This window comes from Hippocampus guttulatus, chromosome 17 (assembly GCF_054856545.1).
Source record: "Hippocampus guttulatus isolate MCC_2025c chromosome 17, RoL_Hgut_1.0, whole genome shotgun sequence".
Classification (NCBI taxonomy): Eukaryota; Metazoa; Chordata; class Actinopteri; order Syngnathiformes; family Syngnathidae; genus Hippocampus; species Hippocampus guttulatus.
In genome coordinates this window covers 12,093,808-12,205,163 of record NC_141277.1, presented here as the reverse complement: position 1 = coordinate 12,205,163, position 111,356 = coordinate 12,093,808, and the positions used below count along the sequence as shown (strand labels likewise).

Here is a 111,356-nt window from a genome sequence, read left to right as displayed (position 1 = left end):
ACTGGTTTTTCAGCCTCTCTGCATAGCTTCTCTTAGCGATGTTAATTTCCTTTGTCAATTGGTTTCGGGCGTGTTTGTACAGTGCCCGATCTCCACTTCTAAATGCGGCCTCTTTCTCTTTCCTGAGTTGCCTGAGTTTGGGAGTAAACCATAGCTTGTTATTGTTGAAGGAGCGGAAGGACTTCGTTGGTACACACATGTCCTCACAGAAACTGATGTATGATGTTACAGTGTCTGTGTATTCATCCAGTGTGCCCGTTGAAGTTTCAAAGACGCCCCAATCAGTGCAGTCTAAGCATTCTTGTAATAATATATTCACAAGAATTACGATCAGAATTATATTTGAACTAAAAAATATTCACAACTTATTTTGAATAAATTGTTACATTTTTACTAAATTCAAGATCAACACATTCATTTTCCAGTTTCAAATTTTATTTTTTCCAGGTACAAAACTTGTGACCCCAATTTAGTCCACAGTAGTTTTTTTTTTGATTGGTAGGGTTCAATAGGACATTAAAATGCCCACATACATCTTCATTTTTACCAAATGTAGAGAAAATGTCTTCCACCCATTTTTTAAGTGATCAATACTTGAACCAGGCACTCTCTATATGCAGTTAATTTAACCCTTTTATTCACCCTGTAACTTGATAACACAATAAGATATCCACTGTAGTAACCGCTGTCCCCGAAAGGGTTAAACATTTGTCATATTTCCCCAAGCACTTGAAGAACTGAAAAGCATGCTCTACTGGGGTGAGCGCAGGCCCCTCTGACAAGGTGCAAACCTCGGGTAACATTTAAAGTTCATGAAATCACACCGGGGTTGTTTATTGCTGATGCCACTCCTGATGGAAGTAACAAGATGAATTCCGAGGTGCATAGAGTTCTATCCTGCCCAAATGGCTGTCAGTCCGACGGGAAATGTCCTGTTTTTGAAAGAACCTCTTCAAAATCAAAGTTCACATTTCAATAACTTTTTTATATCTATCTAACGAATCAGCCGGCCATCCATTATGGTGGGGTGGCAAAAACTCCATGATGACAATCTATAGTGAGCAACTCTGCCTTCTGAGTCACAACCCTGAATACCCATTTAAAAAAAAAAACAATGTGCAAAACCAGATTTTATTTCTATTTTACATGTGTGAAGTCAAACCACTCACTATCCACCATAGCTTAACATATCACCATCTGTACAATAAGTAATAATAAACACATAAACTTTCAAACAGATCCCGCGTCTCACAGTCAAACGCGGTCATTTCACATGAACGTAACTGACATGTGACCACTTGGGTTTCAGCGTCAAAGCAAGGAAATCATTTGAGCCTTGAATGCAAGCGGTAATACTTGAGGGAGTTACTTGGTCTCACCCAGCGATTCTAGGTGTTTGTGACGACAATTCTTATTTTTTAATCTAACACAAGCTCTGTGGTAGAACAGATCAAACAAATTGGAATTCATCGGTTGACAGCAAAGAACAGCCAGACGTTTCCAGTCAAACGAATACACAGTGGTACACATTTCAGTCAAATGATAAAATGCGGAAGTCAGTGACTGCAATTATTAAAAATAATACATTTTACAAAAACTATTTTTGGGTGGCAGAATAATTGACAGATTTTGTGTAAAATATCACGTCCCCCAAATTCTAAATAAATGTAATTTGTCTTGGAAATCAGCAAACACGCCAGCCTGCCAGGTAAGTCCAATACTGGGTGACATACCTTGGAATCCAGATATTTTACTGCGACTTTAAAAATGGTCTGTTTTGAAATTCCAACTTATTTCAAATTCATTTTAATAATGGTAACCACAAACATCTATACAACATGCTTTGATCCAACTTGAATAAGACCAAGTGCACTTTGCTTCTCTAAAATGCATCACATTCGAAATGACAGAACAGGTATTGATAAAACCTTGAGTTATTTGGTCATAAAGACAAGAACAATTTTTTCCTGAAGGATTCAAAAGCAAACTGCAACTAGCTAAGAGACGTAGAATAATGTGGATTTACAAATTATTAAAACAAGAAGAGTCGAACAATAAATTTCTGTCAGATCATATGGACCACTCTGCTCAAATGAAAGCCAGACTGAGGAAGGTTATTGGATGAAAAACTTCCTAACACTGAATGTGTTGTAAATCTGACAAGAAACAAATGTGAGCGGCGCCGGTCTTAACACCCTTTTCTGGAGTGACGGGTCGTTAAAAAAATAATAATCGGGGAGCCCATAGTTGCATAACATGCCAAGACAGGCATACCACTTTGTCCGCCCATGTCAGAAGTCAAAACATCTCATGATGGCATCTTTGTCGAATTTAAAACCGAGGAACGCTTTGGATGACAGAAGGTGCTCCGAGGCTTTTTGCTGGGCAGTCTGTTGACCATTCAGAGAGCTGCATGGATTACCATCTGTGGAAAGACACATTCGTTTACAGCACACACAAGTACTCGAAGACATACACTCACACTGGAAGAAACTGTTCAGGCACGCAATAGGCCACAAAGTTCAAAATTAACCCTTTTAGGGACAGCGGTCACTACAGTCAACAGATTATCATGTTATCAGGTTACAAGGTGAATGAAAGGGTTAAAAAAACAAAAACAAAAACCCAATAATGTCCCATTATTGTTTGCCCTCCATATTTAGTGGCACCCCTGGTTAAGTTGTATTTATTGACTTCTAAAATAAAGACATTTCTTTCCTTCTAAATGACAAAGGACCATTTTTTTAAATTAAGCGTATTTTTTCAAAACAGCGCCTAATCTTCTACTATAATGTTTCACAAGACTACAGAAAGATGGATCTTAAACCATTCCTCTTTGTACATCATCCAGCACCATGAGTCCTCTCCTCGGCACTCTCCTCTTTAGCCGCCGCTACATCTTTTCAATTGGGTGAAGGTCTGAGGACTGAGATGGCCAAGGGAGGAGCTTGATTTCTGTGTTGGGTGAACCATTTCTACAATTTTTAACATGAGAAGTATGCTTCTGTAATGAAATAAGAATTTATTTGAAAGGAAGGCTTCATTAATTTTACGTGTGGCTTGATTGGTATTAATTGATTTGCTTAACTGGGAAAAAAAGATGCAGCGTTGATAAATTGATATATTTCACTTTTATGTCAACATTTTCAACACACAGGCATGTCCATGTTGAGTTCAACGACGAGGAGGGAAAGAGGACCTAAGATTGAGGGAGATACCATCCAGGTGAGCAAGGAAATGTTTTTTTTGTTTTGTTTTGTAATGTACTGGAGGGCTCAAAATTATTTTAATAATCGATGATTTCATCGATTGATTAATTGGATTAGGGTGGCACGGTGGGCGACTGGTGAGCACATCCGCCTCACAGTGCAGATGTGCAGGGTTCGATTCCGGCTGTGGAGTTTGCATGTTCTCCCTGTGCCTGCGTGGGTTTTCTCCGGGTACTCGGGTTTCCTCCCACATTCCAAAAACAAGCATGGCAGGTGAATGGAACACTCCAAAATGTCCCTAGGTGGCGTTATTGTGAGTGTGAATGTCTGTTTGTCTATGTGTGCCCTGTGATTGGCTGGCAACCAGTTCAGGGTGTCCCCGCCGACTGCCCGAAGGCACCTGGTATAGGCTCCAGCACGCCCGAGACCCTCGTGAGGATAAGCGGATCAGAAAATGGATGGATAGATAGATACATTGGATTAAAAAAGAAAATAATTCCCATCCCTTTTTTCAAAATTATTACATCCATCCATCTTCCGAACCGCTTAATCCTCACTAGGGTCGCGGGGGGTGCTGGAGCCTATCCCAGCCGTCTACGGGCAATAGGCAGGGGACACCCTGAACCGGTTGCCAGCCAATCGCAGGGCACACAGAGACGAACAACCAAGCGCGCTCACACTCACACCTAGGGACAATTTCGTGTGTTCAATCAGCCTGCCATGCATGTTTTTGGAACGTGGGAGGAAACCGGAGTACCCGGAGAAAACCCACGCAGGCCCGGGGAGAACATGCAAACTCCACACAGGGAGGCCAGAGCTGGAATTGAACCCAGTACACAATATCTCCGCACTGTGAAGTCGACGTACTAACCACTGGACTACCGGGCCGCCCAAAATTATTACAAACACAGTATTTCATATTGACAGTGTAGAAAATTCACAGACATAAATTGATACAATATAATACAATACATGCTGATTTATATAGATGATCTTTTAATTACTGATTTGGTCCCCAAAATGTCAAAAAATGGGCAAAATGTTGATCATTGCTTGACAAAGAAAAGGCAGGTGTTTTCAAATGTCTTATTTTGATTCAAAACGATGGTGATCAGTCTGCTTTTATGGAGGACTATCAATATTAAAAACACAGGTTAGCCATTCACTCCCTATTTGCGTCAGGGCCTCGGGATGCCCATGGTAGTGTCATGGATTCCTTCATTCTTCACCTTACAATCTTAGCACATGATTACAGTCAAAATTAGGAATTTAAAACCGTTATAATCTTATCATAAACTGATCACAGAAAAAAAGATTTGTTTTCAGCGTGATGGATTGAAGATGGCAAGATACCCGCACAATCACACAAAGCATACCTTTCTCAAATTTGTCTTGTAGTCTTCTGGGATGAAGCCGTTTATCTTCTTTCTACATGAATAGTCAATGAAATGACATTATGTATAAGCAATTTAAAAAAAAAATGCAAACCACGGCTCAGACATTTTCAAAAGAAACTTACTGATAATATTTTGACCTGCTGTGTGCTGAATCCATTTTCATTTACTCCTTTCTTTAGATAAGGTGATTCCTGGTATTTCTTCCCATTGCCTTTTAAGTGTTGGCTCTACACAGAAGGTACAAAATTAGACAGCAACCATGGAGTCATTTGGTGATTACCACTGAATTTCACCATGAGAACAGAAAGCACGTGCTCTCGGTCACCCTATTTCACCAGCGTTAATATATTATTTGGAGTTAAGAGTGGTCATTGTGAACGTTGTCTATATCAAATAAACAAAAGAAAGATAATATGAAACAGCTCCTGAAAACGGTGTCAAACGAATTAAACAAATTAAAAAACTGGTTCGACAGAAATAAATGATCACTTAACTTGAAAAAAACTAAGTTAATCGTTTTTGGCACGAGACCAATCAAATACCAAGTTAAAATTAAGGTAAACTCAATTGAAATGGAACGAGCTTGTGAAAATACATTTCTTGGATTAGTAATAGATGCAAAATTATGCTGGAAGCCACATATAGATAACGTTAAAAGAAAAATATCCAAAACCATAGGGATCCTCCATAAAACTAAGGATGTGCTGAATAGAAGATCTTTGTATACATTATATTCTTCATTATTACTTCCATATATGACCTATTGCGTAGAAATATGGGGAAACGCCAGTAAAACAAACACACTCCCTGTTCTAAAACTACAAAAAAGAAAGCAATCAGAATAATCACTAGATCCAAATATACGGAACCCACAAATCCACTATTTATCAAATTAAATACAATGAAATTTTATGACCTGGTCGACTTCAAAATCGCCCAATTAATGTACAAAGCACACAATAATCTGCTTTGCCAAAACATTCAGAAACTCTTCGAAATTCGAGAAAGCCGTTATAATTTCAGGGGTACTGACCTATACAAAAAATCCAAAACATGAACTAACATCAAGCAAAGGAGTGTATCTGTAACAGGTGTAAATCTGTGGAACAATTTTGGAACGGACCTGAAAATGAGCAACTCGCTTGCTGAGTTCAAAAACAAATTCAAGAGAGTAGTCCAAGAAAATTACATAAATCAGAATTACGGTAAGTTGAGAAAATTAGATTTATAAAATATAGAAATACATCAGAATTACATTGATAAATGAATTGAAAAGTAGTATCTGTTATGAATGAGAAAATCGACATATAAAGGTGTTAGAATGAGTATGTATAAATAAATCCAAAGTTGTATAATTAGATAAGTATAGCACGCATATACAGTAGGTAAAAGCACTTGGTGATATGTAGACTTTTTCCTTTTTTTCTGTCTTGAAAAATGATTAATTCACATCATACATAAGGGGTAGGGTAGGACTGGATACGTTTTTTTAACTTCTTCCTACTCCTTTGAACATATAATTTGTGATGATGACTATTTTCTTTTCCTTTTTATATCTTGCTTGCTTTCACTTTTTGCCAACTTGTCGCACTATTGTATATTTTATATGTTCAATAAACAACAAAGATTAGAGCAGCCTTTCTTTTGTTCCAAATATATAAACAGGATGTTTAGAAAAGAGATAGCTGTGTCACTTGTCTTTGCAAACCTGATTCAACTCAAATTGGCTCAGCTCCTTCTGCTGCTTATATTTGGTGTAACCATCTCCGGGAAATACTTCCATAGCAGTGATGCGGCGGGGTTTTAACCTAAGAGAAACGGAGAGCGTCAACAATGCAAAATGTGAAAACACTGAAGAGTAGACTACAGTATTCTCTCGAAGTGGTTGATATTCTAGCGATGGTGGCAAAAGCAGCACTGCCTTAATCTACTCCTAAATATTTACAATACACAGACCAATTACAGCATATACATTGCTTATATCTATTCAATTCATCATCACGTGAGCTGACACAGATGTTGTCTAATATAAGATAATGACCGACCCCGCCACTAAATGAGGTTCCAGTGAAGACTGATGAGATGCATTTACCGTGCATTGTCTGAGGTTTTTCCTGCAGTGGTGCCATTGCTTGCAAAGTCATCATCGCTATCTGGGGGCTCATCTTTGACCCTGCTAATCCATTCTCGTAGCGGCCTGCACCAGGGAAGCAGCAAAAGAGCAATCGGTAGCCAAACGTTACTTCAAAGATTTCCGTATTTTCACCACTATAAGGTGCTTCGGATTATAAGACGCACCTTCAATGAATTGGCATATTTTAAAACTGTTTTCATATATAGGGCACACTGCATTATAAGGCGCATAGAATAAAAGCTATAATAGTGGCCGCGGTTGCGCTATGCATCCACTAGATGGAGCTACACCAAAGGGAATACAAGACAATCCAGCTTTATTTATATAGAGACTTAACACCTGCTGCAGCTATAACAAAGCCATTAGAACTGGTCACAAACACAGACATGAAGCGTATGAATACAAAAGGCATAACAAATAAATGAAAGACAAAAGTTATGAGGATCATTTATTCAACAAAATGGCACACAAGCCTCGTGGGCTCACATCCACAAGGGGCTAAATATAAATCTTAACTCAACTGTATTTATAGAGCACTTTCAAACAGCCATCGCTGCATACAAAGTGCTAACAGTAAAACAAATCGGTAAATCGGTAATAAATAGAAGTCTTGCTTGTTTCCTTCCTTCGTTTAGTCAGTCGTTAACTAACTACTTTTGGTATGATCTTCGTTTCATAATGGCTGCGCAGAGCTCACAAAGTAATTGACTGTTTTAGTGTGTGTTGGCAAATGCACACATGAATTAGTGTTGGGCAGAACACTTTTAGGTTACAATTGGTAATAATCACCACTAAATGGCATAGGCGCACTGTCAACTTTTGAGAAAATTGAGTGCTTTTAGGTGCACCTAATAGTGCGGAAAATACGGTAGATTAAATGACTATATCACAATATTATTAATCAGAGGTTCACAGCACAGACAAAGAAGCCAGAAGCAATTGTCACAGTGCTCTGAAGTGACCCAGATACAAGGATCTGCAGAATTGAAAGCAATTATGTCATAGATGTGACTCCTTGTGACCTGCTCTACCTCAGCATTGGCTTAGACCGTTCAGAACTACATTACCGAATGGACAAAACCGTGGCAATTGTTTTTGTTTCTGACATTTTCAAAATGGTTACGCAAGTAGAAAAGATCTACTCCACTCCTCAAATCTCATTTAATCAGCGTCTCCTTGCCATTGTGACACAAAACTGTATGCACCGGCGTATTTAAAGTAGCAAAAATCACAATTTGTCATATTTTTTGAAAAATCACATTGCATGTGCAACATTTAAAAAAGAAATGAATGTGAATAGATTACAGTTGAATAAGCACAAAAAGCAGCACAAATAATATGAACAGGAAAATCTGTGGTGACTAAAAAACGCCTGTTCGTTTCCCTGGGTGAACTATTTTACTTTGTCATCGTGGTAAATGGAGTGCACTTATCTCCAAAATATGGCGTCCAAACCATTTTCCAAACCTTGACACGCAACTTTCATTCACCGATAGGCAGCTGCTGCATGTAAGGCGTTGACAGGCCCACAGGGAGTGAATTAAGGTTTGGTGTTTTGCCCAAGGACACTTTGACGGCAGACAGCCAGAGGCGGGATTTGAACCAGTGGCTCTTTGGTGACAGAACAACCTGCTCTCCTAACTGAGCCGCGCCGTGTGCAATAATGATGCGTAGTTGTCCTGCCGCATTTTAAACGGATGTACCTTCTCTCCACATGGTTTAAAATATGGACTTATTTGAGCATGAATTTATTTCCTTGTCATTCCCCACACTTTTCCCCCCAGACACATACACTACCTTATAAATGGAATGGCCATGAGAAACCTGTTGGGGGCAAGTCCAAGTTTAGACCTTGGAGTCATGTCGCCACTGTAACACGGGAGATTCTCAATCGGGAACCATTCAATATTCTAAAATAAGAAACCAAAGAAAATACACGATTAAATGATAATCTATTTGAAAACAAGATTTGAAATTGGAAAAAAACCAAACAGATTTCATACCCTGATTTCTTTTCTCGTTTTGGGATAAAACTTTGTATCCTTGGATACTGCTGGTATGATATAGAGCCGCACAAGCTTGTCAGTGATTTTCTGCTCTATGTACAGATCTTTGTCGATACGATTCTTTATGTCAAAGCCCGTTTCCTCTAACACCTGGGGAGAAACAGACACGCACGTTACGGTAAGCTTTGAAGCCATCTCCTTGTGCTTTCAGTTGTTCAGCGGTCAATTACGGGCAAAGAACAAACGACTCACTTCACGAACGGCACAATCATGAGGCGCTTCATCCTCATTCACTTTCCCTTTGGGAAAGCCCCAGCTTGACTTTGCAAGGTAGCCCTGAACAAGCAATACCTGGAATAAAAAATAAATAAAAACATTTTTAAAAAACAGTAATTTAACCCTTTCAGGGACAGCGGTTACTACAGTGGACAGCTTATCATGTTATAGGGTGCCTGAAAGCGTTAACATTATACTTTTTAAGCACTCTTTTTCACTGAAGTGAAAAGAGAATTATTTTCCAATACTGCTGAACGTATAGCTGAAGAAAACTCACACTTTCTAACGACTCATCAAGAATGATTGCTCCATAAGTAGGAACACCCATCTTGTACTCCTTCCACTGGTCGAGGACCTTCTGCACATCTTCTCCATGGGGCAAGAGGAAGGGACAGTGTTGGAAAAGTTTGCTGCTGTCAAGAAAAACTTTCTTCAAACTAAGATTTAAATATTAGAATTGTTTATAAATGTGCATCGATGCTGCACATCATCTAATTGTCCACGATACACAAGGTTAATAATACACAAAGAACTATTTTTCAAAGCGTGTTTCAGGCCACATTAAAAAAAATAAACATTCAAACCTTGAGGTTTAGCTTGTCATCATATCGTCAAACTCGATTCTCCTTTCTAGGCAGGTGCTGAGTTTGTAGAAGCATCGAGAGCGTGCACTCAACAGTAAGCAGTAAAAACACAACACGGTAGGCTCTGTGACATAGTGGGGAAACTCTTAAATAGATTAAAAAAATATGTAATGACTAGAAATTTGCAAGTGCCTGGACCACAATAACTAATAAACTATTGAGTTTACAGTCAACATTTTGTGGGATGAATTGTTGAACATGTTCACACTGAGCCAATTCATTCATTTTGGGATACCTGAACACAAACTGTGCAGCCAGCAACACATCACATTGAACAACATTAACATGCATATGTTCTTCATCCTCAGCAAAGAACGACCAACTGAATGTCTGTTTTATATTGCCCCCAGGTTGCCAAGGCGTACAGACAAGAATGAGCAGTGCGATGTGTTGATGGAGAAAAGTGTGACAAAAATGATTTCTCTCCAATTATATTCATTACTTACTACTGTATGCGTTTTAAATCACTTTACAGAATGCTATTTCTCGCAGCACATTGCAATTTTATTTTGGAAGGGATTATCTGCACTGCATCAAGAGGTGCTGGAAAAAAAATCCCACCGGCAATGTCCGCCAATCAGGAGAAAGGATATCAGCTTTGGCAAAATCTCTTATCCCACAGTGAGGGGCGGCTGGTGTGTTTGGCTTGCAAAAGTCCAGGTAAAACCAGTGTGCCAACTCAATCTGGAAGCACACCCGGATAGCGTTGTCCCGTTCCTCACTGGGAATGTGTAGGATGAATCGGCTATACAAACACAGGATGGGGATCATGAGTGGAAGTCTTGGGTGAACACCAAGATATGAATGCTTTTTATCTCCATTTTGTTGTTTTCATTTTATATTCCATTTTCAGACTGCTGACCACGAACAACCTCCGGTGATGCAGGTCACACTCATACTTTTTGTGAAAGTGAGACTAATAGTATGCTAGGGGTACAGTGTGCACTAAACCAAAAATATATCATATTAATAACATGCGCACAGGCACCCAAATGTTTTGGGTTGGGTTTTTTTTTCTTCCCCTCAACACATCCCGCGACCGACTTGAGACCAGTTGGTGAACTACCGGTCGATCGCGATCGACATATTGGGCCGCCTGCTGTAATCTTTTACAGTGAGTTTGTGTTCAAGGTGACGAGCAGTATCTGTATTTGGCCACACATACCTACTTTCATTACGTCAAAAACTTGGTCTCATATCAGGAAATGTATGTAGCAGATGACAAATAAACTCTCCCACCTGAGCTGTGAATCTTTTTTCAAAGTCATGGGCCTCTTGGTTGCTTCTCTGATCAACACTCACGTCACACATCCTGTCACCTTAAATGGACGGCTATCTTGATACTTTTGCGGGCAGAATTTTTTTGTAATAACCCTTAATTGCACTGGATTTTATTTAGGGATAACAGAGGGGGGAACAGAATGAATTTGCATGCCAATTTTTAAAACTATTTTTACGTGTTAGGTTAGTTATTTTTCAGTCATGTATAATTTTCTTTCCACTTAATGATGGCCCATCAACATGAAATCCAAATCAAATCCTTGGATAATGGATGGATGGATGTTTGTGGTTGAAATGTGACACCATGTGGGAAAGGATCAAGGGATATTAATGCTATAAAAACACCTGTATATGCTGTCATTACGCATCATATTGAGTTATTGTATTTACAACATAATTAATATTTGCAATGATTATTATTTTAAACGATGACCGTGCTCATTCAAACTGCTGTGGGACTTCTACTGCATTAGTTTTTGGGTGAACAGCCTTAGCGGAGAGCTGTACGCTCCAAAACAAATGCTTTCAGAAGTAAAGACAAAGAATAGAAAACATACAATAGCAGTGATAACGTTAATCTTTGTCAATTACTCCGACTGACTATATATAGAGCCTTAATTGTGTATAAATCCCATTTACAACAGTAATCGCGCGGCATTGTGCAAGCGGGTACAGGACTCTGCCTCTTGCAGAAGAGGGACCAAATTAATAAATATGTTACCTCGCTTATCTAATGATATTGTAGAAGCATTATTAGTGCAATATCTTACCCTTGGCACCAAAATCGTCAGTAAATGCAATTCATGAAGATCTCCAAGGCACAATTCGTTCTTACGATAAACAGAATGAATATACCTTTAAAAATGCGTTGGAAATGGGGCTATAGAAACAAAACGGATGATGAAGACTCGCAATAATTCCGTTTAAAAAATGGTTAACAAACGACGGTAACCATCCAATTACCTGCAGAGGTCGTCCAGTATGCCAGAGGGGATCTCCACTCTTTTTGTTTCCATGTTGGTCGAAAACATTGAGGCTCTAGTGTAAAACGAATTAGAACAAAAGCCATAGGCGGGCCGAGCTACATCCACGTGTCTCCACTTACATCCTTATTACCGAAGGAACCCTCACTTGACTCTACAGTCGATAAAAACTTGTAAATATTGGCTCGGACTTTTTCAGGCGAGTACCAAGAGAACTACGAAAACAGGAAGTAAAGCATCCAATCACAAGATAAGGCACATTCTTTCTTTGAATATTATTGGTCTGTTGTGATGCCCGTCAAGAACGTACAGCGCCTGCATCAAGTCTGTAAAACGTTTGTGAAGCAAAATCAAGTTTACTAGAGTGATATACTGAGAGACTTTCTGTAAATATGAGACTAAGCATTTTCTCATTTTTCAGTCTGAATCATTATTATTTATGTACATACTTAGCGCCAAGTATTTGGTTGCTATATTTTTTTCTCGCCATACACGTTGTAACTCAGAAGTTTGGGGATTCTGGGTTTAGAGATAATCAGGTATACACGTGAACTCAACTAACAAAGGCGTCTGTGATTCGGATCTCGGTCAGGTTTTTGGTTTGATTCCTCTATTTTCCCCTCATTTTAAAGTAGGGGAAATGGTTATGATGGTTATGGTTATGATACTAGCTGTTAATGCAGCACCAGCGTTCATCTACCTGAAATAACCGAAAAACATCAATCTACTGGTTATCTGTCCTGTATTAATTTAGCAATGTCATCGCCGCCCTCACCCACCGCAAAAAAAGAAAAAGAAAATAGGCGTGGCTGCATAAGGCTGGTGCACCCAGAGCATACTACAAAAATATATGCCCTGATCTTTGACTCGCGGGAACACTTCATTATGAAACAGGGTACATGGGCCTTTTGAACTGAACATATCCGAAGGTGTCTATTCATTAATATCAGCGCATTATTTTCTTTATTAAACTGACTGGATGGTTGATGGTACCTACAAAGTATAACCCCAAAACTATAACATTACACTGCTACATACAGTTTGTCAAAAAATGTGCAACGATTGTCTCGGAGTACATTAAGGCACATAATACGGAGAACAGCGTTTCCACAACACACATAAAATAATAATAATAATAATATAGCATACTAGCATTAATGTGTGTTTCCATCGATGAGTTATCAGAGCTTGATTGTACAGTACACACCTTTATGAGACAAGCGTAAGCTTTTATTGTGGAGATACCCACCGGAAGTTCTTGTTGGTGTCCTATACACTTTGATGCTTTGTAACTAACGGGAGTGTTCGGTTTCACCAGTGTCGCATTTTCCCATAGAACAACTTCCTAATTCATCCTTGTTCGGGACGCGAGAGCAGCCATGGCACATGCACTCAAAGCAAGATTTGAGAAGTTCCTCCACGAAAAGAGCCTCGTGACTGATGCCCTTGCTAAAGTCGAAGCGAAGACCGGGGTTAGCAGGACGTACCTCGCTCTCGGTGAGTGTTGACAGAAAGAGGAATGGAGAAAAAAGACTGCATTGGCGAGTCGACGCGGTGGCAGTCGGAGCGGTTTTGACGTTTAGATGTCGAGAATGATAGCATATGTTTGAATGTGTTCCTTTTAAGATATTACTAAATGAAGACATTTATAGCATTGCATGGATTATATGTTGAAAGTTATTTGTGTTAAATAGCTGTGTTGGTTTTGTTCCAGCAATCATTGGCATCATCGCAGTGTACTTGGTCATTGGTTATGGAGCCTCCTTGCTGTGCAACCTCATCGGCTTTCTGTACCCAGCTTACATATCGTAAGTGGACCGGGCGATATCGAGGAGGGGCCACACCCACACTCTTACACACAAACACACTAACACACTTCTCTGTTCTAAAGTTAACATCGCTGGCATGTATCCAATTTATTTTTATGTTGGTACTGTAATCTAATATCCTGTCGATACGCAACAAATTTATCAGAGCAGTAGTGTTTAAACATCCATCCATCCATCCATCCATCCATCTTCTACCGCTTATCCGGGGCCGGGTCGCGGAGGCAACAGCTTTAGCAGGGAAGCCCAGACTTCCCTCTCCATAGCTACTTCTTCCAGCTCTCCCCGGGGGATCCCGAGGCGTTCCCAGGCCAGCTCGGTGACATAGTCACTCCAGCGTGTCCTGGGTCTTCCTCGGGGTCTCCTCCCGGTGGGACATGCCCGGAACACCTCACCAGGGAGGCGTTCAGGAGGCATCCGAATCAGATGCCCAAGCCACCTCATCTGGCTCCTCTCGATGTGGAGGAGAAGCGGCTCGACTCTGAGCCCCTCCCGGATGACCGAGCTTCTCACCTTATCTCTAAGGGAGAGCCCGGACACCCTGCGGAGAAAACTCATTTCGGCCGCTTGTATCCGGGATCTCGTTCTTTCGATCACGACCCATAGCTCGTGACCATAGATGAGGGTTGGAACGTAGATCGACCGGTAAATTGAGAGCTTCGCCCTTTGGCTCAGCTCCTTCTTCACCACGACAGACCGATACAACGTCCGCATCACAGCAGACGCTGCACCGATCCGCCTGTCGATCTCTCGCTCCCTCCTGCCCTCACTCGTGAACAAGACCCCAAGATACTTAAACTCCTCCACTTGGGGCAAGATCTCTCCCCCGACCCGGAGGGGGCACTCCACCCTTTTCCGACTGAGGACCATGGTTTCAGATTTGGAGGTGCTGATTTTCATCCCAACCGCTTCACACTCGGCTGCGAAACGCTCCAGTGAGAGTTGGAGAGCCCCGTTTGAAGGAGCCAACAGCAGCACATCATCTGCAAAAAGCAGGGATGCAATACTGAGGCCACCAAAACGGACGCCCTCAACGCTTCGGCTGCGCCTAGAAATTCTGTCCATAAAGATTATGAACAGAATCGGCGACAAAGGGCAGCCTTGGCGGAGTCCTACCCTCACTGGAAACGATTCCGACTTACTGCCGGCAATGCGAACCAAACTCTGACATCGGTGGTATAGTGACCGAATAGCCCGTATCAGAGGGTTCGGTACCCCATACCCACGAAGCACCCCCCACAGAACTCCCCGAGGGACACGGTCAAACGCCTTCTCCAAGTCCACAAAACACATGTAGACTGGTTGGGCGAATTCCCACATACCCTCGAGGACCCTGCTAAGGGTGTAGAGCTGGTCCACTGTTCCACGGCCGGGACGAAAACCACACTGCTCCTCCTCAATCTGAGGCTCGACTTCCTGACGGACCCTCCTCTCCAGCACCCCTGAATAGACCTTACCAGGGAGGCTGAGGAGTGTGATCCCTCTGTAGTTGGAACACACCCTCCGGTCCCCCTTTTTAAAAAGAGGGACTACCACCCCGGTCTGCCAATCCAGAGGCACTCTCCCCGTTGACCACGCGATGTTGCAGAGGCGTGTCAACCAGGACAGCCCCACAACATCCAGAGCCTTGAGGAACTCCGGGCGGATCTCATCCACCCCTGGGGCCCTGCCACCGAGGAGCTTTTTAACCACATCGGTGACTTCAACCACAGAGATAGGAGAGCCCACCTCAGGGTCCTCAGACTCTGCTTCCTCCAAGGAAGACGTGTTGGTGGAGTTGAGGAGGTCTTCGAAGTACTCTGCCCACCGGTTCACAACGTCCCGAGTCGAAGTCAGCAGTGCCCCATCCCCACTGTACACAGTGTTAGTGGTGCACTGCTTCCCCCTCCTGAGACGTCGGATGGTGGACCAGAATTTCCTCGAAGCCGTCCGGAAGTCGGCTTCCATGGCCTCACCGAACTCTTCCCACGCTCGGGTTTTTGCCTCGGCGACCACCGAAGCTGCGTTCCGCTTGGCCAGTCGATACCCGTCAGCTGCCTCTGGGGTCCCACAGGCCATAAAGGCTCGATAGGACTCCTTCTTCAGCTTGACGGCATCCCTTACTGCTGGTGTCCACCAGCGAGTACGAGGGTTGCCGCCACGACAGGCACCAACCACCTTACGGCCACAACTCAGATTGGCCGCCTCAACAATAGAGGCACGGAACATGGTCCACTCGGACTCAATGTCCCCCGTCTCCCCCGGAACATGGGAAAAGCTCTGTCGGAGGTGGGAGTTGAAACTCCTTCTGACAGGGGATTCCGCCAGACGCTCCCAACAAACCCTCACAATACGTTTGGGTCTGCCAGGACGGACCGGCATCTTCCCCCACCATCGGAGCCTACTCACCACCAGGTGGTGATCAGTTGACAGCTCCGCCCCTCTCTTCACCCGAGTGTCCAAAACATGCGGCCGCAAATCCGATGATACAACCACAAGGTCGATCATCGAACTACGGCCCAGGGTGTCCTGGTGCCAAGTGCACATATGGACGCCCTTATGTTTGAACAAGGTGTTCGTTATGGACAGTCCGTGACGAGCGCAGAAGTCCAATAACAAAACACCACTCGAGTTCTGATCGGGGGGACCGTTCCTCCCAATCACGCCCCTCCAGGTCTCACTGTCATTGCCCACGTGAGCATTGAAGTCCCCCAGCAGAACAAGGGAGTCCCCAGCAGGAGTACTCTCCAGCACACCCTCCAAGGACTCCAAAAAGGGTGGGTATGCTGAGCTGCCGTTTGGTGCATATGCACAAACAACAGTCAGGACCCGTCCCCCCACCCGAAGGCGGAGGGAAGCAACCCTCTCGTCTACCGGTGTGAACCCCAATGTACAGGCACTGAGCCGGGGGGCAATGAGTATGCCCACACCTGCTCTGCGCCTCTCACCATGAGCAACTCCAGAGTGGAAGAGAGTCCAACCCCTCTCGAGAGAACTAGTACCAGAACCCAGGCTGTGTGTGGAGGCAAGTCCGACTATATCCAGTCGGAACTTCTCTACCTCACACACCAGCTCGGGCTCCTTCCCTGCCAGAGAGGTGACATTCCATGTCCCAAGAGCTAGCTTCTGCAGCCGAGGATCGGACCGCCAGGGTCCCCGCCTTTGGCTGCCGCCCAGCTCGCATTGCACCCGACCCCTTTGACCCCTCCCACGGGTGTTGAGACCATGAGAAGGGGGACCCACGTTGCCTCTTCGGGCTGAGCCCGGCCGGGCCCCATGGGTGTAGGCCCGGCCACCAGGCGCTTGCCAACGAGCCCCACCTCCAGGCCTGGCTCCAGAGTGGGGCCCCGGTGACCCGCGTCCGGGCAAGGGAAACTGAGTGCCATCGATTTTATCTATCATAAGGGGCTTTGTGAGCCGTGCTTTGTCTGGTCCCTCACCTAGGACCTGTTTGCCATGGGTGACCCTGCCAGGGGCATAAAGCCCCAGACAACTTAGCTCCTAGGATCATTGGGACACACAAACCCCTCCACCACGGTAAGGTGACGGCTCACGGAGAGGGTGTTTAAACATGTTCCTTTTATTCCTGCAATTCAGTAATGGGTCATTTTGAATGTGCGCACTATTATGGCATCACACGCCATCTACGTCTTGTGACTCACACAAAATACCAAATATCACTTCACAAATTGCGCAATTGCAGCCTAGATGGGTTTTGACAAGTAAGAAACTGGTTATCAAACTGTCATAACAGTATTTTAGTCGTCAGTCCTATGATCACTTTTTTTTTTTAATGAATGAAACAAACATCTATGTCAACAAATACAGCATTATGGACACTTAAGCCTTATTTAACTGAGGACAGGCACATGTTCCACTTGACGTCACAAGAAGTTTCATCTTTGATAATGTGGTTATCACATTTTTTTCTCTTTGGCGTCACTGGTATGCTTCAGTAGTGGCATTACAAAACTGCAGATCAAGGCCAGGTAATGAACACAAAACATACTTTTTGAGTTCTTACATATGCTGATGGAGTTTTGCTGGGGTATCATGAGATAGGGGTGACTTTTTGGGTTAAATTCCAAATGTTACAGCTTCAGCGGGACAATTTCACTTCGAGGTTCCACTATCGTTAAATTGTGATTTCATATGATCTCAAAAGGGGGAGGAAAAACAGGACCATCCCCAACCTAGAGCATACAGTATACAAAATATAACTTGGGAGTGTGGTTTTCTGAGTTACAATCGTAAAGTATATACTGGAATATGCAAACCCATAATTTCAAGGTCTACGCAAGCTCGTATTACTTGCACACAAGATGTAGACTCTCAAACTAGCAGTCAACATCAGATAGAGAAAAGACGATTCTGAAAAATGATATGAAATGCAAAATGCTTTCGAAGAGTTCCTTCAAGTGTTAATGTGATAATACACATTTTCGAGTCAACAAGCCTTTGCACAGAGAAAAGAAAAAAAAACCTCAACTATTGTGCTGTCACCAGCGCATTCATTACTGAAACTAGATTTTCTTTTATCAAGTTTTGGGAGATTCATGTCTTATATGCGATAAGTTATATTGAAATATTGAATAGCAAGTCAAAAAATAGGTACACAGCCGAAGATGTAATTTTCAGTTTGGTATATGGCGAAAAAAGGTCGATGTTTTTTTTCAAATGAATTTTTTTTTTTTTGACAAAATAATCCTGAGGTACAAAGATATTGGCAAGCGGAACAGCTATATAGATTAGTTTGATATTGCATGGTTTCAGGTTTGTGGGGTGGTGAGAAACAGTCTAAAGAAAACCGTGGGATCCCCCCCCCCCCAAAAAACAATGCTTGTTGCTTATATACACTTAAGCTTTTAAGATGAGTCAGACAAAAATATTTTTTTATACGAGAATTACGGGGTGAGGTGCTTGACAAAAGAAGCGCTATATTAAACTATATCAGCTGATTGCCCAAATCAAGTGACTCAGACTCGCACGCACACAAGTGTGATCAGGACATGTCTGTCATGAAACGGTTTTCACAATTTAATTTTCTCACAGTCCACATAAGTCAGCGCTGCATCTTCTCTGGATTCCAATGGGTTGTCGACAATGATCAACTCATGACTGGGAAGTGTTGTCAATTTGTCTATAGTTTGTGAGTTTAAAAAGACTTCATTAAGAGAGAGACCTCTAAAATGTATCACAACTTTTCTTATTTTGCCTCTTCAGAATATTGTTTTAGTTGTCAAGGGATCATGTTTATACTGATGTAATGGTAAGACTTTCTGGCTCCAAGGTGTGACATGCAAAGCACAGTTCATTTAGGCCAGCTTAGTGAGAAGCCAAAGCAAAGCCAGGATGAACACAAAAGAAGGGGATGCCATGGCACATCGTAAATGGATGCTACAACTTCTTGTTGCTTTCAAGCTTAGCTTGTAGCAGACGTGTGCACATTGCAGCATGACGTCTTTGATCTACTGGTGAAAAGGACACTTTGATTCGCTCCTCTTTCATCCAAAACTGCTTCAGACAACAAAGTGTATGCAGGAAAGTGGTTAAGAGTGCACGATTGTCTGTGTCTCATGTGTTGTTTTGTATTATTTTGTCAGTTTTTTGTTAACTTTTCTTTCGATAGCGGCGCGGACACCCGCAGCAGCTCCTATTGTTTTATGTTGAGTTATGTTATGTTCTGTGCTGTATTTTACACATACAGTACATTTGACAATAAAGTTTATCCAATCCAATCCAATATGACCTAAAAGCTCTGACAAAAAAACAAATAAAACAAAAACAAAACCTCAAATTAGCAGTGAAGTAAAAAGTGGCCCCAACTGGCCTTGACGTACAATCATGTGACACAAAGTTGTTGTTTTCAAAATAATCACGTGATTGTCTGCAAAGCCCACAAACACCAGTAAACAGTTCTGAGAAAACAGTTGGAAGCTCATGGCAAAAGAACCATTCAACTGTAAGCACCAGTGTGTCTTACCATTCGAAGAAAAGAGGTGTGGCAAAGATCACTTACTGAAATACAGTGGATAGAAAAGGTCTACACACCCCTGCTCAAATGCCACCTTTTTGTGATGTTAAAAAAAAAAAAATCCATCCATTTTCTAATCCGCTTATCCTCACATGACTATACCCTGAACTGGTTCCCAGCCAATCGCAGGGCACACATAGACAACAACCATTCACACTCACAGTCACAATTTAGACAATTTAGAGCAGGGGTGTTCAAATTCGGTCCTCAAGGGCCGCTGTCCTGCCTGTTTCCCATCTCTCCAGGCTGCAACACACCTTATTCAAATAATCGGGATCGTTCTAATGTTCCTTCAGAGCTATCTATCTACAACAGGGGTGGCCAACCTGCGGTTCGCGAGCCGCATGCGGCTCTTTGGCTGGTTCAATGGGGCTCCCGGGCTTTCACATGACAAGCGTCGAAAACGCCTCGGCGGTGGCGCTGCCATTCAAACAACAGCGCTAAATACACAGAACTAACTACGTCAGCCTATCATCAATCCCGTTACTTGATTGACATACAGGGCAACCAATCAGATGATAACTGAATCACCGCTCATGCATAAACAACGGTGTTCAGTGCTAAGTGCTAAGCTAGTCAGCTTTAAAGGTAGGGGTGCCCAATATGTCAATCGCGATCGACCCGGAGCCAACGAACTGGTCCCAAGTCAAGTGCGAAGCGTTGGGAGGAGGAAATGAGGGGTGGGGAGATATGTCTGTGTGTTTCGATTTCGTTGGTGTTCAGTGAAGTTCCGGCTCTCGCTCATCTCCGTGTGGCATGTGGCTCTTTGCAGTAACACAGTAAAAAAAATTGGCTCTTAGTCTCTGACTGGTTGGCCACCCCTGATCTACAAAATAGACCAACATAACCTGTACAAAAACCCTTTCAAGGAGGGAAGTAAAAATAACTGAGCTAATGAGGTCTGCACACCCTCTTACAACCTTTTTTTTCCAATAATTTTTGTAATTTTATCAAATATGTATAATTTGGAGGGGTCTAAAAAGATGTTTTTTTCAATGCATCGATAATGACTGTCAGTGGATTTCCAATACTTCCTACAACTTAAAATCCCTATCCAGCTGGATGCTGAGTGGATGGTTGGTGCTACCTACAGAACAATACAATGCAATACGCCTTCATTTATACAGTATTGCGCTTTTCACAGCAGCTGCAGCTGTAGCAAAGCGCTTAATCAAATCCAGGAAGACTAAACTGCCACAAAGCCACATAAGCGTTTGGATCACTTCCATCAAGTTCGATGCTTTACGACCGACGGGAGTGTTCGGTTTCAGTTTTCAGGAGGCCTGAACAATTCATGAAATTGGAATCAACATGGCACTGAAGTCAAAACGCCTTTTTTCTTGGTGTAAAGGCTGCAACTCGGGTGGGGGTCGGGGGGGGGGGGGGGGTTGAAACTCTGTATTGTGGCCCATTGGTTTAGTTATTTGTTTAGAGTCTCAATATAGTGCTTAAGAAGCGGCATCCACGTGTTTTCCACGTTGTTTCTCAAAACGTGAAACGTCATCAAGCCACACATTGAAATGATAACTTAGTGAGTTATGGTCGTGCCACGTTTTGGCTTTTAGAATGTTGTGAAATATGTAGTGCGATGAATTTTTCAGGGGGTTCTACTCAGGAGAGTTTCCATACAGAGCAGCTGGTTTTGTTGATTTTGAGTAAACGTAGTCTCTCACCAGCTCTGTGTTTGTGTTTCTACTCCTGTGGGTGTGACTGTGAGGATCTGACCCCACCCTCACTATACAGTCGGTGTATTGACATAAGTGGAAGAATCATCCTAAAAAAGGAATCACCTTTCAATATTCAGAATCTTACCAAAGCCTGTTGGATTATGTACAGTCACATGCACATTTGTTGAAGTGCTCTTCACACACTCAAATCCGAAAAAAAAACATGCGTTCGTCCATCCTGTCATTCTCTGTCGCGCTTGGTCTCACAAGGGTCGTGTCCTATTAAAGATGACACGGCTCTCGCATGATTGTTAAACCTATTTCCAGAAAATGTTGAAGAGGGTTTAACATGAGCCAACCAGAACCATCACAATATATTGAGGATCACCAGTAAAACGGGTGTGAGACAAAAAAAAAACGGAAATTAATTATTGCGTAATAAAGTAAACTCCAATTCTCAGACCACTATTTGACCTTCCTTCTTCGATACGGATGTACTCAACTCAACTGTATTTATAGAGCATTTTCGAACAGCCATTGCTGCATACAAAGTGCTGTACATGGAGCAATTTAACATATCCAATAAACAGTAAAACAAATCGGTAATAAAGACGGTAGAAAGCACTGAACAGTAAAACTAAGAACAAATCTAAGTCATGCTGAGTCGAATGCCAAAGAATACAAGTGAGTTTTGAGGAGGGTTTTGAAGATGCAGCGAGGAGGCTTGCCGAATGTTCAGTTGGAGGTCATTCCAGAGAGAGGGACCAGCAACAGAAAAGGCTCGATCCCCTCTGAGCCTCAGTTTAGTTCTTGGTACTTCTAACAATGTCTGGTCCGCAGACCTGAGGTGCCGGGCAGGTGTGTAGGGGCGGATGAGCTCAGAGAGGTAAGGTGGCACGAGGTCATTTAGAGATTTGAAAACAAATAAGAGGACCTTGAAAATCACTCTAAAATGAATGGGGAGCCAGTGAAGGGATGCCAGAGTAGGAGTTATGTGCTCCCTCTTACGAGTACCAGTCAAGAGGCGGGCAGCGGCATTCTGGACCAGCTGAAGGTGCTTAATGGAGGACTGGCTGACTCCAAAGTAAAGGGCATTGCAGTAATCGATGACAAATTACTGTCTCAAAGTGTTCATGAGAGAGGAGAGGTTTTACTTTGGCCAGCTGTCTAAGGTGAAAGAAGCTGGATTTAACAACGGCACCAATTTGCCGGTCAAGTTTGAAATCCCTGTCCAGTTTAAGGCCCAAGTTTGAGACTGTTGACTTAAGATAAGTAAGGAGACAGGGGGCCCAAGTCTACAGGATGGGATGTACAAGGGCCGCTGGGACCAAACAGTATCACCTCTGTCTTCTTTTCATTGAAATTCAAGAAATTTTGTGCCATCCAGGTTTTAATTTCTTCCAGGCAGGATAGAAGTGGCCTTAACGAGAAGGCGTCTTTTTTGCTCAGTGGGACATAGATCTGGCAGTCATCTGCATAGCAGTGGAAGGGAATACCATGTTTCCTTAAGATGGAACCCAATGGGAGCAGATACAGCGAGAACAGCAGAGGCCCCAGAATTGAGCCCTGTGGAACACCACATGACAGGGGAGCAGTACGTGACTCAGAGCAGCCAAGGCTGACACAAAAGGTTCTGTCAGCTAAATAGGACCTAAACCACTCAAGAGCACTGCCGCCAATGCCCACCAAGTGCTGCAAACGAGTCAGCAGAACATGTACAGCATATGTGGAACTGGCAGTCGCGGCTTGGAATTGAAGCAGACTTACATGGGACAGGAGAAGAGAGCCAATCTCTCTTTTTCGTTAATGGATGCTACAGCTTCTTGTTGCTTTCAAGCTTAGCTTGGAGCAGACGTGTGCACATTGCAGCAGGACGTCTTTGATCCACTGGTGAAAAGGACACTTTGATTCGCTTCTCTTTCATCTATAACCGCTTCAGACAACAAAGTGTATGCAGGAAAGTGGTTGAGAGTGCACGATTGTCTGTGTCTCAGGTGTTGTTTTGTATTATTTTGTCATCTTTTTGTTAACTTTTCTTATGATAGCGGCACGGACACCCGCAGCGGCTCCTCTTGTTTTATGTTGAGAGGGAAGAAATTTCATCTCTGCTGTCTGTTACACATACAGTACATTTGACAATAAAGTTTATCCAATCCAATCCAATATCGAAATAAATACTACGTGACAAAGATGAAAATGAAGGACATTTTTGCGATAATAGTTTTATAAATGGAAGATGTAGTTTAATTTATTACGGTACTCATTTTTTAAAAAAGCATTTTTTAAAACATTTTGATTTCATCAACAATTTTTTGTCAATTTTAGTTTTTGCTAACTATAGTAACCTTGTTCATCCCAGCTCACGTGTACAACTGTAACACGAAATTTAAATTGGCATTGTTGTATGTGAATGTGTGTCGTTATCTGATGTTGTTAATGGCAGTTTATTTTTGAGAGCATCAAGAGAATAAATAAATGTTATGACAGTGACAATTTGAGACCTGAACAGGGAATCAATGTTCGAGCATTGGCATCTTGAAATCAATACAATCAATTACATGTAAGTAAAAAAAAACAACCGCCCCCGCAAACAAAAAAAGATCTGTGTCCCATCCTCAGTTTGCCAAATAATTTCATTCAGGTTCATACAGTCACGGGATTGTCTCCGTTATTCTATGCAACAAGTCATGCTGTCACTCGGCATGTGTAAATCGAGTCATTGTCCCAACAAAATCTACTGGCAGAAGTGGTATGTAAGACCATTTTGACGGACTAGATTACAGAGCTCAGTACCGTTTGACCAAAAATCAGTCAGTAAAGTTGTCTTGTTTTTGGACCAGGTCTGTCAAAACTCAAGTGTGCCTCCTCAATGTTTTGTCAGTTACTCATTGCATTTTCGGCCAAATGCTTCATAGGAAAAAAAACTGTGATAAAATGTGTGATGGTTTTTTTTTTCCTTTTTTTTCTTGTAGCGGCACATCTTTTTCCTCCAACTGACAGAAGCTTTGTGCAGATCACTGTGTCACGGTCGTATATACCCACAGTGTCTGTTTAGTAACGGGGGCCACTCGTTGGATGTGTAGCTGTCACCAAGCCTTACTTAGTGTATTTGGTGTTGCAAGTAGGACGACCGTCTATGTAACCCAATGCAAAGTCCTGTTCGAGCGGAAAACCACATCTTACAACCCACATAGACCATACACCCCTGCACATACACAAACATCTCTTGGTATTTGAAAGGTTAACAGCTGCAGGATAAGGTCAAAACTGTGTCAAGACACAAATGACAAATTATCTTTTAAAAAAACGGGGACTTAAATTTTATATAAAAATTCAACGGGGATATCACCGTATTCTCCACACTATTAGGCGCTTCAAAGTATAAGGCGCACCTTCAATGAATGGCCTGTTTTAAAATGGTTTTCATACATAGGGTGCCCCGCATTGTAAGGTGCACAGACTAGAAGCTACAATCGTGGCTGCGGTTGCATTATACATCCACTACATGGAGCTACGCAAAAGGGAATACAATACGGCTTTATTAATGTAGAGCAGTGGTCCTCAACTAGAAAGGCTGTAGGTCCACTTTTTTTTTGTTTGTTTGTTTTTGACGACATACCATGCAGAACAGCTACCTCCTCTACGTCGCTCTGGCGATACCGGCACGGGATGAACTTCTTTTGTCAAAATAGCTTCATTTTCGCAAGTCATGGCTGACCATCGCTATATAAATCAGCATGTATTGTATTGTATTGTATCAGCTGCGCCTTGAGCTGTATGTTTGTTCAATTTGTAAATATTACTTCTTGTTTCCTGCTTCTTCTTTCATTCATTGGCAAATTTCTGTTTCTTTCAACTTACAAGGCAGTCCGATTGGTGAGACTCGCGAACATTTCCACCACGTCTGATGGAGGAAACTCACAGCTAGCAGGTCTGTTTCTGTGCGGCCCGGTCCCAAATGGCCCGAGGCCCGGTACCAGTCCGCAGACCTGTGATTGGGGACCTCTGATCTAGTGTCCACACTGATGATGGCTGACCACTCATGGTATTAACTGTCTCTTAAAAAAATGATATGCAGTCGTGAAGTGGAACGTTTTCTTTCAGCAGTTAGCGACCCCTTTAACAGATAAAGCATTATTGAGTGACAACAATTTCATTGTCAAATTCATTTAATATTTCTTCAGAAAAAGAAGTCTTTTAAACCTAGAAATAGCACATCTTTTAAGTTTCAACGTATTCTATTTGAATGAAGTTGGCGATGAGCAATACCTTTTGGTATGATACTCAAAAGGTTCTGTTAAGAATTGAGCAGTAGCTGATGGTTTTTTTTTTTTTTTTTTTTACTCAGCATGAACATTGTCACAGTCATGTTTGACTGGCCAGCTGCCATCTTGGGTTTATTGTATGAAGCCAATTTAAATCTCACCCCACTGGTAAGAGTAAATTTTGAGCCAATAAAATCTGTATGTGTGAGTGAAGCATGTTTGTGACCTATGCTCCCTCTCAACTGTGCGCGTGCGCACTTCTCTCACCCTCTCAGCGCACATGGCGACTGCTGGCGCGGACCACGCCACGCCCACGCACTACATTACGACACTCATACCTTCATTTCCACCCCACTTTAATCGACAAACAGGACACCAGACTATCCCCATAGTTTCAGTTGTGTAATGACTGTGCGCACTCAGTTGTTCTACGATAGTTTGATGCATATATTGACACGCATTCACTCTCACTCACCACAGACGAGAGGCTGCAGGCGACGCGCGGACCGCGGAAGTCCAAATATGGACATAGTTTAGAGCAGTGGTTCTCAACTAGAAAGGCTGTCGGTCCACTTTTTTTCTTTTTTTTTTTTTAAGACCAAGGTCCGGTCCCATGCACGGCGGTCATGGGGAGCAGGGCTATATGCCCATTTAGTATGGTCAAGCCAAGCTTATACAAATCAACACTCCTCACAACCAACCAATAATGGGGTGCATGAAAATAACAATTATTCACTTTGCCAGTACACAGCAAATAATGAGAGGCATTGTGTTGAGGCACAGGAACTCTTTTATTTTGTTCAGGTTTTGCCTGCTTAATAATAGAACTAGCCCTTTTAGGGAAATACATTTTTACTTTAACTTTGTTAAACAGTAGTTGTCTTTTTTTCCCTTAATTTAACAAAAGCAAAACAAAATACTCATTTTACCAAAATAAATACTAAACATGAAAACAAAAATATTATTTTCATTTGTACAATTCCCCTTTTCACATCCCCTCTGAAATCACTGAAAAATGTATCAGAAGAGGAGTTAAGAACCATTTTAAATACTGACACAAGGGAGCACAGGAATGTGCAGTGCTGTTCTTCCACTAAAGGTGAATGCAATGTCTGAGGCATGCAAATATTATTTGAGGACGCCATTGTGATGTTCATTTACCATGTTGCGGTGTTCTGCTGTTAAACAGCTGCAAAGATCCCCGGGTAGACGGGAGCAAAACTGCACACGATCGAAACCTCCCGCGATTCGTCTTGTCTAATTGTCTGTGTGCGGCTCTCCTGGGCTGAAGCTGTGAGCACACTGTGGCGTCGCGCATGCGTCTGTTTCCTGACACGATCATCCATTTTGAATGCGTGACGCTTATGTATGGGCACACCTTAAGTTCAGAGGAGCCAATCAGCGCATCGTTATCGCCGACATGCCCTGCTCAGCCAGGGTCTCCAGTTCGTCAAACATTATACACACACAGTCGCGCTGCTGCGTCCTCTGCAATACATCTGTTCGTGCACGCAAATAATAAAACGGATAATTTTAACAAGCGATCGCGGTAATGCGCAGATTATAGTCCAAAAATATAAAATGTATAATGTAAAAATCACTTTATATAGACTTTGAAGTCAAGATGGCGCCCGAGTAGGCAGCCGTCAGCAAGTGCTCTCATGAGCCTTGCTTTTTTTTGTTGTTTTTGTGTTTGTTTTGTCACTTTGTGTTGTTTACGTCGTGTGGACCTGATGTGGACTTTTTTCAGCATTTTTTGGCCACGACATTCATCAAGGAGGAAACTCTGTGCTCGGTGGTTGCGCCTTCTCGGCAGCATGGGTATACCAGCACTGTTTTTGACTGGGAGGAATGTCGGCGCCATTTGACTGTCGTTGCTGGACAGTCCCGGGGCGCTTGTGTCTTGCGCCTGTTATGGGCAGCATTTTTCACAGCCCCGCTTTGTTCAGCGGAGATATCGGTGCTGTTGAACGGTCTACGGCTGGATGGATGTAAGTCTTGAGGAGCCGACGATGAGAAGAAAGGAGCGTTAGCGCGGAGCGCCGATGCGGATTTGGAACTGGGAGTCGCGGCTTGGAGTTTGAAGCGGATTACGTGGGACAGGAGAAGTGAACTCATCTCTTTTCGTCAATGGACGCTACAGCTTCGTGTTTGCTTTCAAAACTTAGCTTGTAGCAGACGTGTGCACATTTTCAGCATGACGTCTCTGATCCACTGGTGAAAGGACACTTTGATCCTCTCCTCTTTCATCTATAACTGCTTCACACAACAAAATGTATGCAGAAAAGTGGTGAAGATTGCACGACTGTCTGTGCCCTATGTGTTGTGTTGTGTTATTTTGTTATTTTGACTTCAAAATGGCGCCGCGAGAGTGGCTGCCTTTCCAGCAGCTCCTATATTTTGTTGTTCTACTTCTTCCTTTCATAACTTTGCTGCTGTGAATCGGGAATTTCTCCATTGCGAGACTAATAAAGTTTTTCTTATCTTATCTTATAATTTATTATTTTATACAATTTGCCGAGGGTCCGGTCGTGGATCGCGGTCCGCCAGTTGAGGAAGACTGATGTAGAGCCTTCACAACATCTGCAGCTGTAACAAAGCGCTTTACAGAACACTTAAAATACTATGTCCAAGAAATCAGATTATTGATCCATATAGAATGGGCATCAGATTAACAGGTGCACTCTTGGGTTATGAAAAAATTGAGTGCGGTATTTACTTGCAGTGAAAAGCTACAGACAAGTAGACCAGTTCCATGAGCGCGACCATACAAATGATAAAATAGGAAAGTTCCTGACGTTTGTATGTCTTCTCTGCAGCATCAAGGCCATAGAAAGCGCCACCAAAGATGATGATACAAAATGGCTGACTTACTGGGTGGTGTATGGACTCTTCAGTGTGGCCGAGTTCTTTGCAGACATCTTTCTCTCATGGTTCCCATTTTACTACATCGGAAAGGTAATCGAGCTCTAGTTTGTCGGCATTCTGTCTTGTTTTGATGATGCCTTTTGATTTTCTGTTGTCATTGTGATGGCTGAGTTTGATGGAAGCATGTGGCCAAGCGCAGAATAACCAAGGACAAATAAGGAGTGAGGCACGCCAACTAGAGGTGTGCAGACCTCCACGAAGGCTGTTCACACATATTTTCTGAGTTTGCATTGCAAGCCAATTCCCTGCTCTTTGAGGTTCACACTTGAGTGACTTAAACGGTAAAAATGGAAAATAAACTCCTTTTGGCTCAGTTACTTATCAAAATGACAGAAAAGCTCTTAACCGTCAGTTGGTGTATTTGATCGATGTACAGTATTATTCATTTCACGTCAAATGCTGGTTGAAATAGCAAACAAATGAGGCTTGTGAGAATGCGGCTTTTAGTCACGGGCAGTTTTATGAGTACTTGTCTTCTTACCAGTGCGCCTTCCTGGTCTGGTGCATGGCTCCGACCCCTTCCAACGGCTCGGTCCAGATTTACAATCGCATCATCCGCCCCTTCTTCCTCAAGAACGAATCCAAGATTGATGATGCGGTTAAGAATATCAAGGATAAGGCATCAGAAGCCGCTGACAAGTTCAAAGATGAGGGTGAGTACGAAGGATGATTATGATATGGGCAAAACCTGTTAATCAGTTCAAATTAATTAAAAAAAATAAACAGATGTTGGGAAGATGCGGTAAATGACGAGACAAGGCAAAAAAGGCGAGTCACATCTCTAAAATTGTGTTTTATAATCGAGGTAATACTATAACTAAGGTGTTTTCCTTTCTTCAGCGACTTGTGCCACTTCAGGCTCATATCCAGATTATCTGTTGTTAACGTTGCTATATTTCAGACAAAACTGGCCCAAATATGTTTAGCAAAGGTGGCCCACATGCGGTACGTATGTGGGCCACCTCAGGCTCACATCCATATTGTCAAGAATAACAATTGTCTGCGCTGCCACAAATCTGCCAAAGGTGAGCCGTATTTGTATAGTGATATTTGTGCTGGTTTAGGTTCACCTTTGCTTGGTTCAGAAAAATGCCTACGGTGCCGGATTGTTGCAGTGAGTGACCCACATTCATTGGCTCTCTGGGAGTCTGTTCCCTCTATGCCCAAATAGAGGCCCGGACATTGGTGGCCAGTCCTAACCCACACCCACTTTACCCACATATAATCCACACAGAACCCTGACATGTTTGACCAGTTCTAACCGATGCCCGGTTCGCTTTTATTGAAACCTCATGGTACCCAGACATGGTTAACCAGGACTAACCTAAGACCACTTTGCCCATATGTAACCTTTTTTGTACCCTTCACATTTTCCCAGTTTACGATCATGCCCACAAAGCCCAAATAAACCCAACATGGAACCCAGTACACTTGCCCACATGAACAAAAAATTGACGTACCCCTCGGTCATGCCTTCCGTCTCTTCAATCTCTGATTGTTTTGTTTTATTCATTCAATCATTAGTTAAAAAATAATCATTGATCTCTTAGAATTGACAATGAAAGCCACCTTGAATCTTGAATCCTGCAGTGGCCTTGAAAGTGTTTTCATGTTGGAGGACTGACAACCTTTGTGTGGGTGGTGAACAGCTCACTCAGGACATATTTTCAGAAATAGGTCAACAACAAGAGATTCACTTAGTGGTTGAATATCTTCACGCTTGATGGGTGGGCAGGCACTCCAGAGACCCACCATTCACGCCGTGACTTCTATAAAAACTGTTTTCACTGCTTAAAAATCTCGTTTGGCATCCACGGCAATCACAGCCAGGGGGGTCAATAGGAATGTGTAGACTATTTATATCCACAGTTTTTGTGGAATCCTGTAACTCCAAGTATGTAAAAACATGACATCGCATTGCATTATTATGAATATTTACAATTATTACTACTCATCATCTTTGCTGTTGCTATTAATAGGCATGTGATTTATTTTTTTTAAAAAACACAAAAGATACCACTGTATGAACTGTCCTGATATCAAAAATATAGGCATCTGCGTTTCATTGACTTGTTTTATTTAGTCACCTTTCGTGTGTGCGTGTGTGTATGTGTGTGTGTGTGTTACCACAGCCAAGAAAGCAACAGCCAACATCATGTTTGAGGAGAAGAAGAGCTCCTAATCAGGACCTCCACAGAGGACCGTCTGTGCAGCTGTTCCAGAAAATAATGTTGCCTTGTTGTATTTAATGGATTATCTGTTCTGGTGTGTAACGTCAAAGCCATTTCCCTGCTCAGTTTACTTGTTTGACAGGTCATTGTACATCGCCCTGATCCTGAATGAACCCAATAAATGCCTAAATGGAATTGTGTAATGTTTTCTGCCGTAACGTGACAATATAATGATACCCAGAACTGCTATACTGTATAAAACTGCATCTAACTTGTTAAACAGGTGACATGCGAGCTTTTTGGCAGGTGAGGTCCTGAATTTGGGCAGAATTTAGATTTTCCGATTTATGAGTGAAACTGCGATGAGCAGCATGGCATTAGAAAATGACTAAGAAAAAAAATGATGTATCGTCATTCGTTTCTCACACACAATTTTACAATAAGGTTTGTTATTTTTCTAGCAATTTAGAGAGTATAGTAGCCACTGTAATGTCATACTTGTTCAATTACTTGTACAATACATGATAACTGGTGTGCGGGGGGGGGGGGGGGGGAATAATTTAGGCTTTTACTGTAATATTCTGTTAAACAATACTCAAATATGTTGAACACAGACAATTCAGCAAAACAATAACAGTGTAAATGAATTTAAAATCTAATTTTCAATTGTGAATTATTAAATTGTCTCTTCTCATTTTAGGTCAAATCAAACATGTTTTATTGTCTTGTCGTTACTTGGAGATGAAATCCACGTGTCTCTCCCAACAACCTTGCAGGTACGATGGGGATTTGAGCCACTCGAGCTGGATTACACCCGCCAATCCCGCGTTATGAAAGGGTACCAGACCACCACAAACAGTGGTGGTTCCAGACCAGTTTTTCTGGTGGACCGGGCCTGGGGTTTTCTCAGCGGGACACAGGTTTTTTTAGGTCACATGAGAGTTGTGGTCCTTTTTACTTTGTGTCGCCTTGAAGTGACGTTGTGTAGAGGCCAGTCAATAAAAAGCGCCACCAGGTGGTGTCGCTTCGCCTGCGAGTTTGTTGAGCTTCCGGGTTTGGTTACTTTGCTCACCACCTCGAAACGTGGCGAGTGGACTCCTTGCTTGGTCCATACATGGAAAAAAGTACGCAGTGCTGTCCGTCTAACTTGAGTTTGACTCACAGATAAAAGCTAGTGAGCAAGTGACTTGTACAGTTATGAGAACAACTTGGCACCAAACGATTTTTGTAATTTCCAATGATACTTCTGCACTTCTCGGCAGGTATTTGGCCCCACTCTTCATGTGAACAAACTTCTCCACTTCTCTCAGTTTTTTTCTCCAGACGGCATGTTTCAGGGCCTTCCAAAGATTTGCAATAGGTTTTAGATCAGGGCTCAGGTGTTTTTATCTGTGTTACCAGGACAAGACCCGGTAACCAAACTTTCACCTTTCCGTCGGGATTTCATTCTACTTCGCACAGATTCAAGATACCCAGTACCAAATGGAGCAAAGCCGACACAGAATTGAACAGAGCTTATTGTTTCAATAATTATCTTTTTTATTTTCATTACTATAAAATGCAAAACATTTCACTATGGGTTTGAGGCAGATCAAGTCATATGGTCAATATAATTCAAACAGTTCATTTCTGACATGCGGTAGTTGCGTGACGTCATCTTTATAAGACGTCTCCGTTCCGTGAGGTCATCTTTACTGGACGTCTCGAAATTAAAGCAAAAGTGTCATCTAATCTGCCCATAACAATTCCACCACCTCTTGCATCGCTCCTCTGTCGATATGAGATGAAAAATGATGCACGACACTTTGGATCATATTTACTTGTGTAAACACTGCCACGTGTCCTCTAATTTTGCGTATGTAAGGACGCATTGTTTTTGTAACGTGAACGAGAACATAAAAAGAGCGTATCATCACGACTTGAAGCGCGAACGGAGCCTGTCCCATCGTGACATGTCGCTCCCGAGGTGGAAACTACATGTAAATGCAATGAACCTACAGTATTTGGCACCTCGCCCTTATTTCCGGACTGCTTTCAAGTCCGCGGAGAGCTTTGAAATGCCCAGCAAATTCAGCAATCGCGGAGTCGTGTATTCCTGTGGGGACGAATTTAATAAACTATTATAATATACGCCGGGCATTTGCTAAGGGTGGCAGCTCCCGCCACCCTTTAAAATAGGCCGAATGACTGCTTCTAAATTTGAAGACACCCGTGATACTATTCAGAAGACATCCATTGGTTGAACATGTCTGATTGTCAGTGGTTCATTTTCATATTTTTTATTACCCTTGTCAGGTTTCAAGTGATTTCTGTGTCCACGGTGGGGTTTTCTTTTATTAAAAGAGGGCTACCAATTTTGTCCACGTTTTGTTTAATTGGGATAAGGATGAAGGGATTTTCGGGGGGAGCATTCCCAGGGCCCAGTTTCCTGTACAAAGATGGTACAAAACCAGTACTAGACTAATCTGGTTTAACTACACTAATCAAATTGCTTTCTGAGATATTATTGAATTTGCGATTTACTAGTTCAACAGGGGTTTGACTCATGATGAAGCATGGAGAAAGGGAAAGGAGATGGCGTTCGAAAAATTTAAGTGAAAGTGAGAAGATGCTTTTGAAGGAAATAATTTCAAAGTACCCCGCAATTGAAGATAAAAATCATGATTCCAGCATCAGAAATTCAAAAAACAAAAACTAAACGCTTGGACGGAGATTACGAATGAATACAATTCAAGTGAAAATGTTACCAACAGGACCGCGCAATAACATCGGGTAAAAAGTTTTTATGTTGCTAGATTTTTCATCGACAATGAAATGCATGTTTCCTCCTATGGGGCACATACACAAGTTCGTACTGTATATTGTATTGCCTTCTAAAGAAGGTAGTAAACCACAGTAACTGCTCGAAAGAAGAGCTTCAAGACAGCTGGGGGATTCCCAGTTAGACCAAAAATACACATGACCTGCGAGACTCGTTGAGGCGAATAATCGGTGATGAGGCACTTGAGTTCCCCTTCCCGAATCACATGAAAGCTTTGTCTGAAGCAAACAAATAATTTCAGATGCAACGATCATCATCAAATTCATTAAGCGGTTTACTTATCTCTGAAAAATCTTTCTGGTGTTGGTCTTTCAGTTTCATTGATGTAGCCAAGGCAACCATTTTGCACTATGCACGTTGAAGGGCTCAGTTTTTCCTCTGAAGATTAACCTGTCCCTGGCCAGGTTTAATTTTGGATTAGCTCTCGTCTTTAAAGACGGGAGATCATTTAACTCAAGACAATGACAAGTCTGAATTGAATCCATATTGAAGAAAGCTATTTCAATAAATCCTGGACTAAAATGTCAATTGATCTAGATTAGAACTAGCCTTAAAGCCTGCATGGGAAACTGCAAAAAAAGTTAAAGGGATTCCTACTCTCACCAATCAAACCTACGTGACTTAGGTCATAGCAAATCATGCGTTCCTCTGAATTAATTCATTTTTATTCTATCACTTTTGAAGTTAAACTTTCACATGAAGGAAGCTGATGAAATTTGGGATGTTAATAAAAAATATTTTCCTATTCTAGACATTTTATATTATGCTTCCTACTGTGGGGGTAAAAATCATTTGCAATGCATTTTATAGTTAAATTACCTGTACATTCAAAGTGCGACGTTATCAAACTTAACTACACAAAACAAGAGATTTGGGGAGGGGCGTGGGGGGAGTTCCACGTTGTCTCTTTTGGATTAAAGCTTGTTTTCCAAGCCCGTCCCCACGCAGTGTAGTGCCCTCTGGTGGTCAGCGAGAGCATTTTATGGGCCGTTGTGTGAGTTGAGCGTCGCCGAAACGGATGTTGCGATGGAACACGTCGTGGGAAGCATTATCGTAGATTGTGTGTCAGGGGACGTCACCAGTGAGGTGAATGTAGGATGGAGTTAAACATGTTCCTGTTTTTGCACCAAGCAGCGCTGTATTATATATCGGAGCTCATCAACTCAAAAAAAAAAAAAAAGTTCAGGAAGGCTTTTTCTGTGTTGTATGGTTTCAATTATTACTCCATTGATAAACCTTTTAAGCGCTGGTCCAAGGGAGTACAGTGATTGATTTTAATGGCTTCATAAACAACTATATAAAAACAGTTCATAAAAATCCATGCACTCTCAGTGTAAATTGATTCTGAAATATAGAGGAAAGTTTTGTACAACAGAGTGAACCATTAACAGTGACTTCATTCAGTTGGGTGGTTCACCACAAATATACTTGGCTGCATAGAACATTGACATTATTATTGCCTACGTCGAAAAAAAAAACAGTTGCGGAAAATATCTAAGCAGGTCTTTTTCGACTGATTTTCAAAAGTCACTATTTTAACAAAAAAAAAAAAAAAATTCAAAACAAACTCGGCAAGAACTTTCCCTTTACCAAAAGTTACATTCTGAAAGCATTATAATGAAAGACCTATTATACAGAGACTCACTTGAAGAACAAAAAAGCCTGAGTTGATAAAGAAAAGTCTGAATAAATCCAAAAAGCCTGAGGAAAAAGACCACCGATTTACTATTTTACATAATTTTACAAAATCATGACGGAAGGGAAAAATTGCTCACAAAATGCAGAAAGCAAATTTTTTTGTTTTGTTTTGTTTTTTTTTACAGCTAAAATCTGTTCTTCTTAAATAATTCTCACACAAACAAATGAGAAGGTATGTAAATGAGGTACGCCAGGTGATGAGCCCGAGCCCAGACTGATCTTGACGTCAGCTTGCAACATGATTCATGTGACAGCTGACGGTTCGACTGACTTAACACTTAAATAAGATAATCACGTTGGACATGATCGTGACAGACAGACATGAACAACAGTCAAAACACAGGATCCAGTGTCGTGGGTCGGTGGGAGTATGAGGCAGCGCTCAGGGTCTTATTCTGTCCAAAGGTTAAAATAAAAGTTAAAAAAAAAAAACTTTATAAAAATAACAAAAAGTGTGCTGCGTGCAGCATTTAACTCTTAAATACAAAAATATGCTATGATTTTGTTTTCCTTGATGCCTGGTTGAGGCGCTGCTTAGCGTTCGTCTCCAGTCGTGGCACAGTGCTTTCTACAGCTTTCCTCTAAGGCGTGGGCTGTTGTTAGTGAGTTCATGGCCGCTACGAGCAGGCCCGGGGAGCTGCCGTTATGTCTTGCGGCCGCTCCAGATCTGCTCTGGTGTGCTCTTGTGGTCGGACGAATAGTCGAAAGGAGAGCGGTGGCCCAGCGGCGAGCGGGAGTCGTACGGCGAGGGCTGGTCGCGGGGAGAACGGGGCCCACTCGCCGAGGCCCTCTGCTCCGTCTGCCAGTCTGAGTGGTAGCGATAAGACGAGCGGTGGTCCGAATGGGAGAGATCCTTCAGGTCCGGCCGGTGGTCTTTGCTGGAGCGCAACTCCTCCAGCTTCCTTTGCTTACCATCGCTGTAATGTCTACCACACACACACGCGCACACATACGAGCCTGACTGTGAAACACGTTCAAGATCGTTGCATGCCTGAACAATGAATCAAATTTAAATTGACATTGCAATGAAGTAGAATGCAATTTTGAAATGGCCAAGGCTGCCATTTCAAAACACGACACAAAACTGCTTCATTTCAGGTAAACCACTGCCATCATGGGCTCCAGCTTCACAGTCCTGCTATTTGGCAGAATTTCTTTTCTGGTGGCCACCGATTGCTTATAGGATGAGTGAAGTTCATCATCCATTTTCCAGAATGGATGTCAGTTAAAAGTGTCGTCATAAAGTGTTCACTTCAAATTACTTCCGCATATCTGGCATGAATCTTAACTGGAATGCATGTCAGGCCACTGGTGTGGTATCAGTGTCGTACTCTCGAAGGATTTTATAAGTGCAGACATATGGCATTGGTGCATCCCTCCTGTACATTGATATTGATGAAAAGGCTAATGTAGTCACCTATTCAAATTAAATACTTTTCTTGTTATTATTATTATAATTTTGGGGGGTGAATTATGTTAGGCCACTTTGAATAAAAAAAAATTTAAGGTGTAGGTTATGCTACACATTCATTCCAAACAAAAAAGGCATTGTGTAAGGTTATTTATTTGGGGATATTTTAACTTGAATCCAAATGACGTCTTATTTTAAAAAGGTAAACATAGGTAAAAAAATATATATATGTACAGGTATCAAATTGGCAAAAAGAGATTTTAGTATTCACCTGTCCTGTCTGTCTCGATCCCTGCTGTCCGGTCGATAGTGGTCTCGGTGGTCTTTGCCGTTGCTGAATGAGGAGTAGGGCCTTTTTCTGGATTCTGCAGTTTTCCTGGGGGCCTCTGAGCTGTGTCTCTCCTTGCTGCTGTCATGATAACGCGCCGATGGCTGATGCCTGTCTGAGCTATAACTGTCCCGACTGCTGTCATCCTGGTGAGAGTTGTCCCTCAGTCGTTCGATATCTGCGGCAAAAAGCACAGAGTAAGAAATCTATTGCACAGTAGCGAGAAGCTAATTTAATGCTAATTGCACAGGTCAATGAAATTCATAATTACCCGTGTGTTTAAAACCTATTGTGTTTGCACTCCTTGTATTCTGCTCCATCGCCTGTTTATAAAAAAATAAAAAAGATTATGGGCTGATATGAAAATGTTGGAATGCAGGAATACTTGCAGGGTACCCCACCTGAGCGTTCTCTTGTCTTTTCTTGATGGCATGCTTATATAATTTATGCAATTTCCTGGCGTCAAACTCGGTGAATTTCGAAACAAATATCCACAGGTTTCTGTCAAAAGACAAACATTATCAGCCACAACTACGAGGGGGTTTGGATGACTCAGTTTACATGACAAAAATCACGTTCATAATTCATAGTGCAGGTAACCAATGTTTTATTTAAAGTGAATAACATTTATGTATTAATTACATATTCAATTTGCTCTAGGTCTCACTTCAGCAGCCATCTGAGTTTATGTGTTTATTTGTTGCGGATATGTGAAGAGCAGGCGGGGGGCAGTGTTTCATTTTGAAGAACTGGAAGACTTTCTGTTCAATGACTGAATGAGAATAATGACAACGATCAAAGATATAGCGCAACAGCTCTTATCACAAGATGCAACTGCTGAGCGCTAACAACTTCCGGTGACGCAGGACATGCGCCAACGTAGGTTAACGATTTACCTGCTTCATTTAATTGTATTTTTTAAAATACTTTTTGTGAAAAATGAGACTGATAGGATTATTTGGGTGCAGTGTACATGAACACAAACTGCCTGTATATATATATATTACTAACATGCACAAAGACACACAAATGGTTGTTTTGGGGTTTTTTTCTCCTCGACACCCCTCGCGATCAATTTGGGACTAGACCGCGATCTACCAGTCGATCGCGATCGACGTAATGGGCACCCCTGATTTAGTGGATGCATAGCGCAACCACAGCCACTATTGTAGCTTCTATTCTATGCGCCTTATATTGCGGTGCGCCCTATACAGTATATGAAAAGAGTTGTAAAATAGGCTATTCATCGAAGGTCCGCTTTATAATACGTAGAGATTTACAGTACAGAAAAATACAGTAGTTTGGACTAGAGAGACCAAATTTGTATTCAGTCTCCCTGGCAGAATTGGTTCCCAACTTTGACTTTGTGTGGCCAAGAGACAAAGCGTGCTTACTTTCGCCATTGTTTGATGAGGTCAGGATTGGAATACTCCTTGAGACACTCCGTGATGTGGTCTCCAATTTTGATGAGACATTGCCTGGTGTGTTCGAGCTGCTCACGCTCAGAGAGACCCTTCTCCGGTCGGTCCAGCTGCTTAAGCGCTGCTTTCACCGGCCGCATTCTCTCTTTACACTGCAACATTCAAACACTTGCTGACTATTGCTACTCTTCGATCGGGAGTTGACTGGGTCACATTAACTGTCATGTAATCAAGTTGAAACAAACCATACTGTAAAACCAGGAAAGTGTGAACATACCACACTGAAGGTTTTCTGGTCCAGTTCTTCAGACTCCTCAGACAATGCAACATTCTCTCCACTTGCTGTTATGTGGACTGGCACATCAGGTGCTTTCTTTAGCCGTTCTCTGACCTCGGCTTTGCCTTCAGTCTGTTGAAAAAAAACATAAATAACAATAATTTCCATTCATTGTGACCACAGTGTTTGGAATACAGTAATAATAATAATAATTAAAAAAAAACATTTAAGTGTGTTCACCTTTTCCACGTTGTCCTCTTGTTTATGGACTGCTTCCAAAGGTTTAACTTCTTTTCTCTCTTTTGACTCCTTGTTGTCTTTACTGTCCCAACTGTCCTCCTTTTTCTCCTTTTTGCAGTCTTTCTTTAGCTCCTCTTTATACTCCCTCTCACCAGATGAAGAGCCATCATCCTGTTGAGTCTCATCCTCTTCTTCCTCCTCCTCCTCCTCCTCCTCCTCCTCATCTTCCTCCTCCTCCTGATTCTCTTCCTTCACGGTCTCTCTGTCTGTTCTGCTTCGTCCGCTTGGAGCCTTCACGGGCATCTCCTCCTGAAACAGTCAACAGTCATCCCACATTTGTGCAAAAGCTTCCTTTTTGGGTGACGAGTGTTTAACATAACAGGGGATTTTCAGCGTACCTTTTCCTCCTCGATTTCATCCTCATCATCCGATCTTTTGTCCGATGGAGGATCTGAGGATGCACTCTTCATCATCTCATCTATCGGAGTTGACTTCACAGTTTCTCTCTTTTTGGATCTTGGCTTCCTCTTTCGAGAATTGACCTACAATTGCAAGGCGCGTTTCGTCGAATGAACTAAGGAATAAGTGAATGAAGACAATGTGTAAATGTCAGACATACTGAGCCTGCTTGTTTCTGAGCTTCTTTTTTGGCAAGGTCCTTGCTCAGTAACTTAATGAGGTAGTCTGCTCTGGTCTGGAGCTGCTTGGCTTGGGGTTTCTTATCAGGGTCGTCTGGTAGGAGCTGTAACAAACAATTCATCATTTTTAGGAGAGAATATCAATGTTGTGGTGACAGTGAACAGTCGACATAATTAATTGTAACGATGGCGTAACCTCTCACATGGAACCCGAGCCATTTTTTGACACGGGCCAACCTCCAATTGGTTTGGAATATGAAAAAATATCTCCCATGTGAAATGATTGCTTCTGAACTCTTGAATCTTGTTATCTTACTAATGCTCACCAGGGGTGAAACAATTTGAGTGCGTTCAATTTAAAAATATGCTCAATTAATGTTTTTCTACCTCAGGTACATTTGTGTGTGTGTCTAGTGTACATTGTCAGGAGGACAATACAGGCCAGCTGGAATAATTGTTCGTACTATGCAGGAGAGTGCGGCCAAAATGCTCACAAACGCGGGCACATTTTTCAGTAATGCGGGTAAAAATTTCATTCGGTCAGACAATGCGACTGTATACTTTTATGCTCACTCTGCAGTTTACTGTTTATAATGTAGCTGAAAGTCACCATCCTTTTACACTGCCAGCCTCCTTCTGCACGCCATCTCCTTATCTATGGGTGCATTCAAGTATCAAGTGTGTTCTGCTCCACTCTGACCATTCGAAATCTGAGCGTTTTTCAAATGTGATGTTCGTTTTTTCGGCATGCCCCGGAGAGTGCTCTGGCCACTCCAGCTAGGCATAAGAGGCGCCCAATGCGTGAGGTTGTACAGATGGAAACAGTTCAAGCACGAGTTGATGACTAGTTATAATACAGGATGCATACGGAAATACCATATTTTTACGACCATAAGATGCACATAAAAGTCTTACATTTGCTGCATACAATAATGCCGTGTGTATGCGCCAAGTTCCAAATCTGTGAATGCTGTTGTGTGACTTTGATGAAGGGTCCGCTTAACTGAGTAATATTGTGCCGACACGTTACTTAAATTGAGAAAAGGCGGATATAACTGAGGAAGCACAGCATACGGAAGTGGCAAGGTAGGATGTGAAAGAGAACACTAAAGGCACGCCCCTAGTAGGTGTGAATAGTGCAACAGGGATAGCATCTCTGCAAGCTGAAGTGAAGACCTCTCTGACTTCCGTGCATGCTTTTGAGTGGGTATTAACTCATTCAGTACCAGCCAATTCTGGACCAAGTCTGAAAAGACATTTAAAAACGTCTTTGGGAGTGAATGAGTTAAAAAGAAATGCATAACCTCACCGCAGAAGTGAACCGAAAGATACTCGGCGTTACCAGCCAAATCAAGGGCACGGCCAAATGAGTCGGGGCAAAGTATAATGGTAAAGTGTGCCAGCTCGTGGCGAAGGTGGTAGAGCGACACAGATTCAAACACCACTCTGTAGCTTTTTATTTTATGCATTTTTTTTCATTTTGTTGAAATGTTTTACAATGTTGACAATTTCTTGCAGCAACGTGTTTATGAAAGAATTGAACAGTTAAGCAGTTGGAATAATTGTAATGTAGCCTGTGACAAGTCTGCAGACCGGAAACAAAATTACGAGAGTGGCATTGCCCTAATGGACACAGCTGAAATCAGGAGCCAGTTTATCTGGAAACCACTCGAACCTTCACGTGGCAGTCTATACAGTGCATGAAGAAGGTCTATTTTTTCCTGTTGAATTTTTTGTGATTGCATATACCTATATTTTGTAATATGAAGGGTATTTTTCCTCGGGATGGTTGTAATTTATTTATAGACCATTTAATATTATTTTAAATGTGCAAAATATACTGTATAGATAAAAATCAATATTGCCATAAATACTCACCATGTGATACATTTTTCAGATCACCCAGCCCTATTTTCAAACAACCTGTATTATTTTGCACTTCAGTTTATTTTGAACAAAGACTAAAAGTCAGAGAGTTGTTAGTTTTATTTTGTTCATTATAAATAAATCATCAATCTGGGTGCGGTATTTGTGTTTCACTTTGAACTTAAATTTCTTACAGGAGTGACGATTCTGACTTTTGTCAGAAATAAACTATCTTTAAAATTAGCTGACAGTTTAATAGAAATGTGTCAGAAATGTACTAGTGATATCGGTTACTTGGTATTGGTGAGTACTCGGAGTTCAGTACTCATACTGGTAATGGACTCGAACATCCCTTTATGAAGTGAAATGTCTTATCTTCTCTCGCGTATTTATAATTTTTCTTTAACCGATTTATTTTTCTCCAAAATTCGATTATTCAAAGGAATGTTCAGCAGGATACCCAAATTCTGTGATTATCTGAAGCTCACAAAAGTTGAAAATGTTTGCTTAAACTCACTTTGTGTGTAAGATTGAGGTCTGGGTCCATTTTGATCATCTCCCAACTGCCGTAACCGTACTCATAGATTCCTATTAGCAGGCTGGAGTCATCCTCTTTCCCCCACTCGAGGTCAAAGTGTGCAGCCTTAGAGTGGCATGGAATCATGTACCTATGAATAATAAAAACACACACACACAGTCAGATTCAGCAACTCAAACTGTGCAAAACCAAGCTGAGCATTTATTGTCAGTTTTTTTACCCAACACTAACCGGAACATTTTCCCTTAGCTTTTACATTCATTTAAAAATCATCCTATTTTAATGATTTTACAAACTTTTTTCTCTCCTCTGGGTCGGCAGGGATGGCCTTGTGAAGTGGAGCGAGTTCTTCCTCATGAGAAATAACAAGCTTGGCGTTGACTTGAACACCAGAGATCCTGAATGTGGGCCCTTTTACCTTGCCTCTTCTGCCACCTGGTGTAAAGGTGTAGACAATTAGCGTAAATTCTTGCAGTCACCAGAAAAATATATTCTGCACGGCTAAAAGGCAGAGTTTTCCTCATTGCAATTTAGTTACCCGACGTTTTTTCAGGTCCACAGGGGTTTTCTCGTAATGTTCTCACACAGCCGTTGTGAACCGTTTCAGCCAGGCGTTTCAGGTCATGTTCAGACTTGTCCACAAGTTCGGCATCACGAGCAATAGCATCCAACCTGAATCAAGGAATTGGAAAGAAGTCAAAAGTCAGTACTGCATTTGGGGCGGCGGGGGGTTGGGGGGGAAATCGATTTTGAGATGATGCACACTTACCGTTCCAGCGGCCCCCCAAATTTCTTGTAACTTTTGACAAACCTGATTAGTTAAAACAAAAACACGCATAAATAAGCTTTAAAATCAGAATGTGAAAGAATCTTGTTCGTTACCTCCGTATCTCGGCGTCACTGAAACCCTTGATATTTTCCCGTGGAATGGTCCGAGGCCGACCGCGTTTCTTTGGCCTCTTTCGATCCGAGTGGGAGTCGCTGTCGGAGCCCGAGTATCTCCTGCTCCTGCACGGTCTTCTGCCCTCATTAGCATTAAAGCTTATCTGTTAAATAAACAAAATAAGCGCAGGAAGCAAAAGCAAAGCTGACGCACTGTACTGAGGTTTTACTGCCTGATTACCTGTTTGGCACAATTCCTCATCCGCGGCAGCATGTAGATTTCCTCTAGCTCCTTCTGACGCTCCTCCTCCTCCATCCTCCTCCTCTGCTCCTCAGGGATGATGTCATCCCAACTGCGCTGGCTGCGCTCGGAGTCCATGTCTATTTCCTCTTCTTCCATCATGGTGAAGTTTGCAACCTGCACAGGCCAGAGAGCCACATCAATTTAGCAGATGCTAACTTGGAAGAGTTAAAGACATTACAGATTGGGTATTGGCCAGGAGTTAGTTTAACAAATGAATTATTGATATATCACCTTAAACTGAGACAGCAGTTCTTCTCCCACTGTGGAGGGTCCAGGATCATTTTCTCTGGTCTCAGCTCTTTTGAGAATCTCGTCAATATCCATTTCCTATAGAACATGACAAAGCATGACACATTAGAACAATACCGTTGTGAATACGTTTTATTATACATTTTTTGTGTGTGCGTTTGTATTAGTACCTGAGGCTCCTGCTCTTCGCCTTCTGGCTCTTTGAAAAGCTCCTCAGCACCAAATTTCAGGATTGCAGACAACTCTTCCTTGTTGAATGGTGCTGAACTACATCATAAAAAGGACAGGAGAATTCAGATTGTCTGGTGTCACATGGCAGGATATCCTTCTAAGCACAGTGTGTGGCTTGCCTTGAGGGAGCAGTGCCAGTGTGGAGGACAGTTTTTCCCGTTGTGTCCATTCTCTGAATGACAAGGTGATCCAACACCATCTTCTTCTTTGCTCTCTCTATTATTTCCTCTTCCACTGAGCCCTTAGTCACCAAACGATAGATGTTCACCTAAGAGAAGAATGCACGCTTAGAAATGAAAGCTGGAGACAACAATACTTAATCCTACATGGCAACTCCCAAATGTCTGATACTATATTCACAGTGGCATGTGAAAGTAGGTCGCTTGAACTTTTTTACCCTTTGCCACATTTCGGGCTTCAAATTTACAGACATAAAGTTGGAACCTTTTGTGACTAATCAAGACCAAGCGGGACACAATCGTAAAGTGGACCGAAATTCATACGATATTTGGGGAAGAAATAAAAAACAGCCACTCCACAAGCACAAACTTAAACACTTTCCGCAGACCACAAAAGCCAGATCGCAGCGAAGGTGCCGGGTTTGCCCTTGCAAAGGCAAGTTAAGTGAAAGCAGAATGTGGAGTAAAACATGTTGTGTGCCCTTCCATCAGGGCAATTGCTTCATTTTGTATCACACACAAAAACTGCCACTTGGAGGGGACACACACATGCATATGAGATGTTTGAGAGATGGTTGAGCTGCCAAAAAAAGCAAAGAATAGTCGTGCCATACTCGAAATTATCCTTGAAATGCACGCTTTTACAAAAATGTCTTTTTCTCAGTTTTTCCTCAGAAAATGGAACTCTGATGAAATGTAGCTATTTTCTAATGCTAATTCCGAAAGACTGGAAAAAGATAACGATAGGAAAAAAGAAAAGAGATTTGGTAGGCTGCATGTTTATATTGCAGCACAATAATCTGTGGGCCTTGCAAAAATCTGCCAAAATCTAGAAAAAATGGCTGGGATTCAATGAGTTAATATTAATCGATTTTTCCCCCTCCTTGAAAAAAGTAAAAGTAAGTCAAGTTTTGCTTTATGGAGTGAGTCCCCCTTCTGGGATATGCTTTATTTTGCTTAACATTAAACACATACAGTTTTTAACAGCATTAATTTATATCAACTTCCACAGAACAATAGAAATTCATATTTTCGTTCAAGATAATGTGAAAATAAAAGTGCATCCTCTTGGAGGAAATATCCCTCTTAACATAATCCTTAATCTATTCAAAAGTTCAATGATTTTACATTAATAAATTAAAACAAATGTTCTCTTTGAGATTATGTAACAAAACTGCTTCTTGACAACATTAACTTCGCCCTTTAAAATGCAAAATTGCAAAAGAATTGGGGGAAAGCCCCCAAACTATATCCACAAGGAAAATGACTCAAATATCAAGCTTTCTTGCATGCACTGTTAGATGTTTCAATGGTCCTTTAGGTTGCAACAGCTTTTGAACATAATTTACTAGAGATTGTTTTTTTTTGCTTCTTGTCTGACGCTACAAAGCCAAACCAATTCCAAACGATAGACGAAAAACTGTGCTAAACTATCTTGGTTAAACATTATAAGCAGCGCATGTCAGCGGGAGGACGCACTTTTAAAGTACAGAAGTAATTATGAAAAAAATAATAAATAAATAAAAAGGATTCTGAGAAAAAAAACCCGTTTGATTGACTATATGGACAAATCACCCAGCCCTAATACACAGTTTCACTTACTTGTCTCTTCTGTCCAATCCTGTGGGCTCTGGCCTGGGCTTGAAGATCATTTTGGGGGTTCCAGTCTGAGTCAAAGATGACAACTGTGTCAGCTGAAGCCAAATTGATACCGAGGCCACCAGCACGTGTGGATAACAGGAAACAGAAATCCTGGGTATACGTATAAAGGGGGTGGGGGTAAGAGTACATGAGATAAACATATATACTCAAATGATCACTGACACAAAATACAATATATGGAAAATCTTACCTCTGAACCATCAGCATTAAAATGATCCAATGCTTGTTTCCTCATCTCACCCTTGATGGAGCCATCTAATCGCTAAATGCATCAACAAAGCGAAAAATGCAATTAATGAAGAACGAATAGCCAAGAAGTACATACTGACGCGAGGACAATAATTTTGAAGGTAACTGAGCTGAAAAGACACCTGAAAGAGGAACTGTCGGCTTCGAAGGTAATCAGCCAGGATATCCAGCATCCGAACCATTTGGGAGAAGATGAGAACTCTGTGACCTCGCTCTTTCAAACGAACCAGCAATTTGTCCAATAAAATCAGTTTCCCACTGCTGCGGATAAGTTGCTAAAAAGAAATGGGGAAAAACACTGATTCTCTCTCGTGCTTCCAAATACTATCAAGTATGGAAAATTAGCCATGACCTTTTCCCCTTTGATTCCTGCACCTTGAACAAAGATGGGGCTGGCTCATTTATGTTTTTTTTGTTCTCCGAATCTCAGCAACTTCATGTTCGTGTTTAATCTTCATGAATTGTATTTTGTGATGAACCTTTTGAATCAAATCCACACGCAAAGAACATTTGGTTTGATATTCATACGTGGCCTGCTCAAGTGCACAGCTTCATCCTGCCAAAAATGCATTATTTCATACAGTAAGGTTGACAGTTTATGCGTTTTGTATTTATTTCTATATGTGTTTGCCTTGTCCTGTTGCTCAAATTTGTTTACTAAATCTGAAGCAGGAGTTCTCTTCACATCAACCTATTTTGGAGTGGCTGCATTCAAGCCACATAACTGGCTCAGCGCAGAGCAGTGCTCAGTATCATTGGCTTTTCTTATTGTCTGTCAAAACATGGGCAAATGTGATATATCAAAGTCTATTGATTGAATTTTATGTAAATAAATATGTATAGTTATACCATAAATATAAAGTTTTATCACCCATCCTGTCATAACATGTTTTGATGGACCATCGTAGTCGCTGCGCAGTGAGACCGTGACGCCCATGAAATCCGCCATCTCCGAGTGGCAATTGGTGAGCTCAAATAATTTGAGAAATGCCCGGACTTGCAGATCAGTTTATTGATTCTATTCACTGAAATGATTTGTTCATTTAAACGTGTCTTTGGTGACCGTCTCAACACTATTCTAGCCCTGTCTACATCAGATGGATTTTGTAATATATAGGATCTCTGGAGATATAGGATCTCTGGTGAGTACCATGTATTCTATTTGAAATAGATTTTGTCATGTTATTAGATACACAATGATTTTGAACTGCCATGTTATAGGGTAAAGGTTTGGACTTGACGTAATGGAAGACAAAGGTTTCATGATGTATCTTTCTGTCGTAATTATGATATTCTTCCTGAAAAACATTAAATGCCTCCATCTGTCTGGAATGCCATGCATTGTTGTTTTTTGTTGTTTTTTTTTGGGGGGGGGGGGGTGTCAACGTGATAGTGGTGGAACTGTATACCACTTAATTGCCTAATCCACCTATTAATTGACTCCAAAAGTGAAATAGATAAAATAGATAAAATCGATTAATTGTTAGCCCTAACTGGGAGTTCCCAATAACTGATACACAGATGGATACAATCTCTTGGGGGGCAACAAAACAAACAAACAAAAAAAAAGGAATATGTCAATCGAAACCTGTAATGCTTCAGCTCTGTTAAGGAATTCGTGGTCCTCAGGAGGTTTGATCAGGTAACAGTGGTTACAGCACTTCTTCAACTCCATCATGATATTTAGGAAACCCGATGTGCTTCCTTTGATACCTTTACTGAGAGCCTTGTAGTTCCTGGTCAGGATCCATCTACAATCACAAGAGAGACAGACAGAACGAAACAGAAAAATCAAGAGCGAGATAATTTTAAGGATTCCGAATATAGAACTCTCTCTCTCAAAATCCTGGATTCTGATATATTCAGTCGACTTAGTATCACTTGCTGATGAACACTGGTGTCATTGGGAGACACACTAAATGTAAAGCAAGCAAGAAAGGTTTGGACGCAGTCCTTACTTGTAATACTGTTTCTGGATAGCGCTCATTTCCACTCTGAGGATCTGCTCTACTTTGGCTGGGAGAGATTTCTCCACATCCTTCTTGACTCTGCGTAGAAGAAAAGGTTCCAATTCTTTGTGCAGACTGGTGTAGCCAGAATCCCGTCCTTTACCATGTTCCTCCTCAAACATCTCCCACGAGTGAAACCTTGAAAAATATAACAAAACTCATCAATAGTGTTTTATGGAAATATTACTCGTGAACTCAAATGTCTGATTGTATGCGTTTGTATTACAGAACATGTTATCAAGACTGTAAAGCTGACATAGATATTTACACCAGTTTTGTTTTTATGTCCCAAGAAGGAAATTGTTCTATCAGCTCAGTTTTGTTTACTTGATGTGACTGTTTTTAAACAAATGACATGTGGTAGAAAGCAACATAATAAAATACAGCTTTTTAAAAATCTTGTACTGAACATAACATGCCCCAAAAAAGGAAATTGTTTACTACCTAAGTGATTTGCCATAGTGATGATATGCCAAATTACTAAACAAGAATCTACGTGATCAACAGTGCAAAGCTTGATAGAACTTTTCTTTTGTGCGGAGGAGTTTTGCTAATCACTAAAATCTAACTTCAATGAAAAATCCAAAACTGTTATATTGGTTGGGAGCTCCTCACGGATATAGCATCGCAAAACACTAATGGTGTCAATATTCTCCACAAAAATAAAATATATATTGCATGGTAATCGTGCAAACAATTTTGCATGGGACACTAATACTAAATAGGAATAGAGGGAAAGTACAAATACAAGAGAAAGTTAGATGGCCTGTTGTGAAGGGACTACTGCAAATAAAGAAGGAAGGTGTGAGAGCTCCTGTAACAGGTTGGTGACTTGCATGCAAATCTTTCTAATAATGTAAATATGAATATTACTTATTGTATATTTTTTAACAATAAAACATTTTTCCCTTGTCACTTTGGGTTGTTGTGTGTCTAGCCTTTAGGGAAAAAAATAAGTTCTTAATTTGGAAATAGGACAAATAGTGATGTCACGTGCATTTGAATACGAGGTTAGATTGGATCTTTATTGTATTTTTTTTAGAAATATATCTGGGGTAGAGTGAATTCATTTCTTTTGTATTTTCTGTGATTAATTTAGTACAACAAAAGACTGATCACATTGATAATGTAGCAATAAAGGATATCTTAATCTTAAATAGCAGTAACCTACTTTTCAGGCATAATGAAATGCAGCAGGGACCAGAGCTCTTTGAGGGAATTTTGCAGTGGTGTTCCTGTGATCAGGAGCCTGTGATTGGACTTGAAGTCAATCATAGTCTTGTAGAGGAGGGAGTCATCATTCTTCAGTCGATGTGCCTCGTCCACACCGATGAAAGCCCAGTTAACATTGCCCAAAAAAAACTGCAGACATATTTGTCACATGTTTAGTTATTCTCCTAACAACCTAACAACATCGAGACCATGATAGAAGCTAAGGCTGGGCGATATGACCTTAAAACAAAATCTCCAGAACCCCCCCTTCCTACACCACTAAAAACATCACCCAGCCCTATTAGAAGCTTATGTGAGTAGCACTTCACCTTGTCCTTGAGAAGAATCTCATACGTAGTGAGGAGGATGTTGAATTTCAGCCTCTTGGAATGAACATGCATCCACTCGTGTGTCCTGATCTAGATTGGGGAAAAAAAGGAATCTATTTGATGTTACCATTTTCATGACAACAGCACCAAGAGGATGTGGAGTATTTTTAAGCAACTCAAAGGAATAAGAAATAGAACAAATTTAGCTGTATAAAGTGACTTGAAAAAAAAGCTAAGTCCTTAGGTGTGTTAGGTAAGGTTTGGCATTATTTGAATTTTTGGACAAATCGAACAAACTTCTCTGTTCTTGAATTTCTAATATATACTAATATTTTACTGTTTGTGAGCATCACTATAAATTACTCAAAAGGCTATTTTTAACATTAATTTTGTACAAGAACTTTTGTTGTTGTTGAAAATTTCAAGAAAATACAATAACGCAACAGTTGCTTAAGGCATGCTCCTGAAAACTGATCAATTAGCTAACCTTGTGTAGTTTTTCTTTTGAAAGGAAAAAAAACATGACAAACTGCATTTAGAAGGGCAAACAAGAAAAATATTTGTAATCTATGCAGTCTATGTAACCACATGCTGTATGTGTTGTGTATATGACCTATGTACAGTGCTGTGAAAAAGTATTTGCCCCTTTCAGATTTCTGTGTTCTTTGCATATGCATCACACACACACGACGGGTTTGTTTGTCAAGCTACTTTTAATATCACACAGAGACTACTCAAGGAAATATAAAACACAGTTTCTAAATTATTATTTCATTTACCAAGGGGGGGGGGGGGGGGTTTAAACCTATCTGGCTCTATGTGAAAAAGTAATTGTCCCCCTTGTTAAATCACAAAGTAATTGTGATTAACAACAGTGGGAGAGCGGAAGAGTTCCCAGGTGAAAACCACTGATATTTCTGTTAAAACAATATATGCCAAAAAACGTCTAAACTACAGTCAAAGATTTTTCATGAGTAAACTATTGACAGTAGAAACCAAATATTTTGGATTTTTTTTTCTATCAAGTGTATCTTCATTCGAGGTTTTTTTTCTTCAAAAAAATGATGTGATGATGAGGCGGGAAGAGTTTCAGAAATTTGAGAAAATGACACGGAATGACCCTCAACCATGTATGAGTATGTATGCATGCAAAGGATTCCAGCTTACCATATTCCTACTGCTTATATCCCCAAGGTAGACAACAATATTCATCTGAGGAGCCCACAACTGGATTTCTCTCTGCCACGAGGTTAATGTAGAAAGGGGTACAACCAACAAGAAAGGTCCGTATAGCTGGTGCTCGTTAAACATATAGTTGAGGAATGAGATGGTCTGAATGGTCTTCCCCAAACCCATCTCATCAGCGAGGATGCAGCTGTTGCCTCTAAAAATTCAGACAGAACAGAAGAAAACATGTAGTACCACGGAGCACGTATGAGCTTTAGGGGTTCACGCGTGGCGAGATTGCTTGAGTCTTACTTGCACCACGAGTGCGCCATCCAGTTTAAACTGTCCAACTGATAGTCTCTGAGCTCTAGTCCATCACCTCCTATGTAATGTGGCTGCTTTTTCATTGGAGCAAACCTTGGTCTCTGTTTCAGCACCTGCAGGAAAAGTACAGCTGGTTAAATCAACAATCTAAACTATATCGGACTAAATCAAACGGTGCAATAAATAGTGCTTTTAATAGAATCTACATATTCACAGACATAATTTCATCCAGCCATCTTTTTATTTAATTACCTTGCAATCTCTGGATGGAATGGTCTTTGATTGGTTTCTGCTCATGTAATCATCAATACATTTTTGAAACTTCTTGGCAATCAGGGCTCCATCTTCCCAGCTACATTCTGAGTAGGGCAAACCCTGCCACTTGCACAGGTAGTCCGGGAAACCAGCAGCCGACTTTTGGTTAGAATGGCCTGTTCAAAAATATTCAGACAGTGATGGAAATTTAATTCAAAATACAGCTGTTGTGCATATGCATACATTTTGATGTGTTTAAGGAGACCTATTATGAAAAAAACTGTAAATTGCGGGTACACGATAATTGAGACTTGGAGCAGTGGCTCATTTGTTTAAGATGGATGAGACCACCCCCTATAAAGAGGCAAATTTTAGGAAAACTAGAAAAATAAAGTGAAATGTGTGCCATAACAGTGAACCTCCAACACGTTTAAGGTTCGGCATTCACAAATTAATTCTTTTTTTTTGCGGTTATTTTCTGAAAATATCACCTATTTGCATATTTGCTCAGTTGTTCATTTCGGATTTAGAAGATGAGAACGCTGATGGATTTGTAGAGGAGGATTGGTAAAAAAAAATAATGTGAGTATATTGTTAATTACTTCAATAGAGTACAACCGAAGTCAGTTTTGCTCCCGCTGCCTTTTTAAAAACATGCATGCATGCTACCATATCTTTTAAGGAACGGTACATTTGACCATGCCTGCATGCAATAATTGGGAATGTTTTAAATACAGAAATAGCACCCGTAACTGACACCGCATCTTTTAATATGGTGCGCCGTATGGTCATTAAAATACAGTAATATTTGGAGAATATAAATTAAGGAGCAAAATGCACCACTGAAAATTTGTTCCAAAGGGCTCACGCAACGACCAATTATAGCTCACCTGTTTTCTGGGTTTCGTCATGTGATTTTCGCAAGCCGAAAATGCTCCTGCTCGCCTCTTGACTGGTACTCGTAAGCCTTAAAAACCAAGTTTTGTTCTTTGGTTTTTGACTCAGTAGGACACTTGATTTTAGTTTTACTGTTTTGTGCTTTTTCCTGTTTTCATTATTAATTTGTGATCGTTTGTTGTTATCTAACGTTTGCTCAATGTACAGCACTTCGTATACAGCGGTGGTTGTTTTAAAGTGCTCTATGACTACAGTTGCGTTGAGAATTCATATTGCATAAACGCAAGATTAACAGTAACCAGCTTTGAATTAAAAGGACATTTAAAAACATACCTATGATCCTCTCCACAAGTTGGTACTGAGAGTGCAGGTCATCGATGAGTTCTTCCTGACAATTTAAATACTCAACATCTTCGGGTGATGCTGTCTTCAACCTGGTGAAGGTACAAGGTTCATCATGAAATATGTAGTAGCTAAACCACAATTCAAAGCTACAAAGGACGTGATTAACATTAGGTAAAAGTATGAGATTAAATGAGAAGTAAAGTTACAAACTGCATTCCTTACCATTTCTTTTTCTCTCCATCCTTCTTTTTAAAATTGTCCAGCTTCTTCATACCTCTGACATTTTGCACCTTAAGGGTCTCTTCTGTTTCCCAAGTGTTGTGAATATGCGCCCAATTCTTCCACTTTATTAGGTACTGGATTTCCCCTGCCTCCTTATTGGGGTTAAAGTTGGCATTTGGGTCTCCATCCGCTTCGACAGCATATACCGTAGTCACACTTCCCACGGCTGTAAGATTCAAAAGCAAAAACGTGCCCTGAACATCTAATGCATTTTTTGACTGATTATATTCAACTAAAATGGCTAAATCGTAGACATATAAATCACATATTCATTTCTAGGAATGTGAGAAGGTCAAAACCTTTCTTACCTCTTTTCCTTCCGATTCTGCTATCCATCACTCTCTCAAGTGTTTCAAACTCATCTTCCTCAGGTTGAGGGACATCCTCACCGAGAACTTCCACGAGGTCATCTGAATCCGTTTTCAGTTCCTCATCTTCCTTATAGCTGATGTTGACAGTGGCCTGCCGCCGTGGACCAGCAGCGACAACCTTCTTGTAGTTATCATCCTCGTCCTCAGAAGACGAACATTTCTGGTCTTTCTTTTTCTGAGAGCTGCTCTTCTTGCCATTTCGAAAATTCATCCTGACAAGTGATAACGAAAGTTGACTTAACAACCCACTTGAAGAAAATTAGCCGATAGAAGAGTATGACGTTTAGGATGCGTTCAGACCGCAGGCATATTTGATTTCAATCCGATTTCTATGTAAATGTCCAAATAGGATCTGGCCTTGCTAGACAGGGCCACATTATTGAGCCCTCTGACAGGTTGCCTGTGGCCAGCGAAGAATATTCCTGCCCCGGCCAAACTTTCCTGTAGGTCCCTGATTGGTGCTCTTTGGTCTGGTGCATTGGATCTTGTGTCGCACAGATTGATGTCATGAACAGTCAAATTCGATCGATATGTTTGGAGCCGTTCAGACTGAGATGCATCCTGTCCAAATGCAATATGAAACTTCCTCTTGAATGGGGTTTCAATCGGTCTCACAAACATCTGATTTCATGTGCATTGTGACTGCTCAGTTACAATCTTCGTGGGCTAAAAATTGGATTTGGGCTGGCAGTCAGAACAAGGTCTAAACCACTGTTTACAACTGTGTTCCTATACCTTTTCTTTGAATAACATTCCATAAACGTTTGGGAACTGAAGACACGAATTGTGGAAGCTTTGCAACACAACATCCCACCTTCACTGGTATTGGATTTGGATTTATATTTGCATTATTTCCTATGGTAAAAATGGTTTCCAAATCCAAACAAATCAAAACACCTTCCCCTGAACAGTTTGTGTTCAGACGTTCAGGTCAACTGTATTTCCATGTACTTACTTAGTTGGAGGCTTTCTGCTTTTCGTCGTTTGACTGGGCTCGTAGTCTGAAACGGTTTCATCACTGTTGTTCTCAGCAGATGAGTCTGATCCAGAGCCACTTCCTGATCCAGAACCCGATCCAGAATCCGAAGAGCCAGAATTTCTTCTCCTTTTGGATCCACTAGAGGAGTCCGAGTCATCACTACTTGAGGAGTCCTGAGGTAATTGAACAATATTGACATATTCATGAATAATTGGAGATTTTTAATCAACTTCCACAATCACTTACAGATAAGGCGGGCACAATAACAGCGTATTACCTCATCAGAACCACTATTTGAGGAGCTTTGTCTCTGTTGCTGCTGGAGCTGCTGTTTCCTGAGCATAGCAGATCGTTGGACTGCTAAGATACTTGGGTTGGACTTCCAAAACTGCAGTTAGTGGAAAGGAAACACAAATATTGAACAACACAGACGCACACCCACACACACTGCTTAAGCACTGTTGCATGTCAAAAAAGGATTTGACAACAGACCTGTGCACCACTTACATTGCATTATGTATTAATTCTGGTTGTGCTGACTGACCTGAAACTGATTTTATGTGGTACACAGTTCTCAGAAATGGGTCAAAATGTTTTAGCATTTAGCGAAGGAACATTTGTTTGCACTGATGGGCGAAGACAGGATGTCGGCTTTTCAGTTTATTGTCTTTAATTCAATTTTCCCCCCATTTATTTTCACATTCACATCCTCATCCAAATCTAATTGCTAGCAAAAGTAGAAGTTTTTGCCGTACCAGAACCAGAACTACTTCGTGCTTTTGTACGTGAGAATCATTAGAAATGTAGTCCTACGAGCGCATATGATTCATTTGTACTACATTTGAATTATTTTAATTGACCCCTAAGAGCTGTTTGGCCTACAGCTGGCATTTTATTTGATTATTACTTAAAGTACATTTTTGAACAGTATTATCTAAGCTCCATTAATTTATCCTACTTCTAGGTTGTCATAAAGTGAAGGTGGCTGCCAAAAAGTGTGATGCTACGTCAAGATAATCAAGCAAAACAAGTAAGACATGCAACAAATTTTCTTACCATGCGTGAGTGATTCCACTCGTCTTTGTTCTGTTCGTTGTTTTTATAATGTCTTCATAATTTTGTGATTAAAAAGGGACTCGGGTAAAATTAGAGCGCAAGCCTTTTTTGTTCAATTACAACGGTGTCATTCCTTGTTGTTGGATTGTGCAAGGCTGCTCATCAACAGAAGGATTGAGTCAGGAATTTTATACCTTGCTGTGTGTGACACTGTCAAATAAACAGACAATTTCTACAATTCATACAATAAATGAACTGGATAACATAGAATGTTTCAGATAAATAATGTGCTTAAAATCCAGTATGCTTTATAAAAATGTATGAAGATAGACCCATTCATTTATATTGCGCTTTATAATCTGAGGCTCATTATTATCCGAAAAATACGGTATTAGCGGTGGGAGTCGTTTTATCCATCCATCCATCCATCTTCTACCGCTTATCCGGGGCCGGGTCGCGGGGGCAACAGCTTTAGCAGGGAAGCCCAGACTTCCCTCTCCCTAGCTACATCTTCCAGCTCTCCCCGGGGGATCCCGAGGCGTTCCCAGGCCAGCTGGGTGACATAGTCACTCCAGCGTGTCCTGGGTCTTCCTCGGGGTCTCCTCCCGGTGGGACATGCCCGGAACACCTCACCAGGGAGGCGTTCAGGAGGCATCCGAATCAGATGCCCAAGCCACCTCATCTGGCTCCTCTCGATGTGGAGGAGAAGCGGCTCGACTCTGAGCCCCTCCCGGATGACCGAGCTTCTCACCTTATCTCTAAGGGAGAGCCCGGACACCCTGCGGAGAAAACTCATTTCGGCCGCTTGTATCCGGGATCTCGTTCTTTCGGTCACGACCCATAGCTCGTGACCATAGATGAGGGTTGGAACGTAGATCGACCGGTAAATTGAGAGCTTCGCCCTTTGGCTCAGCTCCTTCTTCACCACGACAGACCGATACAACGTCCGCATCACAGCAGACGCTGCACCGATCCGCCTGTCGATCTCTCGCTCCCTCCTGCCCTCACTCGTGAACAAGACCCCAAGATACTTAAACTCCTCCACTTGGGGCAAGATCTCTCCCCCGACCCGGAGGGGGCACTCCGCCCTTTTCCGACTGAGGACCATGGTTTCAGATTTGGAGGTGCTGATTTTCATCCCAACCGCTTCACACTCAGCTGCGAAACGCTCCAGTGAGAGTTGGAGAGCCCCGTTTGAAGGAGCCAACAGCACCACATCATCTGCAAAAAGCAGGGATGCAATACTGAGGCCACCAAAACGGACGCCCTCAACGCTTCGGCTGCGCCTAGAAATTCTGTCCATAAAGATTATGAACAGAATCGGCGACAAAGGGCAGCCTTGGCGGAGTCCTACCCTCACTGGAAACGATTCCGACTTACTGCCGGCAATGCGAACCAAACTCTGACATCGGTGGTATAGTGACCGAATAGCCCGTATCAGGGGGTTCGGTACCCCATACCCACGAAGCACCCCCCACAGAACTCCCCGAGGGACACGGTCAAACGCCTTCTCCAAGTCCACAAAACACATGTAGACTGGTTGGGCGAATTCCCACATACCCTCGAGGACCCTGCTAAGGGTGTAGAGCTGGTCCACTGTTCCACGGCCGGGACGAAAACCACACTGCTCCTCCTCAATCTGAGGCTCGACTTCCTGACGGACCCTCCTCTCCAGCACCCCTGAATAGACCTTACCAGGGAGGCTGAGGAGTGTGATCCCTCTGTAGTTGGAACACACCCTCCGGTCCCCCTTTTTAAAAAGAGGGACTACCACCCCGGTCTGCCAAGTCGTTTTAATTGAATAATTTATATTCTAAAACACGAGTAACAACCAATACAGAATTAACATGAAATAATATTGTACCTCAGCGCCATCAATGTTTGACTTGTTTGGAGGGTCAATCTTTTCCTTGGATTTTTCTGTCTCTGAATCCGACTGGCTGCCAGAGTCTGAGCCACTTCCTGAGTCGCTGCTCCCTGACTGACTGCTGCTGCTAGAGGAGCTTGAACTGGAACCTGAGCCAGATCCAGATGCTGATCCAGAACCAGATTCATCATCAGAATTGCTGTAAAATTTGGAAAAGAAAAAAAAAGGGGGGAGGGTAAAGTTAATGAAACTGTCATCTAAAGGCATCTAAACTTGATAAATACAGTACCGTATTCTAAAAATATTGACACGAACTCAGCTACTAATTTTTACACGCTCTGAATTCAATTAATTTATTCAGGAATTGTCTTGCAAGAACTGAGATGGATGGTTTCGCAAAACATTTTGGTCTTGAAACTTTTTTAATGCCTGAAGTCAGCATCTTATCTAAACAGCCAGCACACATCACACCACTTCATTTCAGTCAACATCAAAAGATGAACGACATGGATGCGTTTTACATTTTATTTTGACTTTTCCTTTTTCAAAGTTGTGGCTCTGTTGTATACAGTGTGGGTCAAGGACATGACAAGTCGAAAATAGGACAGAACAGGAGGGGATAGGACAGCGCAACGCAAATCATCCCCATAAAGACGTTGAGTGCAAATGAGACTGCTGGAATCGTGTTTAGCAATCAGAGTGTGACCCACACCAAATGACTAAAGTCTCCAGGTGTACGTCTATGGATAAACGCTGTATCCCCTGAATCAAGCACCTGTGGTGTTCTTGCATAAGCAAGACACCAATACCCCAAACTTCTCTACCCGGGTACCTGTATTTTAAAAAATGTGGGTGTTTGCTTTGTCAATGACTTAAAATGTGTAAATGAAGTGGAAAGAATAATGTGTATGTGTTGTCACAACCTCTTGAGAGTCAAGATCATCACACTATCATCTGCATTTAAGTTTGGGGATAGATGACCTGGCCGGCGGCACTGCCTGCATGGGACATGCAAGACAGGGCCGAACAACACCAACCATTCTCGAGTGACCTGTCATCTGTGTAGAATAAACTACAATTTCAAATAGAATGAGTCTTTTTTTTTTACCATGGAGGTCAAATATATGACTTACCTTGATTCCCCACTGCTGTTGCTTACACTTTCATCCTCACTGCGTCCTGCCATCATGAAGTCGAGAATGTAGACTTCCCCCAAAGCGCCTCTAATAGTGTGTTCAGCGTGATTAAACTGAAATGTGACAATAAAATGTACATTATTACTCGCATCTTACAAAATGCAAAGAAACAGTGCCTTCATCAACACGGTTTAGTTCAACTCCATCACTTTGTTTTCCAACTAAATGTCTGTAATGAGCATGAATACTGTAACTGAACCATAGAATTCGTTTAAATTTTCATGGTAACTGATGTATTTTCAATCAAAGCTCAGCTAATAGGGGACGGATAACAGCAGATTAGAGTACTCAATTTCCAAATGCATACAATGGTTAAAATGATAAGTTATTCGTGTTACTGTACCAAGAGGATAAAAAACGGTTAATATAATTATTTCAGGTTAAAAGAAGAAATGACATGAACGAGTAATGAATATGGATGTAGAGTTAACCACTCTCACAATTTGCCCCTACGGGTTGGGGCCTATCAGGCCTGCGTAACGACGGCGTGTTTACGTCTCAACAAAAGCCATGGGCGCTCAAAAACAACCAAGGCTTTCAATAGTTATATTTAACTAAACCCGTGCAAAAACTTACGGTCGCCCCACTTCCATGACTGTGAAAGTTTGGTTGGTTTTAGACAGTTTACCATTTAGTCTGAGCAATAGTTTACCTTTAAGCTAACCTGCTAAAACCAGCTAATGCCAGCGTCGGCTATTGGCGGGGGAAGTTGTATATGCAGACGCGGCTAACGCGCCAGTCAGACTCTTCCAAATATAAATAGAGGACCAACGACTAACTTTGGAAATATATATAGCGCCCGTTAACTGTAGAAATGTTGCCATCAATATACCTACATGGGAATGCCAATGTATGCTATTGGTAAATTGTAACACCACTTGAATTAAGGGGACTGGCTAGACTAGTATCTAAAGATTTACAATAGCTTCGACTCAAAGCGTAAAATGCTACAGGTGATCCACGCAAATGAAATACATGTATTATGTGAGGTTAACGGCCGCTTGGTAAACATGGGTTTACAGGAGGACGCTAACGTAAATTAAGCACGAGGCTAGCACGGAAGCTACCAAAATGACAAAACTTTGCGGTTCCTCTTAACGAGGTTGCACTGCAATGTTGCTTTCGTTTACAGTCACGAGCAATATCGAGGCTATATCAGCAAGTGGTGCACTATGCAAATAGAATGTGTAAAGGTGATCATTGGCGCAGTACTTAACATACAAATAATTTATTAGAAAACCCACATATACAAATTAGCTAACCCAACTTCGTGCTCTCCATCTTGTTTTCATCCGCCGCTCACTTCTCGCGGCTTTAACGCATCAACATGTAACGTAAGAATACGTTCTCACTACACCATGGAACAAGTTATTCTTGCCTTGTTTTAGCTTAGCTCCTCTGATGAAACCGCTGTCAAAGTCCAACTGTCGGGTCCACACTTTATTCCTTTTATACGAACAACAATTAGTGTGATAACAGCTTCGGATAGCTAACGCCGTCTTGCGTTAGCTGGCTAGCGATCTCCCAGTTTGGGAGAGCAGCCCGTAACGACCCACTTCAGTAGAGCTTTTGGATTGCCGTTTCCTCCACACCTTGGGGGGAAAAAGAGGCAAACCCTTATTGCGCTGAGCTGTGCGTTGAAGTCCCGTGCTTGATGGTCAATCCAGACAGTAAAATAACAAACAAAAAAAGATGGCATTTCATTCCAGGTTCTTCCGACAACCGGCCTGCGCCATGACGCCGTAGGGTTCACTTCGCTAGGAAACCCCGGACAGTGACGTAACGACTGCACAACAACACTGAAACGGCAGAAAGCATTTGGTAGCGGACCTCCTTTGAGCAAACTACAACTTCTAACGACAATATTTACAACTCCCATATGAGAAACGCTTTTGGGTATGCGTTGGTTTGGCTATTGCAGAAATCTAAAAAAAAACTGAAGCTAAAACAAGCAAGTGTTTCTATTATAGTTGGAAAATAATACTATAGTTGTATTTATGAAACAACCGTTGTAATACTTTCCCATGTTTTGTTTGTTATTAATAATTGATCGTGAGGACTATATATTTTCCATTTATACTGTTTTACTCAGTAGCTACAGCATTTTGTACAGTTAACTCACTGTCAGCCGTCAAAGTAGAATCCCCCTTATTGCCTTTTTGACTGATCTTTCGTGTGCAACAGAATGTGTTCTGTGGCCAAACCAACCGTAAGAAAAATCACACTGTCTTATTTAATCAAAGGTTACTTCATACAACTTTCCACTCTCGAGTAATCAGCCGTGGAACATGGGTTGGGGTTGGTTTCACCAAATACTGTACACCGGTTTCTGACCAAAAAGGGAGGAAAAATAGTCTTTTTTTTGCAGGGGTCAGCTTGGGGATCTATCAGGCAGAGCAGTGAATTTGATACTAGTATTTTTTGGTTTTGTTACACCTCACATTGAAAACCCCCCAAGACGAATGAAAGTTTTTTTTAATGACAAAATGATTATTATATACAGATTTGTGCAATATATTATATCACTTATTGGTCTACCCTAGTACCTTCTTTAGTACTGCAACAATTTTCATTCTAAATACTACAAAGTAGCATCTGTTCAGCGCAGTCTCTTAAGTCTCTCATTGCTGGGGTACTCTCGGGGTAAGGGAAATTTGCCTAACTCCTTTAGAAGAATTGGAATATAATATCCTCTTAGATTATATTTTTATTCAGTGTTTTTCTTTTCATAAGTCTCTATCATGAATTCAAAATGCTAACATTTACATAAGAACCAGGGGTGTCACGAAGGAGGGGAGGATTAGAATGGTTAACTAGGGCCCGAAGCATAAAGTGGAACTTCCATTCATCCATCCATTTTCTCTTCTGCTTATCCTCACAGGCTATCCCAGCTGTCTTCGGGCACTAGGCAGGGTACACCCTGAACTGCTTACCAAAAGTGGGACTTGGCTTTTGTAACGTTTAGGTTTTTTCCACACTGTCCTTGTTAATTACAGCATTTAAAACATTTCATATATTTTCAATACAGCGCATTGTAAAATGTTTCTGAGCTACTCTTGAACACATCATGAACAGTTGCTGGGCAGAAGACAGAAACTTTCAGTATCGCGATAGGAGCATTTACTTCTTTATCAGAGTACATCTAGGAGTGTATAGGTCACTTTAAGCCTTTCAGGGACAGCGGTCACTACAGTGGACAGCTTATCATGTTGTCAGGTTATAATTATTGGTGCATGAAAGGGTTAAAGAAATATTCGAATGGGTCTAGAAGTATTTAGGTTACTTTTAGGGAATATTTCAGTAGATATAAAAGTATGTAACTTTTAGAAAGTGTTTCAATAGAATTAGGAGGATATCGATAACTTTTAAGAAGTATTTGAGTAGACTACATAACTGAAATATGAAATGCTGGATGAATTTGAAGAAATTTAAGTTTTCTGTCACACCTAATATTGAAGCTTTGACTCGTCAAAATAATTAATTTGGTACAACCTGATTTTTATTTATTTATTTTTTAACGTTATGTCAACTAATTTCTTAAGGTAAGGAAAACAAACAAATGTGCATGTTCCTTCAATGCTTGCGGGGATTTTCATTTAGACTCTTGTTTCTTCTTGCATTCCAAAAATGTGCATGCTAGATTCATTGAAGACGATTCTGAGTGAAAATATAATTATTCCAATTTAAAATGTAACTTGTAGGGAGTACGTATTTCACGAGCTATAAGAATATTTCGTGTTGAGGGGGCCCATCAGGAAGGTTGTATATGCCCCCCCCCCCCACCCCCAGAATTTGGTGCTACGCCCCTGTATATAACTGCTACTGTAGCTGTTTTACGTGCATGGCTCTAACCGAGTTTGTCAAATGAAAATATTTGAACAATATTGCCATCTACAGGTAATTGCGGGTATATTCAAAGTGCAGCTCACGGTACAGTTTGTGAAGATTTGAGTGTGGCGACTGCTCCAGCATCATTGGTCATCGGAATGAGCTTCGTGTTTGTGCGTCTGGACCAATAGGAAGTGGTTGAGGAATCCAGAAGCGATGGGACGGAACCATCGACAAGCGTCCCAGCACCAGTGATGGGGATGCCACTTCTTCTCCGCTCCGTTACATCACACAGTTCAAGACGTCTCCCGGAACGAATTAGAATATGATTTTTTATCGAGATGAATGCCAAGCGGACCAAAATGTCGGAGACTGCATTCCATGACGTGAGTATGACCTCTATTCTCATAAAACAGTTTATTTCACAAGGCCATCCGCCAGATGTCAGTCGTTTCCCAGTTAAACGGGCCACGGGTGGCGCAGCAAGGCTGGCAAGTAAATGCATGGGAAATATGACAGAAATAAGACGAGGCGAGAAATGATCGTTACTAAAAGATGTAGAAAATATCCAAAGACGTGGAACGTGACACTTTTAGTTGACATTCACACTAGGCAAATCAATACACGTTAAGACCGATTCAAGTGAGCTTTTGTCATTTACCGTGTTGTGGCTTCCAAATTATGCACTGTCAAGGAACATAAAGCTTGGAGCACAGCACTTATAAGACAATTTGTCTTAATCATTTAAATACACACTTTAGATCAGAGTTTGCCAACCAGTGTGGTGTGGTAATGCGCAATGAGCAGGAAATTATCCAGTTTCAGTAATTGGTCCAAAAAGGACTCATTTACTACAAATAATGTATCTTTCTTTATTTGTCTATGACGTATAGTGATAGGCAGAAAAATTAAATCCACTAGTTATCAAAAAACATGTGTAGGCTATCCACTTTTTGTGACACCCAGTTATAGTATGCTTCCATGGAAAGAAAGCATGAAGTTAATTTACAGACTAATGAGCCAGCCTCATTCAACAGCAGCTAACAAATAAAATGAAAACAATAATCTGATTTTTCTGCTTTCAATAAACATTTGCAGTGGGTTGAAGATGGCAGATGGAGAAAGTGATGATCCTCAGTTGCTTTCGGCTGAGGCTAACTTCACAGATGGTGTGCGACTGGGGGGGTCATGATTTAGGAAAGATGAGCATGTGCAGTGGCTATTCAAAGTCTACACACCATTGTTTGAATACAAAAGGCGAAAGCAAGATAAATAATTAAAAACAGGAGGAGTAAAAATAAACGAGCACAGCATACACCCGCTTTCATAACTGGGGATTTGACTTGTCAAGTTAAAAGTTGTTATAATGCCAGGAGACCTTGTCTGCTTTTACATACCGTACCTTGATCTATTGAGTTTTGGGTTTTTGTTTTGTATCCAGGCATCGATTTTCTGTCAAATTTGGGTGGGATTCCAAATTGTAGGTATTACTCCACTCAAATCCATTTCTTTTACACATGCAGTCAGTGTTTCTTTTGAAGATCACGACAGTCAGTGTGTACGATATGGCGTGTCATTTATGTACAGTAATCCAATGCTTCAAATTTTTAGAACTAGTAATGACCAGATTTGAATACTTATCAGTTATCAGTACAAATGTCTCAAGAGTTTTGTTTTTTTCCCGCATGGGTTCAGTGATCATATCCGAACAAGTGGTCAATTTTGTGACTTTTCTGTACTGGTGATTCCATTCCTCTCACCTCAAAGTCGGCTGGGACAGGCTCCATCCTATCACCCAAAACCCCCCCAATAAAATAAATGTTGGGGACTTCCTAACCTTAATCAAGTCAAGTCAAGTATCAAGTTTGTTTGTTTGTTTATTTGATCATATAAATGAAATGATAAATGATTATTATTGAACATATAAAACACAATACAACAATAATTTGACAAAAGTGAAAGCAAGCAAAAATTGTAAAAAGGAAAAGAAAAAAACAGTCATCATCACAATTCTATGGTCAAAGGAGTAGGAAGAAGTAAGAAACTTATCTAGTCCTACCCCTTGTTCTGTAGCAACACATGAGTTGATTCTTTTTCAATACAAAAATAAAAGAAAAATCAACATATCATCAATGCTTTTATCCTTATGTGTACTGTGCTAATCTCACTTTACAGCTCTCGGTTTGTATATACATACTCACTCTTGCATATTTTTATGTCGATTTTCTCATATTCATAATTCTGATGTATTACTATATGTTATAGATATATCAAATTTATCAGCTTAACTCTGATTTGTTTAGTTTTTTTGTACTAATCTTTTGAATTTGTTTTTTGAACTCGACAAGCGATTTACTCATTTTCAGGTCCGTTTCAAAATTATTCCACAGATTGACACCTATTACTGATACACTCCTTTGCTTGATGTTTGTTCTTGTTTTGGATTTTTTTTGTATAGGTTAGTGCCCCTTAAATTATAACAGCTTTCTCTAATTTCAAAAAATTATTATGTACTTTGTACAGGTTATTATGTACTTTGTACATTAATTGGGCGATTTTAAAGTCAACCAGGTCATAGAATTTCATTGTGTTTGATTTGATGAATAGTGGATTCGTGGGTTCTGTATATTTAGATCTATTGCTTATTCTGATTGCTTTTTTTTTTTTTTGTAGTTTTAAAACAGGGAGTGTGTTTGTTTTGCAAGCGTTTCCCCATATTTCCACACAGTAGGTCATATATGGAAGTAATAATGAGTAGTATAATGTGTACAATGATCTTTTATTTAACACATCCTTAGTTTTGTGGAGGATCCCTATAGTTTTGGATATTTTTCTTTTAACGTTGTCCAGGTGTGGCTTCCAGGAGAGTTTAGTATCTATTACTAGTCCAAGAAACTTATTTTCATAAACTCGTTCTATTTCAATTGAGTTTACCTTTATTTTAACTTGGTGTTTGATTGGTCTCGTGCCAAAAACAACTACGGCAACTTAGAATTTTTCAAATTTAGTAATCATTTATTCCTGTCAAACCATTTTTTTAAGATTAAGATTAAGATATCCTTTATTTGTCCCGCAATGGGGAAATTTACAGTCAGAGTTCAGAAAGGAAACCACAAGGTAGGGAGAGGGGGGAAAAAAACCACGCTCGAACTATCCTCTTCTGAGGATAATTTAAATCCAGGATAAACATTTGTTTAATTCATTTTCTACAGTTTCCAGGAGCTGTGGAGTACAACTTTATTGTCAAATGTGCATACAGCACAGATGAAATTTCCTCCCTCTTAAACAGACAACAGACAACAGACAACAAGAGGAGCCGCTGCGGGTGCCCGCGCCGCCATCAAAAAAATACTTAACATAAAACGACAAAATAATACAACACAACACATAAAACAGACAGCTGTGCCATCGTAACCACTTTTCCTCCATTCACTTTGTTGTTTGAAGCAGTAATAGATGAATATTAAAATTAATGAATTCTAAAAAATTATTTAAAAAAAAATTCATATCCATCCAAATCGCAGCTGAAGTTTTAATCATAATAATGCATCCGATTTACAGTACATATATCACGCTTTTTGAGACACGTCACACTGAATATATTATATCATGTACTCGTACTTTCACATTCTGGTGGCGGGAAACTATGTATGTAACCACAGCTGCCCTGGGGCAGACTGACGGAAATGTGGCTGCTCGCGAGAACCTTCGGTTCCTCCAACCACCACCAAACATTCACACTTAGCCTTACATCAATGTGAGTGACACTGGAGGCAAGGTAGGTCAAAGTGTCTTGCCCAAGTACAAAACGTCACTCGGACTAAGGCCGAATCGAACAGTGGATCCTCTGGACTCTACCTCTGAGCCACGGCCACCCCTTTTTTCATTGGGATCAGATTTGGGAGTTTTCTCCTATTATAGTACCTGCAAAGTGAACAGAAACCCAAATTAGCACACAATTTGATCGTGATTCAAACATACTGAGAAACAGCCAGCCTTATTCTGATCCAGTAAAAAAAAAGTTTAGAGGACGTAACCACTCTCACCATGAGACTCTTATATGCATACCTGTCGACTTTTCGGAGCGCCAACCTGTATAAACTACCAAAAAAATCCTTATAAAGAGCAAAAAATCCTTATAACATACCAAAGCATTTTATATGTCAAAATAACGGCAGAAAAAAACACACGAAATTTTCAATGATATTTATTGTAGATCTCCATAATACAATGTCTGGTTAATGTCTAATCATCATTCTACTTAGTGGCATTACTGTGTTACTCCTGCGTTACTTTTTTCACCAACTCCAAATGCTGACCCATCGGCTGGAAGTTACAGCATCCATTCATATTTACTTTGGAAATGAAAGCATTCGAGTAGACTAGCACCATTCTGGGCAAAAGCAAACGGAACTACCTGTTAGGGGGAAAAAAAACAAAAAAACAGAAATGTTCAGAATCCGTACGATTTGTGCGATACGGCCATATACGTAAGATTCACCACAAAATCCGTATGAACTATGGCTAAACCGTATGAGTTGACAGGTATGTATATGCACACCACACGTTAAGAAGAGGGATTTCACAGATGTAAAAGCAAAATGAGGAAGTAAACGGTTGAGGAGTGCAGTGGGGATTGACATTGATGCATAATATTTTAAATGTCACAGTGTTGTGCAACATTTGCCGTTTTATGTGGCAGCAACTCTTAGAAAGAATGCTCGATCCTTATCAAAACCCCTTTTTTTTAAGCAAACTACTTCAGTAAAACAATGTTCCATATTCTAACATAAAATGCAATCATCTTCTTATAGCATTATAATCGTACACGGTGAACCAAAAAAAAAAAGCCCTCAAATGTAATACCTGACAAGTGAAAACTGACCATTGTGAAACCAAATAAAGTCAGCTGGCACTTCCTGAATAGTAAGCATGATTTGGTCACTGCATATTCGAGTGACAGAATTGTGGGTTATTCTAATGTGTAATTGCACTAAAAAATGTGTAATTGTACTGTACTCCTTTTTTTTTTCCAGAAAGGCAACAATGTTACATACACACATGTTTTTTCTTCACAGTTTTAGCAAATACCACGTCCCTGATTTTCACCCCCCAAAATGATGTGTTGTTCCATAGCCCAGTGGTTCTCAACTGGTGGGTCGGGAACAAACGGGCCTCAAATCTATTTTAGGTGGGCTGGGAACAGCTAGTAAAGAAATGACATGTATTATTTATATTTCAGGAAAAAAAACAACAACAACCAAACATTTGAATGAGTAGATCCTTGTTGTAGTCATAATTCATGTTTCTTTTTTCAGTTGTTCTCACGTCCCTTTGACTGGTTGTGACATGTTGTTCGGTGTTCTTATCAGAAAAGGGGGAAGTAAAAGCATCCATTTGTCAAGGAAGTCTCTGAAATGAGGAAGTTTCAGAGCGCCACCTTACAAATGTGTTCATGTTTCAACGGCAAATACTGTGTCTTCTTTGTCGGTTGCCAGCTGAACTGGACCATGTTGCTTGCAGCGTTGGGTTGCCTGAAAAAGTGAAGAGGACACATTCCTCACAACCGGACATTCAGTAAGTGTAAGACATCTGTTTATTTAATATTTTCTGCTCAGTGGTTTTTATACACCATATAACAAATAATTTTGAGGGATGATGAGTGGGAGATATCGTGACACTTCATTTTTACCTTTTGTTGCCGATGTTTCTTTTGCGAACCAAAAATGCTCCAAATCAAGCCATCTTTAGTTTTATTTATTTATTTTTTGCAATCCTTTAAAAAAATTGCTTTTACTTCCCTTTGCTAGTATTGTAATGTTTTTGTTTTGTTTTGTGTTTTATTAAAATACGGCATAATCTAAGTAAGTGCTAATGTGCAAAGGTGACCCTTTACCAGGAACATTTCGTGGAATTGTCAAGCGGCTGTGGGCTGCCCAAATCGGAGTGGATGCTGTTAGCATGGCTCTCTTTGTAACAAGAAACAAATAATTTGTGTTTGCAAGCCGGGATTAAGTCACCCGCAGGAAACAAACAGTGTGTTTACCCTTGCTGGAGACAAGTGTTATTATTCTTATTTTTTGTTTGTGAATTGTTTCAGGTAGATGAGACAACAAATCGTTTGTGAGCTGCCCATTTTCACTGTCTGGGAGCAATTTGTTCTGAGATTTAATAACACCACCCCCACACAAAATTTTCTCTGCCCGTGACTTGTCATCTTGGCTCGGTGGGACAGCCAGGCTGGGGAGAATCATCGGATTGAAACACACATTTGGCAGCTCCAACAGGCTTTGGTTGAAGGTTTTTGGGCAAGGGACTTGTAAGTGCTCGTCAAACATTTGGTCAAGATATCTGTTCGTTTTCTTTTGTGAAAGGCATGATGGCAGAGACATTATGAGACTTTTGAATGTTCCTCGGCACTGTCGTTGAAATCATCTCACGCCACGTTTTCTGGTTGACTCCTTGAAACTCAGCGGGGACTTTCTTGAGGTTGTCATTTTCTGTGATTAGATCCTGAGCGTAAAGAGTTTGCTTGCATGCTTGTTTGTTGTCTAGTGTTGTAATACCTGCATGTAGCTTTCCCAGCTTCTGCCATGTACTTCTGTGGATCGATGAGATCTTCCATTCTTTTGATGGAGGCGCCCTTGATGATTTGGTCAGGATCGATGGCACCGATGATACCCCGCAGTTGCCTACTCATGTAGGGAGGCATAGGCCCCTAACTTCAGAGGTAGCGAGCCCGGCTTAAGCCCACATCTGCGCATATGTCACCACAAAACCAACCTCGTAAAGAGGCCTTGCTATGGTGCAGTTCCTGATGTCACTTCCCTGTACAATCTTTAGGTGGTTTCAAAATGTTACCAGTTTGCTCTCTCTTGACTCCACCACCATGGCATTGTGTCAAGCAACCCCACCATGGTGTGGATGAGATTTAGCTGCTTTTTATATTCCGCCGACTGCTTGGGAAAGCCCAAAGCTTGAGACAGGCCTGCCCCCAGACCTCAACCTGAATGTGAACACATTTAATGCATGGCGGAGGGAATTATTATTAACCCTTTCAGGGACAGCGGTCACTACAGTGGACAGCTTATCAGGTTATCAGGTTACAGGTTGTCATTATTTGTGCAGGAAAGGCTTAATACTGTACAGACAACACCTACTGAGCTCTAGATTTTTTTAATGCTACTGTACTATTCTCAGACAGCCCTGCAGCTCTTAGTCAACAGTCTTAAATGGCGCCCTTTGTGACCACTGTGAGCAAATATTACTAAAAACAACATTTACAGAACAGATACATAGAACCCACCTTGTGTACATCGATGCCGCAGCCACATTGGATAGGGCAAAGTGAAGGGATATGTGAAGATCCCGTGTTCACTTGCTCCTCGGAGATGTATCATCAAGACAGAGCCCAGGGGATTAAAACGGAACCACTGCTTTTGGTCACATTATGTCATTGCAATTCAATTTTACAAATCAAATTTGCCAATTGTATGACTAATAAAATGACCACATCCAAAATAGCGGACGCACTGACGTATCGCTTGAGATACAAGCCACCCGGCTCAAGGCGGTGTCTGCAGCAGAAGTAGCCTGACTTTGGGGGCCACCTTTACGTGGTGTCGGGCTGAACTAAGAGCACCGACACTCACACCTAGGGACAATTTAGAGCGTTCCATTAACCTGCCACGCATGTTTTGGGAATGTGGGAGGAAACCGGAGTACCCGGAGGAAACCCTCGCAGGCACGGGGAGAACATGCAAACTCCACACAGGAAGATCGGAGCCGGAATCAAACACTGCACCTCTGCACGGTGAGGTCGACACGCTAAACAGTTGACCACCGGGCTGCCCGGTTTCTTTTATGAAATGGTTCAAATTGCTCTTTAGTTGGCGAACCCAATGAAAAATGTCTCCCTTTGTATCCGTAATGTGGCTGTGACAGGGCCAATCAATGGATTTTGTAGAAAAGCTTAACTTTGCCTAATTTCAGAAAACTGCACTCAATTGTCACTAAAATGTTGTTTACCAAAATTGGTGTGATGTTACCTGAACCGGCATCATCCAATGCATTTTGGCATTTGTTTCCTTCATTTGACTGACCACCTGTGAAATTAACTGGATTGCAATAAGATTTGTTTGTATTTTAGGTGGATTATATCGTGGTAGTGCACCAGCAACCTTGTGAGTGGACCTTTTGAAGGCAACCACCATCAGTGGACCAAGATGGCCGACAGAGTGAATAGTCTGCCATTCTTCTATGGCAACATTACCAGAGAGGAGGCAGAGGAGTATCTGCAGCAGCCGGGCGCAGGTAGCGGCTTGTATTTGCTACGGCAAAGTCGAAACCACTTGGGAGGTTTTGCCCTGTCTGTGTTACATTCTGGCCGCTGCTACCACTACACCATTGAAAGAGAATCCAATGAAACGTACGCTATTGCCGGTGGTAAAAGCCACAGCAGCCCTATAGATGTGATCGACTACCACTCTCAGGAGATGGACGGCCTTGTGTGTCGGCTCAAGAAGCCCTGCAACAGGCCCAAGAACATGCAGCCTAAGGTGGGGCCATTTGAGGACTTGAAGGAAAAACTGATCCAGGACTATGTAAAGGAGACCTGGAACTTACAGGTGGGACTGCAGATAATCGTGTAAACGGTTTTACTTAAGAAGGCATCATGTCATTGTTGAAGAAGAGGGCCTAAATCCTAATTTCTCTGAGCAGGGGACAGCTTTGGAACAAGCCATTATCAGCCAAAGACCGCATTTGGAGAAGCTGATTGCGACTACTGCTCATGAACGAATGCCTTGGTTCCATGGAAAAATAACTCGGGAGGACTCGGAGCCAAGGCTTCAAAAAGGCTCCCGTACCAATGGGAAATTTCTGTGAGTATTTTTTTGCTAATGTCTGTCTTTAGTATTCGCAGTGAATGCGGGGAGAAAGTTTGATAAATCCAGTTCAAGTTATATTTTATTATCTAAGCAAACATAGCACTTCCATCATCTAAAGGGGGTTCAGAGTGTAAAATACAATATTGTTGCAATTTATTACAGTAATTAGGTAGACATTTTGCTGACAAATGATGAATGACAGTAAAAAAAAAAAAAAACCCTGACCAAACAGACAGGTGTGGATTTTTATCCATCACTGGAATCGGCACTAACTGGGTCCCTATCGAAGGACCTTCTCAGATGGGCCGCCGTTTCGCTGATGACTGTCAAAAACATGGGCCACGTGTCTCGCGTGTTTGTTCGAGGGGGGTGAATATAAGCTGGGGTTGCTTCAAGTGGAATGACTGACTATGGGCTCAAAGCATGCCTCTAATTGCGTTTTCCTAAGTCCTCGTTCCTCTGTTTACAGGAGAGAGGAGGTAGAAATGTTTTGTACTAATGGTATGATGGCTCCTCAATATCGTCATTTGATGGAGACGTCAGAATCATTACTATTATCACAAATTATTCATGTCCACTTTATATTTTAAGTTGGATTAAACTCAAATGTGAACATTGTTATGGTTCACAACTTTGCTTTTATACTGGCATTCCTATTACTTTTGAATGTTTGCCATGAGAAGAAAAATCCACAATCTTTTTTGAGCCTCATATTTTATGTATGCGTATTTATTTGCGTATAACTTTTATGGTTATGGTTTTCTGTTAAATCTTAGTGAAATGATAAATGTTGAAATATTAGGTATTTCATCCATGTCTGTAATAAACAGCATGAATGAATGTACTGAAGATAATGAGATATGAGTTTCATTGTTCACAGTTGACTGATTTTTATTCTTTTTATATTTACTGTATCACTTTAATTATTCATTGGGCAATCAGTGGAAAGAGACGAGTTAATTTTTTTGTTTTATTGGTACCTTTTGGAAAACTACTTGTGTGTGATATTCTAGTTAAGTAGCTAAGAACAATCAGAGTACAGTCGTTAGTTCAAGTAGTTACAGTATTTTCACATACAGGACTGAATTGTAAAGCATTCTGCATTGTTTCTCTAACCCACTTGCTGGGGAGCTGTGAATTTTGAGCAGAGTGGGTTATTGTTGCCCAACCACAAAGAATGGGTGGGTAATGTCAGAAACGGCATCTGTCGTATAATCCGTGTGAAACATATCATGTGAGTGACTTGCTCTGGTAACCCCTGACATGGCAAAATTACTTCTTAGAAAATGTTGGTGATAAAATTAGCATTATTTCTCACCACAGCTATGCTGAAAACCTGGCTTGAATTTCCTGGTAACTTAAGGTCATGAGTATGGGTGGTTTTTAGCAAAATCTTGACCTAACATGCTGGGTCATATCCTCAATCCAATGCATTGAGTATAATTAAACCAGCATTGGCTCAGACTCTTTTGAACCCAGCGCTGGGTGAGCTAGTTCACCCAGTTCTGGCTACTTTTGACCTAGCAGTTTTACGAGTGCAGTACTCTATTTGCAGAATGCCGTTGTAATGGCCAAATACAATCTAAAGTTATTGTTCTGTCTTAATCCAATGAGATTTGGTTTTGACTGTAAAATTTTTGTAACCTCTCCAACAGCTACGAACCATTTTCCACTCAATGTGAGTGTGAATTGTTGTTTGTCCCTGTTTTGGACATTATATTGGTTGGCAACTAGTCAAGGATGTACAGTAACCCACAATAAATCCCTGGTTAAAAAAACAAACAAAAAATCCCATTTTAGACCCACATGGTCTCCTCTCCTCTTGTTTTATGATGAGAGAAATTTCATCTGTGCTATATGTTACACATACAGTACATTTGACAATAAAGTTTTATCCAATCCAATCCAATCCAAAAAAAATGGTTATGTTGTGTTTTAGTTCTGCTGACGCCAGCAAAACAGCAGCAACAGCTGAAGTACACCAAGGCAGCACAGACTCAAACACTCAACCCTTCAGTGAATGGGCAACCCACTCCATCAGCTATGCCAGGGGTCGGCAACCCAAAATGTTGAAAGAACCATATTGGACCAAAAAAAACAAAAAACAAATATGTCTGGAGTCGCAAAAAATTAAAAGCCTTATAACGAAGTAAACACATGCTGTATGTAGCTACAATCAAAATGACTAAGTTGGCTACAAATACACAATGAGCTTTCATGATTATTTTTTTTCCCTGCAGTGCATCCTGTAGTGCAGGGGTGCCCAACCTTTTTTTACCGAAGATCTACTTTTCGATCAACCAGCCTCCCGAGATCGACCCGTTACCACACGCGCGCATACGTACACACTTACACACGCATGCCGAGGCATGGGACGCACTTTTGCAGTGTGTTAACTATCGTTGCTCACGTGTACCGTTTAAAAATGCTCCTCTCTGCCCTCCAGATTCCCATTCTCTGCCAGTACCCTCAGTGAATTGTACATGAAACGCCGTTTTTAAAAAAAAAAATAACAGCCACCTGTCTTGTACCCCACCCTGCTAATAGAAACGTGTGTCACAGGCTGTGACGCAAATTTTCATTGACAGAAATGTTGAAATGTAATATTTATTCTACACATTTTTACAGCATTGGAAAACGTTAAGAATGTTTGTGTCATGTTCGTCCTCCTACAGAAGCCATATTAAAATATATTTCCCTCTCCCATCTTTTTCCATTTTCAAACATTTTTGAAAAAGCTTCAGGGAGCCACTAGGGCGGCAATAAAAAGCCACATGCAGCTCTGGAGCCGCAGGTTGCCGACCCCTGAGCTACGCCAAAGTCACTCGGCAAGACCAAGGTGCCGTTATTCCCCTGCTGGTAGCTAGTGACACCAGGAGGACCAGCTGGTCATCAGCTACCACCAGCCTTTGGGCCCCAGCAACATGCGGGTCCTGCTTGGCACCCTTTGGATCAGTTTGTAGATTGGGTTGCTCAGTGACCAGTTGTTTGAATCTTGGCGGTTTTGATTTGCTTTTTCTGCTGCCGCTGTTTTGTTCTTGCTGGTGAAACCAGCAAAACCAGCATGAAAACCCAACAAAACCATGCTGGTCTATGCTGTTTTCTTTTTTCAGCAGGGTAGTCACTGACGGTGTGGTGGCACATACGCCTGACTCCGGTACAAAGAGTGTGTGTTCAGTTGACACTCAGTGATGGATGGGAGTGAGAATAGATGTCAGTCTCTAAATGTGCCGTGTAGCGACAAGTCCAGGTACCACAACGTGGTCATTGACAGTTGTTGTTTGATATATTTAACCCTTTCAGGGACAGCGGTTACGACAGTGGACAGCTTATCATTTTATCAGGTTACAGGGTACAGAAAGGGTTAATAATTGCAAGGGAATGTATACTTGATTGAGGCTTAAGTATTCCCCAAATTCACATCCTTAAATTGTACAGTACTTGGATTTACAGAGTACCACGTACAGTGTATAACACGGTAGCACATAGTGGAGTACATTTCTTCCTTTTTTTTTTTTTTTTGGAGCGCACAATGAGAAGTATATTTTACCGCTCATGCTTCAGTTGAGAAAAGGTTGTGGTCGGCTGAAGAAACAGATCACACAAACACATATAGGCGGACAGGCGGTTTCCGCTCAGCGCTTCCTGAAATAGCCATAAAAGAGGAAGAATGACAGTACGCAAAGATGTGACTGTTAGATCTCTTATGTCACCAACTACCGAAAACTGTTTTACATTTCCAAAATGTCTGATTTGATTGTAACACATGATATGTCTGAATCCTCTTGACAATGGATTTAGACCAGGGGTGTCAAGCAAATTGTTGTCGCGGGCCACTTTATGGTTATCGGTCCCTCATTGAGGCGTTATGGCGGCAAAATCAAATAAATGTTTATTTGTCTTATCACATTATTACATATCCATCCATTTTCTGAACCACTGATCCTCACATGGGTCGCAGGGCATGCTGGAACCAATCCCAGTTGTCTTCGGGCAGAGGCGGGGTGCACTGTTTACCAGTCAATTGCAGGGCACACATAGACGAACAACCATCTACGCTCACACTCATGCCTAGGGACAATTACCATTAACCTGCCACGCATGTTTTTTTGGAATGTGGGAGGAAACCGGAGTACCCGGAGAAACCCCACGCAGGCAGGGAGAACATGCAAACTCCACACAGGAAGGCCGGAGCCGACATCGAACCCTGCACCGATGCACTGTGAGGCTGACGCGCTAACCAGTCGACCACCGGGCCGCCTTATAATCATATATACACAACAAATTGATGGCTTACTACTTTTGAAATCCGAAGTCAAGTGAAAGTTTTTTTTGTGCAATATGACATTTTAACATTTTGGTAGATTTAAGCAAATGTAATGGAAGTTGACACATGATTTGCTTTTGCGGGCCACATACAATAATATGATGGGCCGCATCTGGTCCCCTGGGCCTTGAGTTGGACACCTGGGATTTCACCAGTCTTACACTTACGAACACAGGGGTTATCAAGAGAAAGACTGCAGTCCCCACCCAGACACTTACTTTCTAAGCTACTTTATATTGTTTGATCATTTTGATGATTTCTTATAACGTACCTCGGGTCCATGTACTGCAACAGAATTTTCCCTCTGCAGAGGGGCTGAGGAGGATTTGACCGTCATTTAGGGAGGCTTCACTTACTTTAGAGGTTCTCTCATTTTCAAATAAAAGTATGTATATAAAAATATAATAAAACTATAATACACGCAAGTGGTGTTTGTATACACTGTTCAGAAAATAAGTGACTACTGTATCTAGGTTATGGCTTTGTCGTTCAATCCAGAAAAATGTTTCATAATACAGTACTGGCTGGCAGATGAACCAAAGCTTTGTCCTATTGTTTAGATTTTTTTTCTCCTATTCCTTCCCTTGATTTTCTTCTGTCTTCAGCATCCGCCAGAGGGATGTGAATGGATCCTACGCTCTTTGTTTATTACATGAAGGAGAAGTGATGCATTACCGCATTGACCAGGACAGAGCTGGCAAGCTCTCAATTCCAGACGGCAAGAAGTTTGACACTCTTTGGCAGGTTAAAAATGTCTCTCTGACTTTGTAGAACATCCTTGTCAAAAATGTCAGTATTTTATGAATGGATGTAATCAAAGTTGCATTTCCACTGACACAAAAAACGCTGGATTCCTTCTCAAAAACAGCTGACTTTTGTGTCGTGTCATCCATCATAGACTCCTACCACTAGCAAATTCCTCCCTTGAACTTTCAAAAGATGCCAAACAGAGCATGAGAAAGCAAACATTTTTTTATTGCCTTGAAGAGCCCAACATTTTTTAGATATAAAATGTTATGTTTTTGTTGTATAAAATGGCCGTAAGACTCTCTCTCTACACCAGCTGGTGGAACACTACTCATATAAACCAGATGGCCTGCTGCAAGTTCTCACTGAAACCTGTCCACAACCTGATGGAGATACAGGTACAAACATATGTATACGAAGCTGCTCTAAAAGTACCGGTACATAAAATATACATTGGTATGCTCTTCACATGTACCCTTGTTCTCGTATCTTTTAGGACAGTCGCTGCTACCACAGGATACTTCTGGATTTGCGTCTATATTTGTAAGTTTTATTGATGTGCTGTGCATGCTTTGGGTGCCATTCATATATTTGGACCTATTTACAGGACAGGACATTTGTCCCTGACAATCGAAAGTTGTTAGAGGAAATTAAGAAAGGGATTGCAATATGTCCATATGCACTTACCAACATTGCAGTTCTGATATTACAGCGGAATGGTTGTACATTACACACGTACACTTTTATTTAAAAAAAAAAAAATCTGGAAAAAAAACAGCTTCTTACCGTCCATTTAAATGTGGCACACATGACTTGCATAGAAAGCGTAGAAATGCGGAATAAGGTGGAAGAAACACTAACTTCAGCAAGGAGGGGACTGATTTGCTCATTCAGGAGGTCGAAGCATGCAAAGTACGTATTTATAGAACTGCAAGCAGACATCAACGGCAGATGACTTTAAATTGGCCGGAGGAAGTTGCGACTATTCCTCCTATGGGACACAGAGAACCACTGTCCAGCGTAGGAAGTGGTTTATACCGTTGCCATATTTATGAATGAGATACAATAACATCAACAGAAGAAATATAATCCATTCGCCGGGACGCCCAAATAGGCGCAACACGGACTGCCAAATTCCCAAACATGGAAAACTAGACTTGCCCAGGCCCGAAAATGGATTTGGGCCTGTTTTTACGCCGAGTAAAAAAGGTTCATTTGAACTGACTTCAGTGGTAAGGCATGTTTACATTGTCATAAATAGTTGGAGGATTCCCAGTGAGAACTAAAGCAGCATCCAAAACATTTCCCTCTCAATGATTACAAATGAGCATTCTATTTAAATTCATTGCGCGGCGGATGAATAATCAGCTTCAGTGGTGTTCTTGAACCGCTCCAGTATGTGCCACTAACAATGTGTGTTTGCTTCGTTGATTACAGTTAAATGTAACATTTTGTCAAAATAGGTGTTCATTACACTGAGAAAAATGGATTCTTTGTATGACACACATTCATAACCTCTCTGACTTTGACTTTGTCTTTCAGCAAAATGCAGCAGGGGGATTTCTTGCTAAAATCAAAACTGTTCCCAAACCTGGCCGACAAAAGGTGATCGAACACACCTGCCGCCTTGCCGTAAAGCTGCTGCTACTCGCTTTTATCCTTGTACCTTCATCTCTTATGACCTCAGAGCCGTGGATCTCGACATGAAAACAAAGACTCCAGTACTCCCAATCCCTATGACGCGCAACTGCCAATCAACAGTCGGGTGGTAACCATAGGTGTGTGTGTGTATACAATATTATCTTCTTACTGTAGGACAACCACTTCATTGACAGTAACATTTCTACTGAAACAAAAGCCTTAGCTGTTCAGTAAAAGATTTTCTGAGACACATTAGATATTTTAACCCTTTCCGGGACATCCGTTACTACAGTGGACAGTTTATCATGTGATCAGGTTACAGGTTATCATTTTTGGTGCATGAAAGGGTTAAAAGAGATAGTATATTATTATACTCTAATATGGTTTTTGTTGTTGTTGTGGGGGAACAAATCATAAGCAAAAAAAAACAACTCCACTACAGTGAAACTCCTCTACAACGAAATCATGTTTGCAGCAAGAACTTTTTCACAACAAGGGGGTTTTCACTGTAGCAAATTTGATCTCAAATGTAAACACACACACACACAAACGTATGTGTACACACACACACAAACGTACAGTATGTGTACTCTTTATTTTTATTCCAGTAGTGCATAAGTATAAACACTTATTTGACACTTCATATACCGGTAGTCAGTGTAGAAAGAAAAAAAGGGAAAGAAATTGCAAAATTTACTATCAGTATTCACTTACACTTAAATCAATTTCTTGGATAATGTCTTTTATTTTGCTTCCTCCGTCTTTCATTTTGATCACTTTTACCCTCTCTTCCAGCATCAGAGCTCTTCTTGTCTTAGCTGCTTGACATCCAAAGGTCCGTTTTGTAGCCATTTTAGCAAAGCAACGTTTTTGCTGCATCTGAAACTAACAACAACAAATACTTCCTGGACTACTGCGCATGTGTAAACCAGTGTGGTGGTTGCTGTTGCCGTTTCCGAACGAAGCAGTAGAGGTCGCTGTTGGATTAGACTTCGTTGTAGTGAATCTCGTCACGTGGCAAGAGCAGAGAAAAAGATTTCGTATAACGCAACAAGGTTTTTTTTCGTAGTATGGGGGGCAGGAAAGTGGGAATGGTGTTAATGCATGAAGATTTTTTTTCACGCTAGGGTGTATTTTCGCCCATGTAGGTTTTGTTGTAGAGGAGTTTCACTGTATTCACTTCCTGATATCAGTACAAGAGTGGCACAACTGTTCAATCGTTATGATTAATGCCAAGTTATTTCTCTGCCAGAGTCATTGCCGATGGACACACCGGTATATGACAGAACGTATGCAGACCCAGATGAGCTGAGGAGCTCCATCGTGAATCATGAACAGCTCATCCTGGAGAATGAAGAATTGGGTTCAGGGAACTTCGGTACAGTCAGGAAGGGCATCTACAAGACGAAAATGCAAGCAACATTTTTCATACATCCTTGCTTTTCTTCTTTGACTGAATCACTGTGGCACTTCTCTAGGATTGTTTGGCAATGTGAAGATTATCAAGTTTTTCAAGATTAATCATTGAGGAATATAATAAGCGGCCCATTGGTCAACTGGTTAGCACGTTGGCCTCACAGTGCCGAGGTGCAGGGTTCGATCCCGGCTCCGGCCTTCCTATGTGGAGTTTTCATGTTCTCCACGTGCCTGCATGGGTTTTCTTCGGGTACTACGGTTTCCTCCCACATTCCAAAACATGCATGGTAGGTTAAGTGAAAACTTTAAATTGTCCCTAGGTGTAAGTGTGAGCACGAATGGTTGTTCGTCGATGTGTTCTCTGCATTTGGCTGGCAACCAGTTTAGGGTGTCTCCCACCTACTGCCCGAAGAGAGCTGGGATAAGCTTCAGGACGCCCGTGACTCTGGTGAGGATAAACAGATTAGAAAATGGATGGATAGATGGATGAAATATACTAATATATTTTCTGTGCTTGATGGCACACAGACTCCAAAAAATAGGTAATAAAAAATAGCAGTTTTTTAAAACTAAATTTTCTGCATTAATAGTGGTCAATGGAAAACTTATCCAAAATGGAAAATTTATCCAAAATGTTCAATCATCAATTAAAGCTGCAGCACAGTCAACAACTAAACCCAAATGGCGGGCAATACATTTGGTAGCAGAGCCTCTATATGACTTAATCCACATCCTAATACAGCCACAATCACATTGCAATTACAGAAACTCACCTCAATGTTATTTATAGAGCACTTTAAAACAACCATTGTTGCATACAATGCGCTGTCGGCCGTGGCGTGAAAATGGATCATCCAGCTAAAACAAAGGAAACAGCACAAAACACTAAAACAATACAGACTCTCATGCTGAGTCAAAAGCCATAGAATAAAAATGTGTCTTAAGATGAGAAACCATGAATGCTAGACAAAACAATGCAATAGCTCTAATTGTCTGCAGCAATTCGGAATCAATAATGTGGCAAAAACGTAAAACAAGACAAATTCATCATACTTACCAGAGATGCTTCCACCCATCCATTTTCCGAGCCGCTTTATCCTCACAAGGGCCGCGGGGTGTGCTGGAGCCTATCGCAGCTCTCTTCGGGTAGTATGCATTAACATTATGTTCCACCAAATCTATATATATATATATATAAATTTTTTTGTGCAATAATCATGTTGGTGACGCATGATTTTAATGTGTGCAACCAACATCAATACTTTCTTATTAGTCAATACAACAGACTTTTTTTCAGTGTTGGTGGCAGTTTTCCCTTGGATAATTTTACTACACCATCCATCCATTTTCTGATCCACTTCATCCTCACAAGGGTCGCGGGTATGCCGGAGCCTGTGCCAGCTGTCTTCGGGCAGTAGCCAGGGGACACTCTGAACTGGTTGCCAGCCAATCGCAGGGCACACAGAGACGAACAACCATCCACGCTCACACCCACACCAAGGGACAATTTAGTGTGTTCAATCAGCCTGCCATGCATGTTTTTGGAATGTGGGAGGAAACCAGAGTACCCAGAGAAAACCCACGCAGGCCCGGGGAGAACTTGCAAACTCCACACAGGGAGGCCGGAGCTGGAATTGAACCTCTGCACTGTGAGGTTGACGCGCTAACCACTGGACCACTCCGAGCCGCCCCAGAGATGCTTATTAAATGATTATTTAATGTATTCATGTGTGCAGATTGCTGCAGACGTGATTTTCTAGTCGAACTTTTTTTTTGCTAACTCACTGGCCTTTGAAGGACTACCAGGAATTTTAAAGGTGGGTGGCTGAATAAACAGTCCACTTTCGAATGTATTTTAAGTTACATTCGCCAGCACTGCTGTACAAAAAATTATAACGGTCATTTACAGAAGTGAAAACAGTGCAGTTCGGCAATAAAGTTCAAGGAACAATTTTTAGAATTTGGGTAGGTCAGTGCTGCTATTACTGCGATCGGCTGGCAACCGGTTCAGGGTGTCCGCCGCCTATTGCCCGAAGACAGCTGGGATAGGCTCCAGCACCCCCGCGACCCATGTGAGGATAAAACGGATCGGCAAATGAATGAATGCTGCTATTAGTGTTTAGCTCATCAGAGAAGGCCTTGTTGACTGTGATGGCGCACCACTGACTTAATCCACCTTGTACATTAGGACAAAGCAGCCAGTTGCCGTGAAAATCCTGAAGAACGATGAAAGCGGCACATCACTTCGGGAGGAAATGCTGCGAGAAGCAAATGTCATGCAGCAGTTGGACAATCCTTATATCGTGCGGATGATCGGTATCTGCGACGCAGAGAGCCTCATGCTAGTCATGGAGCTGGCCGAGCTGGGGCCACTTCACAAGTTCCTGCAGAAAAACAAGTATGTGTTCTTGAAGATGAACTTCAGTGGGCTTTGTTCAAATTTGTGCTGGTTTTCCTCCACCATAGTAAACAGAAACATCTATGACAACATACCAAACATAGAAGGAAAATATTTGAAATGCCTTCAAGTGATGAACTGATGGATTCAGAATTTGATGTTAAAATTCTGGAAAATTATGTCTCCTAAGTCACAAGACCTCAGTTGTGGTCGTTGTTTTATCTGTATTTTTTTTGCAATACTTATATTCTACTAAAGGTAATGTGTGTGTGTGTTTTATATAAATAAAATTCCTCGTCTCACCCCCCCTCGGGTGGTGTCCGTCCCTCATTCAGCTCGGGTCCTCTACCAGAGGCCAGGAAGCTTGAGGGTTCTGCGCAGTATCCTTGCTGTTCCCAGCACTGCACATTTCTGGACTGAGATGTCCGATGTTGTTCCCGGGATCTGTTGCAACCACTCATCTAGTTTGGGGGTTACTGCCCCGAGTGCTCCGACCACCACAGGCACGACTGTCACCTTTACCTTCCAGGCTCTCTCCAGCTCCTCTCTGAGCCCTTGGTATTTCTCCAGTTTCTCGTGTTCCTTCTTTCTGATGTTTCCATCACTTGGAACCGCTACATCCATTACAACGGCTTTCCTCTGCCCTTTATCTATGATCACGATATCTGGTTGGTTCGCCATTACCATCTTGTCAGTCTGGATCTGGAAGTCCCACAGGATCTTCGCGCTGTCATTCTCCACCACCTTTGGGGGTGTTTCCCATTTTGACCTTGGGGTTTCCAGTCCATACTCCGCACAAATGTTTCGGTAGACTATGCCAGCCACCTGGTTATGGCGTTCCATGTAGGCTTTCCCTGCCAGCATCTTACACCCTGCAGTTATGTGTTGGATCGTCTCAGGTGCCTCTTTGCACAACCTACACCTTGGGTCTTGTCTGGTGTGGTATATCTGGGCCTCAATGGCTCTGGTGCTCAGGGCCTGCTCTTGAGCAGCCAAGATGAGTGCCTCTGTGCTGTCCTTCAGGCCAGCCCTCTCTAGCCACTGATAGGACTTCTTGAGATCGGCCACTTCAGTTATGGTCCGGTGGTACATCCCGTTTAGGGGCGTGTCCTCCCATTATGGTCCCTCTTCCAGCGCCTCATCCTCTGTTCCCCATTGTCTGAGACATTCTCTGAGTACGTCATCCGTTGGAGCCTTCTCCTTGATGTATTCATGGAGCTTGGATGTTTCATCCTGGACAGTGGCTCTCACACTCACTAGTCCCCGGCCTCCTTCCTTTCGGCTTGCGTACAGTCTCAGGGTGCTGGATTTGGGATGGAACCCTCCGTGCATGGTTAGGAGCTTTCGGGTCTTAACGTCCGTGGCCTGAATCTCTTCCTTTGGCCACCTTATTATTCCTGCAGGGTATCTTATCACTGGCAGGGCATAGCTGTTTATTGCCCGGGTCTTATTCTTGCCATTGAGCTGGCTTCTTAGGACTTGCCTCACTCGCTGGAGGTATTTGGCCGTAGCCGCTTTCCTTGTTGCCGGTTCGAGGTTGCCATTGGCTTGTGGTATACCGAGGTACTTGTAGCTGTCCTCAATGTCTGCTATTGTTCCTTCAGGGAGTGAGACCCCTTCAGTGCGGACTACCTTTCCTCTCTTAGTCACCATCCGACTACATTTCTCAAGCCTGAATGACATCCCGATGTCGCTGCTGTAGATCCTGGTTGTGTGGATCAGGGAGTCTATGTCCCTTTCGCTCTTAGCATACAGCTTTATGTCATCCATGTAGAGGAGGTGACTGATTGTAGCTCCATACAAGGCTTGGAGCCTTTGTTTGGCAGTTTCGAGTGTTTCAGGTATGGTCATCTGGATGTACCTCTCAGGTATCGGCCTTTTCATCACACCTCTCTGGGCCTCCGTCAATTGACACATCTTTCCGAGCCGCCTTGATCTTAGCCTCCAACCGTCTTTTCCATGGTGGGTAACGTATCTCATGGCTTCCATGGTTGCTTATAGCCAAGCATCTCAAGGATCACTGATGCTGAAGCGTATATCAGCTCATTGGTTTCCGTGATCATTACGGTAGGGATCGCCCTCAGTGCTGCATTCACACTTTCCATGAGACTTTCAGGTGGTACTTCACATAGCCGTTGTAATCGGTTTCTAGGTTGCCCAGCTTTCATTCTCGCCATGATCTTCGCTTTCAGGTCAGTTGCTGCCTCGCTCAGCATTTCATTCATTGGGGCTGGCCTCCCAATCTCATCATCTGCATTCATTGGAGCTTGCCTCCCAATCTCTGGTATGACCTCCTCCTCTGATCTGGCAGCCTGGGGCCCTTCACCATGGAACCTGCGTTGTACCTCATCAATCTCAAGTTGTGACAGCAGTTGCCGTTTGTGGATGTTGGAACACTGAGCTACTAGTTGTTTCGTGGTCAACCGCAACTGTGGGTTTCCAAGTAACCATTTAGCCCACATTCTCTGCATGTAACCCCTCTGACTAGGGTTGCTTGAGTAGTAGCATTCCAACAGAGTCATGTCGCATCTCGCCCAATACGTAGTATTTTAAATGTTCTGTAAAGCGCTTTGTTACAGCTGTAGCGTTTGTGAAAGCGCTATATCCTGTAAATAAAGCTGTATTGTATTTATTTTAGCGTAGCTCTATCTAATGGGTGCATAACGCAATGGCAGCCACTATTGTAGCTTCTATCCTATGCGCCTTAAAACGTGATGCACCCTTTATATGAAAACAGTTCACTGTTCTTACACAGGCAAACAAGCATTGCCAACATCACGGAGCTGGTGCACCAGGTGTCCATGGGGATGAAGTATCTTGAGGAGCATAACTTCGTCCATCGAGACCTTGCTGCGAGGAACGTGCTGCTCGTAACACAGCACTATGCCAAAATCAGTGACTTTGGTCTCTCCAAAGTAGTTGCAGAGGACGAGAACTACTACAAGGTAACTGCAGACTCTGGGTGGGAATTAAAAAAAAAAATTCAAAAGCCTTTCTGACTGACCGGTACAACTATTATTTAATGACAATAATAACTAGCGGTACATTGTCATGGAACTACAGTATCGGACGTGCGAACCTGGCAAACCCACCGGTACGGTGGTTGCTGGATTATTCAAGGATTGTGTTTTTCTTAAAACTGGATAGAATAGAATGACAAGATGCAAGGATTGCAACTCAAAGTGAGATGCCTCTAACATTTTAACTTCATCCATCACTGTAAAACCCACAAAGAAAGGTAAGCTAGGCTAACTACAAAATTTAGCTCACTCACAGGTGTATAAACACTGACTGAACTTCATATTGGTTGTAATTGAGAAGAAAATAATGTAGCATCATAGACAATACAGAGACTGTTTTTTGGAACTATTGAAAATGAATTATATATGTATATATATATATATATATATATATGATTATGAAGGTGTTCACACATCTAACCAACGCAACCACAGATACCAAGCGTAAAGTGGCTATTGTGGCGGATATGTGTAAGTGTAAGTAAAACTCTTAAAACGCCCATGTGTTTTTCACTTGCTTAATCCAATTCATGACTTGACTCAAGTTGCTTGATTTTTCTCACAGTAACTTGCTTGAAACTTTAAGATTAAATTTGTGTCTGAATTATAACTTGCTCGTGTGACTTAACTCCCACTGCCTGTTAGCACACAAATAAAAGGGCTCTGAAAAAGTGTTTGGGTCCTCCTAAAATTGATCCTAATTTGTCCTCATTTTAATGGTTGAGATCATCAAACAAATAAAGACAGATGTCCCCTCAAAATGTGATGAGCGACTGTTAATTCATGTTTTAACAAGGAGGGTGTACTTTTTCCACAAAGGGCAAGGTGGCGTTGAAAATGTGCATCCTCTTTGTTCTCTTTACGTTATTTCAACCACTCAGTCATGTCATATATTTAAAACCACTCATGTATATGCTCGTGAAATGAATAATTATCCTCTGTTATGTGGTGTGAACACCATATTAGAACTATGTACTATAGTGCAGACAGATATATCGGACCTTTGTTGCATTGCTATCTTTTTGCATTCACGATCGCATTGCTTTCGTGGTCGCAAACCAGTCTTACTTTTGCCTATAACTTGGACAGATGATCATGTTACAGTATAAGGTTCCAGGGTGCATGAAAGGGTTAATTAAAGGCCCAAATCGACATGACCCTTAATGTTTGACCAGCAGTCAGTTAGCTAAATTGTTACATTAGCCCACTTGTTCTTGTGAATTTTGTAATGACGAATGAAGTCAGGCGTAGTCTTTGATCAATAATTTGCAAACCTTGTATGTGGCTTGTCACATTTTGCTTATTACATTGAAAACATAATCCCTGAGTTCAAATTCAAGAATCTTTAGAGCTATTTCCATCACTTACCGTATTTTGGTAGCCTCTCCACACTGCGTATCAAACCAAGTTGTTTTTTTTTTCTTTCCCGCTCTTGAAGACCAAGACAGTCAAGTTCTCCTAAGTTTTGCCAAGCAAATTGCAACTCGGGTCGCCAGTCGTTGCTCTTTTCCGATATTGTAGGCATATACGTCCATAACAGTTCCAGATGAGATGAATGTCAGACGATACAGATAAAATGTACAAAATAACCATTTTGTACAAATGTACAAAATAAATTTCTTCATACTTATTACCCATGACATAAACAATACATTAGATGCAGTCAGTTAAAAAAAAAAAAAATGGTGGTCCTAACTGTGGCTGACATGGTTCTTAGTCACGGTGTGTAGTAGATCAGGTTCTTACATGATAAAACTATGCCACTCAAGTAAGACACGAACACTATAAGAAAGCTGATAGATGTTAGAGGCTGAATGGCCTCACCTCTTTGTGATTGGCGATGATGTGTTCCTACAGGCAAAGGGCCACGGGAAGTGGCCGCTGAAATGGTACGCTCCAGAGTGTATCAATTACTTCAAATTCTCAACCAAAAGTGACGTGTGGAGCTTCGGGGTGCTCATGTGGGAAGCGTATTCTTACGGAGAGAAGCCATACAGGGTATGAACTGAAATTGTCTCATAAATGGTGCTTCATAATGGTAGCGAGAAAGATTTATATTCTGGCCGTGTGGTCATTTCTTCCCTGCTCACAGCAGGCCTGAAATGAATTCACAATTGCCTTGTGATTCGGAAGAAATAGTCATGTAATTAAATCACGCACAAACGTTGTACTCCAGGTAAGAGCCTCGTGTCATCTTAATGTCGTATTTCTCACAGGGAATGAGAGGAAATAACGTTTTGCAATTGATTGAGAGTGGAATGCGGATGGATGCCCCGCCGAACTGTCCAGAAGAAATGGACAGCCTCATGAAGACTTGCTGGACGTATGAGTAAGTAACAAATAAGCAAACAAACAAACAAAAAAAAGTCATCTGTCAGATAATTTTGATGGCTGGAGCATGAAGAAAATTGGATACACCAAGTGCAGAAGAAAAATAAGAACGATAACGATTGCATCATGTACTGTGCGCGAGCCCCTCATTCATGTTTCCAATCAATCTGTGTGCTTCATCTGCAACTGAGAAACACGTCTTCACATTTTCAAGACTTCCTATTATAAAAGACCCCCCCTTTTTTTTTTTTACAGGGTGGAGAAAAGACCTACATTTGCTGTTATCGAGCAAAGACTACGGCGGTATTATTACGACATTGCACAATGAATAGCCACACCAATGTTGTACAAATCTAGAAAATAGATAAATCACTGACTTCAACTGGAGATCTGTTAATTTCATACCGAACCATTGTACATTAAAATTAGGAAGAAATACATTTTCTGCTTCTGCAATAAAACAAATCACAATAAACCAAATTTTTAATCGTCTTAAATGTATTACATGTCTACCTCTTGAGTCCACTAAACCTAGTGATGGCCCTCCATCTGATGCTAGCTTGCCGCTAACTAGCTAGCTGCCATATGCTTGCTAGCAATGATCAAAAGGCGACAAAGGTGTCAAACGTGTCCCGTTTCCATATTACATCAGTGGTTGATTTCATCACAACTGAATGTGTCAGATGTTTTATTTTGCCATCTGGGATGCGCCACACTACAGAAGGATAACAAGCATTGACAGTACAGATGAGTATGAGGTTTAAGTACAGTACTGGAGCTATGAACAAAAGGACTGCTACATACAGAAAAGAATGAACAGTACAGAATAAAAGGTCATTTATCACAGGTGTCGGGTCGAAACCTCCCATGTCACAATTTGGTAAATTGAATATTGTTTGACGATACTATTGGTCAGTCAACACATAGGTGTGGTCTTTTTTCAAAATGGATTGTAGAAAATGGCTTATTCCCTTTGACGCCAGGGATATATTATTTTTCTAACAGTGTGCAGCGCAGATTTTGTGACAATTAACATAGGACAAGGTACGGACACAAGAAGGCTTTCTCTTCCACAAATAATGAACCGATGCGCACCTTAAGACGGGTGGTATGAGCATACTGCGTGTTCAATGCGTCCAGCTTACTCATTTTACTCCAACGCTTGCCTCTCTGTAGTGTTTGAGAGTGAATGCTGCGTTGAGTGAACGAAATAAGAGGTCAAGTGAAGATTTATGAGACCACAGTCAGAGAGCAATCTTTGTTGATTACATTGGCTTTGGTTTGCGGAATGGCGATGGAAATTCTCAGTTCACGCGTTTCTGATAGATTGAAACCAAAGTTTTAAAAAAAATGTTGACACATCATTCAGGAAGCAGGAACAAAATCAGACCAATTTATGGCTTTTTCGATTGGGTAACTACAGTGGTAAAAAGCAATCACTGGACATTGCTTGGACAATATGGTACACTCGTTAACATGATAGCTATTCTGATGTCAAGCACTGAGCAAACAGTATCAAACATCAGCCTGTCCTTCAGGTATTGTGCTGGTGAATGCACTGACATGTACAATTTCACCTTGAAGCAGTGGTACAAGAACTTAAGGCAGAAGAACTCTTGGAACGCTTTTGGGAGTACGACGACTCACTCGCCCTTGTACTGTGGATGCCTCTTTTCCTTGAATGCAGCCAAACCCTCCAGTCGATCTTTGGTTGGTATCACCTTTGAAACAAAAATATATCAATACTGTACCCCTCAGCGACTGTTATCACATTTTTTTGCATCCGAGTCCGAGTCCAAATTTAAAAATCAATTTTTTTTTAGCCAATACCAATCAGACAAGCTACAGCATTTAGTACACAACACGGGACTAATTAGCAGGGTTGAAAACAGGGCAGCACTTTTTAGCCCAGTTCATTTTTTATTATTATTCCTTTTTTTTTTAAATGTTATTTTCACAAATCTGGGATTTGAAGAGGGGTGTGTAGACTATATCCACCATACATGGAAAATTCCAGGTTATTATTTATTGAAAAAAAAACGTCTAAAAGTTCATGGACACATTAAGACCATGGCCATATTAGAAATTCTCTCAAGCATAACAACGTCACCCGTCAATAAAAATGGAAACACTTTATATAATAAGACTCACCTGTGATTGAATTTTTTCAATAACAATGTTGATATCTACAATACTTTCATTGCAACATGTCAACATGAACTGATTTTACTCACTTGGGCATAGCATGCCTCTTCAATAGCCAAGCCTGTAGCCAAATCCACCTGAAAGACATCACGGCAACTCTTGTAATCTCACAACTGTGATTTCAATGGAGTCTCCTCAAATGAACTGAATTTGAGCTCTCACATTGCTTTCTTAACCAAATATCAGGTATTACAAGGTTTACCGATTGACATTGATAAAATATGAAATGGTCGAAATCGAAACCATTTTTATCAGCATATTTTGTGTGAAGGTGAGGGAGCCAGCCGGCACTAAGACAAGCTAAAGTTTAGCTATGTCTGCGCACAAACAAAAAACAATGGTGGGTCCAAAGCCATAAGAATCATCTGTCAGTGTTCAACGTCACGGTGGCTCGTTGGTCCGGGGCCGGTGTGTCACTGTTGGGCCAATACCAACTGTCAGACGTTGTACTGACTGAGCCACTAAATCACAGATCATTCTAGGCCACCCAAAATGGCCTGAAAGCGTCATTTCGGATTTGGCTACAGCTTCCATGAGTACTGATACCTTGAAATAAGAACTCAACTGTATTTATGGACCACTTTAAAACAACCACTGCTGTAAATAAAGTGCTGTACATGGAGCAAAAATAATTCATACAACAACATACAAGAAAATAAATTAATAAGAGATACCGACACTCGCCCATCCCTACTTGGTGAACTTTCTGTGTATCCTGCATTATACGAGTTAATGACATGTAGCTGAATTTGCTAAAATTACGTTTTTTAAAAATTTTTATTTTTAAGGCCGGTGTCTTCCAAAACAGTTAAAGGGGAAGTCTAATATGATTTTTTAAAATTTGTTCTGTGCACCCCTCACTAGTCCACACACAGCCACCTGATTAATACTGTGTAATTTGAATTAAGCAGCAAAATCCACCTATTTTTATCCATCTCACAGGGAAGCCATTGCGGTCGACTAAAAAGGACATTACAGTTGCTCAAGGTTCATGTAACGACCAATCACATATGCAATACTAATCAAAACACTGTTTGGACCAGTGGGGCCGCATTGAAATTTTTATTGTAAATAAAATGTTTGACTCGACTTCCTCATTAAATACAGGAATATCACTTATACACATATCATAGCGTGCCCTGCGATTGGCCGACGACCAGTTCAGGGTATACCCCGCCTACTGCCCTAAAACAGCTGGGATGGACGCCAGCATGCCCGCAACAAAGTGAGGAAAAGCCGCTCAGATAATGGATGGAGAGATAGACAAGATATGCTGTATTCTAAGTAAACAAGATTGAAGCCTGAATATTGGACATCGTCATCTTTCATGGCTCTGTGGTGAAATTTTGTGCTAAAAAACAAAACAAAACAGACATCAAAGAGGTTTTAAATTGCTATGGGTGTTTTGTCTTGGTCTCTCGCTCGAGGCTTCCTCCATTTACCTATGCTGGAACCAAGTGCTTTCACTTGTTTTTACAGAATGCAAAAGTAGGTTGCGCATAGAGTGGATTGCTGTGCATTCCTGCCTTACCTCGATACCCTGATTTATGGCCAGTTTCGCCATCTTGACTGCAATTGGACCCTGTGGAAACAAAAAGAAGATCGAACAGGGGCTTCAAATGTATGACAGCATCAATAGAAAGACCAAAAAAAAAAAAAAAAGACACAAAATGGTTTCCTTGACAGATTCTTGTGACGACTGCCCTCTCACCTGAGGGTTAATCTCACGTGCGAGCTCCAAAGCTCGCAGGTAGGCTGCGTCCCCGTTCTTATTCTGCTCCACAGAATGACTGACCAGACTCAGACGACAGGCCTCTATTCCATCCACCACCCGAGCAGTGTACATCAACTCTTTAGCATGGGACACCCCAATCAGCCTGGGGAGACGCTGAGTGCCGCCTGCATAGGAGAAGGGGCGACATATGATGCTAAATAAAATGTACAAAGACCATTCAAGACTCTTAAATAATTTATTTTATTTATTTTTATATGATTAATGTAAATAATGAATGCAAGTCATTATCATCAAGAATAAGAGCCTCTATAAAGCAGTGTTTTTCAAACTTTTTTGAGCCAAGGCACACTTCCTTCATTGAAAAAAGTCTCGCGGCACACCACTAGCTGAAAATGTGGGGGAAAAAAAGCTTGTTTTAGCAATTAACGTGTTATATTGTTACTATAACCGTTTTTTTAACATTGAAGAATGACGTTGTAACAGCTTGAATTGGAATCAAATAAACACAAAGAAAAAAGTATTTTATCCATCCATCCATCCATTTTCCGAACCGCTTGATCCTCACTAGGGTCGCGGGGGGTGCTGGAGCCTATCCCAGCCATCTCCGGGCAGTAGGCGGGGGACACCCTGAATCAGTTGCCAGCCAATCGCAGGGCACACAGAGACGAACAACCATCCACGCCCACACTCACACCTAGGGACAATTTAGAGCGTCCAATCGGCCTGACATGCATGTTTTTGGAATGTGGGAGGAAACCGGAGCACCCGGAGAAAACCCACGCAGGCCCGGGGAGAACATGCAAACTCCACACAGGGAGGCCGGAGCTGGAATCGAACCCGGAACCTCTGCACTGTGAAGCCGACGTGCTAACCACTGGACTACCGGGCCGCCCTAAAAAGTATTTTATAATATTTCATATTGTTTCACCGTCGTCCTGCATTTATGCGTCACAAAATTGGCTTGTCTCTAGTCTCAACACAAGGCAATTGGCTAGCTGTTGCTGCTCCCTAGCGGTATGGAAGGGTACTACACGATTACTTTGTCGAGTGACAGACCGCACAGGCATAAAAATTGGATATTTTCCCGCGGCACACTTTGGAAAACACTGCTCTAAAGAATCAAAAAATATATTGCAACATTGCATTTTTTTTTAAATCTTGACTTGATTCAAAGTCAATTTTGTATATGACGAATTAGATTGTATATGACAAGTTGATATTGATCCGAGTGGAAAACAATCTTACCTGCCCCCGGAATAATTGCAAGTTTAGTCTCAACAAGTCCCATTTTTGCAGAATTTGCTGGAAAAGATAGCGCCATCATCAACTTTAGAAAATTCCACATAAATAAAGAACAAATGACAGGAACAAAACAAAATAAGTACATCAGTATATTGGTACCGGTACATGCAAAGCTTTTTTTTTTTTTTTTTTTATCAGTCCGCCATCTTGAATATAGAGGTGCTGAGTTTCCAATCCAAGGAAAGGAATTGTTTTGATTCTAATTTAAATTATTTCACACACACACAAAAAACCCAAAAACAACACTTAATGACAACTAAAGATACACACCACTCCAATGTTTACCATCAGACATTGGGCTTTTTCTCCTGTATGCTGCTTTAAAATGATCTTAAACCAATTGGTGTCGAGGCAGCCTTATGATGAACAGCCTATTGGCTACGGGTGAAGTGGTACACAAAATGGCTGGAATCAATCAAAAAAACAAACCAAAAAACTCATACAACTGAAAAATATTAAGACGTGTGCATTGAACAGCAAAACAAATAAAAAAATAAAAAACAAAAAACAAAAAAACAACCACTTGGTGGTTAACAAACCAAAGTTAAAAGAATCTTACAGGCAACTCTGATGTCACATGCCAGAGCCATTTCCAAGCCTCCTCCTAAGGCAGCTCCATCGAGGGCAGCTATTGTTGGCATTGGTAGGTTACCTATTGGTAGAAATACATTTCATCAGAAGCGCAAGTACAATTATTTGGCATTTCAGGAAATGATTCCCTCATTGTGCAACAGAATCGATTGAATTGATGAATTTGGGACGGGGAATAAGATAACATCCACACCCAAAAAATAAAACGTCCTCATAATTACCCAGTTCAGTGATGAGCGCTCTTGCTTTGGACACAAATGGTCCCACCTCAGTCTGATGCATCTTGGCTCTCTCCTTAAGGTCTGCTCCTGCACACAGGACAAAGCATCCTCATATCAGGCTCGAGGCTTTTTGAAACATTCTGCGTTTTATTGCAGGAGCTGTGGCAACTTAAACGCGTGTGTATGCACTTAGAAAAGTAGATCTGCACATTTTGAATGTTTTGATCATGCCTGACCTTATATATGGCTAGGTAATAAATAGATTAATTTCAATTTATAGAGCAGAATGATCAAAGTGTCATTTTTTTAAGTGGCTTGTGTACTTCAAAGCACATCTTCGCCTATAATTCCCCAAAAGGAAAACGGCACTCTCGTCTGGTATAACAAGCACAAGCAGCCAACAAAGGCTGAAAATAACTCCCCATCGACTTGGTTCAGGTTATTTCCATTGCTATAGAACAGGGGTGCCCATTACGTCGATCCTGATCTACCGGTAGATCTAAGACAGGTCCCAAGTAGATCCGAAGAGTGTCGAGGAGAAAAAACAAACAAACAACCATTTGTGTGTCTTTGTACATGTTAGTAATATATATTTTTTGTGTTAATGTACGCTGCACCCTAAGCATCCTATCAGTCTCATTTTCACACACAAAAAATAAAAAATAAATAAAAATAAAGCAGGTAAATCTTGAATTTACGGTGGCGTGATTACGTCACCGGAAGTTGTTTGCGCTCAGCAGTTTGCAATTGCAGCTCGTGATCAGAGCTGTTGCGCTCTATCTTTTATCGTCATGATTCTCATTCAGAGTTTGCTTCGTGTACAATTCACCGAGGGCACGGGCAAAGAATAGGAATCGAGGAGGGCCCAGGGAAGCACTTTAAAACAATACGTGTGAGCTACGATAGTTAACAGGCTGCAAAAGTGCATCGCGTGCCTCAGTTTCAGGCTGTTTCTCATCATGGCGTGCACGTGTGCGTGTGTGTGTGCGTGCCGGTAAAGGTAAATCCCGGGAGGTTAGTTGATCGAAAAGTAGATCTTCGGTCCAAAAAGTTTGGGCACCCCTGCTATAGAAAAATTAATGGCTTTGAATGTCAATTCTGTCCCCACTTTTCCCGGCTGTACTGCTGTGTTTGGTGTGCATCTGCCAACATCCAGATGACGGCAAATACACGCACAAAAAAAAAAAAAAAAAATGCGTCCAACACGAGCACTGCACAGAATTCTTAAACCTTGCATTCATTTATTTGACAAATGGACAAAAGGAAACCGACACCAAAACTTACCCGCACAGAAAATCCCAGGAACTAAACTGCAAAGAATTACACTGCGGACTTTGTTATTCTTTTTTATGTCCCCCACAGCCTCGGACATCTGAAAGAAATGTTTTCGAAATTTAAAAGCAACACATTCAACATGGCATACACAGTAGACCATGAAAAAGAATTTGCCTTCTCAAATTCTAATTTGTTTGCATCGTTTGAGCACGGTATTGTTTGAGACAGCAGACAATTGTTAATATCAGACAAACATAACCCAAGTAAACATAAAATGCTGTTTTTAATTTATTCAGGGGAAAAACCCGCAATTCAAAGTTACCTAGCTCTGTTTGAAAAACGACATCCCCTTAAACCCAATAGCCGCTTGGGGCCGCCTTCAGCAGCTACAACTGAAATCAAGCTTTCAATGGGCTGCGAGTCTTTCACTTTGCCTATTCTTGCTTGCAGAATTGCTTTAATTCAGCAACACTGGAGGGTTTTTTGAGCATGACCGGCCTTTTTAAGGTCATGCCACATCATCGGATTTATGTCTGGACGTTGGACTGACTGACAGAAGCGCGGTTAAAATAACGCGACAGCTTGACTGACTGCCGATTTCTGTTTGGTTCGGCTTGGGGGGCGGGGGGGGGGAGGCTGACGGATGCTAAATGACGGACCGAAAACATTTTGTAAAATGCCCACCTTCTGAACAACAAAGCCTGGTTACAAAACGCGAGAAGAAGAGCACAAATCCTTCTGCTCCTGTATGACAAGCGCTTCCAATGACCCTCCCTTAAGCAGCTTCCATTTATTTAGGGTCCATTTTGACTGTTTAGAACTTTAATTACATCTTTGGAAAAAGTTCTGCCCTGCGATTGGCTGGCAACTGATTCAGGGCGTCCCCCGCCTACTGCCCGAAAACGGCTGGGATAGGCTCCAGCCCCCCCCGCGACCCGAGTGAGGATCAAGCGGTTCGGAAAATGGATGGATGGATGGATGGATGGATGGATGGAAAAAGTTCAAGGTTTCTGTCAACACGGGACCGACTTCCACATTCATTCACCACAGCCACTTCTGGCAGCAGCGACTGGGTGAATTGATTGCAAAAATTCCAAACTATTTATTTTAAATAAAGGTCTGCCTGTCAATGTTTTCAAACATGCAGTGTCAAATTACCAAATCTCTCCCAAGAGTGAGCAGCTGATTTTTAATTGACAATAAAGTTGACTTGAACTTGACACAGTTGTCTATCAGTCCAAATGCTTGGCAAAGGGAGAAGTTTGATACATGATGAGCATTGATAAGGCAACAGCTAATTTTCACTTTGTTTTAAAATAAGATGCGAAAGTCTCACATTCGTAGTGTAATTATATTCTCAGTCCTGCCAGTGCATGAGAAGCGACACTAATTGTTCCTTTCTCGGAGGGTTAGGGTTAGTAGAGCGAAATAAAAATCTGTGTATAAACTCATTCCTGACTGATGTTTTAATTTACAAGAGCAATAGTATTAATTGTTTGGATATGGATTGGATTGGATTTGGATTTTTGCAAAATGCCGTCAGGTTGGCAAGCACAGGAATTTGCAGACAATTGATACTGTAAATTCAAAGGGCAAATAAACAGTACATACCATTTTGACCAGATTTTTGCTGATAGCATTCTTGGCTTTTGGTCGGTTTATGCCAACAACCACTATACCTGAAACACAAGGATAAATTACAATCAAATGTGTTATTTAAACATGATAACATACAAAAAAATAAGAAAATCTGTTACAGACACACAACAGAAACTTGCCAACACAAAGTACAACTAGCTACTAAAATCAAGCACTATGCTCCTGAACATCAATGTGAAACCCACTCAAAAAAGTACATATGATACTGTTGGACCATTAACAAACACATTTTTTAACTTTACTACTGGGATATAAATACAAACTTAATTCACACCCGTGGGCGAATTTACGGGAATCATTCTCTCCAGTGCTGGTGTGAAAGGATGATCCTCTCAAATGAAAATGAGGGACGTTTCCCCATGCTATCAAAGGTAGCAAAATCTTTTCTGTGCATCCCTGCAACCTCCAACCCATCGGAGTGGATCTTCTCTGCAGGAGGGAACGTCTGCTCTCAAAAGCGAGAAAGCCTTTTGCCTAGAACATTTAGAAATGCTGACTTTTCTGACAATGAACAACAGAGTGCTGTAGATTAGGATTCGAGGTGGAATGTAGTACAAATTGTGAGCATTTAGAACAAAATGCCATTTTTTAAATTGTCTTTTATTGAGACGAAAATTGACATTTTTGTGGAGAATTTATTTTTCGGTTTCGATGCTCATTTAGTTTTGTAATATTATTTAATACTTTTAAGATGTGTTTAATTTTGTTTTCGCCAGGCCAAATTAACTTGGTTGGTAGCACCGTTTTGTAAATGTAAAAAATATATACTGTATCAGGGCATTAAAGGCCAATGAAATTAAACTATACACATGTATATTTTTATATATGATATTTGCTATTCATAACAGTAATTGGTGTGTATACACTTGTAACTAAGCATAGTTTTATTGTTCTATTTTTAAACGCATATTTGTTATAAATGTTCAAGGCAACAGTACTTCACTGAAAGTTCAAATATTGTACTATCAGCATAACTGTCTTTGTTTTTAGATTGACTTAGGAATGCTGGTACAAGCACATTTGTTATAAATGTTAAAGGCAACGGTACTTCACTCAAAGTTCAAATACATGTATTGTACTATCAGCATAACTGTCTTTGTTTTTCGATTGCCCAAGGAATGCTGGTACAAGCTGCAAATTTAAGAAAAATTGAACGTACCATTGTAATTCTCTTTATTATTATTTTTTTTTTTACATACCTTAAAGAATTCAAACTGTCAGGTAATTGTTATATAAAAGGAGCTGCTTGCTGGTGCAGTACACTGTGATTTGCATTCCGCCACCTTCTTAAAGTAATGGCTTAAATCATTTAAAAAAAGCCTTAAACATCGGCTACATCCGATGTACAGATCATTCTACCCCTGAAATTAAATTATTAATACATATCAGAATGTGGTTATTTAAAAAAAAAGTTTTTTTGGGTGGGGGGAGGCAGGCAGTTATTTTAGGACGCTGATCATGATTCGATGAGTCGATTTCTTTTGATTACTGTTCGTTATGAGCCGACGATCAAAATAATCATTTGTGGCAGCCCTATTTACAAGACATTTGATACTCACATTTACAGTGACCAGTGACTTTAACTGCATCACTTTGGTAAACTACATAAATAAAGGCAAAATGAACTATAGATTAAAAACAAACCAAACTTGAACAACTCAGCTTTTAAATAGTTTTATTTCAAGTAATATAAGAAAATATAAGATAAGAAAATGCCATGAATAGGTAGACTCAGTTACAGATGCTTGATAATTATTTAGTAATATTCTACAAGGTGCCTTAATTTCTAACTGCTCGTAAAAAATCCAATAAGTTACCAGCACTTTCACTGAAGCATCGTCCGGATCCAGCCACGATAGTTTCACGACAGGTGGAACTCCGTCTTTGCTGGCGTTTATGCAACAACTGTGCAAGGATTGCATACGGATGTTCGCTCTTTACCGAACCGTTCACGGTTACAACTTAAATTTGAACAAAACAACACAACATACCGTAATCTTCTCCGTCAAGGTACCTCACGATCAAGTCGTCCTTTGCCTCCGAACTGTACTGTCGTGCCGATGCGCCAAAACGGACCGGAGGAAAAACTGATTTAGCGGAACCGACATACCGTCTTGAAGCGAAGTAAGACGAGCCTAGCTTAGAGGCGCAATGACTGTCTGTAAAATGCACTCGGCAGGCTTGCGAAAGCGCCCTGCGTCCAACTAGGGCCGCCATACTTACGATGCGTACCGTGTGACTTTCAACTCTGACCTGAGTCACGTGACATCGTCACGTGACACTGCCATCTCAGTTCGCAGAAAGATACAGAACGAGAGTTTTAAATGTCAAAAACATAAGATATTCAACTAACTCGGCCCATCCAGACAGTTATCATTGAAAAGCAAGCATATTTTAGTTATAGTATAATATTTTATATTATTCTAATTGAAAACATATTTTTATATTTAATAATAATTAAAAAGGCTTTAGGGCAAGTATGGAGACGTACACAACAAAAAACACAAAGAAACACACAACTTCTTATATGATCAATTAATACAGTATTTCACATGTCATTTGCGGCAGGAAAATATGTTTTCTAGAATTAATTTGATAACTAAATTACATTAAATGTACCGTATGTGTAATAACTTTGAAAACGATTTAAAAAATAATACAGCCGGTTGTCATCATACATTAAGCAGGTCACTAGACAACTGTCACGTGTGTTATCTTTGGACGAGACTGCATACTTGATATAGCCACCCATCTTCGAGCAGTGAAGCTCATCTCCCACCTCTTTCTTGTTAAATATACTCGACACAGCATTTGTTTTTAAAGTTACTGTCTCCTCTCCAGCTGGTTATCACACGAGTGAAATTGGCCCCCACCCCACGCAAAAACTGGATGAAATAGTCTGTTACATTTCTGCTGCATTTATTCGGGTAGTGCTGTTCCTGTTTTGTTTTTTTTTAGTTATTAGAGATACAATTTTTTTCTTTAGGTCATCCAGAGCTGCAGATGAGCCCCATTGTAATAAGCTGTTCTTACTACAACTAATCATGTGGAATTTTGCTTATCTGGAGGGTAAAATGTGCTTGGAAAAAACAACAACAACTGACTGCAATTTTGGAATCAGTATGCCAATTTTAGTTTTAATCAGCATTAAAATCTAACATTTGTTTCCCCCAAATTTTCCCCAGGGTAAATACAACTGTAGGTTACTTTGTGACATATATTCTTTATTCTCAGCAAAGAACAACAGTTTTGTTTTTGTCAAGGATTTGAGTGACGTCTTCTGTGGCTCCATGTATGTCTGTATTATTATCCCCCTCGGTGGCCAAGATGTGCAGACCACAAGGAGCAATTTAATGGCCATTGAATTGAAGCAAAAAGTGTGACAAATCATTTAATTCATTCCAGTCGCTACCATATGTTCTTCTGAAGTACAATATTTTAGAGCGCTATTTTCTGCATTAAAATACACCCAGCATTTTTTTGGGGGGGGGGGGCTGAAATGGATACAACAGGAATGGAAATGTGATTTAAGATATGAGTTTTGCTTTACGAGCATGGTCACAGAACAAATTAAGCTAATATATCAAGGCAAGGGAGTTTTTTCTTGTTTTTTTTAATAGCCAGTGTTGGTGTTGTAGTGACTGGTTTACACTTGTTTGTTTGTTTATTGAACATAAAACACTTAAAACGCAAGACCAATTGTAAAGTTAGTCCTTGAAACAATAGTGTTTAATTAATTTATGTTAGAAGGTGGCACCAAAGCAACCACATTAGAACATAAAAAAACAGAACTTTTCTTTAAAGAGGAGATGGAATACAAAATCAGTGCAATGAATTTATTCCTCATACATACATTAAGGTATTTTGAACGGAGGTGCTGTACACAATCTGTATAAAATGTCACAATTCTGTCAAATCTCAGATTGGAAATGTGGCTACCAATTTATTAAAGTGCTAAATACATTACCCTCTTGTCCAAAATCTTACATTACCTGATAAACATTCCAAGCAGAGGTTTACATACTGTTATGAGTGTCCCCAAACAATACAAATCTAGCCAAATGTTTTCGGACATACAATGGCCACATCACAGTAATCATAATCACCTTTCTGAATTCTAGCGTTAAGGCAAACCGACCAGTTCAAAACGTGGGCAACTTTTGCCAAACTGCCATCGGTTGTGGTAGCAGGGATACAACTTTTATCTACTCGTAAAATCTAAAGGACAATGGTGGTTAAAAGGACGATGACAACAACAGGAGCAACAGGTTATATACTGTAGGCGCTACAAGGAAAATGAAAGCGCCATACATTCACTGTACATATTCCAAATTATAACGCATACAAGAGACATTTGAGTTTTTCCTGCTGAAGCACATTAAGTCTTTCTAGATCCATTACTGATATCGTCATCAGACAAGTTCGATCATTTGTTTTCCCAACTAAAAATAAGCTAAAGAAAATGACATAAGAGCATTGAAACTTAAGTTACAGTTATTAATGCGTAATGAGGGCAAAAGGCTATTCTGCTGAAGAGACTTATGGAGTAGCCCATTGCCTTGCAAAAGGTAACGAGACTACTGGAGATTTCAACATCGCCAACAGACTGTTAATTTGTTTGCAACAAACAGGTAACATGTGGAGACTATTTCTCAGAGCATTGAATTTTTCGCCATTAGTGATCCATTAAATACCATGAGAATGAAATGACCTAGATCAGGGGTGTCAAACATACGGCCCGCGGGCCGGAACCGGCCCCCGAGGGGTTCGATCAGGCCCGCGGGATAATTTAAAAATGAAAAAAAAAGCATAAAAGACACAAAATGAATATTTTTATTAAGATGCAATTCATGTATTAACCGCTAGTCATCGTTTTCTCTTTCGTTTGTAAAGTGTAGGTGGGGGTTACATTTAGATTTCATATGCACATGTGTAAATGGTTTAAAAAAATCCTTTCTTTATAAATCTTGTTTAATCTTAAAATGCATGACTATATTTTTAAATACTAATTGTTCAAGTTTTGTGCCTTTGTACAATCAGTGGGATCAGTTGCACTGCATATATGTGAATGATAAAATTAAATTGCACATTTGTCGAAGGACATCTAAGGTGTTTTATGAAATGTTAGGTAAATGAAATGTAGGTACATTTCAACATTTTCCTCATGTACTTGTGCGTCGCTATATCAAAACAAAGGAAAGACATATTTTGGTTATTTATAGCAGAGTATGGTATAATTTTAATGGTCTGGCCCACTTGACATCGACCGAGGCCGTATGCGGCCCACAATATGAAATGAGTTTGACACCCCTGACCTAGATGAACGATAATATTCACAGACATACTGTATCCGGAGACTACTTTTCAAACAGTTTTTTTTTTAAAACTGATGAATTCTATGCTATTTTGTATGATCCCGATGAATGGAATTCTTCGAAGGTGACCATATCCAAACAAGGTTGCGATGTCAGCAAGGACTCGGCGGAGTGAATTTCAAGATGGGAGTAACATGGTTGGCCACTTATGTGGCCTCAAGTAGTCAAACTGACTGAGGAATTTTCAGGCAAAACAATTCACTCTATACCACACGGTAAGTCAAGGGATAAAATTCATGGTGTGGACACCACCATTGACCTCAACCCTATTGAGAACCTGTGAAACCAATCCCAAAACGATCTATAAGAGTGGACAGCAGTATCCCTCCAAACAGAGACTCCAAAGTTCAATGGATGAGAGAGTTGCTTGGGTGAGATTGAAGAGGGTTTAAATTAACATGAACGTTGGTCAGTCAAGATGTTTTGGGGTGAAATATCATTCATGCATGTTTTTTTAAATTACGGTCGTGACAGAAATGACATTTCTTTCACCCATTTCATTTGTGGTAACTGCATAGTCATTTGGAACACTATTTTGAGTACCTTTACAATACAAACATTGTTTTTACCATGGTTGTTTTGTTCGATAAAATCTAGATTATTACCAAACAATATAATTTGTAAATGACCTCAAAACATTATTCAGTGTAAACTGCATTGACTATATAGGAAAACTACAAAATCAGCATCTATAGAACATAGTGACATGTGACACAAACAGGTGGAAATCCAACACATCTGAACATTTCTTTTGCAATTTTTAAATAACCAGTTTATTACAGACAGAATTGCATCTCTCATTTGTGACCATTTTTGTGAAAATGTGAGCCCGTTGTAAAACAGTTTTTCATTTTCAAAGTTTGAGTGCAGTATGTTCAACAATGTACTTTTAATATTTCTGAAAAGGACAATTTTTCATAATTGTCAGTTCTGTAGTTTTACGTGAGCAACTATATACTGTTAGAGCAACGGAGGAAAACGGACACATTTGGTAATGATGAGTAAATTTAAAAAAACAAAACTAAAACAACAATTTAAGAAGTCACTTTTCAGTCCAATCAGCAATGTGAAATTATATTTGCATTTCTATTTTAAGTAGAGATAATCTTCCTAAACATGAGGCTTTGTTTTTGTGCTTACCAAATTACCACTGTATACTAGAATTGCAAAATCTTTTATTTTGAAAATATACAGTGACCAAGAAGTTGCTCCAAAGCCAAACATCAACCACACAAGTGTAATACCAAATAAGTGAAGATGCAAATCATCTGAGGGTTCTTCAGGCAGGCGAGCTATCAAGAGGGACTCATTGTGATGAGCGGATGCTTCACTTGGTTTCATTCCAGCCCCTTGCCGTGACGTGCTGCGTTTGTTCAGAGGGGCAACTTTTGCGCTCCTCTCCGTCCGAGTGTGCATAGGATGGCTGGTTTACATCCACAGTCGGGAAGTCTGAGACGTTATGGTTTTGCATGCTACTCAAGCAGCTGTGCTGAAGTGTTTTTGTGCTGCTTTTATGCCACTGCTCCGACGGCTGGGTCCAGTCCTGCATGGCGGTGACCTGTTCTGACAAAGGGCACGGCAAGGACTGAGAGCACTCCGAAGTGTCCCAGGAGGCCTGGAAGCATCCGTTGACCGGTGAGGAGAACTTTCCAGACGAGTCGTACTCTGGGTCGATGGCTTCGACTTTGATTTGGATGGTTTTGGCTTTGATTCGCAGTTTATGAGGCAGCGCTGAAGAACTGGCCTCGGGCACTTTGTGTGTGGATACAATAACGCTTCTTGGGTCAGCTGCTGATGGCGTCAACCCTTTGGGGACCTGCTGCTCATCTTCGCCATCTGATGATTTGCTCACAGCCCCGTCATCTGAGCTCCTGGGAGAGTTACTGGATGACCTGGTGATCTGTAAGAACTGAGCTGGTTGGGTGTAGATTCTCGACATCGGGCTGGCCATGTAGTTCCTAAAGAGTTCATTGGGACTACTTCTCTCTGGTGGAAAGACGCCATTCTCCGCTGGTTCCCGTTTGACCTCTGTGGTTCTGGGCATACTTAAACTATCCTGAGTTGGAGCACATGCCTTGGATATATTTGGTGAATGTTTGATGACGGAAATGCAACTACTGCGCAGGTGATGAGGCTGCGTTTCCTTGCTGGAGGAGCCTTGGTCAGCACTGGCTGTGACGAATTGCTGATATAGACGGGCACTCTTGTGGCTCGATAACTTCTCAAGTTCTTGGGTGTATGCTGCTGGCCTTAAAAGGCCAAACTTTTGTTTCAGTGACAACAGTTCGGCTTTGAGGGAGGCGTTTTCCTCTCCCAGGGCCATCAGCTTGCTCTCGAGCACCATGTCATTTATACGGCGCTTCTCCCTTGAGCGTTTCGCCGCTTCATTGTTTTTGCGGCGTCTCTCCCAATAAATGGTGTCTTTCTTCTCCTCTGGGATAAACTCCCTTTTTCTGCGACAGGTAGTTTTAGCGATGAAGGGTAAAGCAGAGACATTACCTATCAGGTCCCGGTTTGCGCCTTGTAAGGCCACAGCCAGTAGCAGGGCATCATCTCCACTATAGGGCTCACCGGAGTCAATCTCTTGCTTAACTGACTGCATATTTGTGACAGTAACCTCTGAAGTATTTAATTGTTCCTCATCATGCTTTCACCTACTAATGATATCTTCCATGAGGGACAATCCACTGCTCATCACAAAATCTGTGGGATTGCAGAAAGAGGGTCATGCATTCATTTCCATTCAAAAATTACAGGGGAAACATGTCTGAAAAACCTTTTCCATTTTCGTACAAAGGACTTTTCACGAGTCCTGGCATGTTAAATACTGATGCACAACATTCAGTAGAGAGTGTGTGTGTGTATATATATATATATATATATATATATATATATATATATATATACTGTATATATGGTGCATAGAATAAATAGAAGCTACAATCAGGGCTGCGGTTGCGCTATGCATCCACTAGATGGTGTTACACTAGAGAGAATCCAATCCAATCCAATACAGCTTTATTAAAATAAAGCCTTCACAACCGCTGCAGCTGGAACAATGAGAACTGGTCACAAACACAGAAATTAAATAAAAATACAAGAAATACGGAGGAATGTATTTGTTCAAGTTATGCTCGCTTAGCGAGTAATAACGTGGCATGCCCACCGATGGCTTCACTTCTCGCTACAATAATTGGAATCACAGCGGTGTAGCATACAGGAGTCTGACTTGGGTTTTTAAAAACCCAAATATGAGCATATTCAGGTTTTTGCGTGCATTTACAAGGCCTTTCGAAATCCGAATATTGCTAAGATTCTGGTAAAAAGGGTTATTTATGGCACGTAAACGTAGTCGATGTGGAAAAGTTGGAATAACCCTCTACACGCTCTTATATAACGATGCAGATTAAGATAAACATGGCGTGCTGGGAGGAAGCATCACTCTGCATGATCAGATAGTCAGATTATCAAACCATGACTCACCAATGAAAAAAGAGGATCTTAACAAAACGGGACCTCAATGATTACTGTGTGGTAAACGGAGTCAGTGGCCCGGATTTTTAGCACAGCGGTCATCACTCCCAAACAGGAACTTAATGGCGGTGTGGGTTTCATCCCAGAGTTGGGTGGGACACCACAAGAGTAAAAACGCTCTCCCCCAAACCAACCCATCAATTAAAAAAAAAAAAAAAAAAAAAACGTTTTCAGGGGCATCGAAACAGGCCATTTTTCCTGGGTATCTACTGTGCTTTGCACACCCGACATGACCTCTATTGGATTGGATTGGATAAACTTTATTGTCAAATGTACTGTATGTGTAACTCTATAGCTCGCTAACGGCTTTAAACCAACAAAAACCTGCATACAGCAACCAATTAATTGCTGTGGAGCATCGTACATTCCCACGGTCAGTTCCACCTTTACCAACAGGCTTACCTGGGGCTACTCTATGGTCGTAAGAATATATATATATATTTTTAACCCCAATTAGTTGATTTTCCTGACAATCACTTTACATTCTTGGCATCAGTTGACCAAGCCACAGGCGATTCTGTGCAGAGCTGTGGACGTAATGATAGCGTCTTAAAGGTCTTAATAGTTTCATATGATTTTGCTACTTCTTGAACTTCACCGCTGCAAAGGTTTATGAAGAAACCCCCTCGACGAGGCCTCCTGCTTAATGCCAAAGGGCCTAACAAAGCGCATTAAATTCCACACTATTCTACCATTTGTTTATTTATCATTTGTCACTCATATCATTCTAACATCTGCGGAACAAACACACCTGTACGATAGACTCCGGATACCACTTGACTGATCCCAGTTTTACGCAGCCAAGGTGAAATGACCCTATTGGTGGCAGTTTATCAGCCAATATTAAATCGTCCATTTATCGTCCAAGTAATGACATACATGTGCAAGCTGCACGAGTTAGAAATCACAGATGCTTCAGGAGTGGGTTTTACAACCACCATGTTGGCAGATAGGGAGCATGACACTGGTGAGTCTTTACGATCATGCAAAGGCTTGTTACGGGATCTGTGTACAGTACATAGAATTGCATGGTTTTAATCTTTGAGACAGGCATAGTAGCAGGATCAACCATGTGGCCTCGGAGCCAGGGCTGGTCTGGCTGGTGGGGACAGCGCAAGTGGCTGGCTGTGGCATGAGGCGACCCGGCAACAGGCCGGGCACTCCCGCACGTGTGCGCAAACTTGTCCGTGGCCCTTGCCATGGTGGCCGCTTCGGTTGCGGAGCAGACTGGGGTTGCCTGGACTGGCTCGGAGGGTACGAGAAAAGCGGTGCTCACCGGAATACCCGCCGCAGGCTCGCAGCAACTTTTCCCATCATGCCAAAATGGCCTAGTTTGCATTTGGCATAGAGAATTGTGGGATGAGCGATGCCAACGTCCAGAGCTCTATTGTGTATTGTACGTTTTTGTACTTGATTACTTTTTCAATACTATTTTGATCTGAGCAAGTATTGTAGGTGCAAGAGTGTACTTGGTGTGCTGATTTGGTTTTGTGTAGTAGTTGTTATATGAGTGCAATACTCTTCAAATATATTTTTTATTCATAAATGTGACTAAAAATACCCACTATTTGTTTATAAAAAGTATAGCATATGAACCTTTTGATTTGTTGGCTATTCTATTTCTTAAAATTGATGAAATACATAAATGTGGGCACCTATCTGATTGTCAATGTTGGGAAAAAAAAGTTGACCATCTCAGTTAGGGTTAGGGGCCTATATTTGATGGATAGCTCCAGTCAAAGGGAGGTAAAGGCAGCCATGCCCAAGGTCATTTCACTCTTGATACGTCTGAACCTGACCGTGGAAAAGTGAGTATGTCACGTTTTTGTGTGTACACACCCTTTTTGTACATGAGGGCCATATTTATTTTCGCTGTCTTGTGGAATTGTACTTAAATTGCATTTGTTGACCAGATTGTTCAGAATTTACCAGTCAATAAAGTGTAAAATACAGACATCTTATTTTTTTAAATTATATTGAGCCTGTAAAACTGGTGTTCAATGTGACACAGTCGAAAAAAAAAAAAGTCGACTGCCCTGTACTGGCTCTGAGGTACCTCTGGACCTTGGTAACTTTTTTGGGGGGCGGGGGGCGTGAAACAATGGTCCAACTCAAAATCCCATGGTTAATTGAAAAGTTTCCCCAAAATGTTCTTGCAATGGAAAAGGGATTATTTACTTGACATTTCATTTGGTTACATTTAAACTGTCTGACAGAGTTGCATTTGGCCCTTAGAGGGTAACGTTTGCGCTGATGTGGGCACGGGTCAAAATGAGTTCAACACACCTGGCCTTGCCAAATTTTGGTTTCAAATGCGCATTTTTTTTGGGGGGGGGGGGTTGATTGGGTATCCATTAGTTACAAACTACAATAAATTGAAATAATTGCTTAATTTTTTTGTTTTGACAAAAACATTTTTTAAAAGGTTCACAATTACTCATACCCACTTTCGCAACACACACATATTGTACGTTCTAAATTTAGATTTTGCTCAATTCCTTCAGGAAAGATGACCTTCACCAAAATTGTCTGTTAAACTCTGGCAGGAGTAATTTTCAATCCATTAAAATCTATTAAATTTTAAGTATATTAGTCATGGCGATTTATTGTATCATTTTCGAACAAAAGATACCGGTTAAACACGTAAAAAAAGTGTGTGGTTGCAAGAAGTGATGTCAGTTCTGTCGGGACCGTGATGATGGAGGCAGGAAATCGATCTGGGCCAGACGGGACCAGGACTGGCTGGGCTTCGGCGAGTCGTCAACACGCAGTATCGCCCCAGAATTCATTGTGTCCGAATTACACAATAACGCCTCTCCCGGCCCGTGACTGCCAGAAATTTCTGTTGCTGCAGACATTATGCAATGTTCGCCGGTGTGACAAAAACGAAACAGACACGTTTGTTCTGCTTTGTTTGAGTGTAAATATATCACTGGTTAAACAGTGGGTCTGAGTAAAAGCGAAATAATCGACGTTACAGGCTGAATGAAGACAATGTAGGCATTGATTCTGGTACATGACATCATTGCCTCGCTTACTCAGACACTGGCGGATGAGGCTTGATCGACGCCCTAAAAAGTCTACCTTTTAACAGCGTGAGACACAACTGGAAATGAAACGAAAGCGTTGATAAAAACTTTCTGTTTGGTTACAATACAGTAAAACATACGGACAGTCACTATCGTTGTGACATAGTGAACCCAACCCCGTTTTTTGGTTGCAACGATGTGTCGCAATCCGTAAACTCTTGTCACTGGTAACGAGGCCTACGTGACTTTACAGAACGAACTCGCACCGCAAACTCTCTCCATTCTTATCCATTCCAAAGCACCGCATAATTAAAAACACGAGTAAGGGTCCGTTCTTTGTTCAAAGAAATTGCTGAAGGCAGCCAGATAATACAGTACATACTTGTATGACATTACACTTCTCACAGGCTAATGCTTTTCTTTTATTTTGGATAACAATTAGGTTACTTTCAGTTGATAAGTGTTAAGACAGAAATTCACTCATACAATAAACAGCGCCCTTTGGGCATACATCGAGGCACATAAACCGAAACAAATAATTCACGTAACACTTGGTAGGTACGGTTTTTAAATCGATACTCACATGCTTACTGTACCTTGTCGCTAGTTGAAATTTGCTGGTGATATTCCAGACGTTGTCCTTAACGAAGACGTCAAACATCACCGAGGTATTTATCCTCCCAAACGTGAGAAAATATTTGGGTCGACTACATTTTACAAAGAGGAGAGAACCACGTTCTCTTCTGATTTTTTTTTCCTTTCACCAACGTGCCTCCTGACTCATGGATCTGTGTTAGGAGGTCAGGAGTTAAGAGCATTGGCAGTGTGCGGTTGATTGACAAGCAATTCAGCCAATCACGTTGCTGAAGTTTAGAATTCCAACCAATGACTTTCGTGAAAACTTGAGTGCTCAAATAAGATATGATGTCGTCACAATACCAGCAGTGGAGCGACCATAAAACAGTCATGAGTAAATACACACCTCTATGTTAATTCAAAACCTCAGTGGGTATGGTTGGTTTAAAATAAAAAGTTAAGATAAACGTTGAATCGTTAGAACACCAGTACAATGTAAGGTAAAGTGAAACATGATTCTTGACATAATGATTGTTACAAATTAACTGAATTGAGAATTCCAACTTGATAAATATCTTGAATACTTATTTTAGGTACCACAAATTACAAACTAAATTGGAAGTTTGACTCTTTTTAAAATGTAAAAACTTAAAAATAAACAAATGAATTGGGAATTTCAGGCTATTCTGTGTCCCTTTCTCCAATCATTATTAGGATGTTGGTTGTTGCATTTTTCAAATACGAATGTAACAACAACAACAAAATCACATTTTGATTATCTGGGCTTCAATCCGAAATGCAGCCTTTGTGACAAAACATTATGTTGCCATACAACCCTGCATTTACTGTAAGTAGAAATGACCAACATTTTGTATTTGTCTATTCCTTTAAAATGTATTGTAGCGCGCCCAAATGGAATTTTCCACTTTCCATTTAATTTGATCATTAATCATTTAAGCTTGGTTCTAAAAATTATAATAATCTAACACAGGGTTTGTCAAACTCATTTTTCACGGGCCACTTTGGAGTTACGTCTTCCCTCAGAGGTCTGTTATGACATAAATGTTTATTCGTATTATCACATTTTTACTTGTACATAACAAATTAATGGATTACTGGTTTTGAAATCAGTCAACTATCATAGTTTGTTCTTTTATTGTTCAAGTGAATGTCAACAGAATAACAAATTATTGCAGAATTTCAACTTTATCTATTACACATGACAATTGGACATTTCGGTACAGATTTTAGCAAGGATTAATCAAATTGACACAGATGATTTGCTTTTGCGGGCCGCATGGAGGATTCTCACACAATCAGAATTTGGATTTTATTCTTAGAATTCTCACTTTAAAGACACGTGCATACTGATTATTTTAAGAAAACGAACAAATAAATATTCTCTCAAAGTAAAAGTCTACTTTAGAATTAGAATATTTGTCATTGCATTATGTCAGAGTGCAACCCCAAAAGTCCTTAAACATTATAAAAACGATTTGAAAATATATATTTTTTTCCCAGAATGAAAAAATTACATGCTTTCATAGAATGGCCCAGCAGCTTTCCAACAACTACTTGCAATTTAATTTTGCTTGCAGTGGAATCCTCTTGTATCAAAGCCTGTTTCCTTCCTGACAGATGAGCTGCTGCTGCAGATGGTTCATTAGCGAATTTAAAGATGAAGAGGAAAATCACAAAAAAATTGGCAGTTTGCTTTTTGTCGTTTTTCACACGGGCCAGGCCAGTATGAGACATCTGAGCATGATAAAGCAGATGACGGAGAGTCCAGGAATCAATTTCTGGAGGGGTATATACTGCACCATAAAGGGTCACGCCTTCACATATTTTGATGTAAATATTTTAGGGTGTAAGTGTATGGAAAAAAAACTGGTTTCAAGACGATGCATAGCACGGAGTCAGCCCTGTTACGCGTTTCTAATGACATCCTCCTGGCAAATGACGCTGGAGACCACGTGTGTCTAGTTTTATTGGACTTAACTGCAGCATTTGATACAGTGGATCACAGTATTCTGCTGACTCGTTTGCAGCACTTGGTGGGCATTGGCGGCAGTGCTCTTGAGTGGTTTAGGTCCTATTTAGCTGACAGAACCTTTTGTGTCAGCCTTGGCTGCTCTGAGTCACGCACTGCTCCCCTGTCATGTGTTGTTCCACAGGGCTCAATTCTGGGGCCTCTGCTGTTCTCGCTGTATCTGCTCCCATTGGGTTCCATCTTAAGGAAACATGGTATACCCTTCCACTGCTATGCAGATGACTGCCAGATTTATGTCCCACTGAGCAAGAAAGACGCCTTCTCATTAAGGCCACTCCTATCCTGTCTGGAAGAAATCAAAACCTGGAGGGCACAAAATTTCTTGAAATTCAATGAAAAGAAGACAGAGGTGATATTGTTTGGTCCCAGTGGCCCTTGTACATCCCATTCTGTAGACTTGGGCCCCCTGTCTCCTTATCTTAAGTCAGCAGTCTCAAACTTGGGCCTTAAACTGGACAGTGATTTCAAACTTGATCGGCAAATTGGTGCCGTTGTCAAATCCAGCTTCTTTCACCTTAGACAGCTGGCCAAAATAAAACCTCTCCTCTCACATGAACACTTTGAGACAGTAATTCATGCCTTTGTCACATCCCGGCTCGATTACTGCAATGCCCTTTACTTTGGAGTCCGCCAGTCCTCCATTAAGCGCCTTCAGCTGGTCCAGAATGCCGCTGCTCGCCTCTTGACTGGTACTCGTAAGAGGGAGCACATAACTCCTACTCTGGCATCCCTTCACTGGCTCCCCATACATTTTAGAGTTATTTTCAAGATCCTCTTATTTGTTTTCAAATCTCTGAATAATCTCGCGCCACCTTACCTCTCTGAGCTCATCCGCCCCTACACACCGCCTCAGGTCTGTGGACCAGACATTATTAGAAGTACCAAGAACTAAACTCAGGCTCAGAGGGGATAGAGCCTCTGGAATGACCTCCTACTGAACATTCGGCAAGCCTCCTCACTGCCCATCTTCAAAACCCTCCTCAAAACTCACTTGTATTCTTTGGCATTCGACTCAGCATGACTTAGATTTGTTCTTGGTTTTACTGTTTGGTGCTTTCTACCGCCTTTATTACCGATTTGTCTTACTGTTTATTGTGCATGTTAAATTGCTCCATGTACAGCACT

At 41.2% G+C, this 111,356-nt stretch overlaps 6 protein-coding genes across 12 annotated transcripts; 2 read left to right on the top strand and 4 right to left on the bottom strand.

The window, feature by feature from the left end:
- Positions 1 to 1,117: 1,117 nt before the first annotated feature.
- Positions 1,118 to 12,368, bottom strand: dcp2 (decapping mRNA 2). Its single transcript, XM_086135349.1, has 11 exons — positions 11,911 to 12,368; positions 10,260 to 10,411; positions 9,300 to 9,427; positions 8,999 to 9,097; positions 8,744 to 8,896; positions 8,538 to 8,650; positions 6,699 to 6,803; positions 6,315 to 6,414; positions 4,729 to 4,833; positions 4,586 to 4,637; positions 1,118 to 2,425 (listed from the first exon to the last, which is right to left on the bottom strand). Exons 1-11 carry the CDS (start codon positions 11,976 to 11,978, stop codon positions 2,292 to 2,294), a joined length of 1,209 nt encoding a protein of 402 aa, XP_085991475.1. The 5' UTR covers positions 11,979 to 12,368; the 3' UTR covers positions 1,118 to 2,291.
- Positions 12,369 to 13,203: 835 nt separating this feature from the next.
- Positions 13,204 to 30,995, top strand: reep5 (receptor accessory protein 5). Its single transcript, XM_086135125.1, has 5 exons — positions 13,204 to 13,427; positions 13,645 to 13,738; positions 28,521 to 28,659; positions 29,114 to 29,282; positions 30,762 to 30,995. The coding sequence occupies exons 1-5, from the start codon at positions 13,310 to 13,312 to the stop codon at positions 30,809 to 30,811; spliced, it is 570 nt and encodes a 189-aa protein (XP_085991251.1). The 5' UTR covers positions 13,204 to 13,309; the 3' UTR covers positions 30,812 to 30,995.
- Positions 30,996 to 34,871: 3,876 nt separating this feature from the next.
- chd1 (chromodomain helicase DNA binding protein 1) lies at positions 34,872 to 59,835 on the bottom strand. Its single transcript, XM_086135385.1, has 36 exons — positions 59,462 to 59,835; positions 58,021 to 58,136; positions 56,885 to 57,086; positions 54,242 to 54,352; positions 53,941 to 54,137; positions 52,923 to 53,197; positions 52,555 to 52,780; positions 52,321 to 52,421; positions 51,088 to 51,266; positions 50,824 to 50,948; positions 50,512 to 50,728; positions 49,345 to 49,434; positions 48,975 to 49,165; positions 47,753 to 47,941; positions 47,383 to 47,545; positions 45,917 to 46,069; positions 45,736 to 45,807; positions 45,486 to 45,635; positions 43,824 to 43,972; positions 43,644 to 43,740; positions 43,456 to 43,551; positions 43,162 to 43,338; positions 42,921 to 43,084; positions 42,808 to 42,849; positions 42,577 to 42,710; positions 42,335 to 42,473; positions 42,018 to 42,168; positions 39,616 to 39,738; positions 39,395 to 39,538; positions 38,997 to 39,305; positions 38,757 to 38,888; positions 38,453 to 38,631; positions 37,460 to 37,559; positions 37,330 to 37,381; positions 37,002 to 37,236; positions 34,872 to 36,245 (listed from the first exon to the last, which is right to left on the bottom strand). Exons 2-36 carry the CDS (start codon positions 58,074 to 58,076, stop codon positions 35,963 to 35,965), a joined length of 5,403 nt encoding a protein of 1,800 aa, XP_085991511.1. The 5' UTR covers positions 58,077 to 58,136; positions 59,462 to 59,835; the 3' UTR covers positions 34,872 to 35,962.
- A 2,305-nt stretch (positions 59,836 to 62,140) lies between these two features.
- Positions 62,141 to 87,180, top strand: syk (spleen tyrosine kinase). 5 transcript variants are annotated; one of them, XM_086135864.1, is made up of 15 exons: positions 62,141 to 62,297; positions 67,410 to 67,488; positions 70,061 to 70,538; positions 70,633 to 70,793; positions 75,732 to 75,870; positions 76,190 to 76,271; positions 76,370 to 76,416; positions 77,416 to 77,478; positions 77,561 to 77,651; positions 78,767 to 78,926; positions 81,119 to 81,328; positions 84,084 to 84,273; positions 86,206 to 86,346; positions 86,565 to 86,677; positions 86,935 to 87,180. In XM_086135864.1, exons 3-15 carry the CDS (start codon positions 70,137 to 70,139, stop codon positions 87,005 to 87,007), a joined length of 1,872 nt encoding a protein of 623 aa, XP_085991990.1. In that variant the 5' UTR covers positions 62,141 to 62,297; positions 67,410 to 67,488; positions 70,061 to 70,136; the 3' UTR covers positions 87,008 to 87,180. The 5 variants fall into 5 exon arrangements, with proteins under 5 accessions (XP_085991990.1, XP_085991991.1, XP_085991992.1 ...); XM_086135865.1 differs by having other exon boundaries at positions 67,410 to 67,494; XM_086135866.1 differs by lacking the exon at positions 62,141 to 62,297 and having other exon boundaries at positions 67,352 to 67,494.
- A 170-nt stretch (positions 87,181 to 87,350) lies between these two features.
- On the bottom strand, positions 87,351 to 97,921 carry auh (AU RNA binding protein/enoyl-CoA hydratase). The gene is made up of 10 exons (XM_086135870.1): positions 97,659 to 97,921; positions 95,620 to 95,687; positions 94,018 to 94,105; positions 92,734 to 92,820; positions 92,481 to 92,573; positions 91,865 to 91,921; positions 90,596 to 90,783; positions 90,416 to 90,466; positions 88,914 to 88,961; positions 87,351 to 88,400 (listed from the first exon to the last, which is right to left on the bottom strand). The coding sequence occupies exons 1-10, from the start codon at positions 97,882 to 97,884 to the stop codon at positions 88,323 to 88,325; spliced, it is 984 nt and encodes a 327-aa protein (XP_085991996.1). The 5' UTR covers positions 97,885 to 97,921; the 3' UTR covers positions 87,351 to 88,322.
- A 1,568-nt stretch (positions 97,922 to 99,489) lies between these two features.
- On the bottom strand, positions 99,490 to 108,396 carry nfil3 (nuclear factor, interleukin 3 regulated). 3 transcript variants are annotated; one of them, XR_015103587.1, is made up of 3 exons: positions 108,189 to 108,396; positions 100,983 to 103,745; positions 99,490 to 100,378 (listed from the first exon to the last, which is right to left on the bottom strand). XR_015103587.1 is itself a non-coding variant. In XM_086135868.1 (2 exons), the coding sequence occupies exon 2, from the start codon at positions 103,642 to 103,644 to the stop codon at positions 102,370 to 102,372; it is 1,275 nt and encodes a 424-aa protein (XP_085991994.1). In that variant the 5' UTR covers positions 103,645 to 103,745; positions 108,189 to 108,396; the 3' UTR covers positions 99,490 to 102,369. The 3 variants fall into 3 exon arrangements, 2 of the variants coding, with proteins under 2 accessions (XP_085991994.1, XP_085991995.1); XM_086135868.1 differs by having other exon boundaries at positions 99,490 to 103,745; XM_086135869.1 differs by having other exon boundaries at positions 99,490 to 103,745; positions 108,202 to 108,396.
- Between the last annotated feature and the right edge of the window lie 2,960 nt (positions 108,397 to 111,356).

Excerpts from the sequence above, each read along its gene's own strand:
- auh (XM_086135870.1), bottom strand. The coding sequence starts at position 97,884 with ATGGCGGCCCTAGTTGGACGCAGGGCGCTTTCGCAAGCCTGCCGAGTG. Across the intron at positions 95,688-97,658 it reads CCTTGACGGAGAAGATTACG|GTATAGTGGTTGTTGGCATA; the intron begins GTATGTTGTGTT and ends CTTGTGTTTCAG. Across the intron at positions 90,467-90,595 it reads CACGTGAGATTAACCCTCAG|GGTCCAATTGCAGTCAAGAT; the intron begins GTGAGAGGGCAG and ends TTGTTTCCACAG.
- chd1 (XM_086135385.1), bottom strand. The coding sequence starts at position 58,076 with ATGATGGCAGGACGCAGTGAGGATGAAAGTGTAAGCAACAGCAGTGGG. Across the intron at positions 45,808-45,916 it reads GCCGACAGTTCCTCTTTCAG|CGATTAGATGGCTCCATCAA; the intron begins GTGTCTTTTCAG and ends TGATGCATTTAG. Across the intron at positions 42,169-42,334 it reads GACCCAGAGGAGAGAAAAAA|GTACATGATTCCATGCCACT; the intron begins GTTTGTAAAATC and ends TATTATTCATAG.
- dcp2 (XM_086135349.1), bottom strand. The coding sequence starts at position 11,978 with ATGTTTTCGACCAACATGGAAACAAAAAGAGTGGAGATCCCCTCTGGC. Across the intron at positions 8,651-8,743 it reads AAACGAGAAAAGAAATCAGG|AATATTGAATGGTTCCCGAT; the intron begins GTATGAAATCTG and ends TTCTTATTTTAG. Across the intron at positions 4,638-4,728 it reads AGCAGGTCAAAATATTATCA|AAAGAAGATAAACGGCTTCA; the intron begins GTAAGTTTCTTT and ends CTATTCATGTAG.
- reep5 (XM_086135125.1), top strand. The coding sequence starts at position 13,310 with ATGGCACATGCACTCAAAGCAAGATTTGAGAAGTTCCTCCACGAAAAG. Across the intron at positions 28,660-29,113 it reads CATTTTACTACATCGGAAAG|TGCGCCTTCCTGGTCTGGTG; the intron begins GTAATCGAGCTC and ends TCTTCTTACCAG. Across the intron at positions 29,283-30,761 it reads TGACAAGTTCAAAGATGAGG|CCAAGAAAGCAACAGCCAAC; the intron begins GTGAGTACGAAG and ends GTGTTACCACAG.
- nfil3 (XM_086135868.1), bottom strand. The coding sequence starts at position 103,644 with ATGCAGTCAGTTAAGCAAGAGATTGACTCCGGTGAGCCCTATAGTGGA.
- syk (XM_086135864.1), top strand. The coding sequence starts at position 70,137 with ATGGCCGACAGAGTGAATAGTCTGCCATTCTTCTATGGCAACATTACC. Across the intron at positions 75,871-76,189 it reads AGTTTGACACTCTTTGGCAG|CTGGTGGAACACTACTCATA; the intron begins GTTAAAAATGTC and ends TCTCTACACCAG. Across the intron at positions 76,272-76,369 it reads ACAACCTGATGGAGATACAG|GACAGTCGCTGCTACCACAG; the intron begins GTACAAACATAT and ends CGTATCTTTTAG.